The sequence below is a fragment of the Aquarana catesbeiana genome, linkage group LG13 (genome assembly GCF_042186555.1).
Source record: "Aquarana catesbeiana isolate 2022-GZ linkage group LG13, ASM4218655v1, whole genome shotgun sequence".
Taxonomy (NCBI): Eukaryota; Metazoa; Chordata; class Amphibia; order Anura; family Ranidae; genus Aquarana; species Aquarana catesbeiana.
The window spans coordinates 123,468,134-123,612,312 of record NC_133336.1 but is presented as its reverse complement, the minus strand read 5'-3'; positions in this window follow the sequence as shown (position 1 = coordinate 123,612,312).

The following is a 144,179-nucleotide window of genomic DNA, read 5'->3' as shown; positions in this document are numbered from 1 at the left end:
ATCCACTCGCATGCAGAACAGATGCGTTGGTGACCCCCGTGGGATCAGTTCTCACTTATTTCAGCATTCTCTCCTATTCTGCTGCTACCTCAACTTCTTCGCAGGATCAAGCGGGAAAGGAATTCGGTAGTTCTTGTGGTTCCAGCGTGGCCCAGAAGATCTTGGTATGCAAAAATAATAAAGATGGTGGTAGGGGCCCCATGGCCCCTACCACCACGTCCAGACCTGCTATCACAGGGGCCAGTGTTCCATCCTACTTTACAAACACTAAATTTAACGATTTGGCTATTGAAGCCCACATTCTGAAGAATTATGGGCTTTCAGGCTCAGTGATAACTACCTTGATTAATGCAGGTAAGCCAGCTTCATTTATTTTTAGAGTCTGGAAGGCATATGTTTCCTGGTGTGAATCCAGGGGTTGGCATCCTAGGAAGTATGTCATAGGTAGAATTCTTGCCTTTCTGCAAATAGGGCTAGAGATGAAACTGGCCTTGAGTACTATCAAGTGCCAGGTCTCGGCCTTATCAGTATTGTTTCAACGTCTGCTTGCTTTACATTCTTTGGTCCGAAGCTTTATACAGGGGGTAACGTGGCTTAAGCCACCGGCTAGAGCACCCCTGAACCCTTGGGACTTGAATTTAGTTCTGTCGGCATTACAGAAACAGCCTTTTGAGCCGATACAACATATTCCTTTGGTCCTTTTGAAAAGGAAGATAGTTTTTCTGGTAGCCATTTCTTCTGCAAGAAGGGTATCAGAGTTGGTGGCTCTTTCTTGTAAAGAGCCATATTTAATCGCTCACAAGGATAGAGTAGAGTATTAGTAAACCAGGATATTGTTTTACCTTCATTTTTTCCAGAACCCTGTTCTAAGGAAGAAAATTCACTACATTCTTTGGATGTAGTGAGAGCACTCAAAATCTATTTGAAGGCAACTGCTCAGATTCGGAAAACAGATGTTTTGTTCGTGTTGCCTGAAGGTCCTAGGAAAGGACAGGCAGCATTGAAATCCACTATTGCCAAATGGATTCGGCAAGTAATTATTCAAGCTTATGGCTTGAAGAGGAAGGTTCCACCTTTTCAAGTCAAAGCACACTCCACCAGGGCTGTTAGTGCTTCGTGGGCAGTGCATCACCAAGCCTCCATGGCTCAAATCTGCAAGGCCGCAACCAGGTCTTCAGTCCAGATAATATCAGGTGGATGTAAGAAGGCAAGAGGATATCGCCTTTGGGCGCAGTGGGCTGCAGGCAGCAGTATAGATCCTCAGGTCTAATCGCACCCTACTTTTGTTTGTGTCCCCTCCCCTCAGGTGGCATTGCTCTGGGACATCCCATACAGTTATTACTGTGGCTCTGTGTCCCGTGATGTACGATAAAGAAAATAGGATTTTTATAACAGCTTACCTGTAAAATCCTTTTCTTGGAGTACATCACGGGACACAGAGGTCCCTCCCCTCCTTCTGGTTACACGTGTATTGCTTTGCTACAAAACTGAGGTACTCCTAGTAAAAGGAGGGGTTATATGGGGAATTGAACTTTCTGTTTAGGGTGTGCCAGTGTCCATCACCTGAAGCTGACATATAGCCCATACAGTTATTACTGTGGCTCTGTGTCCCGTGATGTATATCAAGAAAATGATTTTACAGGTAAGCTGTTATAACAATCCTATTTTTTGGGGCTGAATTACATTTGTATATAAAATGCAGTTTTTAGCTTTCAAAAGTGCTAAACCTTTCATCCAATTTCTAAATTTATAAATTTTGAAAGCCAGTATAAAGGAATAGTAGTGGTAAAAAAAAAAAATACACTTGTGGTTTTTTTTTTTTTGTAGAATTCTCCATTAAAAGGGGGCGTGGCAGGGTGTGTGTCCCATATAGCTACATACTTTTGCTAATAGGCGTCCCTCCTTCCCATCTCAAAAAATTAGGAGGTATGCATATAAGTAAGAGCTCAAAATCGTAAGCCACTATTATCAGATTATTAGATTATCAGATAATATGGCTATAGTAAATAACATGTCCAATATTATTGCCTTAGCAGTTTGTAAGTATTCAATGGCCAGGAGGGATGAGCTTCAAGTTGAGTTTGACTCGAACATCGCCTGTTCGATTGTTCATCGAATTGCGAACGTTATGGGCCATTCGTGCCAAATTCGAGTGGCGCGTCACGGCCCATAATTCACTGCGGCATCGCAGTGCATTGCTGGTTGATGATTGGCCAAGCATGCAGTATGACTCGCATGCTTGGCCAATCACAGTGCCGTCTGTACAGAAAGCCGTAATTGGCCAAAGCCAGGGTGGCTTTGGCCAATTATAGCTCAGGGGGTTTAGTACACGCCCCACACTATATAAGGCCACCTGCGTGGCGGCCTTGTGTAGTGTGTTGCGGCAGCGGAGAGAGATAGACAGAGAGACAGTGTCATTTGATTTAAGTTAGATAGAGTAGGTAGGCGAGTCAGTTAGCTACACTTACAGTGTATTGTGTGTATATATATATATATATATATATATATATATATATGCATCCTCGGTGTTGTGTGTGTGTATATATATATATATATATATATATATATATATATATATATATATATACTGTATTCAGTTTAGCTAGATCAGTTCCTGTTATTCTCTTCCTATTATACTGGCAGGCAGGCAGGTGTTTTTACAGTATTTACAGTATTTACAGTTAGTGTACTGTGTCCTTTGCACAGTGTGCACCTAAAGCTACCTGATTAAAACTGCTGGTGTTCTTCTGATCCTATTAATACAACAGGCAGGCAGCTGCAGTATTTACAGTTAGTGTACTGTGTCCTTTGCACAGTGTGCACCTAAACCTACCTGAAGACAATTGCTGTTGTTCTGATCCTATTAATGCCACAAGCAGGCAGCTGCAGTATTTACAGTTAGTGAACTGTGTCCTCTGCACAGTGTGCACCTAAAGCTACCTGAAGACAATTGCTGGTGTTCTTCTGACCCCATTAATACCACAGGCAGGCAGCTGCAGTATTTACAGTTAGTGTACTGTGTCCTCTGCACAGTGTGCACCTAAAGCTACCTGAAGACAATTGCTGGTGTTCTTCTGATCCTATTAGTATCACAGGCAGGCAGCTGCAGTATTTACAGTTAGTGTACTGTGTCCTCTGCACAGTGTGCACCTAAAGCTACCTGAAGACAACTGCTGGTGTTCTGATCCTATTAATACCATAGGCAGGCAGCTGCAGTATTTACAGTTAGTGTACTGTGTCCTCTGCACAGTGTGCACCTAAAGCTACCTGAAGACAATTGCTGGTGTTCTTCTGATCCTATTAATACCACAGGCAGACAGCTGCAGTATTTACAGTTAGTGTACTGTGTCCTCTGCACAGTGTGCACCTAAAGCTACCTGAAGACAATTGCTGGTGTTCTTATCCTATCAATACCACAGGCAGGCAGCTGCAGTATTTACAGTTAGTCTACTGTGTCCTCTGCACAAAAGCTACCTGAAGACAATTGTTGGTGTTCTTCTGATCCTATTAGTACCACAGGCAGGCAGCTGCAGTATTTACAGTTAGTGTACTGTGTCCTCTGCACAGTGTGCACCTAAAGCTACCTGAAGACAATTGCTGGTGTTCTGATCCTATTAATACCACAGGCAGCTGCAGTATTTGCAGTTAGTGTACTGTGTCCTCTGCACAAAAGCTAACTGAAGACAATTGCTGGTGTTCTTCTGATCCTATTAATACCACAGGCAGGCAGCTGCAGTATTTGCAGTTAGTGTACTGTGTCCTCTGCACAGTGTGCACCTAAAGCTACCTGAAGACAATTGCTGGTGTTCTGATCCTATCAATACCACAGGCAGACAGCTGCAGTATTTACAGTTGGTGTACTGTGTCCTCTGCACAGTGTGCACCTAAAGCTACCTGAAGACAATTGCTGGTGTTCTTATCCTATTAATACCACAGGCAGGCAGCTGCAGTATTTACAGTTAGTGAACTGTGTCTTCTGCACAAAAGCTACCTGAAGACAATTGCTGGTGTTCTTCTGATCCTATTAGTACCACAGGCAGGCAGCTGCAGTATTTACAGTTAGTGTACTGTGTCCTCTGCACAGTGTGCACCTAAAGCTACCTGAAGATAATTGCTGGTGTTCTGATCCTATTAATACCACAGGCAGGCAGCTGCAGTATTTGCAGTTAGTGTACTGTGCCCTCTGCACAAAAGCTACCTGAAGACAATTGCTGGTGTTCTTCTGATCCTATTATTACCACAGGCAGGCAGCTGCAGTATTTACAGTTAGTGTACTGTGTCCTCTGCACAGTGTGCACCTAAAGCTACCTGATTAAAACTGCTGGTGTTCTTCTGATCCTATTAATACCACAGGCAGGCAGCTGCAGTATTTACAGTTAGTGTACTGTGTCCTTTGCACAGTGTGCACCTAAACCTACCTGAAGACAATTGCTGTTGTTCTGATCCTATTAATGCCACAAGCAGGCAGCTGCAGTATTTACAGTTAGTGTACTATGTCCTCTGCACAATGTGCATCTAAAACTACCTGAAGTCAATTGCTGGTGTTCTTCTGATCCTAGTAATATCACAGGCAGGCAGCTGCAGTATTTACGGTTAGTGTACTGTGTCCTCTGCACAGTGTGCACCTAAAGCTACCTGAAGACAATTGCTGGTGTTCTCATACTAATAATACTACAGGCAGGCAGTTGATTCTGCTAGCTGCAGTATAATCAATATATATATACATCCCAGCTTTGTGCAGCTACATCTCACTGCAGGCCATTAGTATGTCTGGAAGGCCAACAAGGAGAGGCAGACAGTCACAAGCCAATAAAAGAGGGCAAGCAGGCTCTGTGTCTAGAGGCAACAGTGCTGGTCGTGGACATGGTGCATCCTCATCAGCACGTGGCTGTGGGACACGCTTGTCCTTTTTTTCGGCAGCTGGCCATATTGAGCCGCAACGTGCCGAAGACTTGGTAGAGTGGATGACCAAGCCAACCTCATCCTCCTCATCCTCTCTCGCCCAGGCTCAGGATACTTTGTCTGGCAAAGGCAGATGCGGCCTCTTCCCTCGGCTCAATGGCATCAGTCACTCCTTCCCTAGCCCCACCATGTCCTCCTGAGGAGTCCCCAGAACAGTGTTTGACCACAGTGTTGGGTACCCAGCTAGAAGAAGGCAGTAACGTGAGCCCAGAGAGAGGGGGTGCCCAAGAAGGACAGCAATCTGGCACTCATGTTCCCCTAGCTGCAGCATACTGCCAGCTTTGCTCCAGTGATGAGGAGGGAGGGGATGATGAGGAAGTCACTGACTCCATGTGGGTGCCTGATAGGAGAGAGGGAGGAGGAGGAGGCATATCTCCAACGAGGCAGGAAGCCCTCCAGGGGCCAACTTAAGGGCAGCACACTGACTGCATCACACTGCAGAGCTCTGCAAGTGCAGGGCGCTGCTGTCTCTGTGCGTTATTCCAAAAGTTCTTTGTTGTGGGCCTTTTTTTGAGATGAGTGCATCAGATCGCACCCCTGCTATTTGGAACATATGTCTCAAGCGTATCTTGCGTGGCCAAAACATCACCCGCTTGGGCACCACATGCTTGACCAGACATATGTAGACCTGCCATGCAGTTCATTGGCAAGCGTACCTAAAAGACCCACACCAAAGAACCAAGCGGACCTCTTCTTGCTCCTCATCAGCTGGGATCTCCAACCCCACTATACCTTCAGTCCTCTCTGAAACCTGCACTGAGAGGAATGAAGGTGTAGAATTAGGGGTGTCACAGCCAAGTACTTGCGGGCAATCTGCTATCGGTACACCAACGTCAGATTGTACCAGGCAAATTTCCCTGCCCCAGCTGCTGCACCGCTGAAAGAAGTTCGCTCCCAGCCATCCACATGCCCAGCGGTTAAATGCTAGCTTGGCTAAGTTGCTAGCACTTCAACTGCTGCCTTTTCAGTTGGTAGACTCTGCCCCCTTCCGTGAGTTTGTGGAATGTGCGGTTCCTCAGTGGCAGGTTCCCAAACACCACTTTTTCCGGCTCTCTACCGGCATGTGGAAGGCAATGTCTTGGCCTCGTTGGACAGGACGGTCAGTGGTAAGGTGCATATTACCGCTGACTCATGATCCAGCAGGCATGGACAGAGACGTTACCTATCATTCACCGTGCACTGGGTGACTCTTCTGGCAGCTGGGAAGGATGCAGGACAGGGTGCAGTAGTGTTGGAGGTTGTTCCGCCACCATGCCTCCAAAATTCTACTAGTGCTGATTCTGCCACACCTCTCTCCTCCGCCCCCTCCTCTTCTTCTTCCTCCATGGCCTCTTCCTGTGCTGATTTGTCCTCGGAACCAGCGGTGCTCCGTAGGCGTTCAAGGGGCTACGCAAGGACCATCAATGAGTAACTTGGTGGTGCAGCGGTTCTTGGGCAGGTAACCGGGCTTACAGGATGTCCTGAGGCAGGCCTGGAAAGTCTGTGTGCATTTACGCAGGTCATATAATGCCAGTGCTCGGCTGGCTGACCTCCAAAAGGAATTTAACCTGCCCAAGAACCGCCTAATCTGTGACATGCCCACCAGTTGGAACTCAACGTTGGCCATGCTGCAGCAGCTGCACACACAGCAGAGGGCCATCAATGAGTACCTATGCGAATATGGCACCAGGACAGGGTCAGGGGAGCTTTTTTTTTTTCCCCACGCTAGTGGGCTATGATCAGGGATGCATGCACTGTCCTGTCACCATTTGAGGAGGCCACGAGGATGGTGAGCAGTGACATTGCATGCATCAGTGACACTGTCCCTCTTGTCCACCTGTTAGAGCACACGCTGTGTGGAATGATGGACAGGGCACTTGAGGCAGAACAGAGGGAGGAAGAGGAGGACTTCCTTACCTCTCAAGGCCCCCTTTATCCAGACAGTGTTCCTGCATTCCCGCGATCACACAGGAAGAGGATGAGGTGGAGCAGGAGGAGGAGGAGGAGGATTGTGTCACCATGGAGGTGGAGCCTGGCACTCAGCATCAGCAGCAGTCTTCAAGGGATCATTTACAGTCCGAAGAAACCCATGGACTTGTACGTGGCTGGGAGGAGGTGGCTACGAATCATGTCATCCTTAGTGACCCAGAGGACTCTGGACCGGATGCCTCAGCAAACCTACGCTTCTGCAAAGACTGCGGAAGGATCCTCATATTCGTGGTATCAAGGGGAGGGATCATTACTGGCTGGCAACCCTCCTTGATCCACGTTACAAGGGTAAGGTTACGGTCGCAGAGGGAGCAGAGGATGAAACATCTTCGGGAGGCCTTGCAGAAAGGTTTGTGCAATGCGTTTCCAGAGCCTGGGAGGTTACAATTTCCTGGTCCTCCTGGACAACGTGTTGCTGAGGCTTCGGTCAGTCACAGAAGCAGTGGAGAAGGTGGCCGTCTGACCAATGCGTTCAGACAATTTTTTAGTCCGCAGCCCCAAGGTACGATTGGTTCCAGCAACCATCACCAGCGTCTGATTCCTAGGGGCAAGATCAGACTTGGACACCTTTCCCACCGAAAATCCTCTGGGTTACTGGGTCTTGAGGATGGATCACTGGCCAGAGCTTGCACAGTATGCAATTGAGCTACTGGCCTGTCCTGCATCCAGCGTTCTTTCGGAACGCACATTCAGTGCTGCTGGAGGCTTTGTAACCGATCACAGGGTGCACCTGTCCACCGAATCGGTCGATTGGCTGACCTTCATAAAAATGAATCAGTCTTGGATCACCAGCTACAAAACACCTGATGCTGATGCAACCGAATCATTTTTTTTTAATGTGAGATCCCTTCAAGACTGCCTATGCTGATGCTGAGTGACTATCCTGTTATGCTGAGTGACAATCCTCTTCAATTTTCATGCTGATAGCTTGTAAGAACATTTTTGGTTCTGGGCACCGCCACCAGTGTCTAAGGCCCAATTTTTCTGCCCCTGTTTACCAGGGGCATGTAATTACAATTTTTGATGCAATACTTTGCAGCACGGCTCATTCCTGTGCTCCAACTAGAGTATCTGTGAGGGGTTGCAGTGTTGTGGCACCAGCACCAGTGCCCAAGGCCCAATTTTTCAGCCCCTGTTTAACAGGGACATGTAATTACAATTCTTGATCTAATATTTCACAGCAGGGCCCATTCCTGCGCCCACCAAGAGTAACTGTGAGGGTTTACAGTGTTGTGGCAACACCACCACCACCAAAGGCCCAATTTTTCTGCCCTTGTTCAACAGGTGCATGTAATTACAATTCTTGATATAATATTTCACAGCAGGGCCCGTTCCAGTGCCCACCAAGAGTAACTGTGAGAACTTACAGTGTTGTGGCACCAGCACCAGCATCACCACCAAAGGCCCAATTTTTCTACCACTGTTCAACAATGGCATGTAATTACAATTCTTGATCTAATATTTCACAGCAGGGCCCGTTCCTGCACCCACCAAGAGTAACTGTGAGGGCTTACAGTGTTGTGGCCAACACCTAAGGCCCCAATTTCTGCAGAGTATATAGGGCAGGCCCCTACTTTCAAACATCCAACTTACAAACGACTCTTACTTGCAAACGGAAGGAGACAACAGTAAGTGAGATGAAATCTACCCCTAGGAAGGGAAATTCTCTCCTGTGTTAATATGGGGAAAACGTGTCTCTTCTCCACTAATGCTTTATCACCAATCCTTGTTTTACTAAAAACACCAAATTTTCAAAAAACAATTGTCATTGGGACAGAAAGTGAGGTGAAATCTTCTGAAGAGGTGCACAGACAGCAAAACAAATGTTACAGGGGTGATAACCCTTCCCTATGTTTTCCAAAAAGCTTAAAAATAGATTTTTTGGCTGGAGCTACACTTTAAAAATGTACCAGTTCAAAATTACAAACAGATCCTACTTAACACCAAACCTACAGTCCCTGTCTTGTTTGCACCGCCTGTATACTGCTGTTCAGAGTATATAGAGCCTGGGGGCCCCACGCCTTTCCTTTTTTTAATTTGGGTGCGGGGTTCCCCTTAATATCCATACAAGACCCAAAGGGCCTGGTAATGGACTGGGGGGGGGGGTACCCATGCCGTTTGTCTCACTGATTTTCATCCACATTGCCAGGACCTGACATTACATTAAAGCCGCAAGCAGTTTAAAATGACTTTTATTCCTTTACAAATGTCATTTTGTGCAGGGACTGTTCTAAGCTTGGGAAACACGCGCCACTTTACAGGCATACGATAGACACCTCCCAGGTACGATATTTAAAGGAATATTTCACTTTTTTTTGCACTATAAGCATCATTAAAATCACTGCTCCCGAAAAAACGGACGTTTTTAAAACTTTTTTTTGCATTGATACATGTCCCCTGGGGCAGGACTCGGGTCCCCAAACCCTTTTTAGGACAATAACTTGCATATAGTTACATAGTTACATAGTAGGTGAGGTTGAAAAAAGACACAAGTCCATCAAGTCCAACCTATGTGTGTGATTATGTGCCAGTATTACATTACATATCCCTGTATATTGCGGTCATTCAGGTGATTATCTAATAGTTTCTTGAAGCTATCAATGCTCCCCGCTGAGACCACCGCCTGTGGAAGGGAATTCCACATCCTTGCCGCTCTTACAGTAAAGAACCCTCTACGTAGTTTAAGGTTAAACCTCTTTTCTTCTAATTGTAATGAGTGGCCACGAGTCTTATTAAACTCTCTTCTGCGAAAAAGTTTTATCCCTATTGTGGGGTCACCAGTACAGTATTTGTAAATTGAAATCATATCCCCTCTCAAGCGTCTCTTCTCCAGAGAGAATAAGTTCAGTGCTCGCAACCTTTCCTCATAACTAAGATCCTCCAGACCCTTTTAGCCTTTAAAATTAGCACTTTTGATTTCGAACGTTTGAGTTCCATAGACTTTAACGGGGTTCTAAAGTTTGCGCAAACTTTCGGTCCGTTCGCAGGTTCTGGTGCGAACCGAACCGGGGGGGGTGTTTGGCTCATCCCTAATGGCCAGACGAGACTCTGCATTAAAACGCATGTTGAACAAATGTAGCATTTTGTGCTGATCATATTTTAACATATTTCTAACCATGAAATACATCAAAATCAGAATCCATCTACTGTTTAGACCAGGGGTAGGCAACCTTTTGAGCACAGTGTGCCGAAAAATGTTTTCAAAGAAATTGAGTGTGCTGATTTTATAAAAAAAGATGTCAACTTCACACTCTCAGTCACGAAAAGGATTTTTTATAAAGTAAATCCTGTAAACTACTTTAGTAGTGAGAAATTAACATCCTGCACTCTCACGCCTCAGATCAACCCAAATTAATGCACCTTCACACCTCAGATCACTGTCCCCCCTGCAAATCTGTTTTACCACTGTACCGCCCTGTACATCTGCCCCACCACTGTACTGCCCTGCACATCTGCCCCACCACTGTACATCTGCCCCACCACTGTAACCCCTGCTCATCTGCCCCACCACTGTAACCCCCCTCCTCATCTTCCCCACCACTGTACCCCCTTTCCCATGTGCCCCACCACTGTAACCCCCTGCCAGGGGCGGATCCAGGGGGGGGGCAACGGGGAAATTGCCCCCTCCGAGAAATGCAGGTGACTGTGAGAGCAGGGTGTGTGAGAGAGCCGCCGCGCGGCTCAGTGAGTGAAAGAGGTGCCGGGCGGCTTCGTGACTGAGAGAGCCGCTGGGCGGCTCCGTGACTGAGAGAGCCGCTGGGCGGCTCGGTGACTGAGGGAGCCGCTGGGCAGCTCGGTGACTGAGGGAGCCGCTGGGCGGCTCGGTGACTGAGGGAGCCGCTGGGCGGCTCGGTGACTGAGGGAGTCGCTGGGCAGCTCGGTGACTGAGAGAGCCGCTGGGCGGCTCCGTGACTGAGAGAGCCGCTGGGCGGCTCAGTGACTGAGGGAGCCGCTGGGCGGCTCGGTGACTGAGGGAGCCGCCCGGCGGCTCCGTAAGTGAGGGAGCCGCCGGGCGGCTCCATAGGCGAGAGAGAGCCGCCGCTCAATGTGTTTGTGGGCGGGCTGCTGCCTGCTGGCCAATCAGGGAGCCGGCGGGCGGGGGAGCAGAGAGATGACATCATCTCTCACCGCCCGGCGCCCGCCCTGCATCCCTGCAGTTCAACTTCCCCCCCTCCATGCAGGCAGCTGCGGCAGCAGAGAGATTACATCATCTCTCTGCTGCCTGTCTCTGGGACACAAGAGACCACCTTAGCAGGTGGCAAATGACAGGCGACGTGGCAAGTGACAATCCGCAACATGTGGCAGGCGACGTGGCAAGTGACAATCCGCAATGTGGCAAGTGACAATCTGCATCTGGTGACAGGCGACATGGCAAGTGACAATCTGCATCTGGTGACAGGTGACGTGGCAAGTGACAATCCGCAACATGTGGCAGGCGACATGGCAAGTGACATGGCAAGTGACAATCCGCAACGTGGCAGGCAACGTGGCAAGTGACAATCTACATCTGGTGACAGGCGACGTGGCAAGTGACAATCCGCAACGTGGCAGGCGACGTGGCAAGTGACATGGCAAGTGACAATCTGCACAGTGGCAGGCAACGTGGCAAGTGACATGGCAAATGACAATCTGCAACGTGGCAGGCGACGTGGCAAGTGACAATCTGCATCTGGTGACAGGCGACGTGGCAAGTGACAATCTGTATCTAGTGACAGGTGACGTGGCAAGTGACACACTCGGGGCTCCCACTGATTCTGCATTATGGTGAGTTAAACTTTTTAATTTTTTATAACAATGTAATTATAGTAATAATGCGCTTCAATCATCCTGACACCATAACAACCATGGTGCCATGATGATTGAAGCGCCAACACCAGCCATTTCCCCGATAAATGTACCCCAAAAAAATATATTTTCTGGCAGTGCCCCTCCCGAGACTAGACTCTGGATCCGCCCCTGCCCCCTGCACATCTGCCCCACCACTGTAACCCCTCCGCATATCTGCCCCACCACTATAACCCCCCGCACATCTGCCCCACCACTGTAACCCCCCTGCTCATCTGCCCCACCAATGTACCCTCTTTCTCATCTGTCTTACCACTGTAACCCCCTGCACATCTGCCCCACCACTGTAACCCCCTGCACATCTGCCTCAACACTGTACCCCCCTGCACATCTGCCCCACATCTGTACCCCCCTGCTCATCTGTCCCACCACTGTTACCCACTGTACATCTGCCCCACCAATGTTCCCCCTTTCTCAACTGCCCCACCACTGTACCTCCATGCACATCTGCTCCACCACTGAACCATCTTCTCATCTGTCCTAACACTGATTTTATCTGCTCATCTGCCCCACCACTGTATCCCCCTTTCTTAACTGCACCACCACACTGTACCTAATGCACATCTGTCCCACCTCTGTTCCCCCTGCTCTTCTGCCCCACCACTGTAACCCCCTGCTCATGTGTTCCACCGATGTACCTCCTTTCTTCTCTGCACATCTGCCCCACCTCTGTTACCCCTGCTCATCTGCCCCACCGCTGTAACCCCCTGCTCATCTGTCCCACCAATGTACCTCCTTTCTCCTTTACCCCAACACTGAACCCCCCCGATCATCTGTCCCACCACTGTAACCCCCTGCTCATCTGCCCCATAACTGTAACCCCCTACTTTTCTGTCCCACCGCTGAACCCCCTTCTCATCCCTCCTACCACTGTACCTCCTGCACATCTGCCCCACCACTGCACCCCCTTGCTCTTCTGTCCCACCACTGTAACCCCCCTGCTCATCTGCACCATCAATGTACCCCTTTTCTCATCTGCCCCACCACTGTACCTCCCTGCACATCTGTCTCACCTCTGTACTCCCCCAGCTCTCCTGCCCCACCTCTGTTCCCCCTGCTCTCCTGCCCCACCACTGTAACCCCCTGCTCATCTGTTCCACCAATACACCTCCTTTCACATCTGCCCCACTGCTCTACCCCCCTGCTTTTCTGCCCCAACACTGAACCCCCCCTGCTCATCTAACCCAACACTGAACTCCTCTGTTCATCTGTCCCACTGCTGAACCCCCTTCTCATCTCTTCCACCACTGTACTTCTGCCCCACCACTGTACCCTCCTGCTCTTCTGATCCACCTCTGAACCCCTCCTGCTCATTTTCCCCACCCTCCTGCTCATCTGCTCCACCGCTGTACCCTCTTCTTATCTATCATAGGCGTGATATGCAGAGTGGTGAAAGGAAGCAGAGATGAGACACATTTACCTGTCCTGGCACACTCATCCCTGCTGATCAACCTGTCGCATCCAGCCCACATGCTTGTATGTGATGTATGTGATGTCACATACAAGAATATGGAATGGATGCGCAATGATGAGCTCAGGTCAGGGGCATTTTCTGAAAGCAGTGGGCCTGTGTGCAGGATCATAAGTTGGGCCCCCACAGTTGAGAAAAAGTGGTTGAGTGTGATTTTAATTGCGCTGAATACTGTCTGTGGCTTAAAGGGACACAGAGTGCAGGGGTTCAGTAGTAGGTGACACAAAGGTTCATGAATAACTTCAACAAAGTTCCCTAAAGCTCAACAGTAATTCCACAAACTGTCACCTGATTGTGGATTTCTCCCTTCCCCCATTACAAAAGCTGATGTTTGCAGCTACAGCAAAGTTAGAGAACCAAACAATGTTTCCCATTTTTTACAATGTGTGGGGGCACAGCGCCTCCCCCTCAGTGCAGGTGCGGCGTGGGGAATTATGAAATTGGAATGCATTAGAGTCTCACTGACACTTGCCTGCGCTGCTCTGCTGATGGGGAGGAAGTCAAGTGCCGGCAAAAGAGGCTTCACGTGCCGGGGGGGTTGCCTACCCCTGGTTTAGACTTTTAGTATAGTGAATTTTGACTGATAGGGAGTAGGGATGAGCCGAACACCCCCCCCCGGTTCGGTTTGCACCAGAACCTGCGAATGGACCGAAAATTTGCACGAACGTTAGAACCCTATTAAAGTCTATGGGACTCGAACGTTCGAAATCAAAAGTCCTAATTTGAAAGGCTAATTTGCATGGTATTGTCCCAAAAAGGGTTTGGGGACCCGGGTCCTGCCCCAGGGGACATGTATCAATGCAAAAAAAAGTTTTAAAAACGGCCGTTTTTTCGGGAGCAGTGATTTTAATGATGCTTAAAGTGAAAAAAAAAGTGAAATATTCCTTTAAATATCGTACCTGGGGGGTGTCTATAGTATGCCTGTAAAGTGGTGCGTGTTTCCCATGCTTAGAACAGTCCCTGCACAAAATTACATTTCTAAAGTAATAAAAGTCATTTAAAACTGCTTACGGCTTTAATGTAATGTCCGGTCCCGGTAATATGGATGAAAATCAGTGAGACCCCCCCCCCCCCCAGTCCATTACCAGGCCCTTTGGGTCTTGTATGGATATTAAGGGGAACCCCGCACCCAAATTAAAAAAAGGAAAGGCGTTGGGCCCCAGGCCCTTTGAACAGCAGTATACAGGTGGTGCAAACAAGACAGGGACTGTAGGTTTGTTGTTAAGTAGAATCTGTTTGTCATTTTGAACTGGTACATATTTAAAGTGTAACTCCAGCCAAAAAATCTATTTTTAAGCTATTTGGAAAACATAGGGAAGGGTTATCACCCCTGTGACATTTGTTTTGCTGTCTGTGCACCTCTTCAGAAGATTTTACCTCACTTTCTGTCCCAATGACAAGTGTTTTTTGACAATTTGGGGTTTTTAGTGAAACAAGGATTGGTGATAAAGCATCAGTGGAGAGGAGACACAGGAGAGAATTTCCCTTCCTAGGAGTAGATTTCATCTCACTTCCTGTTGTCTCCTTCCGTTTGCAAGTAGGAGTCGTTTGTAAGTTGGATGTTTGAAAGTAGGGGCCTGCCCTATATACTCTGCAGAAATTGGGGCCTTAGGTGTTGGTGTTTCCACAACACTGTTGGTTACTCTTGGTGGGCGCAGGAACGGGCTCTGCTGTGAAATATTAGATCAAGAATTGTAATTACATGCCCCTGTTGAACAGGGTCAGAAAAATTGGGCCTTTGGTGGTGGTGCTGATGTCACAACACTGTAAGTTCTCACAGTTACTCTTGGTGGGCGCAGAAACGGGCCCTGCTGTGAAATATTAGATCAAAAATTGTAATTACATGCACCTGTTGAACAGGGGCAGAAAAATTGGGCCTTTGGTGGTGGTGGTGGTGTTGCCACAACACTGTAAGTCCTCACAGTTACTCTTGGTGGGAGCTGGAACGGGCCCTGCTGTGAAATATTAGATCAAGAATTGTAATTACATGCACCTGTTGAACAGGGGCAGAAAAATTGGGCCTTTGGTGGTGGTCGTGCTGGTGCCACAACACTGTAAGTCCTCACAGTTACTCTTGGTGGGCGCAGAAATGGGGGCTGCTGTGAAATATTAGATCAAGAACTGTAATTACATGTCCCTGTTGAACAGGGGCAGAAAAATTGGGCCTTAGGCACTGGTGCCACAACACTGCAACCCCTCACAGATACTCTAGTTGGAGCGCAGGAATGAACCCTCCTGCAAAATATTGCATCAAAAATTGTAATTACACTCCCCTGTTAAACAGGGGCTGAAAAATTGGACCTTAGGCACTGGTGCTGGTGCCACAACACTGCAACCCCTCACAGATACTCTAGTTGGAGCGCAGGAACGAGCCCTGCTGCAAAGTATAGCATCAAAAATTGTAATTACATGCCCCTGTTATACAAGGGCTGAAAAATTGGGCCTTGGCACTGGTGCTGGTGCCACAACACTGCAACCCCTCACAGATACTCTAGTTGGACCGCAGGAACAAGCCCTCCTGCAAAGTATTGCATTAAAAATTGTAATTACACGCCCCTGTTAAACAGGGGCTGAAAAATTGGGCCTTAGGCACTGGTGCTGGTGCCACAACACTGCAACCCCTCACAAATACTCTAGTTGAGTGCAGCAACGAACCCTCCTTGCAAAATATTGCATCAAAAATTGTAATTACACGCCCCTGTTAAACAGGGGCTGGAAAATTGGTCCTTAGCCACTGGTGGCGGCACCCAGAACCAAAAATATTCTTACAAGCTATCAGCATGATCATTGAGGAGGAAGAGGTTAGTCACTCAGCATAACAGGATAGTCACTCAGCATCAGCATAGGCAGTCTTGAAGGGATCTGACATTTCAAAAAAAATTATTCGGTTACATCAGCATAAGGTGCTTGGTAGCTGGTGGTGATCCAAGATTCATTTTTATGAAGGTCAGTCGATCAACCGAGTCGGTGGACAGGCGCACCCTGTGATCGGTTACAAAACCTCCAGCAGCACTCAATGTGTATTCCGAAAGAACGCTGGATGCAGGACAGGCCAGTAGCTCAGTTGCATACTGTGCAAGCTCTGGCCAGTGATCCATCCTCAAGACCCAGTAACCCAGAGGATTTTCAGTGGGAAAGGTGTCCAAGTCAGATCTTGCCCCTAGGTATTCTTGCACCATGTAAAACAGACGCTGGAGATCATACCTTGGGGCTGCGGACTAAAAAATTGTCTGAACGCATCGGTCAGATGGCCACCTTCTCTACCGCTCCTTCTTTGACTGATCGAAGCCTCAGCAACACGTTGTCCAGGAACAGGAGTTTGTAACCTCCCAGTCTCTGGGAACGCGTTGCACAGACCTTTCTGCAAAGCCTCGCGAAGATGTTTCATCCTCTGCTCCTTCTGCGACGGCAAGATAAGGTCCGCAACCTTACCCTTGTAGCGTGGATCAAGGAGGGTTGCCAGCTAGTGTTGATCCCTCTCCTTGATACCACGAATACGAGGATCCTTCCTCAGGCTTTGCAGGATCAGGCAGGCCATGCAGCATAGGTTTGCTAAGGCATTCGGTCCGGAGTCCTCTGGGTCACTAAGGACGACATGATCCGCAGCCACCTCCTCCCAGCCATGTACAAGTCCATGGGTTTCTTAGGACTGTAAATGATCCCTTAAAGACTGCTGCTGATGCTGAGTGCCAGGCTCCACCTCCATGCTGACACAATACTCCTCTTCCTCCTCCTCCTCCTCTTCCTGTGTGATCGGCGGGCACGCAGGAACACTGTCTGGATAAAGGGGGCCTTGCGAGCTAAGGAAGTCCTCCTCTTCCTGCCTCTGTTCTGCCTCAAGTGCCCTGTCCATTATTCCAAGCAGGGTGTGCTCCAACAGGTGGACAAGAGGGACAGTGTCATTGATGCATGCACTATCACTGCTCACCATCCTCATGGCCTCCTCAAATGGTGACAGGGCAGTGCATGCATCCCTGATCATGGCCCACTGGAGTGGGGAAAAAAAACAAGCTCCCCTGACCCTGTCCTGGTGCCATAGTTGCACAGGTACTCATTGATGGTCCTCTGCTGCGTGTGCAGCCGCTGCAGCATGGCCAACGTTGAGTTCCACCTGGTGGGCATGTCACAGATTAGGCGGTTCTTGGGCAGGTTAAATTCTTTTTGGAGGTCAGCCAGCCGAGCACTGCCATTATATGACCTGCGGAAATGCACACAGACTTTCCTGGCCTGCCTCAGGACATCCTGTAAGCCCGGGTACCTGCCCAAGAACTGCTGCCCCACCAAGTTAAGGACGTGAGCCAAACAGGGCACATGGGTCAATTGTCCCTGTCAGAGGGCGGAGAGGAGGTTGGTGCCATTGTCGCAAACCACCATACCTGCCTTAAGCTGGTGTGGCATCAACCACCTCTGAACCTGCCCCTGCAGAACTGACAGAATCTCTGCCCCAGTGTGGCTCCTGTCCCCCAAGCACACCAGCTCAAGCACCGCATGGCATCTTTTGGCCTGCATGCTTGCGTAGCCCATTGAACGCCTACGGAGTACCGCTGGTTCCGAAGACAAATCAGCACAGGAAGAGGCCATGGAGGAAGAAGAAGAGGAGGGGGTGGAGGAGAGAGGTGTGGCAGAATCACCACTAGTAGTATTTTGGAGGCGTGGTGGCAGAACAACCTCCAACACTACTGCACCCTGTCCTGCATCCTTCCCAGCTGCCAGAAGAGTCACCCAGTGCGCGGTGAAAGATAGGTAACGTCCCTGTCCATGCCTGCTGGACCATGAGTCAGCAGTAATATGCACCTTAACGCTGACCGCCCTGTCCAGCGAGGCCAAGACATTGCCTTCCACATGCCGGTAGAGAGCCAGAATCGCCTTCCGTGAGAAAAAGTGGCGTTTGGGAACCTGCCACTGAGGAACCGCACATTCCACAAACTCACGGAAGGGGGCAGAGTCTACCAACTGAAAAGGCAGCAGTTGAAGTGCTAGCAACTTAGCCAAGCTAGCATTCAACCGCTGGGCATGTGGATGGCTGGGAGCGAACTTCTTTCAGCGGTGCAGCAGCTGGGGCAGGGAAATTTGCCTGGTACAATCTGACGTCGGTGTACCGATAGCAGATTGCCCGCAAGTACTTGGCTGTGACACACCTAATTCTACACCTTCATTCCTCTCAGTGCAGGTTTCAGAGAGGACTGGGCACCCCCTCTCTCTGGGCTCACGTTACTGCCTTCCTCTAGCTGGGTACCATCATCGGAGCCTTCAAAAAGCTGGGCATCCTCCTGGAGCATGTACCCAACACTGTGGTCAAACACTGTTTGGGGGACTCCTCAGGAGGACATGGTGGGGCTAGGGAAGGAGTGACTGATGCCACTGAGCCGAAGGAAGAGGCCGCATCTGCCTTTGCCAGACAAAGTATCCTGAACCTGGGCAAGAGAGGAAGAGGAGGATGAGGTTGGCTTGGTCATCCACTCTACCAAGTCTTCGGCATGTTGAGGCTCAATACGGCCAGCTGCCGGAAAAAAGGACAAGCGTGTCCCACAGCCACGTGCTAATGAGGATGCACCATGTCCACGACCAGCACTGTTGCCTCTAGACACAGAGCCTGCTTGCCCTCTTTTATTGGCTTGTGACTGTCTGCCTCTCCTTGTTGGCCTTCCAGACATACTAATGGCCTGCAGTGAGATGTAGCTGCACAAAGTTGGGATGTATATATATACTGATTATACTGCAGCTAGCAGAATCAACTGCCTGCCTGTAGTATTATTAGTATGAGAACACCAGCAATTGTCTTCAGGTAGCTTTAGGTGCACACTGTGCAGAGGACACAGTACACTAACCGTAAATACTGCAGCTGCCTGCCTGTGGTATTACTAGGATCAGAAGAACACCAGCAATTGTCTTCAGGTAGCTTTAGATGCACATTGTGCAGAGGACACAGTACGCTTACTGTAAATACTGCAGCTGCCTACCTGTGGTACTAATAGGATCAGAAGAACACCAGCAATTGTCTTCAGGTAGCTTTAGGTGCACACTGTGCAGAGGACACAGTTCACTAACTGTAAATACTGCAGCTGCCTGCTTGTGGCATTAACAGGATCAGAACAACAGCAATTGTCTTCAGGTAGGTTTAGGTGCACACTGTGCAGAGGACACAGTACACTAACTGTAAATACTGCAGCTGCCTGCCTGTGGTATTAATAGGATCAGAAGAACACCAGCAGTTTTAATCAGGTAGCTTTAGGTGCACACTGTGCAGAGGACACAGTACACTAACTGTAAATACTGCAGCTGCCTGCCTGTGGTATTAATAGGATCAGAAGAACACCAGCAATTGTCTTCAGGTAGCTTTTGTGCAGAGGACACAGTACACTAACTGCAAATACTGCAGCTGCCTGCCTGTGGTATTAATAGGATCAGAACACCAGCAATTATCTTCAGGTAGCTTTAGGTGCACACTGTGCAGAGGACATAGTACACTAACTGTAAATACTGCAGCTGCCTGCGGTACTGTACTAATAGGATCAGAAGAATGCCACTAATTTTCTTCAGGTAGCTTTAGGTGCACACTGTGCAGAGGACGCACTACACTAACTGTAAATACTGTAGCTAATAGGACTAATAGGATCATGAGAACACCAGCAATTTTCTTCAGGTAGCTGTAAATACTGTAAAAACACCTGCCTGCCTGTCAGTAGTAGGAAGAGAATAACAGGAACGGATCTAGCTAAACTGAATACAATGTATATATATATTGTAAATACTACAGCTGCCTGCGGTACTGTACTAATAGGATCAGAAGAACACCACTAATTTTCTTCAGGTAGCTTTAGGTGCACACTGTGCAGAGGACGCACTACACTAACTTGTAAATAGTGCAGCTGCCTGCGGTACTGTACTAATAGGATCAGAAGAACACCACTAATTTTGTTTAGGTGGCTTTAGGTGCACACTGTGCAGAAGACGCACTACACTAACTTGTAAATACTACAGCTGCCTGTGGTACTGTACTAATAGGATCAGAAGAACACCACTAATTTTCTCCAGGTAGCTTTAGGTGCACACTGTGCAGAGGACGCACTACACTAACTTGTAAATACTGCAGCTGCCTGCGGTACTGTACTAATAGGATCCGAAGAACACCACTAATTTTCTTCAGGTAGCTTTAGGTGCACACTGTGCAGAGGACGCACTACACTAACTTGTAAATACTACAGCTGCCTGCGGTACTGTACTAATAGGATCAGAAGAACACCACTAATTTTCTTCAGGTAGTTTTATGTGCACACTGTGCAGAGAACGCACTACACTAACTTGTAAATACTGCAGCTGCCTGCGGTACTGTACTAATAGGATTAGAAGAACACCACTAATTTTGTTTAGGTAGCTTTAGGTGCACACTGTGCAGAGGACGCACTACACTAACTTGTAAATACTGCAGCTGCCTGCGGTACTGTACTAATAGGATCAGAAGAACACCACTCATTTTCTTCAGGTAGCTTTAGGTGCACACTGTGCAGAGGATGCACTACACTAACTTGTAATTACTACAGCTGCCTGCGGTACTGTACTAATAGGATCAGAAGAACACCACTAATTTTCTTTAGGTAGCTTTAGGTGCACACTGTGCAGAGGACGCACTACACTAACTTGTAAATACTACAGCTGCCTGTGGTACTGTATTAATAGGATCAGAAGAACACCACTAATTTTCTCCAGGTAGCTTTAGGTGCACACTGTGCAGAGGACGCACTACACTAACTTGTAAATACTGCAGCTGCCTGCGGTACTGTACTAATAGGATCCAAAGAACACCACTAATTTTCTTCAGGTAGCTTTAGGTGCACACTGTGCAGAGGACGCACTACACTAACTTGTAAATACTACAGCTGCCTGCGGTACTGTACTAATAGGATCAGAAGAACACCACTAATTTTCTTCAGGTAGTTTTATGTGCACACTGTGCAGAGAACGCACTACACTAACTTGTAAATACTGCAGCTGCCTGCGGTACTGTACTAATAGGATTAGAAGAACACCACTAATTTTGTTTAGGTAGCTTTAGGTGCACACTGTGCAGAGGACGCACTACACTAACTTGTAAATACTGCAGCTGCCTGCGGTACTGTACTAATAGGATCAGAAGAACACCAGCAATTGTCTTCAGGTAGCTTTTGTGCAGAGGACACAGTACACTAACTGCAAATACTGCAGCTGCCTGCCTGTGGTATTAATAGGATCAGAACACCAGCAATTTTCTTCAGGTAGCTTTAGGTGCACACTGTGCAGAGGACGCACTACACTAACTGTAAATACTGTAGCTAATAGGACTAATAGGATCATGAGAACACCAGCAATTTTCTTCAGGTAGCTGTAAATACTGTAAAAACACCTGCCTGCCTGTCAGTAGTAGGAAGAGAATAACAGGAACGGATCTAGCTAAACTGAATACAATGTATATATATATTGTAAATACTACAGCTGCCTGCGGTACTGTACTAATAGGATCAGAAGAACACCACTAATTTTCTTCAGGTAGCTTTAGGTGCACACTGTGCAGAGGACGCACTACACTAACTTGTAAATAGTGCAGCTGCCTGCGGTACTGTACTAATAGGATCAGAAGAACACCACTAATTTTGTTTAGGTGGCTTTAGGTGCACACTGTGCAGAAGACGCACTACACTAACTTGTAAATACTACAGCTGCCTGTGGTACTGTACTAATAGGATCAGAAGAACACCACTAATTTTCTCCAGGTAGCTTTAGGTGCACACTGTGCAGAGGACGCACTACACTAACTTGTAAATACTGCAGCTGCCTGCGGTACTGTACTAATAGGATCCAAAGAACACCACTAATTTTCTTCAGGTAGCTTTAGGTGCACACTGTGCAGAGGACGCACTACACTAACTTGTAAATACTACAGCTGCCTGCGGTACTGTACTAATAGGATCAGAAGAACACCACTAATTTTCTTCAGGTAGTTTTATGTGCACACTGTGCAGAGAACGCACTACACTAACTTGTAAATACTGCAGCTGCCTGCGGTACTGTACTAATAGGATTAGAAGAACACCACTAATTTTGTTTAGGTAGCTTTAGGTGCACACTGTGCAGAGGACGCACTACACTAACTTGTAAATACTGCAGCTGCCTGCGGTACTGTACTAATAGGATCAGAAGAACACCACTAATTTTCTTCAGGTAGCTTTAGGTGCACACTGTGCAGAGGATGCACTACACTAACTTGTAAATACTACAGCTGCCTGCGGTACTGTACTAATAGGATCAGAAGAACACCACTAATTTTCTTTAGGTAGCTTTAGGTGCACACTGTGCAGAGGACGCACTACACTAACTTGTAAATACTACAGCTGCCTGTGGTACTGTATTAATAGGATCAGAAGAACACCACTAATTTTCTCCAGGTAGCTTTAGGTGCACACTGTGCAGAGGACGCACTACACTAACTTGTAAATACTGCAGCTGCCTGCGGTACTGTACTAATAGGATCCAAAGAACACCACTAATTTTCTTCAGGTAGCTTTAGGTGCACACTGTGCAGAGGACGCACTACACTAACTTGTAAATAGTGCAGCTGCCTGCGGTACTGTACTAATAGGATCAGAAGAACACCACTAATTTTCTTTAGGTAGCTTTAGGTGCACACTGTGCAGAGAACTCACTACACTAACTTGTAAATACTGCAGCTGCCTGTGGTACTGTACTAATAGGATCAGAAGAACACCACTCATTTTGTTTAGGTAGCTTTAGGTGCACACTGTGCAGAGGACGCACTACACTAAATTGTAAATACTGCAGCTGCCTGCGGTACTGTACTAATAGGATCAGAAGAACACCACTAATTTTCTTCAGGTAGCTTTAGGTGCACACTGTGCAGAGGACGCAGTAAACTAACTTGTAAATACTGCAGCTGCCTGCGGTACTGTACTAATAGGATCAGAAGAACATCACTAATTTTCTTCAGGTAGCTTTAGGTGCACACTGTGCAGAGGACGCACTACACTAACTTGTAAATACTACAGCTGCCTGTGGTACTGTATTAATAGGATCAGAAGAACATCACTAATTTTCTTCAGGTAGCTTTAGGTGCACACTGTGCAGAGGACGCACTACACTAACTGTAAATACTGTAGCTAATAGGACTAATAGGATCATGAGAACACCAGCAATTTTCTTCAGGTAGCTGTAAATACTGTAAAAACACCTGCCTGCCTGTCAGTAGTAGGAAGAGAATAACAGGAACGGATCTAGCTAAACTGAATACAATGTATATATATATTGTAATTACTACAGCTGCCTGCGGTACTGTACTAATAGGATCAGAAGAACATCACTAATTTTCTTCAGGTAGCTTTAGGTGCACACTGTGCAGAAAACGCACTACACTAACTTGTAAATACTACAGCTGCCTGTGGTACTGTATTAATAGGATCAGAAGAACATCACTAATTTTCTTCAGGTAGCTTTAGGTGCACACTGTGCAGAGGACGCACTACACTAACTGTAAATACTGTAGCTAATAGGACTAATAGGATCATGAGAACACCAGCAATTTTCTTCAGGTAGCTGTAAATACTGTAAAAACACCTGCCTGCCTGTCAGTAGTAGGAAGAGAATAACAGGAACGGATCTAGCTAAACTGAATACAATGTATATATATATTGTAAATACTACAGCTGCCTGCGGTACTGTACTAATAGGATCAGAAGAACACCACTAATTTTCTTCAGGTAGCTTTAGGTGCACACTGTGCAGAGGACGCACTACACTAACTTGTAAATACTGCAGCTGCCTGCGGTACTGTACTAATAGGATCCGAAGAACACCACTAATTTTCTTCAGGTAGCTTTAGGTACACACTGTGCAGAGGACGCACTACACTAACTTGTAAATACTACAGCTGCCTGCGGTACGGTACTAATAGGATCAGAAGAACACCACTAATTTTCTTCAGGTAGTTTTATGTGCACACTGTGCAGAGAACGCACTACACTAACTTGTAAATACTGCAGCTGCCTGCGGTACTGTACTAATAGGATTAGAAGAACACCACTAATTTTGTTTAGGTAGCTTTAGGTGCACACTATGCAGAGGACGCACTACACTAACTTGTAAATACTGCAGCTGCCTGCGGTACTGTACTAATAGGATCAGAAGAACACCACTAATTTTCTTCAGGTAGTTTTATGTGCACACTGTGCAGAGAACGCACTACACTAACTTGTAAATACTGCAGCTGCCTGCGGTACTGTACTAATAGGATTAGAAGAACACCACTAATTTTGTTTAGGTAGCTTTAGGTGCACACTGTGCAGAGGATGCACTACACTAACTTGTAAATACTACAGCTGCCTGCGGTACTGTACTAATAGGATCAGAAGAACACCACTAATTTTGTTTAGGTAGGTTTAGGTGCACACTGTGCAGAGGACGCACTACACTAACTTGTAAATACTGCAGCTGCCTGCGGTACGGTACTAATAGGATCAGAAGAACACCACTAATTTTCTTCAGGTAGTTTTATGTGCACACTGTGCAGAGAACGCACTACACTAACTTGTAAATACTGCAGCTGCCTGCGGTACTGTACTAATAGGATTAGAAGAACACCACTAATTTTGTTTAGGTAGCTTTAGGTGCACACTGTGCAGAGGATGCACTACACTAACTTGTAAATACTACAGCTGCCTGCGGTACTGTACTAATAGGATCAGAAGAACACCACTAATTTTCTTTAGGTAGCTTTAGGTGCACACTGTGCAGAGAACTCACTACACTAACTTGTAAATACTGCAGCTGCCTGCGGTACTGTACTAATAGGATCAGAAGAACACCACTCATTTTGTTTAGGTAGCTTTAGGTGCACACTGTGCAGAGGACGCACTACACTAAATTGTAAATACTGCAGCTGCCTGCTGTACTGTACTAATAGGATCAGAAGAACACCACTCATTTTGTTTAGGTAGGTTTAGGTGCACACTGTGCAGAGGACGCACTACACTAAATTGTAAATACTGCAGCTGCCTGTGTTACTGTACTAATAGGATCAGAAGAACACCACTAATTTTCTTCAGGTAGCTTTAGGTGCACACTGTGCAGAGGACGCACTAAACTAACTTGTAAATACTGCAGCTGCCTGCGGTACTGTACTAATAGGATCAGAAGAACATCACTAATTTTCTTCAGGTAGCTTTAGGTGCACACTGTGCAGGGGACGCACTACACTAACTTGTAAATACTACAGCTGCCTGTGGTACTGTATTAATAGGATCAGAAGAACATCACTAATTTTCTTCAGGTAGCTTTAGGTGCACACTGTGCAGAGGACGCACTACACTAACTGTAAATACTGTAGCTAATAGGACTAATAGGATCATGAGAACACCAGCAATTTTCTTCAGGTAGCTGTAAATACTGTAAAAACACCTGCCTGCCTGTCAGTAGTAGGAAGAGAATAACAGGAACGGATCTAGCTAAACTGAATACAATGTATATATATATATATATATATATATATATATATATATATATATATATATATATATATACACACAACACCTAGGATGTATATATATATATACACAATACACTGTAAGTGCAGCTAACTGACTTGCATGCCTACTCTATCTAACTTAAATCAAATGACACTGTCTCTCTGTCTATCTATCTCTCTCTCAACACCGGAACACACTACACAGGGCCGCCATGCAGGCGACCTTATATAGTGTGGGGCGTGTACTAAACCCCCTGAGCCATAATTGGCCAAAGCTACCCTGGCTTTGGCCAGTTACGGCTCTCTATACAGACGGCGCTGTGATTGGCCAAGCATGCGGGTCATAGTGCACGCTTGGCCAATCATTAGCCAGCAATGCACTGCGATGCCGCAGTGAATTATAGGCCGTGACGCACCACTCCAATTTGGCGCGAACGGCCCATATCGTTCATAATTCGGCGAACGACCGAACACACAATGTTCGAGTCGAACATGCGTTCGATACGAACACGAAGTTTATCCCTAATAGGGAGTGTTTACTGTTCTTTGCACTTTGGCTCTTAGAGGATTTACTGAATAAGTCTTCAAGTGCCTTCAGTAAACACTGTCATCTGTTTTCAGCTCATTGGGTGCTAATACCCTATCAAGCTGTTTTCATTTCAAGTATATGAAATGGAAAGTTACAAATACATCAACCTGCTTGTCAACCAAGAAATGAATATTCTTAGCATTGCAGCTCCTTTTAGAAATGTCCATGAACTGCTTTTGATGAACAACAACATTTCAAAAGCTTTTCCATGCAGATAAAAACAGGTTTATGTACAGTTTGTAAACCAACGTTAGGCTATAGCATGCTGAAACTTGCTGTTTCTCAACAGGTGGCTATCCTTAGCCTCGTACACATGGTACGAAAATCAGAAGAGGATTGTCGTTTGACAGGCTGTTGTCCGAAATTCTTATGCCGCGTACACATGACTGGACTTTCCGTCATAATAGACTCCGACGGTATTTCCGACGGAGTTCCGACGAAGTTCCGCTGAAACGGACTTGCCTACACACGATCACACCAAAGTCCGATTGTTTAGAACGCAATGACGTACGACAGGACTAGAAAAGGTAGTTCAATAGCCAGTAGCCAATAGCTGCCCTTGCGTCGTTTTTGGTCAGTCGGAATAGCATGCAGAGGAGCGATTTTCCCGATAGGAACTGATTCCGTTGGAAAGATTTGAAACATGTTCTATTTCTAGGTCCATCAGAATTTTAGAAAGAAAAAGTCAGATGAAGCCCACACACGATCAGAATGTCCAACAGAATGATTCAGTTGGACCTTTTCTGATGGAAAGTCCGGCCGTGTGTATGTTGCATTACCGTTAATACGCTCCTTTCGACAATTGTTTTCAAATTTTCGGACAACAAATGTTGGATGTAAAATAATAATAATTGTGCCTGCGCTAATACAATATGCGAATGAATAAATAAAATATATATACATGGAATAAAAGCGATAACGTGCAAAAATATTTAAATGAAACCATAATAAATATGCTAGTAAAACCATACATGTATAAATATAATGTGCGAACCTTTATAATAAATCTCCAAGTGCATATGAAAGATGTGTAATCGTGATAATACTGTTGAAAAGTGCATCGTGCATAAATAAAATATAAATATAAATGCCAAACGCTATCCTGTGACATTTAAGTGTTCAACATAGTCAGCAAATTCAAACTGAAGAAAACAAGCGTGAACAAATAGTGTCCATGAAATGAGTGTTCATCATGCTTCTCCTGAAGGGTGTCCAAATCACAACAAGCAAGATGTTTTTTGTATCGTGACATCCCACATGTGCTTGCGCTCACCTTTAAACGTGTGACACTGTAATTAAACGGTGTCAGAATACGCAATGGGGCCACTCCTGGGCTCACTCAGGATACAATGATGCAAATACACTCCTCACAGATAAAGCCAAAATCCATATTCATAGAGGAAACAAAAAGAACTCCATGGTGTAATATAGCAAGGACATTTATTAGATAAAAGAAAGTCCTCCAGGAGGGTACTCACATTGAATGGGTGCTACAGTGCACCAAACTATACAGGTTGAAAAAGGAAGCAGCGATTCGTATGGCGTGCGGTGTGGTATGTAATGACCTCCTCCACTGCTGACAGCTCCGTCCTACCCCTCCCCAAATATATAAATATATTACAATGGCTTGTTTTCTATCATGCTATTTGTGTAAGAACTCCAGTTTCATGTTTCAAAAGACAACTTCTTCCTGGCAATATTATAATAAATGATAACAATACCCTGCGGTCATGCAGAGATGCCCATAAATCCAAAATATTCTTCTGCTTAAACCACTGTACTTACAAGAAAAAGGGGCACATCATTTCACAATCCACACATTCTGCTTTGGATTTCAAAAATAAAAATAAATAAAACAAAAGGATCAATAATCTGTATGATGGACCAGAAAGCATCAAAAACTATAAAACAACTGGCTGCAGGCGGCATCTATCCTAACAGGGTGTGTGGACTTGATGTGATGGGTCTGTTATATTTAAATCTTATTTATTATTACTCTCACATCATGGACTGCACATCGAGTTAGGATAGATGCCGCCTGCAGCCAGTTGTTTTATAGTTTTTGATGCTGGGGAGGGGTAGGACGGAGCTGTCAGCAGTGAAGGAGGTCATTACATACCACACCGCACGCCATACGAATCGCTGCTTCCTTTTTCAACCTGTATAGTTTGGTGCACTGTAGCACCCGTTCAATGTGAGTACCCTCCTGGAGGACTTTCTTTTATCTAATAAATGTCCTTGCTATATTACAGCATGGAGTTCTTTTTGTTTCTTCTATGAATATGGATTTTGGCTTTATCTGTGAGGAGTGTATTTGCATCATTGTATCCTGAGTGAGCCCAGGAGTGGCCCCATTGCGTATTCGGACACCGTTTAATTACAGTGTCACGCGATTAAAGGTGAGCGCAAGCACATGTGGGATGTCACGGGAGAACACATCTTGCTTGTTGTGATTTGGACACCCTTCAGGAGAAGCATGATGAACACTCATTTCATGGACACTATTTGTTCACTCTTGTTTTCTTCAGTTTGAATTTGCTGACTATGTTGAACACTTAAATGTCACAGGATAGCGTTTGGCATTTATATTTATATTTTATTTATGCACGGTGCACTTTTCAACAGTATTATCGCGATTACACATCTTTCATATGCACTTGGAGATTTATTATAAAGGTTCGCACATTATATTTATACATGTATGGTTTTACTAGCATATTTATTATGGTTTAATTTAAATATTTTTGCACGTTATCTCTTTTATTCTATGTATATATATTTTATTTATTCATTCGCATATTGTATTAGCGCAGGCACAATTATTATTATTTTACATATTATATTACACGGAATGAAACGTGGTTTAGTGCTTGCTGCTTAAATAATATTAGTTAACTCCTTAGAGGCAGTTGTCCATTTGTGGCTCGCAAGAAATCCATACTTGGTTAACAAATGTTGGATGACAGGCTAGTAAATTTTTGGTGAATGACGGCTCCACGTTTGATTTTTGGATGGTCAGTACACAAATCCGTCACACAAAAGTCGAATGTACAACCATGCATGCTCGGAATCAAGGAACGACTGGGAAGAGTTTGGTCTTGTAAACTACCGTACGTAATCTAGAATTAACATTTGTGACGCGGCAATTGATGAAATGTCAAAATTCTCATCTTCTTTAATGAGATAATAATGAAGCTGCTTTGCATGCAGTTATGCCAAACGTATTTTAAAAGGCATTTGTTTTGTACAAACTGAAAATCGCGAATCAAGGCTCACCAAACTTCTATTAATATGAAATTAGCAGAAGGGGCCCAAAGGGTGGCACTTGAGAAATTAACTTCCTCCTTACACTGGTCGTCCAACAATCGTACCATGTGTACGAGGCTTTAGGGTTATGCTGATGGACAGACAGAAGAAACACCAAACCCATCTGCCTTAACTGGGACCACAAGGTGCTGCAAATTGCATTTAAACCTTTTATTCTTTAAACCTGTACAGCAGACCTTGGAAGTGAAACCTAAAACATGCTGTCCCACGAGGGACTCCCGTTATTTTATTTTATTTTTCATTCCTAAGCCTCCCCTCCCAAAATGGCTACTACTCCACCTCTTAACCTAGCCTCCTACAATTGTAGAGGCTTTAATAGCCCTGAGAAGCGTAGTCAGATCCTCTACCACTTTCATAAACAAATGCCGCGTACACACGAGCGGACTTTACGGTAGACTTGGTCCCGCATACTGGATTTCGCCGGACAATTCGATCGTGTGTGGGCTCCAGCGGACTTTGTTTGCTCAAAAGTTGGACGGACTTAGATTTGAAACATGTTTTAAATCTATCCGACGGACTCTTCTTTCTAGCGGACAAACCGGTCGTCTGTGTGCTAGTCCGACGAACTCAAACTGACGCATGCTCTGAAGTAATTACAAGACGGAAGTGCTCGGTCTGGTAAAACTAGCCTTTTTATTGAAGCTAGCACATTCCTCTTCTGTGGTCTTTTAATACAGCGTTTTTTTTTTTTTCTTTATATTGCGAGAGGAATGAAGTTGTTTGGTTGCTTTTTATTCACACAGAGTTCTCACAAAGTACTTTCTTCATGATTTATCCTCATGCCATGACTAATATGATATTTTTTAAAAGCCAGATCTCCATAAATAAAGTATTAAATTAGATTTTGGACTCATTTTTTTTTTTTTTTTTTTTTTTAGATTTTAACACTATCTGTTTTACAAAGTGTGCTAAATTATACCAACATTTTTTTTTTTTTTTATAGTTTCAGGTTACCACAATAACCTTAATATTTTGTGTTGTTTTAATGAACCTTAATGAGATTTGTGTCCCTTGTTAATTAGACATAGGGGGGTTTATTTTCCAAAGGCAAATTCATTTTTCACTACAAGTGCAAATTCTACTTGGAATTGCACAGAAAGAGCATTTTGAAGTGCCTTCGCTGTGGATCCGAGGGGCACATGCAAGGAACCCCAAAAAAATCAAACCTTTTTCTTGCACAAGATTGTATGATAAAATCAGCAGAGCTTCCCCTCATTTCAGCTCTTCCCCTCAGATTTTCAGCGACTGCACTTCCAACAAGTGCACTTGCAGTGCATTTTCTAAAGTGCACTTTTCATTAGTACTTTTCACTTGATTTTAGAAAAGATTTTGCCTTTTGGAAAAAACACACATAGGGGTTGATTTACTAAAGGTAAAAAGACTGTGCACTTTGCAAAGTGCAGTTGCCCTCTGCAAGAGCAGTTGCTCCAGAGCTTAGTAAATGAGCAGAAGCTCTGCTGACTTTCATCATCCAATCATGTGCAAGCAAAAATGCTGATTTTTGAATTTTCCTTGCACAGGATTGGGTACTCTTTGCAAAGTCAAACCTTACCTCATTTCCTAAGCTCTGGAGCAATTGCACTTGCAGAGGGCAACTGCCCTCTGCAAAGTGCACAGTCTATTTGCTTATTAAATCAGCCCCATAGTCTTTTTGACCTGTACCTGCCTACTCCCAAACAAAATGTCGTTTTGGACTCAAAACACATAGTCAATAATGTAAGGTAACTAAAAAATCAATTTATTTGGGTTAACCAAAAATTAGGAAGGCAACACTGGAGACACTTTTAGAATCTGTGAAGCCTTTTGTCCCCCAGGACACACATGAAGTTTTAGGACAAGAAAATTGGTATCTTGCGACTAGGGAGCACAGGGAGCACAGTCAGACCAGACAGAAACCAGGCAATCACTTTCGAGTCTTCCGTGGAGCCTTCCCTGCACGCTTCTCTGCAGCCTTCCCTCCACGCTTCGCTGCAGCCTTCCTCGGAGGCTGGGCCTCTGGTGGTGTACTTGGGGCAGGAGGAGGAGGAGTAGGAGGAGGAGGAGGAGGAGTGGCTTCATCTGCTAGATAGGTTGTAGCAGTAAGCTACCCTCTCAAGCCCTTCTGATAGGCTTGAAAAATTAAACCCTCACAGAGGAGGCGTTGCCCCTTTTCCAATTCCAGCAATATGGTGGCCATATATGTCCCATACGCCTCCTCTGCATTGGGTGGTGTGCTGAGGATTTGGCTGGCTTCACGAATGAGGGCTAGGGATTCCTCCTCAGTTTGGGTCATTCTTCTGGGCCTTTTGGTGAGAATGCGGAGGGGAGGCACCTGACACTCCGTGCGGCTTCTACTGGGCCCAGCCACAGCCTCCTCCTCTCTCCCACTGGGCAAGGCCTCCTCCTCTCTCCCACTGGTCAAGGCCTCCTCCTGGCTGAGGTCATCCTTACAAATTTGACACGTTAACCTCATTAATAACATTTACACAATCACAAATTCCACAAAAAAGGATACCTGGCTGAAGCTGGGCGCATCCACTTCATCAAGGCTGAAAAGGCCCAGTTCTTCCTGGGACTTCTCAGCTGGGGTGGAGGTGGATGGAAGGCTGGAGGGAAGAGTGGGGGGAAGGCTGGAGGGAAGGGTGGGGGGAAGGGTGGGGGGAAGGGTCGAAAGTGATTGCCTGGTCTCTGTTTGGTCATCCAGGAATCGCATTTTGTGGTAGTAACACAAATTGGGTACATAAACTTGTTCGGCTGCTGCTCCGGATCTGAGCGACTCCTGGATTTTATTGTGTTCCCGCTCATACATGTTTCGCAAGATACCAATTTTCTTGTCCACAAACTTGAGGTCTGCCTGGGGGACTCGAGTCTTCACAAATTCTAGGGGACACATATACACACACACACACCCCCAGGTTTAATCTTACCTTCGTTTCTGACGCTCGCTACTTCCGCACGGACATACGTAGGCCATCGTAATAGCTTTTTATACACTGCGCATGTGTCATGCTCCGCCTGCGTCGCCCGCCCCTGACGTTCTTTAGTACGATTTGTCCCCGTCCCTTCACTCTTAATTGCACAGTGGGAGTAGATAGAGAAAGGTGGCGGAGAGAATCAGTGGAAGTAGCACGGAGGAAAGCCCAGAGCCACAACCATCCACATCCCGGAGGAGATATAAGGCCACCAACATGGCTTTTGAAGAGATGGTGGAGATGGTGTCCATATTGAGAAGGGAGGACTACGATGGCAAAAAAGGACCGTACACACGACCGAATATGCGTAAGGACAAAATAATGTCCTCAGTTGTCACGGCTCTAGAAGCTAAATTTGGCACTAAACGTTCGAAAGAACAATTGAGGAAGCGGTGGTCTGACATCAAAAGTCGGGAGCCAGAACAATATTGGCGAATAAAGAAGCTGCTTAAAAAAAGTAAGTACTTGTGTTTTCCTATTGAGATACTTAACTTGCATGCTGATCCATATTTTTTTCGTTTATACAGCATCGTTCGTAAAGACTGTTCTTTGTAAAAGACATACGATACTAAAGAAAATGATGGGTTTTTTTCGCCAAATACGATGGTACAGGGTTGGACATATACATTTATGTCTTGATAATTTTTCGTATTCCAAAAATTTGTTGATGTGGTGTAGATGTGTTGGAAAATATAATGCTTCTTCAAAAATGATTCAGTGTAATGTAAGGACAGGACACAGCAGCTGGTTCCACATCTGGACTCACGAGCACTAGTGTACTATGTGACCATAAAGAAATTTTTGAGGGGTAATACACATAGGAGATCATTGAGGTGTCTGCATCTGTGAAACTTGCATGAAAATGTGTATTGTTTATAATTGTTGTTCATAGGTAATGTTCATCCTGTCTTCTAAATTTTTGAGGACAAAAAAAGGCAATTGTCCACAACTCATAACCAACGTTTCAGATTATTTTTAAAAAAATAAAATATTACTGTGTTTTAACTATACCTTTTGTTGAATTATCATAGGGGAGAAAAGACACAGACAACAGTCCAAGGATCCCAGGACCCCCCCAAGTCACCAGCCTAAGGCTGAAGATAGCCCAAGCCCAAGACCACGCCCACTCGACGAGCTGGAGGAAGGAGAGGTGGAGGAAGTATGCGAGCTTTCAACCCCACCAAGTGAGTGACTGACACCCCAGCTTAAGGTAATGTATTTAGGCGTGCATATTTTAACCCTTTTTTTTTTCACACATTTGAAAGAATGGCAGAGCCATTCAGCACAGACAGTGCCCAAAGACTGATTGGCCAGATAATGCTGTGGAATGGCCAAATTGGTCAAATGCGTGACCAAATTCACAGCATGAAACTTCGCCTGGACTCCATGCAACAGGAAATGAAGAACCTGATTGATGTTTGGGGCAGAATATAATAACGTTTTGCCTAAAAACATCAATCATGTTCTTCATTTCCTTGTGAAGTTTGTTTCTTCTTCAAATATTTTTTTAGAGTTTTTTCGTTCAAAAAAATTTTTTATGATGCACACGGTGTGTCATCATGTGCTATCTTCAATCATGGGATATCAATGTACTTGTTTTGTGTTTGCAACCCCTTCATCCTCAAAATTATTTAGTGGTGAGAGGAACAAAGGGATTGCACACACAAAACACGTACATTGCTCACCCATGATGGGAGATAGCGCATGTTGACTTGACCCTTTTGTAATGCTCAATTTTGAGCATCTTAAAAATTAATGATTTACAAGGGTGACATCACCAGCACCGTTATTAAAATGTTGAACTTTGTAAGTTCTTTTATTTTTTTGTATGTTTTTCAAAACACTGTTGTGAATTTTAAGATTTTAAACAAGGTCTATTTTTGTTTAAATATGCCTTTAATAACGTTAAAAAAAAAATATTTAAAAAAAAATAAAAATAAAAAATAAACAAACAAAAAAAAACAAACAAAAAAATTTTTCAAAAAATGCACTTTTCAATGTGCACACAGTAAAATGTTTTTACTACTACTATGTGTGTGGCTGATTATTTCTCAATAATATGTTTTGCAAATTTTTGTGTGGTTACAGTGACAAAGGGCCTTATTAACTAAAGGTAAATGCACTTGCCACTACTACAAGTGCACTAGGAGACAGACCAAACTAAATGCAAACAAGAAGAAAAACAAGATATTTTATCCAAAATTTTTTATTTTTATTTTTTGTAAAAATTAAAGCTCTTGTTGAATAGCAATGGCCCCCCGACCATTAAAATAATTCACATATTGCTCACGCACTTGACGTGCGGTTCGGGGGGCCAAGCCAATACGGCCAATTTCCAGGCCTGTCAGCGTTTGATCTTGTACAAGTCTGGCCTCAGGCCCAACAGAGGTAATATATGTAGCCGAATGTCTACGTAAAAAGTTATGTAGTATGCAGCAAGAAAGTATGACGTGATTAATTTTATAGTCCGCCAGATTTATGGCTGAAAGGAACAAAAGGAACTGGCTGGCCAGAATCCCAAAGGCATTCTCCACAACTCTTCTTGCTCTGACCAGCCGGTAATTAAATACCCTCCTCTCAGGGGTGAGTGTCCTTTGGGGGAACGGCCTCATCAAGTGCTCACCGAGAGCAAACGCTTCATCAGCGATAAAAACTGAGGGGAGTCCATCCACATTCTGGTCATCAGGTGGCAATCCCAGGCCACCAGTCTGGAGACGCTGGCACAGCTCGGTCTGTGCAAACACTCCTCCGTCAGACATCCAGCCGTTCTTCCCCACATCCACAAACAGAAAGTCCAAATGTGCCGAGACCACCGCCATCAAAACTACACTATGGAACCCCTTGTAGTTATAGAAATAAGACCCCAAATGCGGTGGTGGCACAATGCGGACATGCTTCCCGTCAATTGCCCCGACACAGTTGGGAAAGTCCCAACGGTCAGCGAACTGGGAGGCCACAGTCTGCCATTCCTGTGTACTGGAAGGAAACTGTGGAGTGAAAAAAATAAAAAAATTAAGATAAGTACTTTTAAACATAACTTGGATATCAGATTGCACAAAAACATTAGTGAACAACAGCAGTCAAACATTAATATGTGTGTTTGTAATTTAAATTATAAAAAACATAAGGCCCTCTTATAAGATTAATCACCCCGTCTGATGGCCCATTGATCAATTTGAATGTGGGGGGGAGGGGTACTAATTAGGTTAATAAACACACCTGACAGTTTCAAACATTTGAGGGGGTGGGGGAGGGGTACTAATTAGGTTAATAAACACACCTGACAGTTTCAAACATTTGAGGGGGTGGGGGAGGGGTTCTAATTAGGGTCAAAAACACACCTGACAGTTTCAAACATTTTAGGGGTTGGGGGAGGGGTTCTAATTAGGGTCAAAAACACACCTGACAGTTTCAAACATTTGAGGGGGTGGGGGAGGGTCAAACAGTACAATGGAGCTGACAATATACATTATTCAAGGGACTATCGGCTAGAGATATAAATGGACCCAGGATGGCATGGTGGGGAGGTTATTGAATGTAAATATGCATGTAGAGCAATAAATGATTAATGTCAAAAACAGGCATGCATGAAGATAAAGGGGACATTCACAGCATATTCCAAGCATGGTAATTAGGTAAGGAGGACATTTAGACTATACATTAGCAAACATTTAATACATATCATGTAATGTTAAAGGATAAAACTTACCTTCATATAGTCCTTCTGCAGGACCTGAATGATGGCAGAACAAGTCTCTGGGATTATTATCCCCAGAGGCTGGGGGGAGATGCCTGTCAAGAACTTCAAGTCCTGAAGACTTCTCCCAGTCGCCAAGTAACGTAAAGTGGCAACTAGCCTCTGCTCCGCACTGATGGCTTGCCTCATGCAGGTATCCTGCCTGCTGATATAGGGGGTTAGCATAGCCAGCAGACGCTGAAAAACGGGGTCCGTCATCCGGAGATAATTCCTGAAATCCTCAGGATTATTCTCACGGAGCAAAGGCATATGCGAGAATTGGTCACGCTGGCGCAACCAATTCTTCATCCATGAACTCCTCCTCGCCCTGTTCATGGACTGGACTCGGGTCAAAGTATTAACCCCAACACCAAGTCCCCATGTAGCAGGAACTCGAGAATGAGTACATCCACGCGACATGGCTTCAAAACGGTCGGCTGGTCAAACAAACAAACTTATAACAAACGCACTGAAGAACAGCAAGGCCTATGAAGAATGACCTGAAAATCAGGAACGAGCAGACCAGAACGGCCTACTAGGCAGGTTACGAACTGACCAACACGCACTGAAAAGCAGATACAAACCTCACAAGCACTAACTGAACCGCAGAAAACGATCAAAATAAGCTGAAGTGTGAAAAGCGCAAATCATCTCTAACCAAACTTCTACTAACACGAGATAAACACGAGATTAGCAGAAGGAGCCCAAAGGGTGCCGTAGTGGGGCTTGAACTTCCTTTTTATAGTCACGTCGTACGTGCTGTACGTCACCACATTCAAAACCAGCGGACTTTTGCAGTGATCGTGTGTGTCCAAGTCCGTCCCTGTTAAGTCCGGCGCAAGGAGCCGACAAAGTCTGGCGTAAAGTCCGCCAAGCAAAGTCTGCCATAAAGTCCGCTCATGTGTATGCGGCAAAAGAACTAACATCCTCCTTCTACAGCAGTGGTTCTCAACCCTTCTAGTGCCGTGGCCCCTTGATAAAATTTCCCAAGTTGTGGGGACCCCTAACAGTAAAATTATTTTCGTAGCGTGGGTTGTCAGCACCCAAGGCAAGACAAGTAATTTGCGCCCCTAACCCACGGACATTTAGCGCTCCCTGAGTCCCTTCCACTCGTACAATATTAAAACCCCTTATGGTACATTTTAGGATCTACCACTCTTTCTCTTTGTTCTCCTTTCTTTCCCTTTTATCTCTTTCTCTATCCTAATTCCTTGTTTGCTTTTTACCCCCATCACTCTCTCTAGCTGTCTTTCTTGTTCTTTCTCTCCCTTTTTCTTTGTTCCTCCCCTTCTTTTCTTCTTGCTTCCATGTATTCTCTATTTTTATTCCTTCTCTTTTTCCTTGGTGGTGGGATGAGTGGCAGTGCTGGCGGAGAGTTGGGATCAGTGGCAGTGCTGGGGGGAGTTCTGATCAGCCAACTTAGGTGCTCTTGATCAAGGTCATCTGCTGATCTGAGAACTATGGTGGAGACTTTTAATGACAACTCTAATCACAGGTAGTGTTATTCACTGTGTCTCCGACTTTGTGGTGTCTCATACCAGTGACACCTATGCCGAAATCAGGAGATGGGGTCTCCTCCAGCCCCTCCCACTTCACAGTGCTCACCAGTCAGCTGACCTCTAGTCTCTGCCCCCCAGCCATGCCGTGAACTGAATGGGCGGCTGCGAAGAGGCTGACTGGGCAGCCGCGGGCTCCAGAAACAGCCCAGCTGGGCGGCCGCAAGAAGGCTGGGAGAGCGGTGCTGGCTTCAGGAACAGCCCAGGGTTTAGTGACCCCTGGCAAATCATCATTTGACCCCCAGGTTGAGAACCACTGTTCTACAGGAAACCCATCTTCACTCTGGCTCAACACCCACGATACAAAATCACTATTAAACTTCCTGGTTCCATAGTACCAACCCGATAGCTAAATCCAAAGGGGTTTCTATTGCTTTTCATAGGTTTTTTTTCACCCTAAAGTTCTTGAATCTTGTATTGATGATCATGGCCATTTTGTGTTTCTTAAATTAAAATGTAATAATTTTCTTTTTACAGTGGCCAATATCTATGCTCCCAACACAGACCAGGCTTGTTTCCTATCTTCCACTCTTGCCAGACTAGCCTCCTTTGGAAGTCCCTGTGTTATCGTTGGAGGTGATTTCGATGTGGCTCTGTCCCCGTCTGCCGACACATCTACGGTTAAGTCTTCCATAGCTACGACCTCACTCTCACACATCAAGTCCCTTCTTCACTCTCATCACTTAGTGGACGTGTGGCGCATACACCATCCCACGGACAGAGATTTCACCTATTTTTCTATAGCTCACAACTCCTACAGTAGATTAGACTATCTCCTCATTTTCACAATCCCTCTTATATACCCCAATACAGACTTCCCTGGGGCATGCCCTCTGGTCTGACCACTCTCCGGTATACATATCCCCACCCCCACAATCACGCAGAGGGTTCTCTTGGCGTCTTAACGACAACCTTCTGCGGGATTTAGTATGTGTCGCTGAAGTTACTAAAGTGATCAAAAATGTTCGATCTGATCATATAGTGGATACCACCACTCCACTCAATCAGTGGGAGGCTCTGAAGTGTGTGGTCAGGCGAGTCCTTATACAAAACGGCTCTCGTTTGAAAAAAATTAGATCAGACGACATACGGCGCCTCCTGACCACCATTTCGGATCTGGATTCCCTTCACAAACGAACTCTGGATCCACTACTTTCGTTACTCTCTCGAACTCCCGCCGTGATCTCCTCCAACTACTAGATTTACACTCTCTAATAGCCAGGGACCGGGCCCGCAAATCCTATTACTCTATAGCTAATAAATGTGGCACACACCTAGCATGGGTCATTCACCCTAGATCACCTCGTCACCCCATTCCCTTCATCACTAAACCAGACAAGACTAAAGTCTTTGACTGCAAGGGCATATCTACTTCCTTTAAAGACTTTTATTCTCAATTATATAACCTCCCGCATACGACCCCGCATAGTCCTGTGCCTCCCTCTCAGGATCCAATGCAGACATATATCAGGGAGACGGCGTTGCCTATGATTGACCCCCAGGAATCCGCTGATTTGGATGGCCCCCTAATGGAGCCGGAATTCCTGTGCGTCATCAAAGTGCTAAAATCGGGTAAATGCCCGGGCCCCGATGGCTACACCCCGAGGTTTTACAAAACCTTTGCGCCTTTGCTGGTACCATTCCTAACTAGGGCCTTTAACACCATTGACGATACTACCCTCCAAAGAACTTTTGTCAGCTAATATATCCATTCTGTTGAAACCTAATAAAGATCCCTCCTAATGCAGTAGTTATTGCCCCATTTCTTTATTAAATATAGACCTTAAACTTTTTGCCAAAACCCTTCTAACCGTCTTTCTCCTTTACTCCCCGGGATCATACATAGAGATCAGGTTGGCTTTGTTCTGGGTAGAGAGGCTCGGGACAACACCACCAAAACAATTCACTTAATTTCATATTCTCAATGCCACCGCCAACAGGTTTGCCTTCTTTCCTTCGATGCAGAGAAGGCATTTGACCGGGTCAATTGGCACTTCTTGAAACTCTCCCTTGAACAAATTGGTTTAGGATCCCCCTTCATTTCCAAAATTATGTCACTTTACTCTCACCCATCTGCATCGGTCTTGGTGAATGGTACCTCGTCAGAAGCGTTTGACATCTCCAACGAGACTCGCCAAGGCTGCCCCCTCTCTCCCCTTCTTTTTGTTATTGTAATGGAACATTTGGCGTGTGCTATCCGTCAAAATGATTCTATACAAGGCATCCGCACGCCATCTGCACACCACAAGCTATCATTATACGCGGATGACTTGCTCATTTACGCCCACCAGACCCATATAACTCTTCCTTCCCTTCTTTTAGAATTCCAACGCTTTGGACGGCTAAGCAATTTTAAGCTCAATATTTCCAAGACTGAGGCCCTTAACATTTCTCTCCCTGCATCTACCATGTCCTCACTTCACTCCAACTATTCATTTCATTGGAAGACCAAGGGCATTACTTACCTAGGAGTAATAATACTGGTTAACCTTTCCAATCTTTTTACATTAAATTATATTCCCCTCCTTTCCCCTCTCCGAAAAGATTTAGCTTCCTGGGGGGACAAAACTGTACCCTGGTTTGGACACATTAATACCCTCAAGATGGACACTTTACCCAAACTACTATATCTATTCCAGACCATACCAGTCACTGTCCTCAAATATTTTTTTTCTGCCCTGCGTTCCCTTTCCATCCACTTTTTATGGAACAAAGGCTTATCTAGAATCAAATATAAATTACTCACACGGCCGAAATGACAAGATGGTACAGGTTTACCAGATTATGAGCTATACCATAAAGCCACGTTGATGGCTCGCATTCTGGAATGGTTTTCACGACCCTTTCAAAAAGCCTCGGTGATGGTTGAACAGGACATGTCTCCCTTTGACTTAAGGGTTCTCCTCTGGGGCTACAAGGGCAACCTACCTGATTTATCCAGCTCTTCACCACTAACTATAGCTGCCATGGTGCTCTGGTATAGGAGAGGATTATGTGAGCTTCTGTCCTCGGATCCGTCCCCCTTATCTTCACTTTTTGATAATCCAGCCTTCCCACAAGGTATAGGGGCCCATGCTCTAGGTTCCTTCCTCCGCACCTCCTGGCCACAAGCTCATACCTTCATTCATGCAGACAATGGCACTCCAAACATCCCGACAGGAACCCAGGACTGGCTTACCTCCCTACACCTAACAACCTTCACCAAACACTTATTCAGTTCTTCCAAGACTCATCGTCCTCTGACTGAATTTGAACACCTGGGCTCTCTTCAAGAATTACCTAGACATTGACTTTCACATATTTACAGTCTGATTCAAGCCCTCACACAAACTGACTTACCTACTTACACTAGGATGTGGTCGGCAGACTTGGGAATAACCATCTCCAGAGCAGAATGGCAAACTGCATTCCATTTCGCACACAAGTCCTCAATCTCTTGTTACTCACAAGAGAAGAATTTTAAGATTATGTCGAGATGGTACAGGGACCCCGCTACTCTGCGGAAAATATTTCCCTCCACTCCATCTACCTGCTGGTGATGCAATGCAGCCACGCGCACGTACCTTCTGGTAGGAGTGTGATCGGATCCGACCCTTCTGGAAACAGGCATTCCAGGTATATGGAAAAATTTATGATGACCTTTTGCAACTGACTCCCGAAATAGCTCTTCTCTCTATTCTACCAGAATCTATAGCTTCCCAAAAACGCTGTTTATTACGCATCTTTTTGTCTGCTGCTCGCCAACTCATACCTCTCTTTTGGAAGACAACTACTATCCCCCCGTTAGCTCTTTGGACCTCCACCATGAACGATATTATGCGTATGGAGGAGATGCTGGTGCTGGATAATGATACCTATGATAAATTTACAGCACTATGGTAAGTATGGCGATGCTCCTCCTCCTCAGACACGCTGGTTACGTTGCTTCCTACTCCCCCGAATCCAGCTCCCTCTATTATTTGATCTTTACTTGAACCCAGATTAAGACCCGTATTTGATAAACCGGGGTCCCTCCCCTCCGGTCCCCGCCAGCAGTTCCCCTTCCCCTCCCTCCCCTTTCTCTCCCTTTTCTCTATTCCTACTTCCCCTTCTTTTCTTTTCTTCATTCCTCTTACTCTTTTATTGTTTGACATAACTTGTTAATATGATTTCTTATGTTTCATAGTTACCAGCCTTGCTGTAGGCGATAGTCACTTGGCACGCTGGATATCACTGCAATGTAAAACATTTTTTTTTTTTGGAAACTGTGCTTTTCCCTTCTGTTACTTTATGCTAATAAAAACATTTTCAACCCTAAAATGAAGTTAGTGAGGTGCAGGCACAGATGGATCAATGTGGGTCACTGTCATTAATTGAATCTTGAATGAGTAAATGGATTTGCTTTAGGGCTGTAACCTCTTTTATACAACTTACGAGAATAACCTGTACTTACACACAAATGCAGATTGTGAGAGTAACTTAAGGACTGGTTCACAATCACACCAGATGCAGTCCAGTGTGTTTTTAATCTGCATCAAAAATGCAGCACTGTGTTTTTGATTGTATTCCAAAGACCCTAGATCACCCCAGTGCAGTGTATCCCAGTTTAGTCAACAGAGGTAGAACATTTTTTCACAGAGTGCAGGGGTTCAGTAGTAGGTGACGCAAAGGTTCATGAATAACTTCAACAAAGTTCCCAAAAGCTCAACAGTAATTCCACAAACTGTCACCTGATTGTGGATTTCTCAATCACAGTGAAATCCCTTCTTTCTGAGATTGGTAGTGGCAACCAAGTGAGTCATCTTATTCCAGATGGTGGGCGGGGCTTGCAGGACTGTGATTGGCTTTAGCAGTGGCCAATGACAGTCCACCTCCTCCTGGAAACAGGGACCGCCCCCCCCCGCAGAACTGCACCCAATCCCTTCCCCATTACAAAAGCTGACGATCGCAACTACAGCAAAGTTAGAGAACCAAACAATGTTTCCCATTTTTTACAATGTGTGAGGGCACAGTGCCTCCCCTCAGTGCAGGTGTGGTGTGGGGAATTATGAAAATGGAATCCATTAGAGTCTCACTGACACTTGCCTGCGCTACTCTGCTGATGGGGATGGAGTCAAGTGCCGGCAAAAGAGGCTTCACGTGTCGGGGGGGTTGCCTACCCCTGGTTTAGACTTTTAGTATAGTGAATTTTGACTGATAGGGAGTGTTTACTGTTCTTTGCACTTTGGCTCTTAGAGGATTTACTGAATAAGTCTTCAAGTGCCTTCAGTAAACACTGTCATCTGTTTTCAGCTCATTGGGTGCTAATACCCTATCAAGCTGTCTTCATTTCAAGTATATGAAATCGAAATTTACAAATACATCAACCTGCTTGTCAACCAAGAAATGAATATTCTTAGCATTGCAGCTCCTTTTAGAAATGTCCATGAACTGCTTTTGATGAACAACAACATTTCAAAAGCTTTTCCATGCAGATAAAAACAGGTTTATGTACAGTTTGTAAACCAACGTTAGGCTATAGCATGCTGAAACTTGCTGTTTCTCAACAGGTGGCTATCCTTAGCCTCGTACACACGGTACGAAAATCAGATTGTCGTTTGACAGGCTGTTGCCCAAAATTCTTATGCTGCGTACACATGACCGGATTTCCGTCAGAATAGACTCCGACGGTCTTTCCGACGGAGTTCCGCTGAAACGGACTTGCCTACACATAATCACACCAAAGTCCGATCATTTAGAACGCGATGACGTATGACGGGACTAGAAAAAGGAAGTTCAATAGCCAGTAGCCAATAGCTGCCCTTGCGTCGTTTTTGATCCGTCGTAATAGCATACAGAGGAGCGGTTTTCCCGATAGGAACTGATTCCATCAGAAAGATTTGAAACATGTTCTATTTCTAGGTCCATCAGAATTTTAGAAAGAAAAAGTCAGATGAAGCCCACACACGATCAGAATGTCCGACAGAATGATTCAGTCGGACCTTTTCTGATCGAAAGTCCGGTCGTGTGTACGTGGCATTACCGTTAGTATGCTCCTTTCGACAATTGTTTTCAAATTTTCGGACAACAAATGTTGAATGACAGGCTAGTAAATTTTTAGTGAACGATGGCTCCAAGTCTGATTTTTGGATGGTCAGTACACAAATCCGTCATACAAAAGTCGAATGTACAACCACGCATGCTCGGAATCAAGGAACAACTGGGAAGAGTTCAGTCTTGTAAACCGTTCGTAATCTAGAATTAACATTCGTGACGCGGCAATTGATGGAATGTCAAAATTCTCATCTTCTTTAATGAGATAATAATGAAGCTGCTTTGCAGCCTGGTCGTCCAACAATCGTACCATGTGTACGAGGCTTTGGGGTTATGCTGATGGACAGACAGAAGAAACACCCAACTCAGGTGCCTTAACTGGGACCACAAGGTGCTGCAAATTGCATTTAAACCTTATATTCTTTAAACCTGTGCAGCAGACCTTGGAAGTGAAACCCAAAACATGCTGTCCCACGAGGGACTCCCGTTATTTTATTTTATTTTTCATTCCTAAACCCTAAATGGCTACTACTCCACCTCTTAACCTAGCCTCCTACATGCTTCTTTTTTACAGCAATCTTTGCAGCTATATGGAGCAAGCATAGCTGGTCACCATTTAGCACCTGTAGGAACCTTTAAAGCATAACTCCAGGCCAAACAACTAAAATGAAGTTAGTGAGGTGCAGGCACAGATGGATTGATGTGGGTTACTGTCATTAATTGAACCTTGAATGAGTAAATGGATTTGCTTTAGAGTTGTAATCTCTTTTATACAACTTATAACCTGTACCTACACACAAAATGTATACATCCTGTTGACTGGTGGGATCTGTAGGTTGCAGGACATGCCAGAAGTTCCTCCAAACTGCAGATTGTGAGAGTAACTTAAGGACTGGTTCACAATCACACCAGATGCAGTCCAGTGCATTTTTAATCTGCATTAAAAATGCAGCACTGTGTTTTCGATTGTATTCCAAAGACCCTAGATCACCCCAGTGCAGTGCATCCCAGTTTAGTCAACAAGTACTGTAACTAGGTAGAGGTAGAACATACTGCATTTTTTCTGTATGGAACATAGCAAAATGCAGCAAAAATGTACCAGAATGCATCAAAAATGCATTAAAAAAATACACTGGAAATCACATGTCCTGAATAGAAGTGAAGAAAAAAAGAGAGGAATAAATACATCAAAACCACTCATGCAGAAAGACATCCAGAATGCAGAGATTGTGATGTGAACCAGTCCTTAGGGTGGTATTGATAATGTCAGCATAGATACAAGTAAGAAATACAGACTGATTGATGTTTAATATTTAAAAATGACCTGTTCGGGCAATGGTAATAAGTCCATCACTGTAATGACCAACATTGTTCTTCACTTATTTGTAGCAAATAGGAGGCATGGGAGACTTCTTCCTTACTTTCCACACCTGGATGCAATCAATAACCCACCCCTCCACTGGCCTTTACCCATATTTGGAACCAATTGGTATCTGAGATCAGCCAGTAACAGTTATAGGGCGTACACACGGTCGGACTTTGTTCGGACATTCCGACAACAAAATCCTAGGATTTTTTCCGACGGATGTTGGCTCAAACTTGTCTTGCATACACACGGTCGCACAAAGTTGTCGGAAAATCCGATCGTTCTGAACGCGGTGACGTAAAACACGTACGTTGGGACTATAAACGGGGCAGTGGCCAATAGCTTTCATCTCTTTATTTATTCTGAGCATGCGTGGCACTTTGTCCATCGGATTTGTGTACACACGATCGGAATTTCCGACAACGGATTTTGTTGTCGGAAAATTTTATCTCCTGCTGTCCAACTTTGTGTGTCGGAAAATCCGATGGAAAATGTCCGATGGAGCCCACACACGGTCGGAATTTTCGACAACACGCTCCGATCGGACATTTTCCATCGGAAAATCCGACCGTGTGTACGGGGCATTATACTGAGTTTTTGCCTTTGTACTTGCATATCTGATTATACAAATATGTGGTTTTTTTTGTAGCACAAATGTTAGCTCGCAATTCATGCTTTGTACAACCTGAGTACATCCTACCTGTACTTCTGTTTTTGGAAATTCAATAAAATATTTGAAAGAAAATTATCTGTTCGGCTGGGTTCACACAGACACACAGGAACCTTGTGCAATGCGCTCTGCACGCAGCCCCGGAGTTGTGTGAACCGGCTCCTCAAAAGCCAGTCACCTGCTCCTGTCATGCGAATTGGATTAGGGGGAACCTGCATCCAATTTGCATCAGTGTGAACCCAGCCTTCAGGAAAAGTCTGCAATTTACTTGGGCAGAAATCAAATTAAGGCTGGGTTCACACTGTCTTCAGATGTGGCTCACAGCAAGGGTCTGTTGCATCCCTGTTCTCCATTTCAGGGACGAATCAGGCCCGAATTTTTGCCTGAATTTGGACCTAAAACTGAGCCAAAGACGCAGAGGACCCTTGTTCAATCTGCTCCGCGGCCACCTCAGAGCTGCGTGAACTGGCTCTATTGTGAAAAACCGGTCACAGTCTCCTGTCATGCAAATTGGATGCAGGGAAAACCGCATCCAATTCACATCAGTGTAAGCCCAGCCTTAGGCTTTCAGGCTATGTTCACACTGTTCCGACATTGAAGTTGCACGACTTCTGATCTGACTTTGCCCTGCGACTTCATGTCCGACTTCCATGCGACTTTATTAAACGGTTCTGAGTCTGGTATGCAACTTAAGGGGGGGAACCCCACGCCAAAAAAAATAAAACGTGGGGTTCCCCCCAAGACCATACCAGACCCTTCAGATTTTAAGGGGAACCTCCACTCCAAAATTAAAAATGTGTCCCAGAAGACTTCGGGAGGGAGGGGGGAAGGAGAACTTCTGCTTGCGATTGCCTAAGCGATTGGAACAGAAGTGGGAGCGAGTACCTGTCAAAAAGCCCCCTCCTCCCCAAAAGCTACATTTAACAAACAGGAGCCCGGGAGGAGGACTTACAAGCAGAACTACCACTTAAAGCAGAAGCTACAGTGAGGGATCACGGATGGAACCATCATCTTCAGTGACATTTTGTAGAAGTTGGAGTTGCCACAAAGTTTGGTTACATGAGCTCAAGAGCAATAATTAGAAATATCATAAAAAAACCATTACATTTTCCACTTGCAATTCTGGAAACAGATCGGGAAATCAGATATTTTCAATGGGCTAGACTAGAGTATCCAGCTACAAAGCTCCTTACATTACAAAGATGTTTAGTTGTAGGCTTCATTAAAGCTAAAGGTTTCTTAATCATGTGATACACATAAAACATTCTTCAATTCAAATACATTAAGCTGATTCTTTTTTTCATTAGTAACGAGTAAACGTGTGGCAGTGAAGAGTTAACTAGGGAAGTTCTTTTTGCTCTTGCCTAAAGGTGAGACCCAGACTGTAAATCACATCTCCAGCTGTCATCAGGACACAGAGCAGCCTTTTCTTGGAAACCTTCCTGCTCTGGTTACACTGACAGCCTGCAGAGTCAGCAGAAAATAATCACTGCCTTTATCTTGAATCAGAATGGCTGAGGGGGGTTGTGGAGAGAGGGGCACAGGAATAGAGGGCAGATTACAAGGGAGGTCAAGTTTAGTGACAGCACTCTATAATGTATTGGGGGAGGAAGCATCAGGAAAAAAACAGCATCAACAGTACTGACTTGTGTTTCATGCATTTTGTACTTGGGATGTATAAGAAGGCTGTGAAACACATACTGTATATCCCAACATCAGAAGTTGCAAAAGAAGGACAAGCTAAAAGACAAAAAATAGATGAGGCTAAATTGAGCTGGATATTGGGCATGGCCTAAACAAACACGGTGACAGTGATTGTAAACCCTTATTTTTGTTTTGGTAAATCTGAAGACAAAAATCTGCAGAAAATCGAATAGTGTGTATCTGGCTTTATGCAGATATCAGAGAAACGAGGCAGCAAACAGAAATGGCACTCTGGATTAAGACAATACACACTATAGAGGGATAAGCTTTGTTCATATTTCATGTCAGCAGTTTACAGTCACTTATAAAGAGTAAGTTCACCTTTACAGAAAATCTGTAAGGTGAACTTACACTGGACCCCCTCCCTATCCCCCCCCCCCAGGTCCCGCTGGCAATCACCCGCTAGGAGACATCTGATCGCCCCCTCAACAGTCCGGGGATTTGAATTCCCAGCAGGTTAATCTCCTAAATGTACCTAGTAAAGGTACATATAGAAGGCATTCGGTCACATGGACGGTGCCAACCAATCAGAACCCACCTAGCCCTTCCTGTCAGCGGGGGAGAATAAGAGAAAGTCTCAAGGATTTCCCCGGACCGGTAAAGCGGCGACCTGATGTCTCCTAGTGGGTGATCGCCAGAGGGACCTGGGGGGATGAGGAGAGGGTCCAGTGTAAGTTCACCTTACAGATTTTCTGTAAAGGTGAACTTACACTTTAAGTCTATGCTTACACAGTACACACATTTCACATTTGCCTCAGTTCTTGTTGTACCCACAAAATACTCCTTAACTAGCGGACAAGTGAGCGCTTCACATGTAAAGGAGCACCTTAAAAAAAAAAAATAAAGTAGAATATGGACAAAGAGCTAACACTTTGTCTGAGCCTACTTAAAAAAAAAAACAATTGGTGTTCAGTGGACTTCTTAAAGTTCCAAAGTATTGTAGTGCTTCTATGCCTAATGTTCACACTGTGATGCTAAAACTGTAACACTGTATCTTCCAGCATAATGCCAAGTAATAGTATAAGTGTGCTCAAAACACTAGTAATAGTAATAGTAGAAGTGTGCTCAAAACACTATGACACTGCAACCTCCACCAGATAGCTTTGAATAGCACTCAGCAGATACTTACATCGCAATAAGTAAGAGGACAGCGCATGCTTGATGATATTGCTTCTGGATATTCTTCTATACCTTGTATGCACTATAGGTAAAGATGCTCCTCCCCTAAAGTAATTGCTACTCTCTCACTGTATACCAGATCTATATATAGTCTATAATTACATAGTTAGTAAGGTTGAAAAAGGACACAAATCCATCGAGTTTACCCAATGAAAAAAATAAGCAGAATAATCAAATAAATAGAAAACACAGAATCCTATAACCACAGTTGATCCAGAAGAAAGTAAACAATAAAATAAAAAGCATGATCCAATTTGCTCCAGCAAGAGAAAATTATTTATGATCCCCCAAAAGACAATCAGATATTCCTTGGATCAACAATCCCTGGTATTATTACCCACAAAAATTGTAATATCCAGTTATATTTTGTGCATTTAGAAATGCATTCAGCTCTGATTTTAACCACTTCAAGACCGGTCACTCTTACCCCCCTTCCTGCCCAGGCCAATTTTCAGCTTTCAGCGCTGTTGAACTTTGAATGACAATTACGCTGTCATGCAACACTGTTCCAAAACAATTTTTATAATTTTGTTTACACAAATAGAGCTTTTTTTGGTTGTATTTAATCACCACTGGGTTTTTTTTTTTTTTTTTTTGCTAAATAAATTAAAAAAGACAGAAAATGTTAAAAAAAACACGTTTTTCTTTGCTTCTGTTATTAAATTTTGCAAATAAATAATTTTTCTTCATGAATTTAGGCCAAATGTATTCTGCTACATTTCTTTGATGAAAATAACCCAGTATGTAAAATTTTTTTTTTTTACATACTGTCACCAGTGCAGCACAGCGTCATCATATAACAGGCGTAGCGGTGATCAGAGACACTGACAGATGACATATCTTTTTCTTTTTTTTACAAATTTTTTAACACACTTTGACCAGAGCAATATCATTTTACTATAGTAACATTGTACTACTCTGGGGAAATTTTTATTTTACACATTATTTCTTTGCTATATGTAAGCATTTTACTGAATGAAACCAATTCATTCAGTTTGTTTTGTTGCGATTATCTGTGATTGACCACAGCTGATCACATGACACAGATGGGCTGTGATTGGCCCAGTCTGTACCATGTGATCACTGTGACCAATCACAACTAGCAACACAATTGTACATAATCGATGGCTTGAAAGGAAGCCTTCCATTGTTTACAATTGTCATGTGACCTGCATTGACTGGTTACAGTGGTCACATGGTACCCACAGTTAGCAGTCATTGGCTGTGTCCAGTGGGTGCAGCCGGTGACAGATCACGCTGCTGATCCTGGAGGATGTCATATGACATCCACCCAGATCAATGAGAGGCCGGCCGTGGCGTCATTCGCCCTATAGGCAGGGCAGGAGCAGGTTAATAAATAGCCTCTTCTCAAGAGAAAATAAATCTTTCCTCATAGTTGAGCTCCCCTATGACTCTTATCAATTTGGTTGCCCTCCTCTGCATTTTCTCAAGTTCTCTGATATCCTTTTTGTGATCGGGTGCCTAAAACAAAACTGCATATTCCAGATGAGGTCTTGCTAATGCTGTCAGGGTCTAGATCTGAACCTGGGACCTCTGCAGTGTGTGGCTCCCTTCCTTATCCCTTAGACAACCTTGCATTGTTGTATCTTGTTTTGGTAAACCTTGAATGCTTTGCTCCTCCCATGAACTTCCTGATTTAAGCCATGCCTTTGCACTTCTTGTTTGCCAGATTATTGTGCTCTCCTCAGCTGATTTCTTGCTGCTTGCAAACCTGCTGCTGTTCTTATCTTCATTACCACTTATTACTGAACCTTGGCTTGTTCATTGATTACACTTCCATCTGATCCCATCCAGTTACTACTTGGTACTGACCTTTTGGCTTGTTCATCAACTACACTTATGTTTGTTCCTTATCTGCTTCATCCATTCTCTGACCCCCACTCTTTTCCCACTGGGCAATCTAGAGGGCCGCGATCTATCATTAGCACGCAGCGAAACCCATCTACACCATTAGGTACACTAGTAAAGAAAGGCTACTGCTTGGATCCCACGGCTCAGGTAAACACCAGCCATCTGTTAGTGGGATCCGCTTGTATATTAGCAGCTGATCCCAGGCTGTGGCAAATGCTTTGTACAGGGGCAAAATGATGTATTTTTCTCTCTTGAGTCTATAGCTCTTTTCATACAAGAAAATATTTTGCTTGCTTTGGAAACTGCACCTTGGAATTGCTTGCTATTATTAAGTTTATATACCAATTCAGGCAGTCAATGGTTATAATTCCCTAATGTGTCTGGCTTACTGTGAATGCTCAGCTTGGCTCTGTTCACCCAGGGAAAGACTTCAGTGATTTTAGATTGAGTTTGTGAGAGCGAACATATGAGCAGTACAACTGACAGGCAGGCTCCTGCTCCCTGCTGTTCCATGCTCTTCACCATCACCACTGCCTCCCTTTGCTGGAAAAATAGTGCTGAAATAGGACAGGAGATCACTACCAGAGAAAGAAGCAGCAAAAGAGCCAAAGCTGTGTAGCACCCTCCTAGTTTAGGTGCTAGAAGTGAGGCAAGTTTAGTTCTTGGCTCTGTTGTTAGAAGTGGAGCCATGATTGTGTTTTGCCTACTGCAGGCTTGCCTGTTTCCCCCTGTCTTTCCAGAACTTTCTGGATACATAGTGAGCAGGAGGGAGCTGAGAAGTGTATATATAAGAGTGGGTGCAAGGAGTAGCAGGGTCCTTTTGCCTGCTGAGAGTGACCCAGCCTGGAAATGTTGTTAAACCTTCCAAGGTTTAGGAGGAGCCTTAAGATGTTTGGGATAATTCTAGCTCACCAGGAAGTTGAAGGATCACCCCTAAAGTTGCAGGAACATCCAAGGCAACATCTTCTTCGAACACTTTTTGCCAGCATCAACTGACGCTGAGAAAAAGGCCCTCAGACTGCCTAGATCACAGTGAGTAGGCCGCAGAGAAATCCTGAGAGAGACACTGTTGCCTGTATACCCCTTTCTTGATAAAGGGACTGTTCCACAGCTAGCTGCCAGGGCTGCTCCTTAGAGGAAGCCCCCTGTGCTAAAAGCCATTGCTAACTGTTTCAAGATGGTGTCCTCATTCTAGTTCTGGGCATACCAAAGCTTTTCCCAATCCTTATCCCAATTCTGCAAAACAAATAAAACAACAAAAAAGTCACTATCTGCCTGATTACTGTGTGAGGACTGAATGAGATTTTATGCATCTGGCTGCAAGTACCCTGTGCCTGGCTGCTTTCTCCATTAAGGGATCAGAACCTGGGATCAAAATCGCCAGAACAATCCGGTCTGTGCGCTACAGATGGATGCAGGAATATGTGGACCAGCACGTGGTTCGCCACAGGACACAGCCTAGATCCACAGGACACCAAGCATTTGTCCTGGGACAGTCTTGCAGTATCCTAGACTGTTGGGAGCTATGGAAATGTCACTTATTTACGTCTAAGAGAATACATACAAAGAACAAAAACACCAGGACCAGCACATGGAAACACACATTTCCCTTACCACAAGTGGTGTGAACAGGCCCTTAAACAATCACAGAAATTATTGTTTGCAATAGGTTTATTTTGCATAAAGGAGGTACACTAATATATCTGTGGGGATATCACAGTGAATAAGTTGTTAGCACTAACAGTATGAGAATAGATGGGCACTGAGAGTAAAATGCCTCTGAAACACCTGTAGTTAGAATTGGGTTGAACGACCCCCTGTTCCGTTCGCACCAGAACTTTAGAACATCGCAAAAATTCAGAACCGAATAGCGAACCCCATTGAAGTCTATGGGACCCGAACTGGAAAAATCAAAAGTGCCCATTTTGAAGGCACACAATGATTATGGGAGTCCGGGTACTGCCCTGGGGGATAATATATAATTGAAAAAAAGTTTATAAAAAATTTAATTTTTAAGTGAGCAGTGATTTACCAATGCTTAAAGTGAAAGCACAAAAATAAGAAATAACAATAAAAATGAAAAATTTCAATATAGTGCCTGGAAGGTCCCCTTAGTCTACCTGTAAAGTTGCATTTATAATGCAAAAAAAATGACATTTTCACTGCAAGGTTTCTCTATTTTGTAAACAACGGTTTGGGGAGTCAGTCTGTATGATGAGGCCACAATGTAGTGCACTAAGATTAGAGATTTTTTGGATAATGTCTGGTGTCTCTTCCACAGACTTTGGATAGAAGTAACAGGTGCAGAAAAATTGGTCGTTGGGTGTCGGAGGTTCCTTCACACTATAACCCTATAGAGGTACTCTTGATGAAAACAAGAATTGGCCTTGCTGTCAAAAATTGAAAGGATATGCATCTGTCAAACAGGTGCAGAAAATTGGTCTTTGGGTGTCCTTGGTGCCTTCACACCGTAACTCTATAGGGTACCGTAACCCTATAGAGGTACTCTTGATGAAGGCAAGAATTGGCCTTGCTGTCATAAATTGAAATGATATGCACCTGTCAAACAGGTGTGGAAAAATTGGTCTTTGGGTGTTAATTGTGCCCATGAAACCTACACCAAAAAAATTCTTCCAGATTAAATCAACACCCACAACGCTAGGCAGCCTAGAAGTCCGCCAGAGATTCCACTTGCCAAGAACACTTAATCAGCGAAATCGACATTAGGGGCTTCATAGCGGCTGGTAATCCATTACCTTTTTTTTATAAATGTCAGACGGTCCACGGAGTCTGTGGACAGACACGTTCTATTATCAGTAACAAAACCTCCAGCAGCACTAAATGGAAAGCACGCTGGATGCAGGGCAGCCCAGCAGCTTAATTGCATACTGGGCCAGTTCTGGCCAGTGGTCTATTCTCATGACCCAGTAACCCAGTGGATTGTCAACTGGAAAGCTCTCCATCTCTATTTTCGCCCCTAGATAATCGTCCACCATATGATGCAGACACTGCCAATGGGATGTGGAAGCTGACAACCCTGGGTGGCGAGGACTAAAAAATTGTGAAATGCATCACTTAGGCGGCCCCTTCTCCATCACTCCTCTCTTGACCAACAGAAGCCCCATGAGGGGTGTACTCACTTTTGTGAGATACTGTATATACAGTATGTGAAACGCTGCCTAAATTGATTGCGCTAGTACCTGTAATAATTAATAATAAAAAAACACATTTTTTTTAATTTTGCTTGTACGTAATTGGTTATTCTTTGCAAAGTGATCCTTCAGCTCATTTACTAAGCTCTGGAGCAAATGCCCTTGCAGAGTGCAATTAAACTTGCAAAGTGAACAGTCTATTTGCCTTTAGTAAATCAACCCCTAAGGCCCCATACACACTATTAGATTTTCTGCAGATTTTTAAATTAAGTTCAATGCTTCCAAGCATGCGTCCAATTGTTTCCGAGCATGCGTAGGAATTTTGCGCGTCGGAATTTCCACAGATGATCGCATTTTCGGATAGGAGCTTTTTCCGACCGAAAAATTAAGAACATGCTCTCAATCTTTTGCTGGCTAGAATTCGGCCAGCAAAAGTCCGATTGAGCATACACACGGTCGCATTTTCTGACGAAAAACTCTCATCGGTCTTTTGCGGGCCGAAATTCCGATTGTGCGTATGTGGCATTAGAGTTTCCAAAACTATAGCACATTAGGACCTACCCTAACCGTACCTCTCAAATGTCCTTTGGAACCAAATCCCCCCTGTCCCTCTTTCCTCCTCAGTTGTCTCTCATTTTGGAGAGATGTGGAGAGCTCTATAATAAATGCAATACTTAACTACCAAAAGTGTTACACTGAACCTTTCACTTTATCAATCCAGTATAAAGGAAACACAGTGATGAAAAAGTACTTGTGGGTTTAGCCAATCTTGTGGGGTGTGTTCTTTCTACATGCTTTTTGCTAAACAATATCCCTATTTCCCATCTCAAAAAGATGGGAGGTATGCCTCAACATTCTTTCAATTCATATCCATTGGGGTAGGCCCGCTCTGTATATAGTTGGCATTTCTAAGGAGATTGTACAGTTAGATTTTAATGTGTGGGTGGAGGCCTAAATCCATATACATCAGCATTGCGTGTGTTACTGGGACAGGAAGGCACCCGCCCAACATTTCATCTCATCTATTACATTTTATTTGTCTGTGTCCACAGTGGAAAAATATTTTCTCATTACATTCTGTTAAGCAATTCCAAGTTAATAAACCTATTAAAGGCAATAACTAGGACTGTATGTAATCAGTGTCATATCCTTATGCTCATATTGGATTATCAGCTGATTCTGCAGCTTTAGGAAAAATAATGCCCCATGTTATGTCATTTCATCCCTTGTGGTTGTCAACCAACCTAATAAAAAAAAAATGAAAGGTGAATTATAGGTATGGATATTGTTGCATAGTTGCATTGTTCCAACATGGATTTTTTTTGCATAGTTACATTGGCCCAGCTTGGACCAATCCAAACATGCATATCCCATACTTGGCTGATCCCTGTGTATCCCTGTAGCTTTTGGGCACCATTTAGAATACACATTTTCCTAAATGAATTGAACGATTGAACGAGCTTGGGAGGTGGGGCAGAGAAGTCATGATCTCCACCTCATCCAAGCAGAGAACGTCTTGTATTCATTGAGAAAAATGCAAGGTGTTCTCTAAAAGTCGTCCTTTCTGAGCAACGGTGGCTACTACAGTGAATCTCTGCTTTCATAGGGATCAGCCACAGGGATCTGCTTCCACAGGGATCAGCTGGACCAACTTAACTATGCAAAAATATCCATTTCCGGAATTCACCTTTAAAACATGTTTCTAATGTATTGTATGTGAATTTACATGTAAACATGAAATACTTGAACTGTGTTTAGAGGTAATACAAAAGAAATAAGCCAACAGAACACAAATAGACAGGTTTGTTTTCAGTGTTTTCCATCAAGATAACAGAATCAAACAGGTGTCGAGCTTGCTCTTATCCTTGTAACCAATAGCTAAAGCAGACATCGGCCAAGGTTAATGGAGATATGCCAGAGCAGAGTGCCAATTAACGCAGTAAGTGGAAAATGAAATTCATTCCCCCCCCTTGCCTGACACAAAGTCAGGTGCCAGCACTAACTTTTGGCACAGTGTATGTTTGTATATTCTAGCCAAAAATCTCAGCATCTTCGACTGGATGACACCAAGTGGAAAATATACTTGAAAAAAGTAGGCTAAGTGATCTGAAACTTAGTAAAAATGAACCGCAACTGATGGAAGCATAGCATTTTAACTGGCCTTCTTTAAACCTCTACAGTTCATTACAGTGCTTTACTACATGCACTTTAATAGGCTGTGTTTCATGTGTTAATGTGTGCATTTTTTTAGGCAACCTATTCATTTGAATAGGCTGGGAAGGCACCACAACCCACAAAAAATGCAGATGCAGTATCTCACAAAAGCGAGTACACCCATCACATTTTTAAAAATATTTTATTCTATCTTTTCATGTGACAACACTGAAGAAATAACACTTTGCTACAATGTAAAGTAGTGTATAACAGTGTAAATTTGCTGCCCCTCAATATAACTCAACACACAGCCATTAATGTCTAAACCGCTGGCAACAAAAGTGAGTACACCACTAAGTGAAAATGTCCAAATTGTGCCCAATTTGCCATTTTCCCTCCCCGGTGTCATGTGACTCATTAGTGTTACAAGGTCTCAGGTGTGAATGGGGAGCAGTTGTGTTAAATTTGGTGTTATCGCTCCCACTCTCTCATACTGGTCTCTGGAAGTTCAATATGGCACCTCATGGCAAAGAACTCTTTGAGGATCTGAAAAAAAGAATTGTTGCTCTACATAAAGATGGCCTAGGCCAGGGGTCTCCAAACTTTTCAACACGAGGGCCACATTGTAGATTTTACAAGTATTCGGGGGGCGAAAACTTCTGCACGTTTGTGTCCCCATCAGACTCTCCCCAATATCAATATCCCCCATATCTGTGTCCCCATCAGAGTCTCCCATTATCAGTGTCCCCAGCAGAGTTTTCCACATTATCAGTGTCCCCAGCAGAGTTGTCCCCATTATCAGTGTCCCCAGCAGAGTTTTCCCCATTATCATTATCCCCAGCATAGTTATCCCCATTATCAGTGTCCCCAGTAGAGTTTTCCCCATCATCAGTGTCCCCAGCAGAGTTGTCCCCATTATCAGTGTCCCCATTATCAGTGTCTCCAGCATAGATACCCACATTATCAGTGTCCCCAGCATAGATGTCCCTATTATCAGTGTCCCCAGCAGAGTTTTCCTCATTATCATTGTCCCCAGCATAGTTTTCCCCATTATCAGTGTCCCCAGTAAAGTTTTCCTCATCATCGATATCCCCAGCAGAGTTGTCCCCATTATCAGTGTCCCCAGCATAGATGTCCCCATTATCAGTGTCCCCAGCATAGATGTCCCCATTATCAATGTCCCCAGCATAGATGTCCCCAATATCAGTGACCCCAGCGTAGATTTCCCCATTATCAATGTCCCCATGTCACGTACCTTACAGTGGAGCCCCAAATGATGAGGGTGGCCTCTTGCACAGTTCCGGTCCAGGCACCCCTGGTGGTTGGCACAGGGAGTGTGAGGGCAAGGAAAGGGTGCAGGTGCCTGCAGGCAGGAGGCTGGAACTTGGAGATACAGGAACCTCTGCTGAGGAGATGTGGTAACTGATCACCAGACTTGTTCAGCGGGAGCCAGATCAGGATGAACTGCAGAGTCAGGAACAGGCAGGAGTCGGCAGCAGGCTGGCAGTGGGGTACCGAATCAGAAGGCAAAACAGTAATCAGGAACAGGCAGAGGTTGGCAACAGACTGGCAGCGGGGTACAGAATCAGAAGGCAGAACCGTAATCATAAGTCCAAGCCAAGGTCAGTATTGCATGTAGAGGTAGGTTCAGCAGGCAGGGGAGATCCAAGAGAATGGTCAGAAGATAGCCGGGTTTTCAGGAACAAGGTCAATTAGGCAGAGTAACAACAGGAACACAAGGACAAGCTGAAGACAATCCAGCACTGATGCTAGGCAGACTCCCTGTTTATATAGGGTGCTGTCTGCCAGGATTCGCATTAGCGCATTAGCGTCTTAGTGCATGCGCATTGGCACTTGTGGGTGTGCGTTAGCGCGTGGTTTGCACGGAGGTGCCATTGTGCATGCTCACTCTGGATCTCATTTGTCTTTAGCTATGGTTCCATGCATGCAAATTAGCGTAACGAGGGTTGGCAGCTGCTGCACGGAGACGGGTGCTTGCTGTGTGAGTTCTCTGACACCCCAGCACAGATTTCGCCATTATCAGTGTCCCCAGCATAGATGTCCCCATTATCAGTGTCCCCAGCTTATATGTCGCCATCAGTGTCCCCAGCATAGATGTACCCATTATCAGTGTTCCCATTATCAGTGTCCCCAGCATAGATTTCCCCATTTTCAGTGTTCCCATTATCAGTGTCCCCAGCATAGATGTCCCCAGTATAGATTTCCCCATTATCAGTGTCCCCAGCATAGATTTCTCCATTATCAATGTCCCCAGCATAGATCTCCCCATTATCAGTGTCCCCACCATAGATGTGCCCATTATCAGTGTCCCCAGCAGATGTATGAGTGCAGATTTATTTGACGCTTGCCTGTACAAGCCGACTTCTTCACTGTAGGAGCTGACTTCAGCTCTCCTGCACCTCCCGACTCCCACCCACTGCTACACACGTAGGCTGTAAGGTGGAAGGATTCCTAATGCAAACAACGGGCGGGAAGTCAGGAGGTGCTGCGCTGATGACGTAACCTCCTAGCAGCCAATCCTCAGCTCAGCACAGTAGCCAATCCTTTGGCAGCACGGGAGGATGTGCGGGGAGCAGCTTTTTGTCCTGAACCTGCCAGACATATACTGCCAATAACAGCGGGTGCTTTTAAAAGCCAGCAGATCGGCAGTGCTGTGTTGGCAGAGTCTGGGCAAGCTGAAGGCCGGACAAAACACACCCACGGGCCACATGTGGCCCGCGGGCCAGGGGGTTTGGAGACCCCTGACCTAGGCTATAAGAAGATTGCCAAGACCCTGAAACTGAGCTGCAGCACAGTGGCCAAGACCATACAGCGTTTTAACAGGACAGGTTCCACTCAGAACAGGCCTCACCATGGTCCACCAAAGAAGTTGAGTGCACATGTTCAGCGTCATAACCAGAGGTTGCCTTTGGGAAATAGATGTATGAGTTCTGCCAGAATTGCTGTAGAGGTTGAAGGGATGGGGGGTCAGCCTGTCAGTGCTCAGACCATATGCTGCACACTGCATCAAATTGGTCTGCATGATGCACAAGAAAGCCCACAAACAGTTTGCTGAAGACAAGCAGACTAAGGACATGGAATACTGGAACCATGTCCTGTGGTTTGATGAGACCAAGATAAACTTATTTGGTTCAGATGGTGTTAAGCGTGCGTGGCGGCATCCAGGTGAGGACTACAAAAACAAGTGTGTCTTGCCTACAGTCAAGCATGGTGGTGGGAGTGTCATAGTCTGGGGCTGCATGAGTGCTGCCACCACTGGGAAGCTACAGTTCATTAAGGGAACCATGAATGCCAATATGTACTGTGACATACTGAAGCAGAGCATGATCCCCTCCCTTCGGAGACTGGGCCGGAGAACAGTATTCCAATATGACAACGACCCCAAACACCTCCAAGATGACCACTGCCCTGCTAAAGAAGCTGAGGGTAAAAGTGAGGGATTGGCCAAGCATGTCTCCAGACCTAAACCCTATTGAGCATCTGTGGGGCATCCTCAAACGGAAGGTGGAGGTGTGCAAGGTCTCTAACATCCACCAGCTCCACAATGTTGTCATGGAGGAGGGGAAGAGGACTCCAGTGGCAACCTGTGAAGCTCTGGTGAACTCCATTCCCAAGAGGGTTAAGGCAGTGCTGGAAAAAAATGGTGGCCACACAAAATATTGCCACTTTGGGCCCAATTTGGACATTTTCACTTAGGGGTTACTCACTTGTGTTGCCTGCGATTTAGACATTAATGGTTGTGTGTTGAGTTATTTTGAGGCGACAGAAAATTTACACTGTTATACAAGTGTACACTCACTACTTTACATTGTAGCAAGGTGTAATTTGTACAGTGTTGTCACATGAAAAGATAAAATAAAATATTTACAAAAATGTGAGGGGTGTACTCACTTTTGTAAGATACTGTATGTACTTTTTTTTTTTTAAATATACCACACTGCAACAAACAGATGGTTCCTATTTTGTGGTGATCTAAAATGCAGGTGCATTGAGGTGCATTTGCAAAATCCATTGGGTTGCCATTCAAAATTGATGGCACCAGTAATGATAGCATTGCCGATTCTACATTATGGTAAATAATGGTACATGCACATTTACCTGTGCATTATTGGAAGATATAGATGTAAAGCCAGCCATTTGGATTTGATGGCTCATTTACATTTGTGCACAGTGTTTATGAATATGCGTTAACACATATTTTGCCATGCATTAATTTGCATTAAATTAAGGCAGCCCATTGAAATCAAAGGGCTTCTGACACATGAAATACTGGACGTGTCACAAACTTTTTGGTGCAACATGGATGGGAAACTAGTAAGATGGCTTGAGTCTTTAAGGTCAGTGCATTAAATAGAAGCCCAGGCCCATCCACACTTCTGACAGCCTAGTCAAGCCTCAACTAAACTACCTATGACATTCCACAATGCAGGGCAGCACACAGTACATGCGTTAATGTGTTGTGGTGTCATTGATTGTGAATAAGGCTCCAACGTACTAGTCTATTGCACGTCAGCATGTGTACTGTGTGTTGCTGTGCATTGCAGTAATGTTTGCGTTAACGCGTATATTCCTGCAATGCATTGATGTAAATCAGCCCTTAATGTTTAATCATTTGAATTATACTTTTCAGTTATTTTATTTTTATTACATTTTTTTTTTTATTTTTTTTTTTTTTTTATTATTTATTTTATGAATGACAAAAATGTGGTTAAGCAAAAGAAAATGAAAGCTCCAAAGAAAAACCTTGACAATCAAAATCTGTCTTCTCCACAAGTTCAGTTTCTCTAAGTTAGGGAAAAGGTTAAACAACAGCGGAAGGAAGATGATTTAAGGTAACATAGGTGGGAGGAGAAAGAGCAAGTGAAAAAAAAAGTGGGAGGCATGAGGTATGTGTGTTTCTGTGCAGAGGGCACGGGGAGAGGGTGCAAGATGGGTCCAAACTTACTTGAAGAGGGAAGACTTACCTGAGCGATTATAAGGCATCCTGATTTCAGGACATTGCTAAGTAGGAGGTAAATTCGCACCATAAAACCACCTCTGGCTGAAGGCTTCCTCTGTTCCTTTAATGGTGGAAGTAAGGTTGACCGTGCATTTAATCTCTTGCATCTTTGGGAACCAAAGTGTCAGGGACAGGGGTCCTGGCAATGTTATGCCCTGTACACACGATCGGACATTGATCGGACATTCCGACAACAAAATCCATGGATTTTTTCCGACGGATGTTGGCTCAAACTTGTTTTGCATACACACAGTCGCACAAAGTTCTCAGAATTTCCGATCGCCAAGAACGCGGTCACGTACACCACGTACGACGAGACTAGGAAAGGGCAGTTCTGAACCAAGCGCGGCACCCTTTGGGCTCCTTTTGCTAATCTCATGTTAGCAAAAGTTTGGTGAGAGACGATTCGCGCTTTTTCAGACTCGTGGTTTTCAGATCGTTTTCTGCTGTTCAGTTTGTGCTTGTGGGTTTGTATCTGGTCTATCTGGCAGCCGACCGTTTTCTAGCCATGTTGCGTATCCCTACACCTCGTAGAGTTTGTGCTGTGCGGGGGCTTGGTGTTGGGGTCCTTACCTTGACATAAGTCCAGTCCATGAACAGGGTGGGGAGGAGTTCATGGACCAAGAATTGGTTGCTTCAGCGTGACCAGTTCTGTCATATGCGTTTGCTCCGTGAGATCCGTGAAAATAATCCTGATGATTTCAGGAACTTTCTCCGGATGACGGACCCCGTATTTCACCGTTTGTTGGCTTTGCTGACCCCTTATATCAGCAGGCAGGATACCTGCATCAGGCAAGCCATCACTCCGGAGCAGAGGCTCGTCACCACCCTGCGGTACTTGGCGACAGGGAGAAGCCTGCAGGACTTGAAGTTCTCGACAGGCATCTCCCCCCAGGCTCTGGGGATCATTATCCCAGAGACCTGTTCTGTCATCATCCAGGTCCTGCAGAAGGAGTATATTAAGGTAAGATTTATCCTTTAACATCACATTTTTGTATATAATGTTTGTTAATATATTGTATTTCTTTCCTCATTCCCTAATTACCATGATTGTAATATGCTGTGAATGTCCGTCCCCTTTGTCCTCATGCATGCTGGTTTTGTTAAAAAAAAAAAATTTGTCCTTCATACATATTTGCCTTCACTTACCTCCCCAGCATGCTCTCCTGGCCCTATATTCACCTCGTGTAGTCACTTAACAATGTATTTTGTCAGCTCCATAGTAGTGCTTTACCCCAAACACCCCCTAAAATGTGTAAAAATGTGATTTGTGCTTTAAATTCAGTCAGAGTGGCAGAGGCTTTTTTTTGGTGTCCCAAAATCATTTGGAACCCTCCCTCCCCCCAACTCAGCTGATACCAATCCTCTATCTGCTGACTTTGCCAAACCCATACACACTATACCCACCTCTTTAGTGGTCAGATTTATGGATGAATTCCCCAAAACATTTAGTGCAAGGGCCTGCCTGAATACTTTCAAATGGTAGTGTTTAAAGTTTTTGTATCCTATTATTATCTTGATAGGTAATAGCAGAATGTAAAAATGTGCTAAAATGTGTACAGTGTGTATTTATCTCTTTGTATTATGACACTTCTTACCTGTGCAGTGGGCTGCCAATAGTGTAAAGTAAGGAGGGGCTGGCCAAAGTAATACACATTATTTAGGCATTCATCTCTCAATGAAGTGGAGAGGGTTACCTGTCCAAAACATCCCCCCCCCCATAAAATTGTACAAATGGCCCATGGGGGGGGGGAGGAATCTGATAGGTGGACCTTATTACCTTTGTCTTTAAATACTCCCTAAAATAAATGTTATTCTGATGTTGGCCAAGAATGTTTGTGTCTAATCTGCTTTCCCTGTTTATGTGCAAAATGATTAATTTATTTTTCTTGTTTGACTCCACAGTTTCCTTCCAACCCACAGGAATGGCAGACTATGGCCTCCCACTTGCCTAACTGCGGAGGAGCAATTGATGGGAAACACGTCCACATCGTCCCACCACCTAACTCGGGGTCATACTATTATAATTATAAGGGGTTCAATAGTATTGTGATGTTGGCAGTGGTGTCGGCTACTTATGAGTTCCTGTATGTGGACATGGGGAAGAATGTCTGGATGTCCGATGGTGGAGTCATCACCCAGACGGAGTTCTACAGGCATCTCCAGAATGGCAGCTTGGACTTGGCACCTCCAGAAGACAATGCGGAAGGACTCCCATTTGTCTTCATTGCTGATGAAGCGTTTGCACTGGGGGACCATCTTATGCGGCCATTCCCTATGAGGACCCTCGCCCCGGACCAGAGGGTTTTTAATTACTGGCTGGCCAGAGCCAGAAGAGTGGTGGAGAACACATTTGGAATCATGGCCAGCCGGTTCCGCCTATTTCTTACACCCATACACATGGCGGAGTATAAACTGAATCATATCATCCTGGCGTGCTGTGTTCTCCACAACTTTTTAAGGCGAAATTCTACCAATTATGCTGCCTCAGTTGGGCCTGAGGCCGGAATTCAAGTAAATGAACCAACCCTGAAGGCGCATGAAAGTGGCCATCCTGGCTTGCCCCCCCGAGTGCCCGCGAGGTCCGTCTTAGATACCTTGATTACTTTGCGGGTAGGGGGGCCATCAATATGCCAGACAATGTCTTATAACTTTTTAAAATAAAAAAATAATTTTAACTACTAAAATCTTCGGTGACATTTACTGCTTGTGTTTCTTTTAGCTGACCCTGACAGAAATGTGGGGAGTCCTGAAAATGTCGTGATTGTGTAACCTTAAAAAGCACTGTTGGGTGTTATTTACTAAAGGAAAATACACTTTGCTCTACAAGTGCACTTGAGCCTGCACTGAAACTGCACTTGTAGTGCAAAGTGGATTGGCCTTTAGGAAATAACCCCCATTGTCACTGAAAACACCAATTTTACCTTAACAAAATTTTTGGAGCATTGAAACAATAATCCACACATTCTTGATTATCAATCTAGCACAATCACATGTGCATTTCTAAAAGGTTTTTAAAACAAACCACAATGTTTGTTGTATAACAATTTTTTCGGTAACATTAATAAATATTGAAATGTCCAGAAGTTTAAGGTTTTAAGGTAAAACAGGCATGTTTGAAACAAACAAGAAATACACAAATATGGAACTTACAAAGTTCAACTTTTATAGAAATTGAAGGCAATATCAGACATGAGTATTTAGAAACTGTGTTTGATATTGCGTTCAGATGGGGTGAAGTCACCCCTGGAAAAGCCAAATTTTGAAGATGCACACAAATTGCAGAATGTCAACATGTGCTAGCTGCCATCACGGGGGATCAAGGGACATGTTTTGTGGGTGCAACCCCTTCCTCTCAGCTACTTTATTATTGAGGAAGGGGTTGCACCCCCAAAACGCCTACATTGATCTCCTGTGATGGCAGATAGCACATGTTGACACACTGTGTGCATCTTCAAAATTTGGCTTTTCTATAAAAAGGCAAAAAATTTTAAAAATTTTTACTTTACAAATACCACAAAAAAGGAAGGGATTTGGAGGTGTTTTAAACTCTCCCTAAAACATCAATGATGTTCTTCATTTTGTTTTTAACATCATTGATGTTTTTCTGGATGTTTTCCAAGTCCCTATTACACCCCATGAACTCCCCAATCAGGATCTGTGCACTTTCACTGGTGAAATGACCTGGATCCACAACATCACGATCACCTAAAAATAGAGAAACAAAAACACACCATGTATTATAAATATGCCGGCATCCATCTCTTACCTGAGCCTGTGGTCGCAGACACTCACCTGTTGTGGTGATTATTTCCACCACGTCTCCTTCCTCCTCCTCCTCTGCTTGGCTTTGGGGGATTTCACCTTCTTCATGAAGTGGGGGGTCTGTTGTCTCTTCTGTTGAGTGGTGTCCTCCGAGTCTTTTCTCCCCTATGTAAAAAAAAATAGGTATACTTAGCACACAGATGTTTGATGACAGAAAGAAGAATATGAAACATTGCTTGGAAGTGGGGTACAATAGTCTGTTTTGGCAGAGTTCCAAGACGAACAAATATTGTTTTCCTTTGTCAAGCTTGAATACTTACCTGTTTTGTACAAGCTTCACAGATGGAGACACCCCTATAGTATACACTGGAGCACCTTTGTGTGCCCCCTAATAAAAACGGTGTTCCTGTGTCCCCACTAGTGCTCCAGCGTTCAGATGTGTAAACAGCTGCTGAGTGTCCTCTCCTTACACAGAATCTAGTTTGCATTACATTCTAGTTACAAACCCATCTAGACTCCAAAATTATTTTAAGAGAAGTAGGCTAGAAAAAATGTATTCAGATGCATATGGCCAAAACAATGGTGTTTTCTATGCCAAACAAACAATGTTTCATGCGAACGAACAATGTGCCCATGAACATGAAAGTTGCCATTTTAAGCTGTACAACAGTAAACAAAAGCACATGGAGCACCGCGAACGTAATAAAAATAAAGAATAGGAACACAGCACAACTACTTACTTTTTTGCAGCACTCTCCTGATCCTTCTGTACTGATCGTGCTCCCTTAATTTGAGGTCTGACCACCGCTTCCTGAGCTGATCCTTGGATCGCCGTACCCCGAAATTCTTCTGCAGACTTTTGACTACTTTTGCCATGATCTTGGCCTTTCTGACATTGGGGTTGGGGTAAGGTCCATACTTCCTGTCATAGTCGGCTCTCTTCAGGATGTCCACCATCTCCAACATCTCCCCAAAGGACATATTTGAGGCCTTAAATCATCTCTTCCGGGATCGGGACGTTTCTGGCTCCGTCCTTTCCTCCTCCTGCTCCTCGTTGCTGTAATTAGCACGTACCTGCTGTGTCTCTGCCATGTGCTCTTCCCTCACTGCGAATGAGAAGGGGCAGGGAATAGACTAGAAAGAACGTCAGGGGCGGGCGGAGTTTCACGCATGCGCAGTGTATATAAAGCGTAACACTCGTGCGTAGTACGTATGATCTGTGAGCGGAGGAAGGAGTATTGGAGGCGCCGATCGTGATAACGAAGGTAAGATTTAAACTTGGGCCTATACTGCTTCTAGATTGAGGCCTATATTGTAAGAAGATTAGGAGAGTTTCGCATGACATTAGGGTTTGTCTTGTGTTGTGTCTTGCAGATAAAATGGATGGCTTCAATGACCACAACTTCCTCCCCCTGTTCATAGACAAATACAGGGAGCTGCTCTGTCTGTGGCAGGTCAAACACCCCCAATACAATAATAAACAAAAGAGGCAGGCAGCGCTGGAGAAACTGCTGGAGTTGGTGAAGCCGGTGGTCCCCAGGGCAACCATCCCCTATTTAAAAGCCAAAATTGGTGGCCTGAGGAGCACATAGCTTAAGGAGCGCAAGAAGGTCCAGGATTCCCAGAGATCCGGAGCTGCAGCAGATGACATTTATGTACCCAGGCTGTGGTACTATGAGAAACTGCGATTTCTGTCAGACCAGACTGAAGTCAGGGAATCCCTCTCAACCCTTCCTTCCACTCTTCCTTCCACCCTATCTTCCACCCCAGCTGAGGCTTCCGATGTCCAACCTGGGACTTCCAGCCAGGAAGAAGTGGAGGAGCCCAGCTGGAGCCAGGTAAAGCATTCTTCTACAGATTTCTGGTCAATAAATAAATGATGTTTACTAGATGTTATTATTGATCACTAATTGCTGATTTAATAAAGTGCTTTACATATCAATAGACAGTAGTGGGCAAAAATAATTGGGACAAGAATGAAAAATGCTGGGCTCAGAATGATCATCAGTTATATTTGTTAACATTCAATTTACAACAGTCATGAGATGAAAATTGTGTGTGATTGATGAATAAAAAACTAAAACAATTTCCCTTTTTCATACACAGGAAGACCTCAGCCAGGAGGAGGCTGTGGAATGTGGCACACAGGAGGAGGCTGTGGAATGTGGCAGCCAGGAGGAGGCAGGGGTTAGTGGCAGCCAGGAGGAGGCGGGGCTAAGTGCCAGCCAGGAGAAGGCCGGGCCCAGTAGGAGCCTGACAGAATCGCAGGTTCCTCACCTCTGCCTTCCAACCAAAAGACCCAGGTAAGGAAGAAACGTGCAGGATTCAGCACTCAGGCTGATACAGGAGGCTTCTGCATCCCTCAGAGCCACCCCCACTCCTGAAGAGGCCTTTGCCTGCATGGCTACCACAAAACTGCAGGGCATGCAGGAGGGTCAACGCCTCCTGTGAGAGGACCTTCTTTACAAAACACTAACTAAGGGGGTGAGGGGCGAAATCACACACAAAACCCACTGTGTGAGTTGGACCATCCTCCTCCTCCTCCTGCCACAACTCCACCACCAGAGACACAGCGTGGAAGGAAGCGTGGAAGGAAGACCAGAGAGTGATGGCCCTGGGTTCAGTCTGGTCTGACAAAAGATGCAGGCTCTTGTATGACCACAGCCTGGGGACATACATGTCATCTGCTGCTGTTCAGGATCTCTTGGATTTCTGGACCAGATTGTACTCCCTTAGATATGGACTCCTCAGGCCACCAATTTTGCAGTAAAATAATTGATGTGTGCCCTGGGGGCCAAAGGCTTCACAAATTTCTGCTGTTTCTCCAGCGTTGCCTCCCTCTTTGTTTGGTTTTTGTGTTTCAATTATAATTGCCTATGTGTGTTTTCCATCAAAAAGGACAGTTTGTTTGTGAGGAGGCAGGTACATTTCAAAAATACAATGTGAAATTAACAAGAGACACCAACACTAAGCAACCTCCTTGAGATTAAATAATACAAGATAATAATGGTGTGGTGGTAACTTGACACACAAAACACACCCAAAAATATTCAGGATGTAAAATCAAAAAATAAAAAAAATTAACAACACGATCAGGCTTGAAAACAATACAAACCAAAAAAAAAAAACAAAACATATATCTTTTTTGTCAGATGTGACAAATCAAAATATATTGATCAAATCACGATAAATAATAAAGAAAGAAGTTTGTGAGAAGTCTGTGTGAATATCAGCAGCAAAACGACTTCATTCTTCGAGCATTATAAAGAAGAAGAGAGTGCGTTGTATTAAACAACTTTAAACATTGCAGCCTGACGAAAGTGCTATATCCATTCCAAGCGCTAATTTTACCAGACCGAGCATGCGTGGCACTTTGTGCGTTGGAATTGTCCACACACGGTCAGAATTGACGCAATCGGATTTTGTTGTCGGAAAATTTTATAGCCTGCTCTCAAACTTTGTGTGTCGGAAAATCCGATGGAAAATGTCCTATGGAGCCCACACACGGTCGGAATTACCGACAACACGCTCTGATCGCACATTTTCCGTCGGAAAATCCGACCGTGTGTACAGGGCATTAGAGTGCAAGGATACTTGATCAGAATGCATTGATTAAATGAATAAGCACCAACCTCCTATAGGTCATCCTGGGATTCGTGTTGTGATGCAGACATGGGCGCCCGCAGAACTTTTTTCTGGGGGGGAGGGGGTGCTTCGGCAGCGGCGATACAAAGTCGCATTTAACCCTTTCTTCGACCGTTAGCAGGGGTTAAAATCGCCCCGCTAGCGGCTGAATAGCGCCGCTAAAACGATGGTAAAGTGCCGCTAAAACTACCGATAACCGATAACGCGGCCAGATGGCAGTGTGAAATAGCTCTTGAGATAATTCAGCTTTACCCCATGCCCATATAAATATAGCCTAGAGAATGTACATCTTTCTATTTGCATTGTATTGCAATACATCTGTTCTGGCCATATTTTGATCTTTATGAAAACAGCGTATACTGTATAGGTTGTTTTCATCAAGATCAAAATATGGCCACAACACATGTACATTCTCTAGGCTATGTTTATATGGGCATCATGGACTGGTATGCCTGAGAGACTGAGTAACTTCCATACAATGTGAAGAAGATATTATAACACACACAAATATATTTTTCCAGCAATAGCTCAGCTGTCCAACTTTCCAAGCAATATATATATATATATATATATATATATATATATATATATATATATATATATATATATATTCTCCTCCTAACTGGCACAGTGGCACTGCAGTGCTGTTACCTGTGGTTCTTCAGTGATGCGATAGCACTGGCAGCGTATTCTCTCTCGGCCATTGCACGCACCTGTGGGATGAGCGAGCGTCGCGCCGGATGGATCGGCATAGCGACGTTACACAGGCAGGCTGAGGCAGCCAATCACGTTCCGGAACAGCCGAGGTGTCGAGCAGGGGCCCGAGCGGCAGTCAGAGCCAATCCGATGATCGGGCCGGGGGCGAGGGAGGGAGGGATGGATGTCTGTATCAATCTGTGATAAGTCGGAGCAGACTGAGAGCAGCCCCAGGCCAGTAGACGTAGAAAAAAAAGTCCACGACTGCCGCGAGGTGGCCGCAGCGGTCATTGCGTTACACAGGACAACTATCATCACTCTTCAACACCTTCTTATAGAGGTGAGGCGATGCCGATATTTAGAAATCGGGGCGACCGATGGCCGATATATGATGCCGATTTTTGCGGCCGATATTTTGGGCCGATTTTTTTTTGGCAGATGGCACTGGCTGGCACTGGCAGATGGCACTGGCTGGCACTGGCAGGTGGCACTGACAGATGACACTGGCAAGTGGCACTAGCAGGTGGCACTGACAGGTGGCACTTGCAAGTGGCACTGATTGGCAGGTGGCACTAATTGGCACTGGCAGGTGGCACTGGTTGGCACTGGCAGATGGCACTGGATGGCACTGATTGGCACTAGCAGGTGGCACTGACAGGTGGAACTGGCAGGCACTGATTGGCACTGGCAGGTGGCACTGGATGGCAGTGGCATGTGGCACTGGCACTGGCAGATGGCACTGATTGGCACTGGCAGGTGGCACTGGTTGGCAGGTGGCACTGGTTGGCACTGGCAGGCACTGGTTGGCACTGGCAGGTGGCACTGGATGCCAATGAGATCCTATAATGGGGGAATTGGCGCTGTTCAAACAGGTGTACAATAAATATTAAATAATATGTGATGGAAAAAATTAATAAAATAAATAAAAATAGATGAATAAATAATATGAGAAGCATATAATCTGGGGGAAAATGTACCAAAATATTATACTGTACTGTAAAGTGCAAAGTGCTAAAAATATGTGATCTGGAATGTATCAATGGAATATAGTACACAAAGAATTAATAATAATAGTGGTATAAAACTCCAAATGATATGTTGTAAAAAATCGTCTAAAACCACAATAAACCACTGTGAAAAGGTAACAAACACACCAAAATAGTGAAAAAATACTAGGTTTAAAAAGTGATAATAAAAATTGATAATAAAAATTGATAGAAAAAAATCAGTGTCCTGAAACAGATTCAATAAAGTCTAAGAAAAACTGTAATGTATCAATCCGATAAGAAAATTCTTGTTGTAGTGATATAGCAAGTGCTCCCCGTCTTCCGCTGCACCCCCAATCGTGCCCTCACTCACCAGAGCGCCTAAACCCTGCAGGGGTAATAGGCGTGTAGGTTAGGATTCAGCAATGGTGTTCCTTGGGATTCAATGATCCTCAGCACGGGTGCCGTTTCTCCTTTTTCCAATATGCCAATGATGTCCTCTTAGTAATCCCCAACGATAAGCATCCATATATTATAGGAAAAAAAGGAGCCTCATAGTGTAAATCCAAAAAAACAATGTTTATTGTAAAAAACAGTTTAAAACGGGAGCTGACAATGCTCAAAGCCGATAGCCGCAGCAACAGCGTGGTAGCGGCGTGCGTTCCACAGCCTGCCTACCAGAAACTGGAAATCCAGAGGAAAGAAACACACAGAAAAGACGTATGCGTACTATGTAACCACTCCTTTTTTACTGGATGCCAATGGCAGGTTTCACAGCCGATAGTGTAACTGTGTGAAACTGTATGGAGAGAGAGAGAGAGAGGAGCTGACAAATTCAGCGTGATGTCGGAGGTGGGCAATACCCAGGGTGGGCGGGACCCAGCAGCTATCCAGCCAATGATTAGGCTGTTTAAGAAAGGGGCGGGGCCACATACACATAGCGGCCCACCCAGATCCCATCCCATTGGCTGGTGCTGGGTCCTGCCTACCCCCGATATCCAACCTCAATTTTGACAGCTCCTCTCTCTCTCCATACAGTTTCACACACCGTGGCGCTGCTCTGCCAACAGAGTGTGGAGAAGGGAGGAGGTACCCCACGTTCCTCCTCCCTTCTCCGATATATCGGTCGACCTCTACCTTCTTACGATTCCTGGGGGGGGAGCAGCTCCCATGCCTCTCAGCAAATAGCTTGGGGTGTCTACTTTCCAAAATGGGGTCATTTGGGGGGGGGGGGGTTGTGCCATCTGGGTATTCCATGGCCTCCCAAACTGTGATAGGCAGTGGGGAGTGAAATCAAAAATTTACACCCTTAGAAACCCTGAGGGCGGTGCTTGGTTTTTGGGGTCCCCTATGCGGCTAGGCTCCCAAAAAGTCTCACACATGTAGTATCCCCGTACTTAGGAGAAGCAACAGAATGTATTTTGGGGTGTAATTTCACATATTCCCATGGCACGTTTGAGCAATATATCATTTAGTGACAACTTTGTGCAAAAAAAAAAAAAAATGTGTCTTTTTCCCGCAACTTGTGTCACAATATAAAATATTCCATGGACTCGACATGCCTCTCAGCAAATAGCTTGGGTGTCTATTTTCCAAAATGGGGTCATTTGGGGAGGTTTTGAACTGTCCTGGCATTTTATGCACAACATTTAGAAGCTTATGTCACACATCACCCACTCTTCCAACCACTTGAAGACAAAGCCCTTTCTGACACTATTTGTTTACATGAAAAAATATTTTTTTTTTGCAAGAAAATTACTTTGAACCCCCAAACATTATATATTTTTTTTAAAGCAAAGGCCCTACAGATTAAAATGGTGGGTGTTTCATTTTTTTTCACACAGTATTTGCGCAGCGATTTTTCAAACGCATTTTTTGGGGAAAATACACATTTTTTTTTATTTTAATGCACTAAAACACACTATATTGCCCAAATGTTTGATGAAATAAAAAAGATGATCTAAGGCCGAGTACATGAATACCAAACATGACATGCTTTAAAATTGCGCACAAACGTGCAGTGGAGACAAACTATATACTTTTTAAAAGCCTTTAAAGCCTTTACAGGTTACCACTTTAGATTTATGGAGGAGGTCTACTGCTAAAATTACTGCCCTCGATCTGACCTTCGCAGTGATACCTCACATGCATGGTGCAATTGCTGTTTACATTTGACGCCAGACCAACACTTGCGTTCGCCTTTGCGCGAGAGCAGGGGGGGGCAGGGGTGCTTTTTTTTTTTGCTTTTTTTTTTTTGCTTTTTTATCTTATTTTAAAACTGTTCATTTCATTTTTTTTTTTAGCATTTTTATTGTTATGTCAGGGAATGTAAATATCCCCTATGATAGCAATAGGTAGTGACAGGTACTCTTTTTTGAAAAAAATGGGGTTTATTAGACCCTAGATCTCTCCTCTGCCCTCAAAGCATCTGACCATACCAAGATCAGTGTGATAAAATGCTTTCTTAATTTCCCAATGGCGCTGTTTACATCTGGCGAAATCTAAATCTAAGGCTAAGACTAACTGCCCTACCACTTCTAACTGTTACAAACTGACACCAATGCAGTAATCAGAAAAAAAAACTGCTATTGGTGTCACTGTGACGGGGGGGGGTGATCAGGGGGTGATCAGGGGGTGATCGAGGGGTGTTGGGAGTTGAAAAGTGTGCCTAGTGTGTTTTACTGTAAGTGTAGTGTTTGTGCACTTACTCAGATGTCTTCTCTCCTCGACGCCGAAACGGAAATTACCGACCCGAGGAGAGATGACATCACTTCCTCTGCCGCTGTTTACTATACAGCAGCAGAGGAAGATTCTCATTCGTTGGGAGCGATCGCGAGGGGGTGGCCATGAATGAGTGGTCTCCCCCTCAGCCTGGATCGCTCCCCTAAGGAAGCCGACCGCCTTGGGCACTGGGGGGGTGCGATGCGCCCCCCGCCCGCGGGAGGCAGATCACGTACCAGGTACGTGATTTTGCCTGCCCGTGCCATTCTGCCGCAGTATATCTGCGTTAGGCAGTCGGCAAGTGGTTAAATACAGTGGGGGTTATTTACTAAAGCTGCAGAGTGCAAAATCTGGTGCAGCTCTGCATAGCATCCAATCAGCTTCCAGGTTGTATTGCCAAAGCTTAATTGAACAAACTGAAGTTAGAAGCTGATTGATTACAATGCACAACTGCACCAGATTCTGAGTCCACCAGTTTTAGTAAATCTCCCCCAGTATCTCATAAAAGTGAGTACACCCCTCACATTTTTGTAAATATTTTATTATATCTTTTCATGTGACAACACTGAAAAAATGACACTTTCCAGCACTGATGCAGCCCCAGACCATAACACTCCCACCACCATGCTTGACAGTAGGCAAGACACACTTGTCTTTGTACTCCTCACCTGGTTTCCGCCACACACGCTTGACACCATCTGAACCAGATAAGTTTATCTTGGTCTCATCAGACCACAGGACATGGTTCCACAGGACATGTCCTTAGTCTGCTTGTCTTCAGCAAACTGTTTGCGGGCTTCCTTGTGCATCATCTTTAGAAGAGGCTTCTAAAACTATGAATCCTCAAGGTATGAATATTGATATAGATATAAATTGTTTCATTAGCAATTATTGATGTACTGTACAAATTAAATGGTTATTTTGGATTCTGGACTTATTTGGGAGCAATACAATCAATAACTCTATTGTTAAACAAGTTTTTATAAATTTTTATATTTTAACGTATATTATTATTTTTGACCCTATACCGACCCATTTACCATACTTCACTTGGGCGTTACCATCCCGTACCGCTAGATGGGGCAAAGAAGTGTCTGATGACTCAAGTCATTGCTATAACATTACAAATATTATTTTTGACCCTATATCGACCCATTTACTATGCTTCATTTGAGTTGGTATATGTAGGTTTAGAACCACCTAAGGTTTTGGGCGTTACCATTCCCTACCGCTAGATGGGGCAAAGAAGAGTCTGATGGCTCAAGTCATTGCGTATAACATTTAATGGGGGAGATATTTAATAAAGTATTTACCAAACAAAATAGTTTGTATTAATTGGCATATACACTTACTATGGTGTTTAGAGCAATCTGAGATGACCATCCAATGTGCACAATTGTAAAACGAATGTAAGGGGATGGGGAGCGGAATGTTCTGTTAATTATGGCGGGGGGTGTATAACGTGGAGCTACGCACCATGACCTTTAGCTTCTGATGACGTCATATCAATTATGAAACGCGTCAAGTTAGACACACGGTGTAAGTCAGCTGAGCTCTAGGTGGAAAGCACACTGACCCCTAGACCATTTGGATTGATTTCCATTACATGCAGCTATTTGGCAAAGAATTTGTATAGCTTGTATGGATGTAATTTTTGCCTGGAATTTTTACAAATAAATCCAAGGAAATTCAAAACTATTTTACGCTATGAGGAATATTATTCCACTCTGCCAAGTGAGAGTCATTTTCATCTGTGGTATCCTGAACTGCCAGGCAGAGAGGACGGGAATAATGGTTGAAGATCCATATCCGGTCACGGTGATCACACAAGCTTGATTTGACTCTTTTTGTCATAAGGCAAGGAGGGTCAACGATGTCTGGTGAGTAGGGCCCATACTTTAACATCCTGCTTTTACCTCTGGGAAGGAACGTTTGCTATTACAATTTGGAAATCGGTGGCTAAACGTAGTTAAAAGTACAAGTGTATTTGAGACATCAGCTATTTAGGATTACCGCTTTCCACCATTTTGACACATGGACTGGATTATGCATATCAATATGTTCCACTAATTCATGCACAGGGATAATTAATAAAGGATTGGGGTTTTTTTTGGATTTGTTTATATTGCATACAAATAATGTTTTTGGGAATCAGTTTATCATGTACTATTTATTCAAATAGGAATACTTGGACATTGGATTCTTTTTAAGTTTGATTACACTTGTCACTTTATTGATACATTGAGTTCACAATATAGCAAGCGCTGTTAGTCACGGAGCTTCCATCCAGTGTATTTATCACAATATTAATTTAAGTTTGTTACAGCAGCTGCTTTTTTTGCACAGCCATATTTGGAAACACACAGTTGGGGCGTGGGTTATATATGCTTTAGCATATTATTTTTTTTATAGCCTAGGCCATCTTTATGTAGAGCAACAATTCTTTTTCATGAGTTCTTTGCCATGAGGTGCCATGTTGAACTTCCAGTGACCAGTATGAGAGAGTGAGAGCAATAACACCAAATGTAACACACCTGCTCCCCATTCACACCTGAGACCTTGTAACAGTAACGAGTCACATGACACCAGGGAGGGAAAATGGCTAATTGGGCCCAATTTGTACATTTTCACTTATGGGTTTACTCACTTTTGTTGCCAGTGTTTTAGACATGAATGGTTGTGTTTTGAGTTATTTTGAGGGGACAGCAAATTTACACTGTTATACAAGCTGTACACTCACTACTTTACATTGTAGAAAAGTGTCATTTCTTCAGTGTTGTCACATGAAAAGGGCGGCACAGTGGTTTAGTGGATAGCACTTTTACCTAGCAGTAAGAAGGGTTGCTGGTTCAAATCCCAACCACAAACACTACCTGCCTGGAGTTTACATGTTCTCCCTGTGCCTGCGTGGGTTTCCTACGGGTACTCCGGTTTCCTCCCACAGTCCGAAGACATGCTGGTAGGTTAACTGGATCCTGTCTAAATTGTCTCTAGTATGTATGAATGTGAGTTAGGAACTTAGAGTGTAAGCTCCTTGAGGGTAGGGACTGATGTGAATGTACAATGTATATCTAAAGTGCTGCATAAATTGATGGCGCTATATAAGTACCATAAATAAATAAAATAATAAAAAATTTACAAAAATGTGAAGGGTGTACTCACTTTTGTGAGATACTGCATAAACAATGAAAATATCAATAGTGTCTTTAAAGCTTGTGTATAGTTCCTAAGTAATAATAAGGCTAATACAAAAATAATCAAGGATGTGAAAAAATTTGTAACAAAATATCCACGTGATTTTCTTGTTTAATAGCTTGTGGACATTTTGTTACAAATTTTTTTCACATTCTTGATTATTTTTGTATCGGCCTTATTATAGCTTAGATGCTATACACGGACCTTAAAGACACTTTTGATATCTTTGTTGTTTAGTACATTTACTGCGGCAGGGTGGCCCAGCTGTGCAAAATCACATACCTGTACGTGATTTTGTGTACGTGGTTTAGGGGCGGCGCGCGTGCCGCCGGTGCGCCTCCTCCGCTGTGATTGGACACAGTGGGAGCCACCGATCATTCATAGGAGAGATGGATCAGCCGTCTGCCTGTGTAAATAAGGCAAACGGCGGATCTGTCAGGAAGGGAAAGAGAGATCTTGTGATTCAGCTAAGCTGAATCACAGATCTCTCTTTTCCTTCAGTGTGACACTGCCTCATACACTGATGGTAAGCACCACCCTAGGAAGAATTTAACTATTTGATTGCCCCTGGTGTTAACCCCTTCCCTCCCAGTGCATTTTTATAGTACTGATCACTGTATTGGTGTCACTGGTCCCCAAAAAGTGTCACTCAGTGTCAACTTTGTCCGCAAATACGTTACAGTCCCGCTAAAAATTGCAAATCATCACTATTACCAGTAAAAAAAATTTAAAAAAATAAAAGTCCCTAAATCTATCCTGTAGTTTGTAGACATTATAACTTTTGCGCAAACCAATCAATGTATGCTTATTGGGATTTTTTTACCAAAAATATGTAGAATACATATTGGCCTAAATTGATAAAAAAAATAGTTTTTTTTTAATATTTTGGGGAGATATGTATTATAGCAGAAAGTAAAAAATATTATTTTCTTTTCAAAATTGTTGGTCTTTTTTTTGTTTATAGCGCAAAAAATGAAAAGTGCAGAGGCTATCGAATACCACTAAAATATAGCTCTATCTTTGGTAAAAAAAAGGACATACATTTTATTTGGGTACAGCATCGCACAACCGCGCATTTGTCAGTTAAAGCGACACAGTGCCGTATCGCAAAAAATGGCTTGGTCAGGAAGTGGGTAAAACCTTCCGGAGCTGAAGTGGTTAAGTAACACAGCACCGTTTCGTATTGTATAACAGTGAAAATAAGACATATATTACTTTTCTTTTTTTTTTTGAAGATCTGCTTTCTAGCTTGCTATTTGTTGATTTATTTATATAAATGTACCTAATTCACCTATCTACCATAATTATGCATTAAATCCACAAGATGGTATTTTCCCTCCTAAGTGCATGCTGTGCAGCTCCCTTGGGATATACTCAGGGGTGCATTATCTTCCGGTGGTATGTCTCCTTTTTTCTTGTCCTCCATGGTTTGGGGCGTGGCTTTGGTGGTCTGACATGGTGTTCTGGGTCTGGACGCGCATGCACCATTTACCATTGGGCTCTGAGGAAGAGGCCTCGAAACGTGTCAGTGTTGAACCTCCTGGAGTTTGATCTGTAATGTGATATGTTGTATCGTGGACCGAAAGGTGCTGTTTTTATGAAAGACTGTGACACATCTGTCAGTTTGTGAGTATAATACTTATCTCTTTTTACATATTAAAGATTACTTTTGAGGATAATGCACTAGGCCAGTGCACCCTCTGTTTTGTGATTACATTGTTTCTGAGCCAGCGGTTGGTTGGTTGATGGGCAGTGTCTTTGAGCGTCCATGTCATGCTGTGACAGAAGGGTATATTAGGAGCGGGCCCCAGCAACTATTCTTTTTTTCAGATCCTCAGAGAGTTTTTTGCCATGAGGTGCCATGTTGAACTTCCAGTGACCAGTATGAGAGAGTGAGAGCGATAACACAAAATTTAACACACCTACTCCCCATTCACACCTGAGACCTTTTAACACTAACAAGTCACATGACATTGATGACATTGGGGAGGAAAAATGGCTAATTGGGCCCAATTTGGACATTTTCACTTAGGGGTGTACTCACTTTTGTTGCCAGCTGTTTAGACATTAATGGCTGTGTGTTGAGTTATTTTGAGGGGGCAGCAAATTTACACTGTTATACAAAAATACAATGTAGCAAAGTGTAATTTTTTCAGTGTTGTCACATGAAAAGATCTAATAAAATATTTACAAAAATGTGAGGGGAAACATGTCGAGAGTGTTACACCATAACCATTTGTAAACAATTACATTGTGGATACTCAAGTCCAATTGAATAAATGTTTTTAGCAAATTTTATCAATTTTTTTAATTTTTTATATTAATTAAATAATAAAGGATGTGAATTTTATTCTGTGCTGTAGTCTATGTTATTGGTACCTAAAATATTCCAGCTCTTTTGAGCATTTTTCTTGTCTTTGAACATTTATATGGGATGCGATGCCAGTGAATTCTCTTCTGATTAACTATTTCCTGTGTTGGTTTATTAAAATATGCCAAAAACATCTTAAGTTTCAATACGGAGTTAAAGAGAGATTTTTTTTTTAATTTCTTCTTTTTTTTTATGTCTCATCATCATCTAACGCTCTAACTCTGATAAAAGCTTAAAAAGGCTGAAAACATAGCTATTCTGTGTTTATCAGCATTTTTGAGCCATAAGCTTTTGTGGGAGTATAGTTTTGCTAAAAAAAAAAAAAAAAGCTAAAAACCGCTGCTGCAAAAATGCTGCAAAAATAATTCTACAGCTACAGCTTTCTACATCCAGTGTGCATGAGGCCCTAATCTGCGATAAAAATATACTGAGGTGCGTTCTTTTTTGGTGAGCTAATGCACCAAGCATTAAATCATGAAAACACATGCTCTGCAGTGCATTGGATGGTGGTGTAAATGGGCCCTAAGGACATCTTTATAATGATAAACAATGGAGCTTTTTTAACCAATAGTACTGCTGCTGAACATTGTGACAATTAGGGTGTTAATTCATGCAAACTTACTGACTGGTCCACAAAAATCTCCAGTTTCTATAAAAAGGTGCATATTTTAAGAAACAGTAACTTTCCACATATTATTTGAATGTAAAGTAGCTTTAAAAGGTTCAATAATAAGACGTATGAGGTGCAGTATATATTTGATGGTAAAATGCTCACACTGTCAGTATAAACATGCACCAGTGACTCTTTGGCCTTAAAAGCTCTTTGTATTAACACATACTGTAGAGGATACTGTGGGTTACACTAGAATAAAGCAGGCCTGGAGGAAGCTGCTTCCTGTTTTCTAGATCCTCTGTGTTGCTGAACAATGAGGGGAAGAAAAGCTGTGAGCTGCAGACTGAAATGTCTGGGATTTAGGGAAATTCGTTTTTTTATAATTTCCACAAATAGGCTCAGACTAAATCCCGTGAGAAGTGAATAACAAACCAATTTATAAAATCCCTCAGGGATGCACTGCAGATATTTTATGTTTAGAGGCTAGGTAGCTAAGAAAAACTAGTTATATTGAGGGTATGACATATTGTCCTAGTGTGCATGTTGTACAACTGTGTGTGTGTGGAATAAAACTTGAGAATGCATGATGCTCACAAAGCAATTCTAGCAGTACTGCTATAGTGGTAACTCCCTAGGTCTAGTGTAAATATGGGGGTCATCACTGCCTTGCTCATGTTAATGCGTTGAACACTTCCTGGCTATTCTGGTGTATACATTGGGTAATTTTTATCCGCTCACTGAAGTTAAGTTAATTTGGTCGTCATTAAGTGGCTCCAGTGGTGGTTATTCCTTGGTAGGGATGAGCTTCGCATTCGAGTCGAACCCATGTTCGACTCGAACATCGGCTGTTCGATCGTTTGCCGAACTGCGAACGTTATGGGCCGTTCGTGCCAAATTCGTGTGGCGCATCACGGCCCATAATTCACTGTGGCATCGCAGTGCATTGCTGGCTGATGATTGGCCAAGCATGCACTATGACCCGCATGCTTGGCCAATCCCAGCGCCGTCAGTAGAGAGAGCTTTAATTGGCCAAAGCCAGGGTGGCTTTGGCCAATTATGGCTCAGGGGGTTTAGAACACGCCCCACACTATATAAGGCCACCTGCACGGCGGCCCTGTGTAGTGTGTTCCAGCTTATTTAGATAGACAGAGAGACAGTGTCATTTCATTTGAATTAGCTAGATTAGGCAGGACAGTCAGTGAGTTAGCTGCACTTAGAGTGTATTGTGTATATATATGCACCCCAGGTGTTGCATATATATATATATATATATTTATATACACTGTATTCAGTTTAGCTAGATCCGTTCCTGTTATCTTCCTACTGACAGGCAGGCTTGTCTTGTTACAGTATTTACAGCTACCTGAAGAAAACTGCTGGTGTTCTTTTGATCCTATTAGTACCACAGTCAGGCAGCTAGACTATTTAGAGTTAGTGTAGTGTGTCCTCCTCACAGTGTTCAGTTAAAGCTACAAGTTAGTTTAGTGTGACCTCTGCACAGTGTTCAGCTAAAGCTACAAGTTAGTGTAGTGCATCCTCTGCACAGTGTTCAGCTAAAGATACAAGTTAGTGTAGTGCGTCCTCCTCACAGTGTTCAGCTAAAACTACAAGTTAGTGTAGTACGACCTCTGCAAAGTGTTCAGCTAAAGCTACAAGTTAGTGTAGTGCGTCCTCCTCACAGTGTTCAGCTAAAACTACAAGTTAGTGTAGTGCGACCTCTGCACAGTGTTCAGCTAAAGCTACAAGTTAGTGTAGTGCATCCTCCTCACAGTGTTCAGCTAAAACTACAAGTTAGTGTAGTGCGTCCTCCTCACAGTGTTCGGCTACACAAGTTAGTGTAGTGCGTTCTCCTCACAGTGTTCAGCTAAAGCTACAAGTTAGTTTAGTGTGACCTCTGCACAGTGTTCAGCTAAAGCTACAAGTTAGGGTAGTGCATCCTCCTCAAAGTGTTCAGCTAAAGCTAAAAGTTAGTTTAGTGTGACCTCTGCACAGTGTTCAGCTAAAGCTACAAGTTAGGGTAGTGCGTCCTCCTCACAGTGTTCAGCTAAAGCTACAAGTTGGTGTAGTGCGTCCTCCTCACAGTGTTCAGCTATAACTACAAGTTAGTGTAGTGCGACCTCTGCACAGTGTTCAGCTAAAGCTACAAGTTAGTGTAGTGCGTCCTCCTCACAGTGTTCAGCTAAAACTACAAGTTAGTGTAGTGCGACCTCTGCACAGTGTTCAGCTAAAGCTACAAGTTAGTGTAGTGCATCCTCCTCACAGTGTTCAGCTAAAACTACAAGTTAGTGTAGTGCGTCCTCTGAACAGTGTTCAGCTAAAACTACAAGTAAGTGTAGTGCGTCCTCCTCACAGTGTTCAGCTAAAGCTACAAGTTAGTTTAGTGTGACCTCTGCACAGTGTTCAATTACAGCTACAAGTTAGGGTAGTGCGTTCTCCTCACAGTGTTCAGCTAAAGCTACAAGTTAGTTTAGTGTGACCTCTGCACAGTGTTCAGCTAAAGCTACAAGTTAGGGTAGTGCGTCCTCCTCACAGTGTTCAGCTAAAGCTAGAAGTTAGTTTAGTGTGACCTCTACACAGTGTTCAGCTAAAGCTACAAGTTAGGGTAGTGCATCCTCCTCACAGTGTTCAGCTAAAGCTACAAGTTGGTGTAGTACGACCTCTGCAAAGTGTTCAGCTAAAGCTACAAGTTAGTGTAGTGCGTCCTCCTCACAGTGTTCAGCTAAAACTACAAGTTAGTGTAGTGCGACCTCTGCACAGTGTTCAGCTAAAGCTACAAGTTAGTGTAGTGCGTCCTCCTCACAGTGTTCAGCTAAAACTACAAGTTAGTGTAGTGCGTCCTCTGAACAGTGTTCAGCTAAAACTACAAGTTAGTTTAGTGTGACCTCTGCACAGTGTTCAGCTAAAGCTACAAGTTAGGGTAGTGCGTCCTCCTCACAGTGTTCAGCTAAAGCTACAAGTTGGTGTAGTGCGTCCTCCTCACAGTGTTCAGCTATAACTACAAGTTAGTGTAGTGCGACCTCTGCACAGTGTTCAGCTAAAGCTACAAGTTAGTGTAGTGCATCCTCCTCACAGTGTTCAGCTAAAACTACAAGTTAGTGTAGTGCGACCTCTGCACAGTGTTCAGCTAAAGCTACAAGTTAGTGTAGTGCATCCTCCTCACAGTGTTCAGCTAAAACTACAAGTTAGTGTAGTGCGTCCTCTGAACAGTGTTCAGCTAAAACTACAAGTAAGTGTAGTGCGTCCTCCTCACAGTGTTCAGCTAAAGCTACAAGTTAGTTTAGTGTGACCTCTGCACAGTGTTCAGCTAAAGCTACAAGTTAGGGTAGTGCGTCCTCCTCTCAGTGTTCAGCTAAAGCTACAAGTTAGTTTAGTGTGACCTCTGCACAGTGTTCAGCTAAAGCTACAAGTTAGGGTAGTGCGTCCTCCTCACAGTGTTCAGCTAAAGCTACAAGTTAGTTTAGTGTGACCTCTGCACAGTGTTCAGTTAAAGCTACAAGTTAGGGTAGTGCGTCCTCCTCACAGTGTTCAGCTAAAACTACAAGTTAGTGTAGTGCGACCTCTGCACAGTGTTCAGCTAAAGCTACAAGTTAGTGTAGTATGTCCTCCTCACAGTGTTCAGCTAAAACTACAAGATAGTGTAATGTGACCTCTGCACAGTGTTCAGCTAAAGCTACAAGTTAGTGTAGTGCATCCTCCTCACAGTGTTCAGCTAAAACTACAAGTAAGTGTAGTGCGTCCTCCTCACAGTTTTCAGCTAAAGCTACAATTTAGTTTAGTGTGACCTCTGCACAGTGTTCAGCTACAGCTACAAGTTAGGGTAGTGTGTCCTCCTCACAGTGTTCAGCTAAAGCTACAAGTTAGTTTAGTGTGACCTCTGCACAGTGTTCAGCTAAAGCTACAAGTTAGGGTAGTGCGTCCTCCTCACAGTGTTCAGCTAAAGCTACAAGTTAGTTTAGTGTGACCTCTGCACAGTGTTCAGCTAAAGCTACAAGTTAGGGTAGTGCGTCCTCCTCACAGTGTTCAGCTAAAGCTAGAAGTTAGTTTAGTGTGACCTCTACACAGTGTTCAGCTAAAGCTACAAGTTAGGGTAGTGCGTCCTCCTCACAGTGTTTAGCTAAAGCTACAAGTTAGTGTAGTACGACCTCTGCAAAGTGTTCAGCTAAAGCTACAAGTTAGTGTAGTGCGTCCTCCTCACAGTGTTCAGCTAAAACTACAAGTTAGTGTAGTGCGACCTCTGCACAGTGTTCAGCTAAAGCTACAAGTTAGTGTAGTGCGTCCTCCTCACAGTGTTCAGCTAAAACTACAAGTTAGTGTAGTGCGTCCTCTGAACAGTGTTCAGCTAAAACTACAGGTTAGTTTAGTGTGACCTCTGCACAGTGTTCAGCTAAAGCTACAAGTTAGTTTAGTGTGACCTCTGCACAGTGTTCAGCTAAAGCTACAAGTTAGGGTAGTGCGTCCTCCTCACAGTGTTCAGCTAAAGCTCCAAGTTGGTGTAGTGCGTCCTCCTCACAGTGTTCAGCTAAAACTACAAGTTAGTGTAGTGCGACCTCCTCACAGTGTTCAGCTAAAGCTACAAGTTAGGGTAGTGCGTTCTCCTCACAGTGTTCAGCTAAAGCTAAAAGTTAGTTTAGTGTGACCTCTGCACAGTGTTCAGCTAAAGCTACAAGTTAGGGTAGTGCGTCCTCCTCACAGTGTTCAGCTAAAGCTACAAGTTGGTGTAGTGCGTCCTCCTCGCAGTGTTCAGCTAAAACTACAAGTTAGTGTAGTGCGACCTCTGCACAGTGTTCAGCTAAAGCTACAAGTTAGTGTAGTGCGTCCTCCTCACAGTGTTCAGCTAAAACTACAAGTTAGTGTAATGTGACCTCTGCACAGTGTTCAGCTAAAGCTACAAGTTAGTGTAGTGCATCCTCCTCACAGTGTTCAGCTAAAACTACAAGTTAGTGTAGTGCGTCCTCTGAACAGTGTTCAGCTAAAACTACAAGTTAGTGTAGTGCATCCTCCTAACAGTGTTCAGCTAAAACTACAAGTTAGTGTAGTGTGTCCTCTGAAGAGTGTTCAGCTAAAACTACAAGTAAGTGTAGTGCGTCCTCCTCACAGTGTTCAGCTAAAGCTACAAGTTATTTTAGTGTGACCTCTGCACAGTGTTCAGCTAAAGCTACAAGTTAGGGTAGTGCGTCCTCCTCACAGTGTTCAGCTAAAGCTACAAGTTAGTTTAGTGTGACCTCTGCACAGTGTTCAGCTAAAGCTACAAGTTAGGGTAGTGCGTCCTCCTCACAGTGTTCAGCTAAAGCTACAAGTTAGTTTAGTGTGACCTCTGCACAGTGTTCAGTTAAAGCTACAAGTTAGGGTAGTGCGTCCTCCTCACAGTGTTCAGCTAAAACTACAAGTTAGTGTAGTGCGACCTCTGCACAGTGTTCAGTTAAAGCTACAAGTTAGGGTAGTGCGTCCTCCTCACAGTGTTCAGCTAAAACTACAAGTTAGTGTAGTGCGACCTCTGCACAGTGTTCAGCTAAAGCTACAAGTTAGTGTAGTGTGTCCTCCTCACAGTGTTCAGCTAAAACTACAAGATAGTGTAATGCGACCTCTGCACAGTGTTCAGCTAAAGCTACAAGTTAGTGTAGTGCATCCTCCTCACAGTGTTCAGCTAAAACTACAAGTAAGTGTAGTGCGTCCTCCTCACAGTTTTCAGCTAAAGCTACAATTTAGTTTAGTGTGACCTCTGCACAGTGTTCAGCTACAGCTACAAGTTAGGGTAGTGTGTCCTCCTCACAGTGTTCAGCTAAAGCTACAAGTTAGTTTAGTGTGACCTCTGCACAGTGTTCAGCTAAAGCTACAAGTTAGGGTAGTGCGTCCTCCTCACAGTGTTCAGCTAAAGCTACAAGTTAGTTTAGTGTGACCTCTACACAGTGTTCAGCTAAAGCTACAAGTTAGGGTAGTGCGTCCTCCTCACAGTGTTCACCTAAAACTACAAGTTAATGTAGTGCATCCTCCTCACAGTGTTCACATAAAAGTACAAGTAAGTGTAGTGCGTCTTCCTCACAGTGTTCAGCTGAAGCTACAATTTAGTTTAGTGTGACCTCTGCACAGTGTTCAGCTACAGCTACAAGTTAGGGTAGTGCGTCCTCCTCACAGTGTTCAGCTAAAGCTACAAGTTAGTTTAGTGTGACCTCCTCACAGTGTTCAGCTAAAGCTACAAGTTAGGGTAGTGCGTCCTCCTCACAGTGTTCAGCTAAAGCTAAAAGTTAGTTTAGTGTGACCTCTGCACAGTGTTCAGCTAAAGCTACAAGTTAGGGTAGTGCATCCTCCTCACAGTGTTCAGCTAAAGCTACAAGTTGGTGTACTGCGTCCTCCTCACAGTGTTCAGCTAAAACTACAAGTTAGTGTAATGCGACCTCTGCACAGTGTTCAGCTAAAGCTACAAGTTAGTGTAATGCGACCTCTGCACAGTGTTCAGCTAAAGCTACAAGTTAGTGTAGTGCATCCTCCTCACAGTGTTCAGCTAAAACTACAAGTTAGTGTAGTGCGTCCTCTGAACAGTGTTCAGCTAAAACTACAAGTTAGTTTAGTGTGACCTCTACACAGTGTTCAGCTAAAGCTACAAGTTAGGGTAGTGCGTCCTCCTCACAGTGTTCAGCTAAAGCTACAAGTTAGTGTAGTACGACCTCTGCAAAGTGTTCAGCTAAAGCTACAAGTTAGGGTAGTGCGTCCTCCTCACAGTGTTCAGCTAAAGCTAAAAGTTAGTTTAGTGTGACCTCTGCACAGTGTTCAGCTAAAGCTACAAGTTAGGGTAGTGCGTCCTCCTCACAGTGTTCAGCTAAAGCTACAAGTTGGTGTAGTGCGTCCTCCTCACAGTGTTCAGCTAAAGCTAAAAGTTAGTTTAGTGTGACCTCTGCACAGTGTTCAGCTAAAGCTACAAGTTAGGGTAGTGCGTCCTCCTCACAGTGTTCAGCTAAAGCTACAAGTTGGTTTAGTGCGTCCTCCTCACAGTGTTCAGCTAAAACTACAAGTTAGTGTAGTGCGACCTCTGCACAGTGTTCAGCTAAAGCTACAAGTTAGTGTAGTGCGTCCTCCTCACAGTGTTCAGCTAAAACTACAATTTAGTGTAATGTGACCTCTGCACAGTGTTCAGCTAAAGCTACAAGTTAGTGTAGTGCATCCTCCTCACAGTGTTCAGCTAAAACTACAAGTTAGTGTAGTGCGTCCTCTGAACAGTGTTCAGCTAAAACTACAAGTTAGTGTAGTGCATCCTCCTAACAGTGTTCAGCTAAAACTACAAGTTAGTGTAGTGTGTCCTCTGAAGAGTGTTCAGCTAAAACTACAAGTAAGTGTAGTGCGACCTCTGCACAGTGTTCAGCTAAAGCTACAAGTTAGTGTAGTGCATCCTCCTAACAGTGTTCAGCTAAAACTACAAGTTAGTGTAGTGTGTCCTCTGAAGAGTGTTCAGCTAAAACTACAAGTAAGTGTAGTGCGTCCTCCTCACAGTGTTCAGCTAAAGCTACAAGTTAGTTTAGTGTGACCTCTGCACAGTGTTCAGCTAAAGCTACAAGTTAGGGTAGTGCGTCCTCCTCACAGTGTTCAGCTAAAGCTACAAGTTAGTTTAGTGTGACCTCTGCACAGTGTTCAGCTAAAGCTACAAGTTAGGGTAGTGCGTCCTCCTCACAGTGTTCAGCTAAAGCTACAAGTTAGTTTAGTGTGACCTCTGCACAGTGTTCAGTTAAAGCTACAAGTTAGGGTAGTGCGTCCTCCTCACAGTGTTCAGCTAAAACTACAAGTTAGTGTAGTGCGACCTCTGCACAGTGTTCAGCTAAAGCTACAAGTTAGTGTAGTGTGTCCTCCTCACAGTGTTCAGCTAAAGCTACAAGATAGTGTAATGCGACCTCTGCACAGTGTTCAGCTAAAGCTACAAGTTAGTGTAGTGCATCCTCCTCACTGTGTTCAGCTAAAACTACAAGTAAGTGTAGTGCGTCCTCCTCACAGTTTTCAGCTAAAGCTACAATTTTAGTTTAGTGTGACCTCTGCACAGTGTTCAGCTACAGCTACAAGTTAGGGTAGTGTGTCCTCCTCACAGTGTTCAGCTAAAGCTACAAGTTAGTTTAGTGTGACCTCTGCACAGTGTTCAGCTAAAGCTACAAGTTAGGGTAGTGCGTCCTCCTCACAGTGTTCAGCTAAAGCTACAAGTTAGTTTAGTGTGACCTCTACACAGTGTTCAGCTAAAGCTACAAGTTAGGGTAGTGCGTCCTCCTCACAGTGTTCACCTAAAACTACAAGTTAGTGTAGTGCATCCTCCTCACAGTGTTCAGCTAAAAGTACAAGTAAGTGTAGTGCGTCTTCCTCACAGTGTTCAGCTGAAGCTACAATTTAGTTTAGTGTGACCTCTGCACAGTGTTCAGCTACAGCTACAAGTTAGGGTAGTGCGTCCTCCTCACAGTGTTCAGCTAAAGCTACAAGTTAGTTTAGTGTGACCTCCTCACAGTGTTCAGCTAAAGCTACAAGTTAGGGTAGTGCGTCCTCCTCACAGTGTTCAGCTAAAGCTAAAAGTTAGTTTAGTGTGACCTCTGCACAGTGTTCAGCTAAAGCTACAAGTTAGGGTAGTGCATCCTCCTCACAGTGTTCAGCTAAAGCTACAAGTTGGTGTACTGCGTCCTCCTCACAGTGTTCAGCTAAAACTACAAGTTAGTGTAATGCGACCTCTGCACAGTGTTCAGCTAAAGCTACAAGTTAGTGTAATGCGACCTCTGCACAGTGTTCAGATAAAGCTACAAGTTAGTGTAGTGCATCCTCCTCACAGTGTTCAGCTAAAACTACAAGTTAGTGTAGTGCGTCCTCTGAACAGTGTTCAGCTAAAACTACAAGTTAGTTTAGTGTGACCTCTACACAGTGTTCAGCTAAAGCTACAAGTTAGGGTAGTGCGTCCTCCTCACAGTGTTCAGCTAAAGCTACAAGTTAGTGTAGTACGACCTCTGCAAAGTGTTCAGCTAAAGCTACAAGTTAGGGTAGTGCGTCCTCCTCACAGTGTTCAGCTAAAGCTAAAAGTTAGTTTAGTGTGACCTCTGCACAGTGTTCAGCTAAAGCTACAAGTTAGGGTAGTGCGTCCTCCTCACAGTGTTCAGCTAAAGCTACAAGTTGGTGTAGTGCGTCCTCCTCACAGTGTTCAGCTAAAGCTAAAAGTTAGTTTAGTGTGACCTCTGCACAGTGTTCAGCTAAAGCTACAAGTTAGGGTAGTGCGTCCTCCTCACAGTGTTCAGCTAAAGCTACAAGTTGGTGTAGTGCGTCCTCCTCACAGTGTTCAGCTAAAACTACAAGTTAGTGTAGTGCGACCTCTGCACAGTGTTCAGCTAAAGCTACAAGTTAGTGTAGTGCGTCCTCCTCACAGTGTTCAGCTAAAACTACAAGTTAGTGTAATGTGACCTCTGCACAGTGTTCAGCTAAAGCTACAAGTTAGTGTAGTGCATCCTCCTCACAGTGTTCAGCTAAAACTACAAGTAAGTGTAGTGCGTCCTCCTCACAGTTTTCAGCTAAAGCTACAATTTTAGTTTAGTGTGACCTCTGCACAGTGTTCAGCTACAGCTACAAGTTAGGGTAGTGTGTCCTCCTCACAGTGTTCAGCTAAAGCTACAAGTTAGTTTAGTGTGACCTCTGCACAGTGTTCAGCTAAAGCTACAAGTTAGGGTAGTGCGTCCTCCTCACAGTGTTCAGCTAAAGCTACAAGTTAGTTTAGTGTGACCTCTACACAGTTTTCAGCTAAAGCTACAAGTTAGGGTAGTGCGTCCTCCTCACAGTGTTCACCTAAAACTACAAGTTAGTGTAGTGCATCCTCCTCACAGTGTTCAGCTAAAAGTACAAGTAAGTGTAGTGCGTCTTCCTCACAGTGTTCAGCTGAAGCTACAATTTAGTTTAGTGTGACCTCTGCACAGTGTTCAGCTACAGCTACAAGTTAGGGTAGTGCGTCCTCCTCACAGTGTTCAGCTAAAGCTACAAGTTAGTTTAGTGTGACCTCCTCACAGTGTTCAGCTAAAGCTACAAGTTAGGGTACTGCGTCCTCCTCACAGTGTTCAGCTAAAGCTAAAAGTTAGTTTAGTGTGACCTCTGCACAGTGTTCAGCTAAAGCTACAAGTTAGGGTAGTGCATCCTCCTCACAGTGTTCAGCTAAAGCTACAAGTTGGTGTACTGCGTCCTCCTCACAGTGTTCAGCTAAAACTACAAGTTAGTGTAATGCGACCTCTGCACAGTGTTCAGCTAAAGCTACAAGTTAGTGTAATGCGACCTCTGCACAGTGTTCAGATAAAGCTACAAGTTAGTGTAGTGCATCCTCCTCACAGTGTTCAGCTAAAACTACAAGTTAGTGTAGTGCGTCCTCTGAACAGTGTTCAGCTAAAACTACAAGTTAGTTTAGTGTGACCTCTACACAGTGTTCAGCTAAAGCTACAAGTTAGGGTAGTGCGTCCTCCTCACAGTGTTCAGCTAAAGCTACAAGTTAGTGTAGTACGACCTCTGCAAAGTGTTCAGCTAAAGCTACAAGTTAGGGTAGTGCGTCCTCCTCACAGTGTTCAGCTAAAGCTAAAAGTTAGTTTAGTGTGACCTCTGCACAGTGTTCAGCTAAAGCTACAAGTTAGGGTAGTGCGTCCTCCTCACAGTGTTCAGCTAAAGCTACAAGTTGGTGTAGTGCGTCCTCCTCACAGTGTTCAGCTAAAGCTAAAAGTTAGTTTAGTGTGACCTCTGCACAGTGTTCAGCTAAAGCTACAAGTTAGGGTAGTGCGTCCTCCTCACAGTGTTCAGCTAAAGCTACAAGTTGGTGTAGTGCGTCCTCCTCACAGTGTTCAGCTAAAACTACAAGTTAGTTTAGTGCGACCTCTGCACAGTGTTCAGCTAAAGCTACAAGTTAGTGTAGTGCGTCCTCCTCACAGTGTTCAGCTAAAACTACAAGTTAGTGTAATGTGACCTCTGCACAGTGTTCAGCTAAAGCTACAAGTTAGTGTAGTGCATCCTCCTCACAGTGTTCAGCTAAAACTACAAGTTAGTGTAGTGCGTCCTCTGAACAGTGTTCAGCTAAAACTACAAGTTAGTGTAGTGCATCCTCCTAACAGTGTTCAGCTAAAACTACAAGTTAGTGTAGTGTGTCCTCTGAAGAGTGTTCAGCTAAAACTACAAGTAAGTGTAGTGCGACCTCTGCACAGTGTTCAGCTAAAGCTACAAGTTAGTGTAGTGCATCCTCCTAACAGTGTTCAGCTAAAACTACAAGTTAGTGTAGTGTGTCCTCTGAAGAGTGTTCAGCTAAAACTACAAGTAAGTGTAGTGCGTCCTCCTCACAGTGTTCAGCTAAAGCTACAAGTTAGTTTAGTGTGACCTCTGCACAGTGTTCAGCTAAAGCTACAAGTTAGGGTAGTGCGTCCTCCTCACAGTGTTCAGCTAAAGCTACAAGTTAGTTTAGTGTGACCTCTGCACAGTGTTCAGCTAAAGCTACAAGTTAGGGTAGTGCGTCCTCCTCACAGTGTTCAGCTAAAGCTACAAGTTAGTTTAGTGTGACCTCTGCACAGTGTTCAGTTAAAGCTACAAGTTAGGGTAGTGCGTCCTCCTCACAGTGTTCAGCTAAAACTACAAGTTAGTGTAGTGCGACCTCTGCACAGTGTTCAGTTAAAGCTACAAGTTAGGGTAGTGCGTCCTCCTCACAGTGTTCAGCTAAAACTACAAGTTAGTGTAGTGCGACCTCTGCACAGTGTTCAGCTAAAGCTACAAGTTAGTGTAGTGCGTCCTCCTCACAGTGTTCAGCTAAAGCTACAAGTTAGTTTAGTGTGACCTCTGCACAGTGTTCAGTTAAAGCTACAAGTTAGGGTAGTGCGTCCTCCTCACAGTGTTCAGCTAAAACTACAAGTTAGTGTAGTGCGACCTCTGCACAGTGTTCAGCTAAAGCTACAAGTTAGTGTAGTGTGTCCTCCTCACAGTCTTCAGCTAAAACTACAAGATAGTGTAATGCGACCTCTGCACAGTGTTCAGCTAAAGCTACAAGTTAGTGTAGTGCATCCTCCTCACAGTGTTCAGCTAAAACTACAAGTAAGTGTAGTGCGTCCTCCTCACAGTTTTCAGCTAAAGCTACAATTTAGTTTAGTGTGACCTCTGCACAGTGTTCAGCTACAGCTACAAGTTAGGGTAGTGTGTCCTCCTCACAGTGTTCAGCTAAAGCTACAAGTTAGTTTAGTGTGACCTCTGCACAGTGTTCAGCTAAAGCTACAAGTTAGGGTAGTGCGTCCTCCTCACAGTGTTCAGCTAAAGCTACAAGTTAGTTTAGTGTGACCTCTACACAGTGTTCAGCTAAAGCTACAAGTTAGGGTAGTGCGTCCTCCTCACAGTGTTCACCTAAAAGTACAAGTTAATGTAGTGCATCCTCCTCACAGTGTTCACATAAAAGTACAAGTAAGTGTAGTGCATCTTCCTCACAGTGTTCAGCTGAAGCTACAATTTAGTTTAGTGTGACCTCTGCACAGTGTTCAGCTACAGCTACAAGTTAGGGTAGTGCGTCCTCCTCACAGTGTTCAGCTAAAGCTACAAGTTAGTTTAGTGTGACCTCCTCACAGTGTTCAGCTAAAGCTACAAGTTAGGGTAGTGCGTCCTCCTCACAGTGTTCAGCTAAAGCTAAAAGTTAGTTTAGTGTGACCTCTGCACAGTGTTCAGCTAAAGCTACAAGTTAGGGTAGTGCATCCTCCTCACAGTGTTCAGCTAAAGCTACAAGTTGGTGTACTGCGTCCTCCTCACAGTGTTCAGCTAAAACTACAAGTTAGTGTAATGCGACCTCTGCACAGTGTTCAGCTAAAGCTACAAGTTAGTGTAATGCGACCTCTGCACAGTGTTCAGCTAAAGCTACAAGTTAGTGTAGTGCATCCTCCTCACAGTGTTCAGCTAAAACTACAAGTTAGTGTAGTGCGTCCTCTGAACAGTGTTCAGCTAAAACTACAAGTTAGTTTAGTGTGACCTCTACACAGTGTTCAGCTAAAGCTACAAGTTAGGGTAGTGCGTCCTCCTCACAGTGTTCAGCTAAAGCTACAAGTTAGTGTAGTACGACCTCTGCAAAGTGTTCAGCTAAAGCTACAAGTTAGGGTAGTGCGTCCTCCTCACAGTGTTCAGCTAAAGCTAAAAGTTAGTTTAGTGTGACCTCTGCACAGTGTTCAGCTAAAGCTACAAGTTAGGGTAGTGCGTCCTCCTCACAGTGTTCAGCTAAAGCTACAAGTTGGTGTAGTGCGTCCTCCTCACAGTGTTCAGCTAAAGCTAAAAGTTAGTTTAGTGTGACCTCTGCACAGTGTTCAGCTAAAGCTACAAGTTAGGGTAGTGCGTCCTCCTCACAGTGTTCAGCTAAAGCTACAAGTTGGTGTAGTGCGTCCTCCTCACAGTGTTCAGCTAAAACTACAAGTTAGTGTAGTGCGACCTCTGCACAGTGTTCAGCTAAAGCTACAAGTTAGTGTAGTGCGTCCTCCTCACAGTGTTCAGTTAAAACTACAAGTTAGTGTAATGTGACCTCTGCACAGTGTTCAGCTAAAGCTACAAGTTAGTGTAGTGCATCCTCCTCACAGTGTTCAGCTAAAACTACAAGTTAGTGTAGTGCGTCCTCTGAACAGTGTTCAGCTAAAACTACAAGTTAGTGTAGTGCATCCTCCTAACAGTGTTCAGCTAAAACTACAAGTTAGTGTAGTGTGTCCTCTGAAGAGTGTTCAGCTAAAACTACAAGTAAGTGTAGTGCGACCTCTGCACAGTGTTCAGCTAAAGCTACAAGTTAGTGTAGTGCATCCTCCTAACAGTGTTCAGCTAAAACTACAAGTTAGTGTAGTGTGTCCTCTGAAGAGTGTTCAGCTAAAACTACAAGTAAGTGTAGTGCGTCCTCCTCACAGTGTTCAGCTAAAGCTACAAGTTAGTTTAGTGTGACCTCTGCACAGTGTTCAGCTAAAGCTACAAGTTAGGGTAGTGCGTCCTCCTCACAGTGTTCAGCTAAAGCTACAAGTTAGTTTAGTGTGACCTCTGCACAGTGTTCAGCTAAAGCTACAAGTTAGGGTAGTGCGTCCTCCTCACAGTGTTCAGCTAAAGCTACAAGTTAGTTTAGTGTGACCTCTGCACAGTGTTCAGTTAAAGCTACAAGTTAGGGTAGTGCGTCCTCCTCACAGTGTTCAGCTAAAACTACAAGTTAGTGTAGTGCGACCTCTGCACAGTGTTCAGCTAAAGCTACAAGTTAGTGTAGTGTGTCCTCCTCACAGTGTTCAGCTAAAACTACAAGATAGTGTAATGCGACCTCTGCACAGTGTTCAGCTAAAGCTACAAGTTAGTGTAGTGCATCCTCCTCACTGTGTTCAGCTAAAACTACAAGTAAGTGTAGTGCGTCCTCCTCACAGTTTTCAGCTAAAGCTACAATTTTAGTTTAGTGTGACCTCTGCACAGTGTTCAGCTACAGCTACAAGTTAGGGTAGTGTGTCCTCCTCACAGTGTTCAGCTAAAGCTACAAGTTAGTTTAGTGTGACCTCTGCACAGTGTTCAGCTAAAGCTACAAGTTAGGGTAGTGCGTCCTCCTCACAGTGTTCAGCTAAAGCTACAAGTTAGTTTAGTGTGACCTCTACACAGTGTTCAGCTAAAGCTACAAGTTAGGGTAGTGCGTCCTCCTCACAGTGTTCACCTAAAACTACAAGTTAGTGTAGTGCATCCTCCTCACAGTGTTCAGCTAAAAGTACAAGTAAGTGTAGTGCGTCTTCCTCACAGTGTTCAGCTGAAGCTACAATTTATTTTAGTGTGACCTCTGCACAGTGTTCAGCTACAGCTACAAGTTAGGGTAGTGCGTCCTCCTCACAGTGTTCAGCTAAAGCTACAAGTTAGTTTAGTGTGACCTCCTCACAGTGTTCAGCTAAAGCTACAAGTTAGGGTAGTGCGTCCTCCTCACAGTGTTCAGCTAAAGCTAAAAGTTAGTTTAGTGTGACCTCTGCACAGTGTTCAGCTAAAGCTACAAGTTAGGGTAGTGCATCCTCCTCACAGTGTTCAGCTAAAGCTACAAGTTGGTGTACTGCGTCCTCCTCACAGTGTTCAGCTAAAACTACAAGTTAGTGTAATGCGACCTCTGCACAGTGTTCAGCTAAAGCTACAAGTTAGTGTAATGCGACCTCTGCACAGTGTTCAGATAAAGCTACAAGTTAGTGTAGTGCATCCTCCTCACAGTGTTCAGCTAAAACTACAAGTTAGTGTAGTGCGTCCTCTGAACAGTGTTCAGCTAAAACTACAAGTTAGTTTAGTGTGACCTCTACACAGTGTTCAGCTAAAGCTACAAGTTAGGGTAGTGCGTCCTCCTCACAGTGTTCAGCTAAAGCTACAAGTTAGTGTAGTACGACCTCTGCAAAGTGTTCAGCTAAAGCTACAAGTTAGGGTAGTGCGTCCTCCTCACAGTGTTCAGCTAAAGCTAAAAGTTAGTTTAGTGTGACCTCTGCACAGTGTTCAGCTAAAGCTACAAGTTAGGGTAGTGCGTCCTCCTCACAGTGTTCAGCTAAAGCTACAAGTTGGTGTAGTGCGTCCTCCTCACAGTGTTCAGCTAAAGCTAAAAGTTAGTTTAGTGTGACCTCTGCACAGTGTTCAGCTAAAGCTACAAGTTAGGGTAGTGCGTCCTCCTCACAGTGTTCAGCTAAAGCTACAAGTTGGTGTAGTGCATCCTCCTCACAGTGTTCAGCTAAAACTACAAGTTAGTGTAGTGCGACCTCTGCACAGTGTTCAGCTAAAGCTACAAGTTAGTGTAGTGCGTCCTCCTCACAGTGTTCAGCTAAAACTACAAGTTAGTGTAATGTGACCTCTGCACAGTGTTCAGCTAAAGCTACAAGTTAGTGTAGTGCATCCTCCTCACAGTGTTCAGCTAAAACTACAAGTAAGTGTAGTGCGTCCTCCTCACAGTTTTCAGCTAAAGCTACAATTTTAGTTTAGTGTGACCTCTGCACAGTGTTCAGCTACAGCTACAAGTTAGGGTAGTGTGTCCTCCTCACAGTGTTCAGCTAAAGCTACAAGTTAGTTTAGTGTGACCTCTGCACAGTGTTCAGCTAAAGCTACAAGTTAGGGTAGTGCGTCCTCCTCACAGTGTTCAGCTAAAGCTACATGTTAGTTTAGTGTGACCTCTACACAGTTTTCAGCTAAAGCTACAAGTTAGGGTAGTGCGTCCTCCTCACAGTGTTCACCTAAAACTACAAGTTAGTGTAGTGCATCCTCCTCACAGTGTTCAGCTAAAAGTACAAGTAAGTGTAGTGCGTCTTCCTCACAGTGTTCAGCTGAAGCTACAATTTAGTTTAGTGTGACCTCTGCACAGTGTTCAGCTACAGCTACAAGTTAGGGTAGTGCGTCCTCCTCACAGTGTTCAGCTAAAGCTACAAGTTAGTTTAGTGTGACCTCCTCACAGTGTTCAGCTAAAGCTACAAGTTAGGGTACTGCGTCCTCCTCACAGTGTTCAGCTAAAGCTAAAAGTTAGTTTAGTGTGACCTCTGCACAGTGTTCAGCTAAAGCTACAAGTTAGGGTAGTGCATCCTCCTCACAGTGTTCAGCTAAAGCTACAAGTTGGTGTACTGCGTCCTCCTCACAGTGTTCAGCTAAAACTACAAGTTAGTGTAATGCGACCTCTGCACAGTGTTCAGCTAAAGCTACAAGTTAGTGTAATGCGACCTCTGCACAGTGTTCAGATAAAGCTACAAGTTAGTGTAGTGCATCCTCCTCACAGTGTTCAGCTAAAACTACAAGTTAGTGTAGTGCGTCCTCTGAACAGTGTTCAGCTAAAACTACAAGTTAGTTTAGTGTGACCTCTACACAGTGTTCAGCTAAAGCTACAAGTTAGGGTAGTGCGTCCTCCTCACAGTGTTCAGCTAAAGCTACAAGTTAGTGTAGTACGACCTCTGCAAAGTGTTCAGCTAAAGCTACAAGTTAGGGTAGTGCGTCCTCCTCACAGTGTTCAGCTAAAGCTAAAAGTTAGTTTAGTGTGACCTCTGCACAGTGTTCAGCTAAAGCTACAAGTTAGGGTAGTGCGTCCTCCTCACAGTGTTCAGCTAAAGCTACAAGTTGGTGTAGTGCGTCCTCCTCACAGTGTTCAGCTAAAGCTAAAAGTTAGTTTAGTGTGACCTCTGCACAGTGTTCAGCTAAAGCTACAAGTTAGGGTAGTGCGTCCTCCTCACAGTGTTCAGCTAAAGCTACAAGTTGGTGTAGTGCGTCCTCCTCACAGTGTTCAGCTAAAACTACAAGTTAGTGTAGTGCGACCTCTGCACAGTGTTCAGCTAAAGCTACAAGTTAGTGTAGTGCGTCCTCCTCACAGTGTTCAGCTAAAACTACAAGTTAGTGTAATGTGACCTCTGCACAGTGTTCAGCTAAAGCTACAAGTTAGTGTAGTGCATCCTCCTCACAGTGTTCAGCTAAAACTACAAGTTAGTGTAGTGCGTCCTCTGAACAGTGTTCAGCTAAAACTACAAGTTAGTGTAGTGCATCCTCCTAACAGTGTTCAGCTAAAACTACAAGTTAGTGTAGTGTGTCCTCTGAAGAGTGTTCAGCTAAAACTACAAGTAAGTGTAGTGCGACCTCTGCACAGTGTTCAGCTAAAGCTACAAGTTAGTGTAGTGCATCCTCCTAACAGTGTTCAGCTAAAACTACAAGTTAGTGTAGTGTGTCCTCTGAAGAGTGTTCAGCTAAAACTACAAGTAAGTGTAGTGCGTCCTCCTCACAGTGTTCAGCTAAAGCTACAAGTTAGTTTAGTGTGACCTCTGCACAGTGTTCAGCTAAAGCTACAAGTTAGGGTAGTGCGTCCTCCTCACAGTGTTCAGCTAAAGCTACAAGTTAGTTTAGTGTGACCTCTGCACAGTGTTCAGCTAAAGCTACAAGTTAGGGTAGTGCGTCCTCCTCACAGTGTTCAGCTAAAACTACAAGTTAGTGTAGTGCGACCTCTGCACAGTGTTCAGCTAAAGCTACAAGTTAGTGTAGTGCGTCCTCCTCACAGTGTTCAGCTAAAGCTACAAGTTAGTTTAGTGTGACCTCTGCACAGTGTTCAGTTAAAGCTACAAGTTAGGGTAGTGCGTCCTCCTCACAGTGTTCAGCTAAAACTACAAGTTAGTGTAGTGCGACCTCTGCACAGTGTTCAGCTAAAGCTACAAGTTAGTGTAGTGTGTCCTCCTCACAGTGTTCAGCTAAAACTACAAGATAGTGTAATGCGACCTCTGCACAGTGTTCAGCTAAAGCTACAAGTTAGTGTAGTGCATCCTCCTCACAGTGTTCAGCTAAAACTACAAGTAAGTGTAGTGCGTCCTCCTCACAGTTTTCAGCTAAAGCTACAATTTAGTTTAGTGTGACCTCTGCACAGTGTTCAGCTACAGCTACAAGTTAGGGTAGTGTGTCCTCCTCACAGTGTTCAGCTAAAGCTACAAGTTAGTTTAGTGTGACCTCTGCACAGTGTTCAGCTAAAGCTACAAGTTAGGGTAGTGCGTCCTCCTCACAGTGTTCAGCTAAAGCTACAAGTTAGTTTAGTGTGACCTCTACACAGTGTTTAGCTAAAGCTACAAGTTAGGGTAGTGCGTCCTCCTCACAGTGTTCACCTAAAACTACAAGTTAATGTAGTGCATCCTCCTCACAGTGTTCACATAAAGTACAAGTAAGTGTAGTGCGTCTTCCTCACAGTGTTCAGCTGAAGCTACAATTTAGTTTAGTGTGACCTCTGCACAGTGTTCAGCTACAGCTACAAGTTAGGGTAGTGCGTCCTCCTCACAGTGTTCAGCTAAAGCTACAAGTTAGTTTAGTGTGACCTCCTCACAGTGTTCAGCTAAAGCTACAAGTTAGGGTAGTGCGTCCTCCTCACAGTGTTCAGCTAAAGCTAAAAGTTAGTTTAGTGTGACCTCTGCACAGTGTTCAGCTAAAGCTACAAGTTAGGGTAGTGCATCCTCCTCACAGTGTTCAGCTAAAGCTACAAGTTGGTGTACTGCGTCCTCCTCACAGTGTTCAGCTAAAACTACAAGTTAGTGTAATGCGACCTCTGCACAGTGTTCAGCTAAAGCTACAAGTTAGTGTAATGCGACCTCTGCACAGTGTTCAGCTAAAGCTACAGGTTAGTGTAGTGCATCCTCCTCACAGTGTTCAGCTAAAACTACAAGTTAGTGTAGTGCGTCCTCTGAACAGTGTTCAGCTAAAACTACAAGTTAGTTTAGTGTGACCTCTACACAGTGTTCAGCTAAAGCTACAAGTTAGGGTAGTGCGTCCTCCTCACAGTGTTCAGCTAAAGCTACAAGTTAGTGTAGTACGACCTCTGCAAAGTGTTCAGCTAAAGCTACAAGTTAGGGTAGTGCGTCCTCCTCACAGTGTTCAGCTAAAGCTAAAAGTTAGTTTAGTGTGACCTCTGCACAGTGTTCAGCTAAAGCTACAAGTTAGGGTAGTGCGTCCTCCTCACAGTGTTCAGCTAAAGCTACAAGTTGGTGTAGTGCGTCCTCCTCACAGTGTTCAGCTAAAGCTAAAAGTTAGTTTAGTGTGACCTCTGCACAGTGTTCAGCTAAAGCTACAAGTTAGGGTAGTGCGTCCTCCTCACAGTGTTCAGCTAAAGCTACAAGTTGGTGTAGTGCGTCCTCCTCACAGTGTTCAGCTAAAACTACAAGTTAGTGTAGTGCGACCTCTGCACAGTGTTCAGCTAAAGCTACAAGTTAGTGTAGTGCGTCCTCCTCACAGTGTTCAGCTAAAACTACAAGTTAGTGTAATGTGACCTCTGCACAGTGTTCAGCTAAAGCTACAAGTTAGTGTAGTGCATCCTCCTCACAGTGTTCAGCTAAAACTACAAGTTAGTGTAGTGCGTCCTCTGAACAGTGTTCAGCTAAAACTACAAGTTAGTGTAGTGCATCCTCCTAACAGTGTTCAGCTAAAACTACAAGTTAGTGTAGTGTGTCCTCTGAAGAGTGTTCAGCTAAAACTACAAGTAAGTGTAGTGCGACCTCTGCACAGTGTTCAGCTAAAGCTACAAGTTAGTGTAGTGCATCCTCCTAACAGTGTTCAGCTAAAACTACAAGTTAGTGTAGTGTGTCCTCTGAAGAGTGTTCAGCTAAAACTACAAGTAAGTGTAGTGCGTCCTCCTCACAGTGTTCAGCTAAAGCTACAAGTTAGTTTAGTGTGACCTCTGCACAGTGTTCAGCTAAAGCTACAAGTTAGGGTAGTGCGTCCTCCTCACAGTGTTCAGCTAAAGCTACAAGTTAGTTTAGTGTGACCTCTGCACAGTGTTCAGCTAAAGCTACAAGTTAGGGTAGTGCGTCCTCCTCACAGTGTTCAGCTAAAGCTACAAGTTAGTTTAGTGTGACCTCTGCACAGTGTTCAGTTAAAGCTACAAGTTAGGGTAGTGCGTCCTCCTCACAGTGTTCAGCTAAAACTACAAGTTAGTGTAGTGCGACCTCTGCACAGTGTTCAGCTAAAGCTACAAGTTAGTGTAGTGTGTCCTCCTCACAGTGTTCAGCTAAAACTACAAGATAGTGTAATGCGACCTCTGCACAGTGTTCAGCTAAAGCTACAAGTTAGTGTAGTGCATCCTCCTCACTGTGTTCAGCTAAAACTACAAGTAAGTGTAGTGCGTCCTCCTCACAGTTTTCAGCTAAAGCTACAATTTTAGTTTAGTGTGACCTCTGCACAGTGTTCAGCTACAGCTACAAGTTAGGGTAGTGCGTCCTCCTCACAGTGTTCAGCTAAAGCTACAAATTAGTTTAGTGTGACCTCTGCACAGTGTTCAGCTAAAGCTACAAGTTAGGGTAGTGCGTCCTCCTCACAGTGTTCAGCTAAAGCTACAAGTTAGTTTAGTGTGACCTCTACACAGTGTTCAGCTAAAGCTACAAGTTAGGGTAGTGCGTCCTCCTCACAGTGTTCACCTAAAACTACAAGTTAGTGTAGTGCATCCTCCTCACAGTGTTCAGCTAAAAGTACAAGTAAGTGTAGTGCGTCTTCCTCACAGTGTTCAGCTGAAGCTACAATTTAGTTTAGTGTGACCTCTGCACAGTGTTCAGCTACAGCTACAAGTTAGGGTAGTGCGTCCTCCTCACAGTGTTCAGCTAAAGCTACAAGTTAGTTTAGTGTGACCTCCTCACAGTGTTCAGCTAAAGCTACAAGTTAGGGTAGTGCGTCCTCCTCACAGTGTTCAGCTAAAGCTAAAAGTTAGTTTAGTGTGACCTCTGCACAGTGTTCAGCTAAAGCTACAAGTTAGGGTAGTGCATCCTCCTCACAGTGTTCAGCTAAAGCTACAAGTTGGTGTACTGCGTCCTCCTCACAGTGTTCAGCTAAAACTACAAGTTAGTGTAATGCGACCTCTGCACAGTGTTCAGCTAAAGCTACAAGTTAGTGTAATGCGACCTCTGCACAGGGTTCAGATAAAGCTACAAGTTAGTGTAGTGCATCCTCCTCACAGTGTTCAGCTAAAACTACAAGTTAGTGTAGTGCGTCCTCTGAACAGTGTTCAGCTAAAACTACAAGTTAGTTTAGTGTGACCTCTACACAGTGTTCAGCTAAAGCTACAAGTTAGGGTAGTGCGTCCTCCTCACAGTGTTCAGCTAAAGCTACAAGTTAGTGTAGTACGACCTCTGCAAAGTGTTCAGCTAAAGCTACAAGTTAGGGTAGTGCGTCCTCCTCACAGTGTTCAGCTAAAGCTAAAAGTTAGTTTAGTGTGACCTCTGCACAGTGTTCAGCTAAAGCTACAAGTTAGGGTAGTGCGTCCTCCTCACAGTGTTCAGCTAAAGCTACAAGTTGGTGTAGTGCGTCCTCCTCACAGTGTTCAGCTAAAGCTAAAAGTTAGTTTAGTGTGACCTCTGCACAGTGTTCAGCTAAAGCTACAAGTTAGGGTAGTGCGTCCTCCTCACAGTGTTCAGCTAAAGCTACAAGTTGGTGTAGTGCGTCCTCCTCACAGTGTTCAGCTAAAACTACAAGTTAGTGTAGTGCGACCTCTGCACAGTAAAAAAAAGGAAGATTAAGGTCTGGTGTGACCCCTCTGACACCTCCATCCCTAATAGTGCACAAAAAAACAAGAAAAATAGCCCTGGGACTTTAGATGAGGTGAGAGAGGTTTAGCCAATGTCCACAGTGAACACTGAGACAAAATCAATTTATTCATTTCAAAATGTTATGTAACTGAGCGGTAACAACAATGATTGTGAGTTACCAGGCATAATAGCCAATGTACACAACACAGATGAACGTAAATATACAAAAATTTATTACAAATGTTATACATCAATGAGCAACAATAAAACTTGAAAATTGCTGGGTCAGTAAGTACACATACAAAATAAGATAAAATGTACATACATGTGGACAGGGAAGTATGTAAACATAATGCAGACATCAATAATACCCAGCATGTAGCGGCATAAAATAAGCATCAATAAAGCCCTATGCATTTCGCGAGACCCTGCTCGCTCTTCAGGGGCGGATGCATGAATGTTGTATCTGCAATGTAAGTAATAAGATCAATAAATGTATGTGGTTGGTAAATGGGGGCAGATGGAATGGTTAGCAAGAGAGGCCTGATGCAGAGACCTCATACTTACCGGACCTCTGCACAGTGTTCATCTAAAGCTACAAGTTAGTGTAGTGCGTCCTCCTCACAGTGTTCAGCTAAAACTACAAGTTAGTGTAGTGCGTCCTCTGAACAGTGTTCAGCTAAAACTACAAGTAAGTGTAGTGCATCCTCCTCACAGTGTTCAGCTAAAGCTACAAGTTAGTTTAGTGTGACCTCTGCACAGTGTTCAGCTAAAGCTACAAGTTAGGGTAGTGCGTCCTCCTCACAGTGTTCAGCTAAAGCTACAAGTTAGTTTAGTGTGACCTCTGCACAGTGTTCAGCTAAAGCTACAAGTTAGGGTAGTGCGTCCTCCTCACAGTGTTCAGCTAAAGCTACAAGTTAGTGTAGTACGACCTCTGCAAAGTGTTCAGCTAAAGCTACAAGTTAGTTTAGTGCGACCTCTGCACAGTGTTCAGCTAAAGCTACAAGTTAGTGTAGTGCATCCTCCTCACAGTGTTCAGCTAAAACTACAAGTTAGTGTAGTGCGTCCTCCTCACAGTGTTCAGCTAAAACTACAAGTTAGTGTAGTGCGTTCTCCTCACAGTGTTCAGCTAAAGCTACAAGTTAGTTTAGTGTGACCTCTGCATAGTGTTCAGCTAAAGCTACAAGTTAGGGCAGTGCGTCCTCCTCACAGTGTTCAACTAAAACTACAAGTTAGTGTAGTGCATCTTCTGAACAGTGTTCAGCTAAAGCTAAAAGTTAGTTTAGTGTGACCTCTGCACAGTGTTCAGCTAAAGCTACAAGTTAGGGTAGTGCGTCCTCCTCACAGTGTTCAGCTAAAGCTAAAAGTTAGTGTAGTGCGTCCTCCTCACAGTGTTCAGCTAAAACTACAAGTTAGTGTAGTGCGACCTCTGCACAGTGTTCAGCTAAAGCTACAAGTTAGTGTAGTGCATCCTCCTCACAGTGTTCAGCTAAAACTACAAGTTAGTGTAGTGCGACCTCTGCACAGTGTTCAGCTAAAGCTACAAGTTAGTGTAGTGTATCCTCCTCACAGTGTTCAGCTAAAACTACAAGTTAGTGTAGTGCGTCTTCTGAACAGTGTTCAGCTAAAGCTACAAGTTAGTTTAGTGTGACCTCTGCACAGTGTTCAGCTAAAGCTACAAGTTAGGGTAGTGCGTCCTCCTCACAGTGTTCAGCTAAAGCTACAAGTTAGTTTAGTGTGACCTCTGCGCAGTGTTCCGCTAAAGCTACAAGTTAGGGTAGTGCGTCCTCCTCACAGTGTTCAGCTAAAGCTACAAGTTGGTGTAGTGCGTCCTCCTCACAGTGTTCAGCTAAAACTACAAGTTAGTGTAGTGTGACCTCTGCACAGTGTTCAGCTAAAGCTACAAGTTAGTGTAGTGCGTCCTCTGAACAGTGTTCAGCTAAAACTACAAGTTAGTGTAGTGCGTCCTCCTCACAGTGTTCAGCTAAAACTACAAGTTAGTGTCGTGCGACCTCTGCACAGTGTTCAGCTAAAGCTACAAGTTAGTGTAGTGCGTCCTCTGAACAGTGTTCAGCTAAAACTACAAGTTAGTGAGTGCGACCTCTGCACAGTGTTCAGCTAAAGCTACAAGTTAGTGTAGTGCGTCCTCTGAACAGTGTTCAGCTAAAGCTACAAGTTAGTGTAGAGCGTCCTCCTCACAGTGTTCAGCTAAAACTACAAGTTAGTGTAGTGCGAGCTCTGCACAGTGTTCAGCTAAAGCTACCTGTAGAAGGTTGGTGGTGTTTTCCTGATCCTATCACTACCACAGGTAGCTAAATGAGCTACAAGTTAGTTTTTTTGCGAGGTCTGCACAGTGTTCACCTAAAGCTACCTGTCGAAGGTTGGTGGTGTTTTCCTGATCCTATCACTACCGCAGGCAGCTAAATAAGCTACAAGTTAGTTTTTTGCGAGCTCTGCACAGTGTTCACCTAAAGCTACCTGTCGTTGGTTGGTGGTGTTTTCCTGATCCTATCACTACGCAGGCAGCTAAATAAGCTACAAGTTAGTTTTTTGCGAGCTCTGCACAGTGTTCACCTAAAGCTACCTGTCGAAGGTTGGTGGTGTTTTCCTGATCCTATCACTACCGCAGGCAGCTAAATAAGCTACAAGTTAGTTTTTTGCGAGCTCTGCACAGTGTTAAGCTAAAGATACCTGTAGAAGGTTGGTGGTGTTCTCATACTACAGGCAGGCAGTTGATTTTGCTAGCTGCAGTATCAGTATATATATATATATATATATATATATATATATATATATATATATATATATCCCAGCTTAGTCCAGCTACAGGCCATTAGTATGTCTGGAAGGCCAACAAGGAGAGGCGACAGTCACAAGCCAATAAAAGAGGGCAAGCAGGCTCTGTGTCTAGAGGCAACAGTGCTGGTCGTGGAGACGGTGCATCCTCATCAGCACGTGGCCGCGGGACACGCTTGGCTTTTTTTTCGGCAGCTGGCCGTGTTGAGCCGCAACATGCGGAAGACTTGGTCGAGTGGATGACCAACCCATCCTCATCCTCCTCATCCTCTCTCACCCATGCTCAGGGAACTTTGTCTGGCAAAGCAGCTGCCAACGCAGCCTCTTCCCTCGGTTCAATGGCATCAGTGACTCCTTCCCTAGCCCCACCATGTTCTCCTGAGGAGTCCCTCGAACTGTTTGACCACAGTGTTGGGTACATGCTCCAGGAGGATGCCCAGCATTTAGAAGGCTCTGATGATGATACTGAGCTAGATGAAGGCATTAACGTGAGCATGGACAGAGGGGGTGCCCAAGAAGGACAGCAATCTGGCAGTCATGCTCCCCCTGCTGCAGCATACTGCCAGGTTTGCTCCAGTGATGAGGAGGGAGGGGATGATGAGGTCACTGACTCAACATGGGTGCCTGATAGGAGAGAGGAGGAGGCACATCACCAACGAGGCAGGATGCCCTCCAGGGGCCAGCCTAATTGCAGCACACTGACTGCATCACACCCCAAAGCTTCGCATGTGCAGGGCGCTGCTGTCTCTGTGCGTTATTCCAAAAGTTCTTTGGTGTGGGCCTTTTTTGAGACGAGTGCATCAGATCACATCGCTGCTATTTGTAACATATGTCTCAAGCGTATCTCGCGTGGCCAAAACATCTCCTGCTTGGGCACCACATGCTTGACCAGACATGTGTTGACCTGCCATGCAGTTCATTGGCAAGCGTATCTAAAAGACGCACACCAAAGAACAAAGAGGACCTGTCCTTGCTTCTCATCAGCTGAGATCTCCAACCCCACTATACCTTCAGTCCTCTCTGAGACCTGCACTGGGAAGAATGAAGGTGTAGAATTAGGTGTGTCACAGCCAAGTACTTGTGGGCAATCTGCTTTCGGTACACCGACGTCAGATTGTACCAGGCAAATTTCCCTGCCCCAGCTGCTGCACCGCCGAAAGAAGTTCGCTCACAGCCATCCACATGCCCAGCGGTTGAATGCTAGCTTGGCAAAATTGCTAGCACTTCAACTGCTGCCTTTTCAGTTGGTAGACTCTGCCCCCTTCCGTGAGTTTGTGGAATGTGCGGTTCCTCAGTGGCAGGTACCCAAATGCCACTTTTTCTCACAGAAGTCGATTCCGGCTCTCTACCGGCATGTGGAATGCAATGTCTTGGCCTCGCTGGACAGGGCGGTCAGCGGTAAGGTGCATATTACCGCTGACTCATGGTCCAGCAGGCATGGACAGGGACTTTACCTAAGTTTCACCGTGCATTGGGTGACTCTGCTGGCAGCTGGGAAGGATGCAGGACAAGGTGCAGTAGTGTTGGAGGTTTTTCCGCCACCACGCCTCCAAAATGCCACTACTAATGATTGTGACACACCTCTCTCCTTCACCCCCTCTCTTCTTCTTCCTCCATGGCCTCTTCCTGTGCTTTGTCCTCAGAACCAGCGGTGCTCCGTAGCCGTTCAAGGGGCTACGCAAGTATGCAGGCCAAAAGATGCTATGTGGTGCTTGAGCTGGTGTGCTTGGGGGACAGGAGCCACACTGGGGCAGAGGTTCTGTCAGCTCTGCAGGGGCAGGTTCAGAGGTGGTTGACGCCATGACAACTTAAGGCAGGAATGGTGGTTTGCGACAATGGTACCAACCTCCTCTCTGCCCTCCAACAGGGACAAATGACCCATGTGCCCTGTTTGGCTCACGTTCTTAACTTGGTGGTGCAGCGGTTCTTGGGCAGGTACCCGGGCTTACAGGATGTCCTGAGGCAGGCCAGGAAAGTCTGTGTGCATTTCTGCCGGTCATATAATGCCAGTGCTCGGCTGGCGGACCTCCAAAAGGAGTTTAACCTGCCCAAGAACTGCCTAATCTGTGACATGCCCACCAGGTGGAACTCAACGTTGGCCATGCTGCAGCGGCTGCACACACAGCAGAAGGCCATCAATGAGTACCTTTGCGACTATGGCACCAGGACAGGGTCAGGGAAGCTTGTTTTTTTTCTCCCCACGCCAGTGGGCCATGATCAGGGATGCATGCACTGTCCTGTCACCATTTGAGGAGGCCACGAGGATGGTGAGCAGTGACAGTGCATGCATCAGTGACACTGTCCCCTTTGTCCACCTGTTGGAGCACACGCGGCGTGGAATAATGGACAGGGCACTTGAGGCAGAACAGAGGCAGGAAGAGGAGGACTTCCTTAGCTCTCAAGGCCCCCTTTATCCAGACAGTGTTCCTGCGTGCCCGCCGATCACACAGGAAGAGGACGAGGAGGAGGAGGATTGTGTCAGTATGGAGGTGAAGCCTGGCACTTAGCATCAGCAGCAGTCTTTAAGGGATCAGTCCCAAGAAACACATGGACTTGTACGTGGCTGGGAGGAGGTGGCTGTGGACCATGTCGTCCTTAGTGACCCAGAGGACTCTGGACCGAATGCCTCAGCAAACCTACGCTGCATGGCCTCCCTGATCCTGCAAAGCCTGCGTAAGGATCCCCATATTCGTGGTATCAAGGAGAAAGACAAGGGATGAGCTTCGAGTTCGAGTCGAACTCATGTTCGACTCGAGCATTGGCTGTTCGCAAGTTCGTCGAACAGCAAACAATTTGGGGTGTTCGCGGCAAATTCGAATGCCGCGGAACACCCTTTAAAAGTCTATGGGAGAAATCAAAAGTGCTAATTTTAAAGGGTAATATGCAAGTTATTGTCATAAAAAGTGTTTGGGGACCTGTGTCCTGCCCCAGGGGACATGGATCAATGCAAAAAAAGTTTTAAAAATGGACGTTTTTTCAGGAGCAGTGGTTTTAATAATGCTTAAAGTCAAACAATAAAAGTGTAATATCCCTTTAAATTTCGTAGCTGGGGGGGTGTCTATAGTATGCCTGTAAAGGGGCGCATGTTTCCCATGTTTAGAACAGTCTGACAGCAAAATGACATTTCAAAGGAAAAAAGACATTTAAAACTACTCGCGGCTATTGCATTGCCGGTCCGACAATACACTTAGAAGTTCATTGATAAAAACGGCATGGGAATTCCCCACAGGGGAACCCCGAACCAAAATTTAAAAAAAAAATGACGTGGGGGTCTCCCTAAATTCCATACCAGGCCCTTCAGGTCTGGTATGGATATTAAGGGGAACCCCGGCTAAAAAATTTTTTAAAAATGACGTGGGGGTCCCCCTAAATTCCATACCAGGCCCTTCAGGTCTGGTATGGATATTAAGGGGAACCCCGGCCAAAATTTTTTAAAAAATGATGTGGGGGTCCCCCTAAATTCCATAACAGACCCTTCAGGTCTGGTATGGATTTTAAGGGGAACCCCGCGCCAAAATATTTTTAAAAAATGGCGTGGGGTCCCCCCAAAAATCCATACCAGACCCTTATCCGAGCACGCAACCTGGCAGGCCGCAGGAAAAGAGGGGGGGACAAGAGAGCCCCCCCTCCTGAACCTTACCAGGCCACATGCCCTCAACATTGGGAGGGTGCTTTGGGGTAGCCCCCCAAAACACCTTGTCCCCATGTTGATGAGGACAAGGGCCTCATCCCCACAACCCTGGCCGGTCGTTGTGGGGGTCTGCGGGTGGGGGGCTTATCAGAATCTGGAAGCCCCCTTTAACAAGGGGACCCCCAGATCCCAGCCCCCCTGTGTGAAATGGTAAGGGGGTACAAAAGTACCCCTACCATTTCACTACAAAACTGTCAAAAATGTAAAAAATTACAAGAGACAGTTTTTGACAATTCCTTTATTTAAATGCTTCTTCTTTCTTCTTTCTTCTATCTTCCTTCATCTTCTTCTTCTTCTTCTGGTTCTTCTGGCTCTTCTGGTTCTTCCTCCGGCTTTCTCGTCCAGCATCTCCTCCACGTTCGTCTTCTATCTTCTTCTCCTCGGGCCGCTCCGCACCCATGGCATGGGGGGAGGCTCCCGCTCTTCTCTTCATCTTCTTCTCTTCATCTTCTTCTCTTCTTCTCTTATTCATTTTCTTCTCCGGGCCGCTCTGCATCCATGCTGGCATGGAGGGAGGCTCCCGCTGTGTGACGGCGTCTCCTCTTCTGATGGTTCTTAAATAACGGGGGCGGGGCCACCCAGTGACCCCGCCCCGCTCTGATGCATGGGACATGACGGGACTTCCCTGTGGCATTCCCCGTGACATCACAGGGAAGTCCCGTCAAGTCACCGTGCGTCACCGGGTGGCCCCGCCCCCCGTTATTTAAGAACCGTCAGAAGAGGAGACGCCGTCACACAGTGGGAGCCTCCCTCCATGCCAGCATGGATGCGGAGTGGCCCGGAGAAGATAATGAAGAAGAGAAGAAGATAAGGAGATGAAGAAGAAGAAGATGAAGAAGAGAAGAAGATGAAGAGAAGAGCGGGAGCTTCCCCCCCATGCCATGGGTGCGGACCGGCCCGAGGAGAAGAAGATAGAAGACGCCGCGGAGGAGATGCTGGACGAGAACACCGGAGGAAGAACCAGAAGAGCCAGAAGAACCAGAAGAAGAAGATGAAGGAAGATAGAAGAAAGAAGAAAGAAGAAGCATTTAAATAAAGGAATTGTCAAAAACTGTCTCTTGTCATTTTTAACATTATTGACAGTTTTTTAGTGAAATGGTAGGGGTACTTTTGTACCCCCTTACCATTTCACACAGGGGGGGGGCCGGGATCTGGGGGTCCCCTTGTTAAAGGGGGCTTCCAGATTCCGATAAGCCCCCCGCCCGCAGACCCCCACAACCACCAGGCCAGGGTTGTGGGGATGAGGCCCTTGTCCTCATCAACATGGGGACAAGGAGTTTTGGGGGGCTACCCCAAAGCACCCTCCCAATGTTGAGGGCATGTGGCTTGGTACGGTTCAGGAGGGGGGGCGCTTTCTTGTCCCCCCCTCTTTTCCTGCAGCCTGCCAGGTTGCGTGCTCGGATAAGGGTCTGGTATGGATTTTTAGGGGGCCCCACGCCGTTTTTTTTTTTTTTATTTTGGCGCGGGGTTCCCCTTAAAATCCATACTGGTATGGAATTTAGGGGGACCCTCACGTCATTTTTTTTTTTAACTTCTGGCCGGGGTTCCCCTTAATATTCATACCAGACCTGAAGGGCCTGGTATGGAATTTAGGGGGACCCCCACGTCATTTTTTTTTAACATTTTGGCCAGGGTTCCCCTGTGGGGAATTCCCATGCCGTTTTTATCAATGAACTTCTATGTGTATTGTCGGACCGGCAATGCAATAGCCGCGAGTAGTTTTAAATGACTTTTTTCCTTTGAAATGTCATTTTGCTGTCAGACTGTTCTAAACACGGGAAACATGCGCCCCTTTACAGGCATACTATAGATACCCCCCAGCTAAGAAATTTAAAGGGATAATACACTTTTATTCTTTGACTTTAAGAATTATTAAAATCACTGTTCCCGAAAAAACGGCTGTTTTTTAATTTTTTTTTTGCATTGATCCATGTCCCCTGGGGCAGGACCCAGGTCCCCAAACACTTTTTATGACAATAACTTGCACATAAGCCTTTAAAATTAGCACTTTTGATTATTCATGTTCGTGTCCCATAGACTTTAACGGTGTTTGCGTGTTCGAACAAACTTTTTTCCTGTTCGCATGTTCTAGTGCAAACCGAACAGGGGGGTGTTGGGCTCATCCCTAAGAAAGACCAATACTGGCTGGCAACCCTCCTTGATCCACGTTACAAGGGTAAGGTTGCGGACCTTATCTTGCCATCGCAGAGGGAGCAGAGGATGAAACATCTTTCGGGAGGCCTTGCAGAAAGGTCTGTGCAACGCGTTCCCAGAGACTGGGAGGTTACAAACTCCTGCTTCTGGACAACGTGTTGCTGAGGCTTTGGTCAGTCAAAGAAGGAGCGGTGGAGAAGGTGGCCGTCTGACCGATGCGTTCAGACAACTTTTTGGCCCGCAGCCCCAAGGTATGATTGGTTCCAGCAACCATCGCCAGCGTCTGTTTTACATGGTGCAGGAATACCTAGGGGTGAGATCTGACTTGGACACCTTTCCCACCAAAAATCTTCTGGGTTACTGGGTCTTGAGGATGGATCACTGGCCAGAGCTTGCACAGTATGCAATTGAGCTACTGGCCTGTCCTGCATCCAGCGTTCTTTCGGAACGCACATTCAGTGCTGCTGGAGGCTTTGTAACCGATCACAGGGTGCGTCTGTCCACCGACTTGGTCGATCGACTGACCTTCATAAAAATTAATCAGTCTTGGATAACCACCAGTTACCAAGCACCTGATGCTGATGTAACCGAATGATTTTTTTTGGAATCTCAGATCCCTTCAAAGACTGCCTATGCTGATGCTGAGTGACTATCCTGAGTAATTATCCTCTTCCTCCTCAATGATCATGCTGACAGCTTGTAAGAACATTTTTGGTTCTGGGCGCCACCACCAGTGCCTAAGGCCCAATTTTTCAGCCCCTGTTTAACAGGGGCGTGTAATTACAATTTTTGATACAATAATTTGCAGCAGGGCTCGTTCCTGCGTTCCAACTAGAGTATCTGTGAGGGGTTGCAGTGTTGTGGCACCAGCACTAGTGCCTAAGGCCCAATTTTTCAGCCCCTGTTTAACAGGGGCGTGTAATTACAATTTTTGATGCAATACTTTGCAGCAGGGCTCATTTCTGCGTTCCAACTAGAGTATCTGTGAGGGTTTGCAGTGTTGTGGCACCAGCACCACTGCCTAAGGCCCAATTTTTCAGCCCCTGTTTAACAGGGGTGTGTAATTACAATTTTTGATGCAATACTTTGCAGCAGGGCTCATTTCTGCGTTCCAACTAGAGTATCTGTGAGGGTTTGCAGTGTTGTGGCACCAGCACCAGTGCCTAAGGCCCAATTTTAGGGGCGTGTAATTACAATTTTTGATGCAATACTTTGCAGCAGGGCTTGTTTCTGCGTTCCAACTAGAGTATCTGTGAGGGTTTGCAGTGTTGTGGCACCAGCACCAGTACCTAAGGCCCAGTTTTTCAGCCCCTGTTCAACAGGGGCATATAACTACAATTCTTGATCTAATATTTCACAGCAGGGCCCGTTTCTGTGCCCACCAAGAGCGAGTGAGGACTTACATTACAGTGTTGTGGCACTAGCACCACCGCCACCAAAGGCCCAATTTTTCTGCCCCTGTTCAACAGGGGCATGTAATTACAATTCTTGATCTAATATTTCACAGCAGGGCCCTGTGAGGGCTTACAGTGTTGTGGCCACAACAACACCTAAGGCCCAAATTTCTGCTGAGTATATAGGGCAGGCCCCTACTTTCAAACATCCAACTTACAAATGACTCCTACTTGCAAACGGAAGGAGACAACAGGAAGTGAGATGAAATCTACCCCTAGGAAGGGAAATTCTCTCCTGTAAGAGTTAATGTGGAAAAAAAACGTTTCTCCTTTCCACTGATGCTTTATCACCAATCCTTGTTTCACAAAAAAACCCAAATTTTCAAAAAACATTTGTCATTGGGACAAAAAGTGAGGTGAAATCTTCTGAAGAGGAGCACAGACAGAAAAACAAATGTCACAGGGGTGATAACCCTTCCCTATGTTTTCCAAAAAGCTTAAAAAAGATTTTTTGGCTGGAGCTAAACAAGTTAAAAATGTACCAGTTCAAAATTACAAACAGATTCTACTTAACAACAAACCTACAGTCCCTGTCTTGTTTGCACCGCCTGTATACTGCTGTTCAGAGTATATAGGGCCTGGTGGCCCCTCGCCTTTCCTTTTTTTAATTTAGGTGCAGGGTTCCCCTTAATATCCATACAAGACCCAAAGGGCCTGGTAATGGACTGGGGGGTACCCATGCTGTTTGTATCACTGATTTTCATCCATATTGCCAGGACCCGACATTACATTAAAGCCGCAAGCAGTTTTAAATGACTTTTTTTCCTTTAAAAATGACATTTTGTGCAGGGACTGTTCTAAGCACGGGAAACACGCGCCACTTTACAGGCATACTATAGACACCCCCCAGGTACGATATTTAAAGGAATATTTCACTTTTTTTTTTTTTTAACTTTAAGCATCATTAAAATCACTGCTCCCGAAAAAACGTCCGTTTTTAAAAGTTTTTTTTGCATTGATACATGTCCCCTGGGGCAGGACCCGGGTCCCCAAACCCTTTTTAGGACAATACCATGCAAATTAGCCTTTAAAATTAGCACTTTTGACGTTCGAGTCCCATAGACGTCAATGGGGTTCTAACGTTCAAGCGAATTTTCGATCCGTTCGCAGGTTCTGGTGCGAACCGAACCGTGGGGGGGTGTTCGGCTCATCCCTATTCCTTGGCTATAGTTTTGATCTCCGCATGGCTGTAACCATGAAAGGATGGTTACAGCCATGAAGATAGAAGGATCATTCTCTGGTTGTAACAATGGATAGTCCTTAAATCTAGAGGCAGTCCTTCTCAGGCTGTATTGGTTGTTAGTCCCTTTGTCTAGCAGTGGACATTCCCTTGTTGTAGTGGTGGTGTTGGCCATTTCTTGATAGTAGTAGCTTTTTGCCCAGAGATGGTCAGTTCCTGGGTCTAGCGATTATCAGTCCCTGGTTGCAGCAGTGGTAAGTCTCTAGTCCAAGTGGTAATTAGCTCCTAGGCGTAGTGGTGGTCGTTCCATGGCTATAGGAATTCATTCTAGACATTATTAGTTACTGACTGAAGTGCTGGTAAGTCTCTGTGTCCAGTTGTGGTCAGTGTGTAGGACTAGAGATGATAAGTACATGAGTATAATGGTTGTCGATCCTTGGCTGTAAGAGAGGCCAAGCCCAGTGACTAATATTAGAAACTGGCTGTGTCTAGCAATGGTTAGTCTCTGTTGGTCTATTATGTCTAATGGTCTTCAGTATCCCTCTGTGCAGAGAAGTGCTATGTCTCTATATCAGCAGCACTATGACCACCTGACAATCATGGCAATACAAGGAGTGATACCTACATAGTATTGAATGATACCAATGCTGTTTACCTAAAGAGCATTTGCAAAATTTATAGATGTATAATGTGCAGAATTGACCAGCATGATATAACTGGGTACTAACATTTATAGGTAAAGTTGATCCAGGGAAAATCCGATTGCCTCTCGGGGGGATCAGGAAGGAATTTTTTTCCCCTGCTGTAGCAAATTGGATCATGCTTTGCTAGTTTTTTTTGCCTTCCTCTGGATCAACTGTGGGTATAGGTTTGTGTATATGGGATTGTATTTTTATTTTATTTTGTTGGTTGAACTTGATGTACTTGTGTCTTTTTTCAACCTGACTAACTATGTAACTATATAATACAGAATTATTTTTTTTTTCAATTTTTATGCTATCCCCATCAAGCCATTGGCTTCCCTGATCATGTATGCCCGCACTGCACCCTTAAAGCATATTTCCACTTTTGCAGCAAAAGTAGAATAACACTAACTTTACACTCACCGGCCACTTTATTAGGTACACCTGTTCAATTGCTTGGTAACACAAATTGCTAATGGCAACTCAATGCATTTAGGCATCTAGATGTGGTGAAGACGACTTGCTGAAGTTCAAACTGAGCATCAGAATGGGGGAGAAAGGTGATTTAAGTGAGAACGTGGCATGGTTGTTGGTGCCAGACGGGCTGCTCTGAATATTTAAAAAACTGCTGATCTTCTGGGATTTTCATGCACAACCATCTCTAGGGTTTACAGAGAATGGTCCGAAAAAGAGCAAATATCCAGTGAGTGGCAGTTGTGTGGACAAAAATGCCTTGTTGATGTGAGAAGTCAGAGGAGAATGGGCAGACTAGTTTGAGATGATAGAAAGGTAGTAGTAACTCAAATAACCACTCGTTACCACCAAGGTGTGCAGAATACCATCTCTGAATGCACAACACATCAAACCTTAAAGCAGATGGGCTACATCAGCAGAAGACCACACCAGGTGCCAATCCTGTCAGCTAAGAACAGGAAAATGAGGCTACAATTTGCATAAGCTCAAAAATATTGGACAATAGAAGATTGCAAAAACTTTGCCGGGTCTGATGAGTCTTGATTTTAGCTGCGAAGTTCAGATGGTAGAGTCAGAATTTGGCTTAAACAACATGAAAGCATGGATCCATCATGCCTTGTACCAACGGTTCAGGCTGGTGGTGTAATGGTGTGGGGGCAATTTTCTTGGCACACTTTGGGATGCTTAGTACCAATTGAGCATCGTTTAACGTTTAGCACAGCCTACCTGGGTATTGTTGCTGACCATGTCCATCCCTTTATGACTGCAGTGTACCCATCTTCTGATGGCTACTTCCAGCAGCATAATGCACCATGTCACAAAGCTCAAATCAACTCAAACTGGTTTCTTTAACATGACAATGAGTTCACTGTACTCCAATGGCCTCCACAGTTACCAGATCTTAATCCAATAGAGCACCCTTGGGATGTAGTGGAACTGGACATTCGCATCATGGATGTGCAGCCGACAAATCTGCAGCAACTGTGTGATGCTATCATGCCAATATAGACCAAAATCTCTGAGGAATGTTTCCAACACCTTGTTGAATCTATGCCATGAAGAATTAAGACAGTTCTGAAGGCAAAAGGGGATCCAACCAGGTACTAGCAAGGTATACCTAATAAAGTGGCTGGTGAGTATATATTTTTTACATATTCTTACTCACATAGCATAACTGTGAAACAATGCTACTTACAATTTTAGTCTCTCTTTTCTGGAAACTCCAAAACTGAAAAATACTGCTTAGTTCTCTTGGTTTATGAGATAGCGGGTTTGTGTGTGATAGCGCAGGACTGATAGAAATGGGATGTTGGTACTTTTGGATTTAAACAGGGAATGAACAGTGTAAAGTACAGTCCTAATAAATTACCATCTTCAAAATGAGCAATATAAATTGCTTAAATGTGCAATAAGTATACTAAAAATATCATCAAATACATATAACATAAAAAAATATATAATCTTCAAAGTGCCTTGTGCAATGTAGCTCAGAATGAGTGATTAAAAAATTAAAGTGCTTAAGTGTGTAATGAAATAAGCAGAAAAAATGTCATCAAATGCATATACAGTAATACTAATGGTTTAGGGTGAGTGTTGAGGAGCGTTGAGAAAAGTTCATGGCACGTCAGGAATTTTAGATCAAACTTTTATTGATATAGACTAGAGTATCCAGAAAAACGAACGTATTTCAGGGGAACCACCTCCCCGTTCTTCAGTGCTAAAAACTATGTATATGATTGGACAAGAGATGAGATTGAATTAAGATACCTAAAATGAGGTATGATCTGACCTGTCTGATTAATTATCTTGCAAACTCTTTTCAAGATAACTGATCCAACAGCCAGTCCAGACTGCCAAGCTCCTAAAATGCAGGATGGAGGACCCTTGGCAAGTATGAGAAGTAATGTAATTGTGAAAATATGCACATTTAAAAAAGACTTAAAAGAAAAAACTTTTGGAAATAAACACAATTACCTCCCCTCAAACCCCCCCCCCCCCCAATAGTGGGAGGAAGGACACCTCATCCGCTGCAAGACCACAATCAAGAGGTTTGGTGATCCTTATGTTTGGAATACCTCCTCCCATCCCAGAACCCAGGCCAACAATCTGGAAAGGTCAGTGAACTAATGCAGTAACACCCAGAAAGGAGCAGTAAAAAAACAATCTTGAGTATATACCTAATATTTTCCCTTTTTTGGGGGGGGACACATGCTGACTCTTTCAATGTAGTGAACACAGAATGAAACCCACAGCACAATACAGCAGTAACTGGCAGTGCATTCATCTGTTATCAACCATCGACCGTAGAATACATGCTGAAGCGCCCATTGCATTTCTGTTAACAATAAACTAGAAAAGAAAGTCCAATGAACATTTCAATTAAATCAAATTAAAGGATGCAGTAGTAAGACCATTTGCCTTAAAAAAAACAGCCATTCAATGGCATTGCAATGTTCTTCTAAAACTACAAGTTGCCTGGCTCTTATACTGACCATTTGACTTAATTACTTTCAAAGTCACTGACCTGAAACAAGCGTGTATATACAGTAGTATCGGAGAAGAGCCAGGATGTCTTATCTTGTTGAAAGTCAGTGGTTTAAGGTATATAAAAGCTAATTCCACCTTTCTGAACATGTTTCATGTTACTCCCATTTTTAAGGTGTAACAATAAACATGCCCCCCCCCCCCATCCTTACAGAATCCACGGGGTTCTTCTCCCCGTCAGCTCCTATTAGATTTAAAATTGGTACAACTGTGCACACAGACATGTCATTTATTCACGGGTATCTGTGAATGAAAATACCACAAGTCCCATCTTCCACCACAGCAGAAGGACTGTAGTTCTCAAGTGAGGTCATCACACTTGTAGTCCATTTAAACTGGGACCTGAGCTGGAAGAAGAATTTGTAGGAGCCAAAGCATTTTACCCATAGGCATGCGCAACCCGTGTGGTGCTGGTTCCCCCTGCTTTTCTGGCTCCCCCTGTCTCCCCCCTCCAGTGCTGCCAGCTTCCCTCCTCTCCTCTCCTCTCCTGCCGGTTACTGCTCGGAATGTTTTCAGGATGGAGAGCAGGGGAAGGGGCCAGTAAATATTTCATTTACAGGCCCCTTCCTTCCTAGTAAACTAAAATAAATGATAAAATAATAATAAAAAATAATATTGTAAAAAATGATTTTAAAAATAATAAAAACTAAATAAAAAAACTACTGACACGTCCACTGCTCTATTGAAATACACATTTAGGGTGTGCTCTAGGGTGTGCTCTGGGGTGCACACCCTAATGCTATAGGCTGCACACACCAATGATTGCACCCACAATTCAGTGATCACGGTTGAAATGCTTTGCAGGCTCCAGTGCAAAAAATAATAAATGCACAATTTGGCTTTTTCTACAATGGATCTGTTTATTAACTTTATTCAAAAGGTGGAATTTTCCTTTAGGTAAGAGGATCAGCAGGACAGCCAGTAGGATTTTCAAAAGGAGCGATCAGCTTCTATGTTTCTTTCATGAGGTTTTGTTCAAGCATTGTAATCTTCATACACTAAACAACTTAAGATTCTCTGTAGAAGGGAGACCTCTACTGGTGAAAAGACATTCAATGCTCTGCTGCCCATCTCCACTATAATCTGTCATAGGTCTGAATCATCAGGCTGTCATAGCACTTTTTTCAATGTTAGCTTTAAAGTGATTTTGTCACATTTAAGAATATCACTGTATTGTTAAAGTTTTAAGCATCAGTAACACCTGTAATTTTTATTAACCACCTGTTCCACAAAATGTTTTCCTTAGGAAGGGCTAATTTCAAGTGCATGGATCACATTTAATCAGGGGAAAAGGCTATAATCGCACATTCTAGCAGTGCTCCTCTTATGTTAGAGAATGTGTATATATATGTGTGTGTATATATATATTGGACATTTTCACTTAGGGGTGTACTCACTTTTGTTGCCAGCGGTTTAGACATTAATGGCTGTGTGTTGAGTTATTTTGAGAGGACAGCAAATTTACACTGTTATACAAGCTGTACACTCACTACTTTACATTGTAGCAAAGTGTCATTTCTTCAGTGTTGTCACATGAAAAGATAGAATAAAATATTTACAAAAATGTGAGGGGTGCACTCACTTTTGTGAGATACTGTATATATATAAAATAATGTATATATATATATAACTGCAATATACAAGGGTTCTCCAAAAAGCTTCTGCACTTTTTTTAAACTTTTTTTTTAAGAATTTCAAAAACAAAATACATCACTTTTACTAAACTACAAGGTTAGCCCGCTTGCTAGACAGTCTACTCACATGACATTCTCAGACACGATCAATTACTATTCCTCCCACCCTCATCTTTTCCAACGAAAAGTGTGGAAAGTTTTTGAAGACCCCTCATGTATAAGAGGTGTGTCCAGAAAGTAATGAGAATGATATTTTAAAAATATATAATATATAATATTTTATTAAAAAATTTACAATTGAACATCGTCTCTTTCAAAGTATGCACCTTGTGAGTGTACACAATGCTCCCAGCAATTTTTCCATTTTTCATAGCATCCCTGGAAGTCTTCAAGTGGTATGGTGTTCAGAGCCTGCGTAGTATGACTTTTGACTTGCTAATTTTCTTCCAAAATTGTATGGGAGAATTGCGGTAACGGATATCCAGAAATACCACCAGGCCGCTCATCTAACATGGGTGATTGACTGGTGCAGACACAGCGAAGGCCCATTCCAGAACCTGATGGAGATGGGGTTTTTCCAAGTGTCACATTTCCTCACCTCGGACAGATGGCCTTCCATTTTTTTTCTGATACAACCACATGGGTGATTTGCCTTCGATTTTTTGAGAGTACTCCAGCTCCATCACATTTTCCATTCACTGGGCTCCCCAGCAGAGTACAGACGGTCACCAACTCCATTTGTGTCCCAAGGACACAACCCCGCACCTTCTCCACAATGTACTCCTTATTGATCTCCCCGCCTGAAGAATTCAGGCTACCTGGACTCATTAAATGGGAAACAGAATTGGGGTGGACTTTTACTCCTGCTCAAAAGGGACAAATCATTCAGTTTGCCTTAAACCATCCGTGTGCACACGCATTCAAGAATCCAATTATAAGTTGCTTACCAGATGGTATCACACTCCATCTGTCCTAAGCTGCTTCTTTCCAGAAGCCTCAGATCACTGCTGGAGATGCTGGAGAGAATGGGGGTCGCTCTTATAGATATTATGGGGTTACTCAAGCTTAGAGACTTTCTGGAAGGAAGTGCGCAGACTCACACAACAGTTTACGGACTATCCATTGCCAGAGGACCCTGCCTTCTTCCTGTCATGGATTTGCAGTAATGTTCATGTCTGCCTACTTACCTCTCTGTGTGTTCAGCTTAGAGACCGGTCGCCTGCTCACCTGTCTGCTTAATGTGGATGTAAACCCAATGTCATCCTTTCTAAACTACTGCCATAGGGGTTATCTATAAATATATACACGCCTCCTGCATGTATCTTTACCTGTCAAATGTCTCCCCTCTCTCTGTTATTAGACCGGAAAAACTGCATATTCTGTGGGTGGGTCTGTTGTCTGGAGCTCGGTGGGTGGAGTCATGATGTCAGTAGACTCCCCGCCCACCTCTACACTCCCCTTGTCAATATGCATTTTCTCTGTGTATTTCTAACATTGAACTTCTGCTGAACTTCTGTTATGATCCCTAACATTCAGTGAAAAAACAGGAAAGTAACCACATGACTTCAGCATGCCAAATCATGGTGAGGTGTGGAACAGCCAATCCTTGCAGAGCTGCTGAAGAAAGGAGTGGGGGAGGGAATTTAAAAATACTGCATGTCTCTTAGGCTAATGCACGAGATGTAAATCACCTGTCACTCACAGCAAGGGGGAGTATTTGACAAAGTTTTTCTCAGTTTGTCAAGAATTGTCTTACTGAACAATAAAAGGGGATTGCTCAGAGATTGATTAACTCTGTGTGGCAAGACTGGGCTCAAATGATAGCACATCTTATACTCTACAGTATGATAAAAAAAAAAAAAAAAAAAAATTCGGGTTTACATCCACTTTAACCACTTCAGCCCCGGAAGGATTTACCCCCTTCCTGACCAGAGCACTTTTTACAATTTGGCACTGCGTCGCTTTAACTGCTAATTGCGCGGTCATGCAATGCCTTACCCAAACGAAATTTGCGTCCTTGTCTTCCCACAAATAGAGCTTTCTTTTGATGGCATTTGATCACCTCTGCCATTTTTATTTTTTGCGCTATAAACGGAAAAAGACCGAAAATTTTGAAAAAAAAATTATATTTTCTACTTTTTGTTATAAAAAAAATCCAATAAACTCAATTTTAGTCATACATTTAGGCCAAAATGTATTCGGCCACATGTCTTTGGTAAAAAAATGTCAATAAGTGTATATTTATTGGTTTGCTCATAAGTTATAGCGCCTACGAACTAGGGTACATTTTCTGGAATTTACACAGCCTTTAATTTATGACTGCCTATGTCATTTCTTGAGGTGCTAAAATGGCAGGGCAGTACAACCCCCCCCCCCAAATGACCCCATTTTGGAAAGTAGACACCCCAAGGAAATTGCTGAGAGGCATGTTGAGCCCATTGAATATTAATTTTTTTGCCCCAAGTGATTGAATAATGACAAACAAAAAAAAAATACAAACAGTTGTCACTAAATGATATATTGCTCACACAGGCCATGGGCATATGTGGAATTGCACCCCAAAATACATTCAGCTGCTTCTCCTGAGTACGGGGATAGCACATGTGTGGGACTTTTTGGGAGCCTAGCCGCGTACGGGGCCCCCGAAAACCAATCACCGCCTTTAGGATTTCTAAGGGCGTAAATTTTTGATTTCACTCCTCACTACCTATCACAGTTTTGAAGGCCATAAAATGCCCAGATGGCACAAAACCCCCACAAATGACCCCATTTTGGAAAGTAGACACGCCAAGCTATTTGCTGAGGGTCATGTTGAGTCCATGGAATATTTTATATTTTGACACAAGTTGCAGGAAAGTGACAATTTTTTTTTTTTTCACAAAGTTGTCACTAAATTATATATTTCTCACACAGGCCATGGGCATATGTGGAATTGCACCCCAAAATACATTTAGCTGCTTCTCCTGAGTATGGGGATACCACATGTGTGGGACTTTTTGGGAGCCTAGCCGTGTACGGGGCTCCGAAAACCAATCACCGCCTTCAGGATTTCTAAGGGCGTAAATTTTTGATTTCACTCTTCACTGCCTATCACAGTTTCGGAGGCCATGGAATGCCCAGGTGGCACAAACCCCCCCCCCAAATGACCCCATTTTGAAAAGTAGACACCCCAAGCTATTTGCTGAGAGGCATGGTGAGTATTTTGCAGCTCTCATTTGTTTTTGAAAATGAAGAAAGACAAGAAAAAAAATTTTTTTTTTCTTTTTTCAATTTTCAAAACTTTGTGACAAAAAGCGAGGTCTGCAAAATACTCACTATACCTCTTAGCAAATAGCTTGGGGTGTCTACTTTCCAAAATAGGGTCATTTGGGGGGGGTTTGTGCCACCTGGGCATTCCATGGCCTCCGAAACTGTGATAGGCAGTGAAGAGTGAAATCAAAAATTTACGCCCTTAGAAAACCTGCTTGGTTTTCGGAGTCCCGTACGCGGCTAGGCTCCCAAAAAGTCTCACACATGTGGTATCCCCATACTCAGGAGAAGCAACAGAATGTATTTTGGGGTGTAATTTCACATATTCCCATGGTATGTTTGAGCAATATATCATTTAGTGACAACTTTGTGCAAAAAAAAAAAATTGTCTTTTTCCCGCAACTTGTGTCACAATATAAAATATTCCATGGACTCGACATGCCTCTCAGCAAATAGCTTGGGGTGTCTACTTTCCAAAATGGGGTCATTTGGGGGGGTTTTGAACTGTCCTGGCATTTTATGCACAACATTTAGAAGCTTATGTCACACATCACCCACTCTTCTAACCACTTGAAGACAAAGCCCTTTCTGACACTTTCTGTTTACATGAAAAAAATTATTTTTTTTTGCAAGAAAATTACTTTGAACCCCCAAACATTATATATTTTTTTAAAGCAAATGCCCTACAGATTAAAATGGTGGGTGTTTCATTTTTTTTTTCACACAGTATTTGCGCAGCAATTTTTCAAACGCATTTTTTGGGGAAAAAACACACTTTTTTCAATTTTAATGCACTAAAAAACACTATATTGCCCAAATGTTTGATGAAATAAAAAAGATGATCTTAGGCCGAGTACATGGATACCAAACATGACATGCTTTAAAACTGCGCACAAACGTGCAGTGGCGACAAACTAAATAAATTTTTAAAAGCCTTTAAAAGCCTTTACAGGTTACCACTTTAGATTTACAGAGGAGGTCTACTGCTAAAATTACTGCCCTCGATCTGACCTCCGCGGTGATACCTCACATGCATGGTGCAATTGCTGTTTACATTTGACGCCAGACTGATGCTTGCGTTCGCCTTTGCGCGAGAGCAGGGGGGGACAGGGGTGCTTTTTTTTTTTTTTTGCTTTTTTATCTTATTTTTAAACTGTTCCTTTAATTTTTTTTAATCATTTTTATTGTTATCTCAGGGAATGTAAATATCCCCTATGACAGCAATAGGTAGTGACGGTATTCTTTTTTGAAAAAATTGGGGTCTATTAGACCCTAGATCTCTCCTCTGCCCTCAAAGCATCTGACCACCCCAAGATCCGTGTGATAAAATGCCTTCCGAATTTCCCAATGGCACTGTATACATCTAGCGAAATCTAAGTCGTGAAATGCTCGTAGCTTCCAGTTTCTTAGGCCATAGAGATGTTTGGAGCCACTCTGGTCTCTGATCAGCTCTATGGTCAGCTGGCTGAATCACCGGCTGCATTCTCAGGTTCCCTGTTGGGACAGGAGAGCCAGAGAAAAACATGGAAGACGGTGGGGGGGGTCATTCCCTCCCACTGCTTGTAAAAGCAGTCTAGAGGCTAATTAGCTGCTAGGATTGCTTTTATATGAAAGCCGACCGCTGGCTGAAAAGAATGATACCAAGATGATACCTAAACCTGCAGGCATCATCCTGGTATAACCACTCAAAGTCCAGCAACATACCAGTACGTTGCTGGTCCTTGTTGGGCATATATTGTAATCTTTTTTTTTCATGCAGCCTGTGGGCTGAACGAAAAAAGAGATTGATCGGTGGGTATGCCCACCATTAAAATACCTCCCTTCATCCACCCACTTCTAATGATGGGCATACATGCACCATTTATATATCCTAAAGCAGAGGGGCATCCTCCTGCAAAAGGTAGGAGCAAGTCGCTCCTCCGCCCCTGCTGCCCCCATGCTTCGGCATATATCACCTGTAACTTTTGTAACTGTAACCGGTTCCAGGTTCGGGTCTCTCAAAATGCGATGGCATCTTGGGAGACCCTGTGAAAGTGTGTCTAGTCTGTGCAATGCTGTACCCTACGCTAATACTCAACTAGTGTATGGTAGCGTTCAAAACATTCACCAATGCAAAGACCAGGATTGTCAGGACAGGAGGGACAATAATAGCGGGTGTCACGCCTATATCCTCGCTTGCTGCAGACACGACATATTTTTTGGGGGGGTTAGTTGGGTAGGGGTACTCGGGAGGACATAAAGAAAATGCCTCTCATGCAGCCGACTGCATTTAGTTGGGGATGTGAATGGGGGAAGTACGGGTGCTGCAGAAGTGGTGGATTCCCAATTAGGATTGGCAAATGCAGCAGGAAGGGCATTATGGGCACCACGGCCTGTGTTTGTCTTCTTCTTGGTGGTAGCGGGACACTACTTGTGCTTGCCACCTCACCAGCTTGAACTGCACTTATGGGACTCGCCACGTCACCAAGTGTTACTGCAGTGCTGGTTTGACTATGACCGGGGTGTTCTAGGCCGCTGGTGCTTGCCAGTTCACCAAAACGCTACCAAAAAAACTGTTAGCGATCGCAGGGATCAGGCCTGACTCTGTGAATGCTGCAGTTATGCGTTTAGTGTTTTGTAAGTGACAGTGATCGATCGATACTGCACTTGGGTGGGCTGGGCTGGGCCGGGCGGAGGGGCAAAATGCAGGTGCTAGCAGGTATCTGGGCTGATCCCGCTAACACTGCGTTTTTGGGAACCCTAAACTGCTGGGGACACTAGTATAGATCTGATCGTATCAGATATTGATCCGTTCAGATACTATACCACTAAGGGAGATGTACGGTGCGTGCGTTGGTGTTAGCGCTACTGACACTAACCTGACGCTGCCTGGGGCTGGTGCTTGCCAGTTCACAAAAAAAACTGTTAGCGATCGCAGGGATCAGGCCTGACTCTGCAAACGCTGCAGTTATGCGTTTAGTGTTTTGTAAGTGACAGTGATCGATCAATACTGCACTTGGGTGGGCTGGGCCAGGCACAGGGGCAAAACGCAGGTGCTAGCAGGTATCTGGGCTGATCCTGCTAACACTGCGTTTTTGGGAACCCTAAACTGCTGGGGACGCTAGTATAGATCTGAACGGATCAGATATTGATCCGTTCAGATACTTTACCACTAAGGGAGGTGTATGCTGCGTGCGTGGGTGTTAGCGGTACTGGCGCTAACCTGACGCTGCCTGGGGCAACGCAGACCCTATCTGACCCTAAAACCTAAGTTATATCACCGCCGGGCGATCAGGGGGCAAAACCTTTATTCGGTAATAAACGGCGGGTGCCCTGACACTATAAAAAATAAACGAACTAACCAGCGTCACCTGTAACAGTTATACGGTGATCACTGGTGAAAGGGTTAACTAGGGGGCAATCAAGGGGTTAAAACCTTTATTAGGTAGTATATGGGGTCCCTGACGCTATAAAACGCTGATGGCGAACCTATATATTTACCTCCATAACTAGCGTCACCAGTGACACTAATACAGCGATCAGAAAAATTATGCTTCCCCTCTATCCTCCAGTAGCCTACCGTGAGTGTGAGCTGGGAGACCCTGGGGGCCACGACCTGGAGCCAGTTGCAGCGAAGTCCATCCCCACCACCAGGGGCCCTGGTGAACACCTGCTGGCTCTTACATTCCGCGCCCTGGGGAATTTCATGCTCTAACTCCCAGTGTGATCCGTGTTGGTGCTCCAGATGACCTGCTTTCCTGAACCACCCAGAGATCCGCAGCAGTCAGCCGTAAGGTCCACTACCTTAGCGGTGCACTCCTGACCCCAACGGTGTGCATCTGTCACCTGGCCTCAGGTGACCTGACACTCCCTGCTTCATTGCTCTGACATTCCCACTACAACGTACTTCATATACTTCATTTACTTAATGATGCCAAGCTCTGCATTGCTCTGCGATGGAAAGAATCTGACCCTCTGTCTGTCCAAATGTGGCTTAGAAAGGTTGAAGTCATTAACAAAATGGAGGACCTAGTGCTAACTGCGCAAAACAAACAGAAACATTATGAGAAAATGTGGCTTCCCTGGAATATGTTTATATATTCAGACGAGGGCAGATCCCCGCTGGATGGTTCCCCAAAAACACCTTAAACATCCCACCCTAGTCAGCGTGTTTGTTTGTTTTGCTTTTTTACCTCCCCTTTTTTTTTCCTCCTTACCCATCTGTTTCTTTTCTTTCCCCTCTGCTCCCTTCTTCCTCCCACCTACTATATTGAAAACCTGGGTACTCAACCTTGTGTGCACATAGTAGTCTTATTCTAGCTCAAATGTTAGTGCTATTCATCTCTGTACAGTCTGTGATCTGAAATGTTGTACCCTTTATGCACTTATCCTGTTTGACTACTCTTTCACTGTTCAGAATTTGATGCGATTTGTTGGTTACCTTTTGTACCCTAAAAAATGTGAAAAAATTAAATAAAAATTATATAGCGACTATGGCAGTAGAAGGAATAGTGCCCAACCATTAGTGTCAGAGGGAGGAACAGTGCCCTGAGGGTTGGATAAAGACAAGCAAAGGGCTGCATCTGGCCAACAGGCCACAGTTTGAAGACTACATGTTCAAATTAGCTATAATAAAGGTGAATTTTCACCCCCTGGGGTTAGTTTTGCTCCCTACCTGGTTTGCTGGTTTGCTGGCTCCACCACCTGCTTGGCTGATGTCTTCAGGAGGCTGGCTGTCTCTTTCAGGTCCTAGCGACCAGCTCCCTGATGGTGCTCCACTGCACAGATTATTAGTAAAACCTCATTTATAATATGAAGTTCCGTTTTGGGCACCTGTGTCAGGGCTGGCTCAGCCCTTCCTTCTCTGAGCTGGCCGAGCTAATTTCCAGCTCTCATCTCTCTCCACAGTTAACCAGCTGTTGTGGATCTGCTCGTCAGTCCCGCCTACTTAAAGATCTCCAGCTCACTTCATTCCTGCCTTCGCCTTGGTCACATCACAAGAAACCATCTCCTGAGTTCCTGTTTAAAGACTGGCTTTGCTGACATCCCTTCTGGCTCCTTATCCTGCTTGCTGTTCCTCTACTTGGATCCCTGACTTCTGGCCTGGCTGATTACCCGTTCTGGATACTGAACTCTGGCTTGGCTGATTACCTGATCTGGTTACTGAACTCTGGCTTGGCTGACTACCCGATCCGGTTACTGGACTCTGGCTATGCTTTGACTACGCTTACTCTATTTACCTTTTTATTTTTATTAATAAACAAGCGTGATTTTACTGTACTTCTGTCTCGGGCGGGTTCATGGTTTCTGAAAGTAGGCGAAGGCCATGAATTCAGAAGATACAGCAAGATCACCGCATGGATCAGTTTGTCATGGCGTTACAAATGCTCCTGAGTCACACAGATCACCTGGAATCCCCCACTGTGGCTGCTCCTGTACAACCTTGAGTTGCAGGCCGTCCCTGCTGCTGCGCCAGTCTCTGTGCAGGCACCCGCCTTGAGTATTACCTATATAAGAGGTATGTCTGGTTCCGACCCACTTCCCCAGCGATTTGGGGGCGATCCAGTTCAATGCAGAGGGTTTTTCAACCAAGTCGAGATATACTTTGAGATGGTGTTTCCCACAGACAGAAGCAAAGTAGGGTTTGTGATATCTTTGCTTTCTGAGAGAGCCTTGGCCTGGGCAAACCCTCTGGGAGATTCAAAAACCTGTTGTCTTGAGTTACCCTGAGTTTGTGGCCTCCTTTAAAAGGGTATTTGACGTTCCCGCATGCTCCACTTCTGCTGCCAAGTGCCTCATGTCCATCAAACAGAGTACGAGAACTGTTGCTGACTATGCCATTGAGTTCCGTACTCTGGCAGCAGAGGTTGCTTTGAACAATAAGGCCCTCATGGCTGCTTTTTCTCATGGTCTCTCGGATTCCATCAAGGATGAGAGAGCAGCCCGAGATATACCCACTGAGCTGGAGAGCTTGATCTCGTTTGCCATCCTCATTGACTCCAGACTCAGAGAAAGGCTTTCTTTTAAGAAGCGCTTGCGGAAGCCTCCTGTACGTTTGCCTCCGAGCTTTGCAGTCCCACCCGTGCCTCCCTCACCTCCCATGCCTCCTGGTACCGAGTCGGTCAGTGAAGATGAACCCATGCACTTGGGCTTCACACATCTCTCTGCGGATGAGAGAGCCTTTAGGAGAAGGGAGAGATTGTGCCTTTATTGTGGCCAGGCAGGTCACTTTTTGAAGTCTTGTCCTACCCGTCCTGGGAACACCCGAACCTTGAGGTCCTGTCATGGACAGACCTTAGGTGGTGTTGTGTCGTCCCCAGTTATCCAGAAGGATAAGCCCCTGGTTTCGGTCACCCTTTCTTGGGCTAAGTTTTCTATCGAGATACAGGCTCTAATCGACTCTGGGGCTGCAGGCCTGTTCATTGATGCTGCCTTTGTATCGCAGCACTCGATTCCACTGCAGCTGCATGACACTCCACTTGCCATTGAGGCTCTTGACGGGAGACCTCTACAGCCTGCCCATGTGACTCATGAGACGGTTCCGTTGTCCATGGACGTAGGGGTTCTTCACCATGAGATAATCCAATTCCAATTGATTTCCTCTCCTAAGTTTCCGCTGGTTATTGGTTATCCTTGGTTACAGAGGCACAACCCCTCTTTTGATTGGCTCCGTGCTGAGGTTCTCTCCTGGTCACCACAATGCAGTGAAACATGCTTCCGGAAGGTAGCCAAGGTCCTGTGTACCTCTTCACTCTCCTTCCTGCCAGAGGAGTACCGTGATTTTAGCAATGTCTTTGACAAAGGTCAAGCCAGTAGTTTGCCTCCACACCGGCTGTATGATTGCGCAATTGACCTTCAACCTGGTGCCACTCCCGCTCGTGGCCGGTTTTACCCTTTGTCGGTCTTGGAGGATAAAGCCATGGAGGAGTATGTTGCAGACCCACTTTCTCAGGGTTTCATCTGCAAATCCTCGTCTCCTGCTGGTTTCTTCTTTGTGAAGAAGAGGAGCGGTGAACTGAGACCTTGTATTGATTTTAGGGGTCTCAATCGTTTCACGATTAAGATTGCCTACCCGATCCCGTTGATTACAGAGTTATTTGACCGCTTCAAGGGAGCAACGGTTTTCACTAAGCTTGATCTCAGAGGGGCTTACAATCTCGTGAGGATTAAGGAGGGCGACAAGTGGAAAACTGCGTTTAATACCAGAACAAGCCATTATGAGTATCTCGTAATGCCTTTTGGCCTTTGTAACGCCCCGGCAGCTTTCCAGGAATTTATTAACAATGTCTTCCAAAATTTGTTGCAGTTATGTGTAGTGGTTTATCTCGATGACATCCTCATATTTTCCAAGTCCCTGGAGAGCCACCACACAGATGTCTGTCGTGTGCTTCAGAAATTAAGAGAGAACAATCTCTACTGTAAACTGGAGAAGTTTGAGTTCCATCGGGAACCGGTTAAATTCCTGGGCTATGTCATTTCCACTGCTGGTTTTTTAGATGGACCCCGAGAAACTTTCGGCAGTCCTACAGTGGCCTCGACCCATGGGGTTATGTCCTCTACAGTGTTTCTTGGGTTTTGCCAACTATTATCGGAAGTTTATTCGTAACTTCTCGTCTCTAGTCAAGCCCCTGACCGATATGACCAGAAAGAACGGTAACCCACAGAGTTGGTCTCCGGAGTCCATTAAGGCCTTTGAAAGTCTCAAGGCTGCCTTTGTTTCTGCTCCTGTGTTGGCACATCCTGATCCTACGTTACCTTTTATCCTTGAGGTTGATGCTTCTGAAACTGGTGTTTTGGCGCCCTTCTGTCTCAACGTCCTAACTCTGAAAGTGCTATGCATCCTTGTGGCTACTTTTCCAAGAAATTGTCACCTGCAGAGTGCAATTACGAGATTGGTGACAGAGAGCTGTTGGCAATCATTTTAGCCCTGAAAGAATGGAAACATCTCCTCTCACATTCTTGTCTGAGGCTAGATGCCTCTATCCCAAAAGGGCGCAATGGGCTCTTTTCTTGTCAAGCTTCAATTACATTGTCTCATTCTTACCCAGTACTAAGAATGTATGGGCTGATGCCTTGTCACGACAATTTTCCTCCACTCCCAAGTTGGAGTCGGTTCCGATTCCTATGATTCCTCCTGATCGTATTCTGGCTACGGTTCGCACCAGTCTTACATCTCCTTTGGGTGACAAAATTCTTGCTGCTCAGGTCCATGCTCCTCCTGAGAAACCTTGTGACCGCTGCTTTCTTCCAGAATGTCTCCATACTGCCGTGCTCCAGACTTACTATTCTCCCAAGGCAGCTGGCCACCCTGGTAAGAATCAACTTGTTTGGGCCATTTCCCAACAATTCTGATGGCCTAGTCTACGTGCTGATGTAACTGCCTTCGTAGTTGCCTGTTCCGCGTGTGCTCAGAGTAAGACTCCACGACACCTTCCAGTGGGCCTCCTACAACCCATACCCAATGGAGAGAGGCCCTGGACCCACCTGTCTATGGATTTCATTGTGGAGTTGCCCAACTCCCAAGGCAACACAGTTATCCTTATGGTGGTTGACCAGTTCTCAAAGATGTGTCATTGTATTCCACTTCTAAGGAACTGGCTTCCATTTTTGCTCGGGAGATCTTTCGCTTACATGGGCTACCCAAGGTGATTGTCTCGGACAGGGGTAGTCATTTTGTGTCCCGGTTCTGGCAAGCCTTTTGTGCACAGCTGGGAATTCAGCTTGCTTTCTCCTCTGCGTATCACCCGCAGTCTAATGGGCTAATGGGGCCGCAGAACGAGCCAACCAGTCCTTGGAGCAATTCCTACGTTGCTATATTTCTGACCATCACAACTGGTCAGAACTATTACCATGGGCAGAGTCTGCTCACAACAGTGCTTTGAATTCTGCTTCCTGATTGTCTCAGTTTATGCTGAATTATGGTTTCCAACCTTCCATGTTGCCTGACTCGTTTGTTCCGCAGAGTATTCCTGCGCTAGAGGAGCATCTCCGTGGTCTTCCACTTGGGCACAAGTCCAGGAGGCTTTGCGTCATGCTAATGATAGGTACAAACTCCATGCTGACCGCAGACGCCTGCCTGCACCTTCCTACCAAGTTGGGGACAGGGTCTGGCTGTCATCATGCAACCTCCAACTTCGTGTTCCCTCACTGAAGTTCACACCTTGGTTTCTTGGGCCTTTCCGTATCCTTCGCAGGATTAACCCAGTGGCTTACGCGTTGGACCTTCCTCCTAGTATGCGCATCTCAAATGTGTTTCATGTCTCCTTATTGGATCCGTTGGTCTGCAACCGCTTTACCACCTCGGTGCCACGTCCTCACCCTATACAGGTTGAGAACCATGAGGAGTATGAGGTACAATCCATTGTTGACTCCCGTAGGTTCCGTGGGCGCATACAGTACCTGGTGCATTGGAAGGGGTATGGTCCGTAGGAACGCTCCTGGGTCTCATCCTCGGACATACATGCTCCTGCCCTCCTCTGTGATTTCCATAGATGTTTTCCCCTCAAGTTCGGTGGTCCTCCAAGGGGGAGGGGTTGTTGAAAAGGGGGGTACTGTCAGGGCTGGCTCAGCCCTTCCTTCTCTGAGCTGGCCGCTCAGCTGTCGGCTAATTGCCAGCTCTCATCTCTCTCCACAGTTAACCAGGTGTTGTGGATCTGCTCGTCAGTCCCTCCTACTTAAAGATCTCCAGCTCACTTCATTCCTGCCTTCGCCTTGGTCACATCACAAGAAACCATCTCCTGCTTTCATGTTTAAAGACTGGCTTTGCTGACATCCCTTTTGGCTCCCTATCCTGCATGCTGTTCCTCTATTTGGATCCCTGACTTCTGGCCTGGCTGATTACCCGATCTGGTTACTGAACTCTGGCTTGGCTGATTACCCGATCTGGTTACTGAACTCTGGCTTGGCTGACTACCCGATCCGGTTACTGGACTCTGGCTATGCTTTGACTATGCTTACTCTATTTACCTTTTCATTTTTATTAATTAACAAGTGTGATTTTACTGTACTTCTGTCTTGGTCTGGTTCCTGGTTTCTGACAACCTGTTAACAAAAAGGATATTGGGAAACTGAAAAAAGTGCAGCATATGTGTGTCTATAGACGCATACAGCCCAACTCAGGGTGGATCCTGCATATCTGCCCCCATAGTGAGCATTTTGGAGCACCTGATGACCAGCTCTTTGGGCATGAACCGATGGAGGCAGTATATCACATCCCGCGGTCTGTTGGGATCCGAGGAGCGGGGGCCTAGGGCCCTGTGTACCATGTCCATCTCCAAATTTTCCAGAGGGACCGAGTCCAGGAGCCTGTTGAATATTGCCAGTACAGTGTCCTGCAAATGCTTAGGCCCTGTATCCTCTGGGAGGCCTCGGAGCCGCAAGTTACTACGGCATCTCCGGTCCTCTATGTCTTCCAGGTGGAGCTGTAGGCTCGACAAATGGGTGGTTTGGGAAGCCTGCGCTGCTTCCAGTTGGTAGATGCAGGCTTCTAGGGCAGAGATAGCAGTCTCCCTTGTGGTGACCCACTCCGCTATCTGGTGTACCTCAGTGGGGACTATATAATTTTTTTACTCCCATTTATCACCAAGCCTTAGGAATTGTTTACTCCCTCTGACTCTGGGACATTTTCTACTCCCACGGGCCACAGTCTGGCCCTTCTAAGGTCTGAAGGACAGTAAACTGGCTCTTTGTTTAGAAAGTTTGTAGATCCCTGATGTAGGGTATCGTTTTTTGTGTTTTTTTTTTAAAGGTGCATTTTTTTGTACGTGCAAAAAGATTGCACATAACACTTTTGCAAGTTTGAAACAAAAAAAAACTATCACAAAGGAAAAACCAAACAAACAGTGCTTATATATCAGCAGACATCATGTGTTTAATGTCATGGGCTAAAGGACCAAATATATTATACATATTCTTCTACAATTGTAAAGTGAATATCATCAATAAAACATTGTATACATGTATAACAGTCCAGAAAAATTCAAAGGAGATACAGCAAGACATTTATCGTTCTTAAGCATTGCACTGAGTGCTAGGTGGTATAGTGCAATCAGAAGTAACCCACATATCCCATATCTTATTAAATTTACAAGGGCAGCCTCTAGCCTCATATGTTAGTTTGTATAGCGGGAGTGCCTGATTCACAAGAGTAAGCCAAAAGGCTATATTCAGGGGAGCTGTGGAATTCCAATGCATAGATATAGATTTTTTGGCATAGAATAAAATTAGGCGTAAAAAGAGTTGAGAGTTTTTAGAGAGGGACTCACCATCAATATAGCTGAGAATGCATCATAAAAGGGTTATGGGTATTGGGTATAACTTTGGTGACTTCTGACCAAAACGCTCTAATCGGCAGGCATTCCCAAACCATATTGTCAGGGAAATGGCAGAAGGACTGGAAATTCCGCCCAAGACAATCATGGCCGCATTGGTAAACAGTGTGACTAATGTGGGCGGTACTTCCTCCGTGTAACCTGAACAGATTACATGATTTACTTACTGATCTATTTAAGCCTGCTGCTGGAGCTGCAAAATAGCTGGATTATCTTCAGCTTCCCCTTGATCCTGTGTTCCTGTGTATCCTGATTGAACTTCTGTTATTGCTCTGACCTGTGCTCCTGATCTCCTGATTTCAATGCGATCCCTTGCGACAAATGCAAGATGAAAACAAAGTTGCATAAAAAATGCACAAAAGTGCAAACAATATGCAAATTGTAAAGTGCAACACTAAGTTTGGGCACAAAAAGACTCTATCCATGAGAACATATGTGAAGAAAATATAACACAATAATAAATGTGTAATGTGACCATAATCCTAAGTAGCATAAATTCAAATAAAGTGCAACTATTCAGTGCAAATGTGATGGACTGTGTTATATACAACAAACATATTTAATTTAGTGCAGTCCCATGCGACAATGCAGAAGGAAACCAAAGTCGCATAAAAAACGCACAAACGTGCAAAACGATATGGATGAAAAAAATTGTTCATAAATTGCTGAAATCCAATATATGCCTTCACAGTGCAGCATATAATGTAGATTGAGTGCTCATCATCGTGTTTCCCGTCACCTCATTAAGATAAAAGGCTTACCAGAAAGCCTGCGACCTCCCTTATTCAGAGGGGTCAAACAGCGCTGTTAGTGAAATCCAAGTCTTGCAGATGGAAGACTTCAGCATTCCTCTCCAGAAGGATCCATGGACATCCACTCGAATCCCAATGATGTGAACAGCAGGATAATATAAAAAAGATAAAAAGGCTCCAATAGTATAGAATGTGTTCTCAAGGCATTTTATTAAAAGACAGGATTTGCAATACAAGAACTCCAAGGCAAATATATAAAAATTGCGATACTAGTCCTTGTAAGGAAAAATGGACTTACAAGTCGGTTTAAAATCCAATCGCGCATGTGCAGAACGTGTGTGCGTGTGTGCAGAACGATGCATATATGTTTAATTCATCGTTTAAACATTGTTTCATTCATCTATCACTTAGCGCAGATATATGATTTTTAGCATTTTTATCTCTATTGGAACACAAGAACCCGGTCAGCAATTCTGTTACTTTTTTGATTCTATGGCACAGTTATACGATGACCCACAGCGGGTAGCCACCGCTGAAGCTGCCCTACATACTCTGCAACAAGGAAGGCACCCTGTGGAGGACTATACAGTAGACTTCCATAAATGGTCCGCTGACATTGGATGGAACGAGGCAGCCTTAAAATATCAATATCGTCAGGGTCTGTCAGAATCCAAGGATTAATTGGCTAGAGTAGTCTCCAGCCACTTTGGAAGGCCTTATTCAGCTTGCTGTTAAACTTGACAGGTGCCTGCGGGAGCGACGATCCGAAAGAGCCCAAGCCTTCAGACCCACTTGGATGTTATACAAGGTTCCTTCATCTCCAGCAACCATGCCTCCCTCTGCATCCACTTCAGAAGTTGAACCTATGCAGATAGGCCTAGTTCACTCAGCTCTGACCCCTGAAGAGAAATTTTATCGTCAGCAAGCTAATCTTTGCCTTTACTGTGGCGGAACTGGACATTTCTTACGCAACTGCCCCATAAGACCCCGTAAGTATCTTCGACGTATGCCTATGTATTCCCAGATGGCAGGATCTTCCTCCTCTCATCTTGTCCTTCCTGTCTCCCTGCAGGTAGTGGAAGAGAAGGTTTAGCTTCCAGCAATAATTGATTCTGGAGCCTGCAGCTGCTTTCTGGACTTGACTTTGGCAATGAAACTTGGCATTCCCCTCTACAGGAAAAAAACAACAACTGACAGTTCATCTAGCTGATGGCTCCCTGCTCAGTTCTGGGCTTGTTACCCAAGAGACTGCACCTCTTTCACCTTGACTGAATCCGGTCACCAAGAATTTCTGCGCTTTGATGTTCTGAGCTCACCTATGTTCCCGGTCATTCTAGGTATCCCATGGCTACAGGCACACAATTCGCAGATCGACTGGTCTGAGTTCTATTTCCCTCTTCATATTGTCATCAGCACTGTCTCACTCCCATGCATAATAAATCTGCTAACTGCTTGACTGTCCAACCAATGTCCAGCACCCATAAGGATATACCATCAGTCTGTCGAGGATTCTCGATGTCTTTGACAAGAAGAATGCCGATGTCCTTCCACCTCATCGGCCATATGATTGCCCAATACAGCTCCTTCTAGGTTCTGAAATACCCTTTGGCCGCATATTTCCTCTCTCGGAAAAGGAGCTTGAGACACTACGGGAGTACCTTGATGAGAACTTGGAAAAGGGATTCATCCGGCCAACTTCCTTTCCTGCCGGGTCCGGCATATTTTTCATGGAATAAGACCCTCAGGCCATGTGTGGATTACAAGGAGCTGAACAAAATCACTATTAAAAACTGTTACCTGCTCCCTCTTATTCCAGAGCTTTTTCCGAGGTTCCATAATGCCCGAGTCTTCACAAAGCTAGATCTGCGAGGTGCCAACAACCTGATCCACATTCGAATGGAAGACGGCATTCAGAACACTAATCGGGCACTTCGAATACCTTGTAATGCCATTCGGACTCTGGAATGCACCAGCCACATTCCAGCATCTGGTGAATGACAGCTTTCGGGAGTTCCTGGATTATTTCATCATTGTCTACCTTTATGGCATTTAAATTTTTTCAGCTACCCTAGAGCTTCATAGGTCACGTGGAGAAAGTGTTGTCAACTTTAAGGAAATATGGACTTTATGTAAAAGCCAAAAAGTGTGACTTTGAAAAGATGTCAATTCAGTTCTTGGGGCTTATCATTTCTACAGAAGGAGTCGCCATGGATCCACAAAAAGTCAAGGCTATTCTGGAATGGCCCGCTCCTGTAGATAAAAAGGGGGGTACCATGGTTTGTTGGATTCGCAAACTTCTACAGAAGATTCATAAAGAACTTTTCTGCCATCATCTCACCAGTCACCCAAGTCAACCGCCAGCATACCCAATTTCAGTGATCACCTGAAACCCAAGCAGCCTTTGATAAACTAAAATATCTGTTTACTTCTGCTCCAGTTCTCCAGCACACTGATCCCGATCTACCCTACGTTTTGGAGGTTGACGCTTCAGAAGTAGCCACAGAGGCAGTCACAACGTCAGGGTTCTAAAGCGTTACTCCACCCTGTTGCCTTTTCTTCATGCCGGAAAGGAACTATGACGTTGGGGACCGAGAACTCCTGGCTATAAAGACAGCCCTAGAGGAGAGGAGGTATCTTTTGGAAGGAGCCACACAACCTATTATGATTTTCACTGAACATAAAAATCTGGAATATCTACGAACAGCCAAACGTCTAAGACCCTGACAGGCTGGTTGAGCATTTTCTCCAGATTCAATTTCCACATTACCTATTGGCCAGGGTCAGAGAACGGAAAAGCCAATACTCTATCACAGATGTTTCCCGACACCCCAGAGGTAACAATACCTGACACAATTCTGCCAAGCCAGAACTTCTTGTTACTTCAACATGATTTAAGAGCATCAATTGAACAAGCCTCCATCCAATGCACAAAATCAGAGGCTTCCTCTCTGATAAGTCAAGAAGGGTTGCTGTGGCATCAGGATAAGATCTTTGTCCCTCAACAAACCAGGTTACAAGTTTTGAAGACCCTCCACGATCATCAACTTGCTGGGCATTTCGGGGTTCGTAAGAAAACAGAACTCATTCATTGGTCCTTTTGGTGGCCCACCTTGAAATTGGATTTTAGGATGTATGTGAAATCCTGAGCCACTTGTCAGCGCAACAAGGGGTCCAACGCCAATTTCAATGGTTTTTATAGTGGATTTACCCCCATCAGAAGGGTACATAACTATTTTTGTAGTAGTGGATCACCTGTCTAAAATGGCTCACTTCCTGCCTATGATAGGCACACCTTCGGCTTTGGATACAGTATATATCTTCATTAGAGAGGTACTCAGACTACACGGCCTTCCCGATAGCATTGTTTCGGATAGAGGGGTTCAGTTTACCTCAAGATTTTGGAGAAGTCCTTGCAGAAGTTTGACAATAGATGTTTGCTTGTCCTCGGCCTATCATCCACAAAGTAATGGGCAAACCGAGAGAACCAACCAAACTCTAGAACAGTATCTAAGGTGCTTTTGTTCTTTTTCCCAAGATGATTGGCTTTCCTTACTTCCATGTGCTGAATTTGCGTACAATAACTCTCTGCATGCAGCAACCAATCAGTCCCCCTTTTGGGCAAATTATGGATTTCATGCTTCATTCCTGCCAAACACCATGCCCGAAGCCTCAGTACCAGCAGTTCAGGATCGCATAACATTTATCCAGACTAATTACCAGACCCTCAGAGAAACTATGCAGAAAACTCAAGAAGACTTCAAAAGACAATCTGATAGAAGGAGAAGAAGCAGTCCTAGCTTCCAGGTCAGGGACAAGGTATGGCTCTCTTCTGTTAACCTCAAATTGTCTTGTCCTTCCAGGAAATGATGGCCAAAGTTTTTCGGGCCATTCGAGGTCAAGAGGAAAGGTAACCCTGTGGCATTTGAACTGGCACTGCAAACATCGTATTGGATTCATATGGTGTTTCATGTCTCGCTGCTTAAACCAGTCACGCCAAGCCCTTCTCCTGGGAGAGAAGAAGTGCCACCTCCTCCAGTCTCTGTGAATGATGAACTAGAATTTGAGGTAGAAGCGATCCTGGACTGTCGGAAGAGAGGTAGGCAAAACCAATTTCTTATTAAATGGAAAGGGTATTCAGCAGGTGAAAACTCTTGGGAACCAGTGGGTAACATACATGCCTCTAGACTACTACAGGAGTTCCGGGATAGATATCCTGAAAAATAAGCTTGTTTAGGCATTCAAAGGCTGTCCCTTGGGGGGGCACTGTCAGGGAAATGGCCAAAGGACTGGCAATTCCACCCACAACAATCATGGCCACCATGGTGCACAGTATGACTAATGTTGGCGGTACTTCCTCCTTGTAACCTGAACAGATCACATGACTTACTTCCTAGTCTATAAATAAAAGGGGAGGGGGAGCACTCAGGTGTAGCGCTAGAGGATGAAATGTCCAATGTGTAAAAACGTGTTGGGTTAATACTCCCAAAAAGGAACCAAAAAGTACATTTATGTATATTGTATGAGAAGTCCTTCAAGAAAATGGATACTTCAAGAAGACATCTATGGTGAAAATAAACACAGCACCACCTGAAGATGGAGAGGCTTACCAGATGGGATGGACCCAAAGGGCGTACGCCGAATTGGGTCAGGTAGGCTTGGGTGGTGAGTGGTTCAGAGCGACCTGGAAAGATGATGCTGATGGATGGAATAGAAACAGCGCTGAAACAAAACATGGCGACAGTGGGGTCCTACCCGACGCGTTTCGTCTTCATAGACGACGTCTATGAAGACGAAACGCGTTGGGTAGGACCCCACTGTCGCCACGTTTTGTTTCAGCGCTGTTTCTATTGTTTTATCTGGATTTACATGTGAGTGTATATCTGCTTATTTTTTAATAAATCACTCAATTTTACGGATTCACACTATGTGGCCATTCCTTCTTTTTCTCACGTGTCCACATCATCGTTTGGCTCCACTAATCTGATTCTGAGGGATACGATACCATCTGGCTTGCCTCAACTATGTTGTCCCCCCTGGTTTGGGCATCCACCAATCAAAGGGATATAGCATCAAGTCGGTCCATCCATCAGCATCACCTTTCCAGGTCGCTCTGAACCACTCACCACCCAAGCCTACCTGACCCAATTCGGCGTACGCCCTTTGGGTCCATCCCATCTGGTAAGCCTCTCCATCTTCAGGTGGTGCTGTGTTTATTTTCACCATAGATGTCTTCTTGAAGTATCCATTTTCTTGAAGGACTTCTCATACAATATACATAAATGTACTTTTTGGTTCCTTTTTGGGAGTATTAACCCAACACGTTTTTACACATTGGACATTTCATCCTCTAGCGCTACACCTGTTTTGTTTTTTTCTTGTCTATGCCTTATTGGTTGTGTTAGCTGCTATTTTTCTGTGTAGGGCAGCGCAGAATCGTTTTGTATATATTTGAGGGGGAGCACTCACATTGCCACATCTGTAAATTAGAGAGGAAACAGAAAGGGGTACTCAGAGAGTAACCATGGATCGGACTTAAAAGGCATGGAAACAATGGAGAAGTAGAAAAAATATAATACTGTTTATTGAAAAAAATTACATAATATATACACAGTATTCACAAGCATTAAAAATCATGTAAAGTGATACATTTTTACAGTGATCCCTTGTGCGTCTACGCGTTTCACCGTTCTCACCAATAATATTCAGTATATGGACTATTTTCAAAAAATTGCGAAAACGTACCCGGAGTGCCGCTAATTCTATTAGCAGCAAAAGTAGAATGCTGCTCAAACAGGAGCATAAACGTCATGCAAAGATGTAGACCATATTCAGAGATCCGGAGTCCAATAGAGGAAAAACACAGATGGGACTCATAAATGCTCGTGGGGTATCATATGTCCCATATGCAAATCATGCCCACAAAGGGATAGTCTAGTAGCAGCAAAAGTAGAATGCTACTCAAAACGGGGGCATAAACGTCACGCAAAGATATAGACCATGTTCAAAGATCTGGGATCCAATAGAGGAAAAACACAGATGGAACTCACAAATGCTCGTGGGGTATTATGCAGTGGGGACGGAAAGTATTCAGACCCCCTTAAATTTCCACTCTTTGCTATATTGCAGCCATTTGCTAAAATCATTTAAGTTCATTTTTTCCTCATTAATGTACACACAGCACCCCATATTGACAGAAAAACACAGAATTGTTGACATTTTTGCAAATTAAAAAAGAAAAACTGAAATATCACATGGTCCTAAGTATTCAGACCCTTTGCTCAGTTTTTAGTAGAAGCACCCTTTTGTTCTAATACAGCCATGAGTCTTTTTGGGAAAGATGCAACAAGTTTTTCACACTTGGATTTGGGGATCCTCTGCCATTCCTCCTTGTAGATCCTCTCCAGTTCTGTCAGGTTGGATGGTAAACGTTGGTGGACAGCCATTTTTAGGTCTCTCCAGAGATGCTCAATTAGGTTTAAGTCAGGGCTCTGTCTGGGCCATTCAAGAACAGTCATGGAGTTGTTGTGGAGCCACTCCTTCGTTATTTTAGCTGTGTGCTTAGGGTCATTATCTTATTGGAAGGTAAACCTTCGGCCCAGTCTGAGGTCCTGAGCACTCTGGAGCAGGTTTTCGTCCAGGATATCCCTATACTTGGCCGCATTCATCTTTCCCTCGATTGCAACCAGTCGTCCTGTCCCTGCAGCTGAAAAACACCCCCACAGCATGATGCTGCCACCACCATGCTTCACTGTTGGGACTGTATTGGACAGGTGATGAGCAGTGCCGGGTTTTCTCCACACATACCACTTAGAATTAAGGCCAAAAAGTTCTATCTTGGTCTCATCAGACCAGAGAATCTTATTTCTCACCATCTTGGAGTCCTTCAGGTGTTTTTTAGCAAACTCCATGCGGGCTTTCATGTGTCTTGCACTGAGGAGAGGCTTCCGTCGGGCCACTCTGCCATAAAGCCCCGACTGGTGGAGGGCTGCAGAGATGGTTGACTTTCTACAACTTTCTCATCTCCCGACTGCATCTCTGGAGCTCAGCCACAGTGATCTTTGGGTTCTTCTTTACCTCTCTCACCAAGGCTCTTCTCCCCCGATAGCTCAGTTTAGCTGGACAGCCAGCTCTAGGAAGGGTTCTGGTCCTCCCAAACGTCTTCCATTTAAGGATTATGGAGGCCACTGTTCTCTTAGGAACCTTAAGTGCAGCAGAAATTTTTTTGTAACCTTAACCAGATCTGTGCCTTGCCACAATTCTGTCTCTGAGCTCTTTAGGCAGTTCCTTTGACCTCATGATTCTCATTTGCTGTGACATGCACTGTGAGCTGTAAGGTCTTATATAGGCAGGCATGTGGCTTTCCTAATCAAGTCCAATCAGTATAATCAAACACAACTGGACTCAAATGAAGGTGTAGAACCATCTCAAGGATGATCAGAAGAAATGGACAGCAACTGAGTTAAATATATAAGTGTCACAGCAAAGGGTCTGAATACTTAGGACCATGTGATATTTCAGTTTTTCTTTTTTAATAAATCTGCAAAAATGTCAACAATTCTGTGTTTTTCTGTCAATATGGGGTGCTGTGTATACATTAATGAGGAAAAAAATGAACTTAAATGATTTTAGCAAATGGCTGCAATATAACAAAGTGTGAAAAATTTAAGGGGGTCTGAATACTTTCTGTCCCCACTGTATATCCTATCTGCATATCCTGCCCGTAGAGGAATAGTATATGCACTCAAACGAAAAGAGGTTGCCCCTGGGAGACAGCCTATTACTGTACACTCTGTGTACAGTATCAGTGTACAGTAATAGGCTGTCTCCCAGGGGCAATCTCTTGTCGTTTGAGTGCATATACTATTCCTCTACGGGCAGGATATGCAGATGGGATATATAATACCGCACAAGCATTTATGGGTCCCATCTGTGTTTTTCCTCTATTGGACTCCAGATCTCTGAATATGGTCTACATCTTTGCATGACGTTTATGCCCCTGTTTGAGCAGCATTCTACTTTTCCTGCTAATAGAATTAGGGGCACTCCGGGTACGTTTTCACAATTTTTTGAAAATAGTCCATATACTGAATATTATTGGTGAGAACGTTCCAGATATTTGTACATGGGGCTCAATCGATTAATAAGACAGTGAGACTTGTTCTCTCTTTTTGTCATCTCTTTGAACCTTGATCGTGTCCTGAAGAAGCCGGTGAAATGCGTAGACGCACAAGGGATCACTGTACAAACTGTATCATTTTACATGATTTTTAACGCTTGTGAATACTGTGTATATATTATGTAATTTTTTTCAATAAACAGTATCGCATTTTTTCTACTTCTCCATTGTTTCCATGCCTTTAAAGTCCGATCCATGGTTACTCTCCGAGTACCCCTTTCTGTTTCCTCTCTAATTTACGGATGTGGCAATGTGAGTGCTCCCCCTCCCCTTTTATTTATAGACCAGGAAGTAAGTCATGTGGTCTGTTCAGGTTACAAGGAGGAAGTACCGCCCACATTAGTCACACTGTGCACCATGGTGGCCATGATTGTCTTGGGCGGAATTGCCAGTCCTTCTTCGGCCATTTTCCTGACAGTGCCCCCCCCCCCCAAGGGGCAGCCTCTGAATGCCTAAACAAGCTTATTTTTCAGGATGTCTATCCCAGAACTCCTGTAGTAGTCTAGAGGCATGTATGTTACCCCCTGGTTCCCAAGAGTTCTCCTCTGCTGAATACCCTTATATGCTTGTGGATACTGTGTATATATTATGTAATTTTTTCAATAAATAGTATCATATTTTTTCTAGTTCTCCATTGTTTCCACGCCTTTAAAGTCCGATCCATAGTTACTCTCCGAGTACCCCTTTCTGTTTCCTTACTTCCAGGTCTATTTAAGCCTGCTGCTGGAGCTGCAAAATTGCTGGATTATCTTCAGCTTCCCCTTGATCCTGTGTTCCTGTGTATCCTGATTGAACTTCTGTTATTGACCTGGCTTGCTCTGACCTGTGATCCTGATCTCCTGATTTATCCTTGACTTGTACTTCTGACTTCTCTCTGGCTTGCTCCACCGTGTCTGACCTTGACTTGGTTTATCGACTCTGCTACAGATCCATCTTCCTGTGTATGTCCCGGCTATTCCATCTCATTATCTGAACTGATCTTACCGTGTATGACCCCCGGCCTGGCTCTCGTTTTTGTCTTCGGTTGCTACTCTGTCAAGCTTACCTGGTAATCTACAAACACAATAAACGAGAAAAAATCGCGCTAAATAAAGTCCACAGTGAAATAAATGAATTAATTATATGAAAAAAGTCCCAATATTGCATGGACAACGCACGTATTAATTCGCTGGTCGTTTAAATCAGCATACACTGAACACCATGTGAAATGAAGGCTTACCGGATAGCAAGCCAAAACGTGCAGATGGCCGTAACCCCAGCCTGGGTTGTAGATCTTAGAGATTGAACCCGGAATTATGAAATCCTCTCACAGCAGATAATAAGGAATCCGTGGATACAGTATAAATCAAAAAATAAAATAAAATAACATAGTATGATACTGTAAAACTATAGATGGCGTACAGTAGGTACAAATGCTCTAGATTCTTGAGAAAGAAAAGACAAACTGTAACCAATGTGAAAAGACCAAACTTAAGTGTCCCATCACCACATAGAAGGCCTCCTTACCAAACGCTAGAAAAACAAAGCAGATATCTTTTCCAGGAAGGCAAGAAGTCATCTGTGCTCAAACACTTGGATGTCAGACGCTGGTAACGCTCACAGCACGGACTGACAGAGCCGTCCAACCATGGATGCTAGTAGTATGTAACCCAAGGGAAGATATAGCACACTATAGTGTAATACCATCAATACTGCTTTATTTAAAAAAGGAAATGTACTTACAAAAACAATAAAACATCAAGCATAAAAACGTAAGCCAGCCGGCCAGATTCGAAAGCTCCCGTCCTCCTCGACGAGACAAGCGTGGTGACGTCAGCACGTACCTCCTTAGACGCGTTTCATCATAATTAACATTCTCAATGGGGAACGGGCAGCGTGCTGAGTCACCACCTCTTATACAACCACACCTCGGTCTGAGTCACGAGTGCGAATCCATAGCCGCCATCTTTATCATGGGCGGCCCTCACTATGTGTTAAATTCACATTGAAACCAAAGGGAATGAATAGAGAACGGGCAACACATTAGGTTACCGCCTCCTCCAGAGCCGCACCCAGGACAGGATGGTGGTATGAGACAATACCCACCATCTTTATCATGGGCAGCCCTTATTACAAAAATAAAAATAAATAAAAAACAAAAAACATTAACCACTTGCCGACCGCCTAACGTATATATACGTCGGCAGAATGGCACGGACAGGCAGAATCACGTCCCGATCGGACCCCCCCCGGTGCCAGCGGCGGTCGGCATTTGACTGGGAGCGTCGGGAGGCGAGGGGGAGACCATCCGATCGTGGCTCCCCCCTCGCGATCGCTCCCAGCCAATCGGAATCCTCCCCTGCCTGTGTGTAGTTTCACACAGGCAGAGGATGTGATGTCATCTCTCCTCGGCTTGGCAGTTTCCGTCCCAGCACCGAGGAGAGAAGACATGTAAGTGCACAACACACACACAGTAGAACATGCCAGGCATACTTTACACCCCCGATCCCCCCCCCGATCGCCCCCCGATCCCCCCCCCAATCACCCCCCCCCTGTCACAAACTGACAGCAAGCAGTATTTTTTTTTTTTTTTTTTCTGATTACTGCATGGTGTCAGTTTGTGACAGTTACAGTGTTAGGGCAGTGAGTATTACCCCCCTTTAGGTCTAGGATACCCCCCTAACCCCCCCTAATAAAGTTTTAACCCCTTGATCACCCCCTGTCACCAGTGTCACTAAGCGATCATTTTTCTGATCGCTGTATTAGTGTCGCTGGTGACGCTAGTTAGGAACGTAAATATTTAGGTTCGCCGTCAGCGTTTTATAGTGACAGGGACCCCCATATACTATCTAATAAATGTTTTAACCCCTTGATTGCCCCCTAGTTAACCCTTTCACCACTGATCACCGTATAACCGTTACGGGTGACGCTGGTTAGTTCGTTTATTTTTTATAGTGTCAGGGGACCCGCCATTTATTACCGAATAAAGGTTTAGCCCCTGATCGCCCGGCGGTGATATGCGTCGCCCCAGGCAGCGTCAGATTAGCGCCAGTACCGCTAACACCCACGCACGCAGCATACGCCTCCCTTAGTAGTATAGTATCTGTACGG